Here is a 144179-nt window from a genome sequence, read left to right on the forward strand (position 1 = left end):
TCTTAAATATCAAGAACAAAAATACTTACACATGCTTACAAATGAGGCTGCTGGTGACCCTCACTTTCTGTTTTGTAATGTTTAAAATGCAGTTTGAATGTTTTGAATTTTTGCTTAGCAGGATAAGAGCTGCACCATAACTCTTTTAAAAATAGTCTTCATAGCTAAAACGTTAATTAAAGTTTCTATTTCGGATGTTGAGATTTAAATGCTTCCGAAATAGCTTTACATGGAGCAAAGTAAGAATTAGGACAACGTGAAGTATGTCCTGGTGTTGCATCAAAATCAAAATATGGAGTGCTACCAAGCCTAGACGTGTGTGGGGTGTGTTGTATAGTACCCATGGGATAAAATTGTTTCCTTGCAAGGCAGGAGACAATTGAATAAAACCCACTTTTTCCTATATTAGCTATTTCCTATTAGGAAACATTGGATATTGTTTTTCATAGCTACACTTTATGAAGTGCATGTTGTGATAATTGCCAAGTGCTGTGATACTTCTTCTTATTTGGTAAATCTTGTACATGTGGATGAGATATTATTTTTCCATGGATATGTTTATATGAATTCCAGCCAGTGCCTCTACCTAGAAAACTATGTCAATGTAATGCAATGTTATGTAAGTTTTGTTTTGATTCTTATATGCTGCACATCACAGGGTTGAATGTCTTCCAGAAGTGCATTAACTGGTACAATTGTCATCTGCTAGATATGGTTTTCCCTCTCCCATTCATTCTAAAGAGAACTTTTGTGCTCTCTTTATTTTTGGCCTCTTTTAAAATAGTTATATTATCTGTATCTGGTTCTGTATGTGTGTGTGTGTGACTTGCATTCAGAGTAGAAGATATTGAGCTTTGTGCTGAAGATAATTCCAGTGGAAACTCATCCAGAAATCTGAAACTGGTCTGGGAAAGCCATGTTTTCTGCAGAGCTTTTCTTGGAGATGGAAAATCATGCTGCACCTGCACAATGAAGCTACTGTCTGTTTTTCCTCATCCTGTCTCTCTCTGCAGGCAGCTGTTCAAAGGAGTGTCTGAGGTCCCGAATGTCTGAATCCCTCAGGAGCAGGGGTGCACTAAAAACAACCCTGCAAATTAAAACAGGTCTTACACCTGTGCCTATCCAGGGGTGGTTCTCGCAGCAGCTGAATGTTGCCTTTGCACACTGGCAATGCTGTCTCTCTGCAACATACAGTGGTGAGAGGGATGGCAGGACCCAGGTTAGAGTGCTCCCAGGAGGAGCCCACATTGGAAGCACCATTTCTGTGGGATATCCCTCCTTTCCTTTCTTCCATTCTTTTTCAGGCTGAAGTCTAACACTGGGTCTTCAAATTCAGATGCTAAAACTGAAGCAGTGTCTGATATGTATCACACAAATATTAGAGCAGCTCAAACTCTTCTGACCAAGCATTACTGCTGTATAGTTTTTATCTTTGGGATTTTTTCCCCAGTTAGATATTGCTTTTGAACTGAAATAATCTGTGTTTCTCTTAGGAGCTGAGCTGTCTGGAAAACATGTTGATCAAATTCCAACATAGTTTTTGCAGGAGTCTTTCTTTTGTCTTTTGCTAGTTGCTTCCTGATGCTGTTTATCCAAAACCTGCTGTCAAGGGCAGTGCTGGCCATCTGAAACATCTTCACAGCATGAAGCAGCTGTACCTATTGAGCTTAATTTCTGCAATGAATTACCAAGTGTATGTCATTTAAAACCCCCTCTTCTTCTCAGCCTTCCTACCACCACCAGGCATCTCATTTCATCTGCAAGCAGTGGTAGAACTAGGTTGCCAAGAACTTGTGAGGTTTGCTTTCTCTGCACCAAGTTTAGCATAATGTATGTGTGGCTTGCACAAGAAGGATAGTTTTTCTGTTTACCTGCCATATCACATAACCCTGGAATTCATCCTCTTCATCAATAGCAACAATAACTATTAATTTTTGTGTATTTGGAAAAGGGAAATTAGGACTAAGCTTGGGAGGGATGCAGTAGGATGGTACAATTCTCTAATAAATATTTCAAAATTCCATGACAGTCTGAACTTGGAACTGACAGGCAATAAAACTCACACAATTTCCATATGCTGTGGATGTTCAGAAAGCTGTATCAAAGGGAAACTAAGAATATACTTTTATATTACAGTACTCTGTGCTATATTTGCATCAAGCAATGAGAGAAGAAAAGAGAAACTGAATTGTTTGAAATTGCAAGTGGAGATCATAATGATTCCAGAAGTAATTTTTTTTTGTTTGTTCTTTTTTCGGGGCTTTTTTGTTCAGGAGATCCTTAAGTACTGTACTGTGGAAAAATAAAGAGTGTCAGTAATGGATTTGAACATAAGCTGCCAGCAAGCTGGATGAATGGTCAGCCTGTCACATTCACTGAATGTCCTGAAGTATCCCTGACAGGGTTTTAATTTTCTGCTAGTGAAGACTAATTTTATTTTGAATTTTTTTTACACATTAGAAAAATTTTAGCCTCTAAACTGTATCCACAACTGAAAGGATCTCTGAGTACTAATGTAACAATTTGTTCCAAACAGCGTACATAGCTCTTTGTTTCTCTTGTCCAGTATCCATGAACACACTTAAGCTTTAGAAAGCCTTGAAGCAGTCATTACAGTTGTATTTGAACAATGGATTGCATGGACTGCTCACCATCTGTGATACATGTTCAGTACAGGCAGGCCAGTCACTGTAACGTTAACAGTGTGGCTCTTCAGAGAATCCTGATACTGGCTTAAAAATCGTGATACTGTGGAATTTAGGGGACATATTTTTTAAGTTGCATTTTTAAAGTCACATTGTCACTGTTTTCAGATCAAATGCACTCATCTTTATCAACACATTTTCCTCCTTCCATCTATGTGTCCACATTTCTTTATCTCCTGTCAGTCAAGTTTTTGAAACTGCTTTTTGCAGCATTCTGTTAGGACAGGGTGTTGGGACTTGTGATATTTCTGAACAACTCATAACTGAGAACTGTATTGAAATCAGTGCGTCTCTTTCAAGAAAGTTTTCATTTTATTTCAACCGCTCCAACACTTGGTTACCTGGCTTTCCTGCAAAAACCACTTTTTTCTTTTTTTCTGGGGTTACCACTAGATATCACATCTGGTGTCAAGTCTGTGAGACTTGTGTGGGTCTGTGAAAATTTCTCAACCTCACTTAAATAACATTTAACAAAAATGTACATTGCATACTTGGCGCTGGAGAGAGGCCACAGTTAGATGACAGAGCCAACCTATGAAAAGGGACTCATGATGCATTCCCAAAGGACATATCTTGTTAAAATAAAATGCAAGGAAAACGAGAACATATCAAGAATAGTCTCAGTATTTCAAAGGGAACATGGCATGCCAAGAAAAACATTGTAATCTTGCTTCTGTCTTGAAAGAAAATTTAGAAGCATTTTAAAAGCTTTTTACTTCAATTTGGTGCCAGTTTGGGTTTTCAGGCTTAGAGGGCTTTTTTTTTTGGTTTTTTTTTTTTAATTTAGATGTGCCATAGAAAATACGGAATTAAGAAAAAGCATTCCTAATTGAAACAGTGTGAAAAGACAAAAAACCAGGATGCCTTGGAAGCGAAAGGAAAATGTCCTAGAGAATGGATTAAAACCATGGAACATCTACATTGGGTGCATTTATATACAAAACCAGACAATCAAATTGATATTGACTGAAAAACTAGAAAAGAAATTAGTGTTCCTTGCAATAATGATGATAAGCTGGTGATGAAAACTCTTTAGTTACCTGAATTCAGGAATAGCAGTCTGAGCTGCAGTTCTGTCTTTAGCTGCTGTTCTCTCAGAGAACGCTGCACAGCAGCTTCTGCTGGATACACACTGTATGTTCTGCAGAATATTTTTTGTTGGAGCAAGTATTAGTGGAATAGGAATAGCACAGAGTTGGAAAAATACCAGCTAAGAAGAATTGCTTTTTTCCAAACCACATTGTTATGAATAAGTGAAGAATGTGTGACTGATAAGGGAATGGACATGAAGAGTAAAAAGGATAATGCTGTACAGGTTTAGGTGGCATCTAGCAGAAGGTGACATCCAGAAAATATAGCTGGTTTGGGCAGGATTGAACTATGAATGAGCCACACTGAGTAGTGCTCAGAAGGGAATATCAGGGCTTGTATTTCTGGTGAGCCCTGTGTTGCCATCTGTCCTTGCTCAAAAGAGCATAGAAACCCTTAACCTTCATGTGTACCTGCTTAGGCCGTTACCTGAGCATCTATTGTCTTTTGCTGGAATTTGGTATTCCCACCAATGAGCAGGAGTACAGAACTCTAGAAAGTGAGTCTAGACAAGTAAAAGTAACCTAACCCAGCTGTAAAGCAGGAGGGGAAGGAAGGACATTGCATTCCTACTGCTTCTGTGCAGTGTGCTGTCCGCTCTGGTCCTCTTGACCTCTCCAGTTTCCTTTTCTTTCCCCTTTGGCTGCATTCATTTGGTGGCAGCACATTTCATTTCTGTAACAGTGTGTATAGTTTAAGCTACTAACCTGAACATTATTCTATGCATTTGTTTCCATATATTTCCAAAGATGAGAGGAATGGGTGTTTGGGTTTTAGATCGTGGTGTTTGTGATGGTCTGGGAGACATGAGTTAGAGCTGTATGCTCAGCCCCAGTGGAGCAGGCAGTCTAGGATGCTCCAGACCAGGCAGCTTCAGCACTGTGAGACTACCTTGTCCTACCTCCATCAGGGTTTTCAATGTGCCAGATAAAACAACCAAAACAAACCTTTGGAAGAAGGCAGAAAATGGAATTTCAGTAAGAAGAGCTATAACCAAATGAAAAGTTTCTGAAAAACAATGAATTAAACACATGTCTGGAAATTATCTAGCTATTAAAAAAAAATAGACCTCAGATTTTGTCTTCTTTTTTCTAGAAAGTGTCTGAAGTTTCTTAAGCTGCCTGAAGGGAAGCAGTGACCACCTAGGATCCTGTAGGCTACTGTGTCAGGGGAAAATGTAACTATCTTTTATGGATTTATTTCATTCTGCTTTTCATATTACTAGATTGTTTTTGGCACTGGGCATGTTTAAATTACATTGGTTCCAGAAAACACACAAACAAAAAACCTAAACACAATTTGTTAATTAATTTCAAAACCTTTTATTTGAGAAATAATGTATGAATAAAGACTGTCAGATTAATGCAGTATTAGATAAGGAAGAAAATACTGTTTTTTTAACTTGCATTAGATGCTTATGGCAAGCATTCATGGTGTCTGAGGCAGCCCAGCTGATGAATCCTGTGGCCTCAGCCACAACATCAGCCAACCAGGCCACCTAAACTTTTCCTGTAGGTAGCAGAGAGTGAAACCATGAACAAGGCAACTAAAACCACCTGAGTTAAGAGAGTCCTGATCAGCCAGTGAAGGAACTTCTCCATCTCTGCTGGATATGGTGAGAATTGCATGCTTGTGAAGAGCCTAAAACAGATGCCAGTTATCCTTTCTATACAACTTTTTAAACAGCTAATAGATTACCTTGAGTCTTCTATGAACTGCCATGCAGACACTTACTTTGTGTTGTTTTAATTTCCCAGGAGTATATTTTTATTTCTTTCATGTTCCTAAATTCTCCTTAGTTAGTTTCTATGTGCCATTCCTTGCACCATGATGTTATGATCATCAGAACAACACTTCATGATTTGGCTTATCACAGGTGCATCAAAACTGATGTACAGTGGGAAATATTGCTTGCTAAATTTAAACATCAAGGTGAATTGTTATTTACATGCAAGACAGCTTTATTGTTATGATAATTTATTTATTGCACTTCTAGTGTACTGGGAGCTTTGCAGCACATACTGCTAGGTGTGCTCTCTGCCCTTTGAATACTGCTATTTTGAAATTCACCTGAGGCTGGTTAATCTACTCTTGAAGCTTGACAGGTGATATTCTTTATCTTTCACAAGTGAGAATAACAATAATCACCATTCTTTCTGAACATCTGGAAAAATGTATATAGCAGGTGTGAGCAATTGCAGTTTTCTTTCTCTGTTAATCACACTGTGTAGGAATATATACAGGTTTTATGATCAGATTGCCTTCTTCATGCAGTGTAATTCACCACCACAGGGGTAAATATTGCAGAGAAGGAGTTGTGAAAGGTAAAGTATACATTCTTCTTCAAGGTGCTGCATTTATCTGCTCAATAAACCTGGTTCACTGCTTCCAACAGCTATAGCCAGGCATTAATAATGTAATTTGTGTCAGTCCATAGGGGCCTGGCAGCAGAGGAATTAGGACACCTGGCCACTGAGCCAGAGTCATGAGTACAGGCTGTGCTCCAAATGTGTGCTGACAGTGGTTCCCGAGGGATCCTGCTTTAAATGAAGGCTTAGTCATGCAGGCTGGCAAGTGGAAGGTGGGCAGGGGTGGTGCCAACAGCCTCATGATGGTCCTTGCTGCTTCTGCATATTTCTGGGCATATTTTTAATTGTATTCACCCATGTCTTACCCAGGACTCAGGAGAATGATGGATGTGTTGTAGGTATATACCACTGCCCTCTTACAGATGGACTCAGTGGTAATCAGGAAAATATTCCTGAGTCCCCCAGCAAGGTGCATGGTATGCTTCAGATTGAGAAAGTCTCTGTGCATCAAGGGGAGACAGCCTTAGCTTTCCCAGGGGTAAGATGTAAGAGCAGTGTCCTGGTTAGGGCAAATTTGGGAGAAAACCTCCAAAGGGGGCCCCCCCAGAAAGCCCCCCACACTTCCTCTTCCCCCAGCTGGTTTGGGAAGGATTTCCTTGGAGAGAAGTGGAAAAACCCCATTTATTTAACAGACCAAGCACTCCCCAGCACACAAAATGAACAATATTGGATGACAAAACTCATTCATGGCTCTGAAGAGATGGCAAATTCAGAAAGTCTCTCCTGTGGGTGGTCACTGCTATCAATCCCTCCAGCACTGGGAAAGGCTGCTGCCCAGAGGAGGTCCTGGCAGGCTACAAAGTGTGAGCTCTTGGTGCTCCCCAGGTCCCAGGCTGGAGCAGGTTCAAACAGTTCCAAAAAAAGGGAAAGAAAACCAGTCCAGGGAACTTCTCTGCCTCAGCTAGCTGAACCAACTAAACACCAAAAGAGCGTCATGTTCTGCCCCATCCGTGCCCAGACAGCACTGTGGAGGAGTGAGAGCAGTCTCTGATAACAAACTCCGTGCTTCTTCTTCTCCCCAACTTCACTCTCAGAGCCAGTCCTGAAGGCACAGCATATAATATCCAGCATAAACAGAGCACCCCACTGGGAATACAAGCATCATAATGTTGTAGGACAAGCAGTATGTGCTGTTATACTCTGGTAACACAGTGGTTATAATTTTCTGGAACATTATTCCAAAACTAACAATTCTTAATGTGGTACTGGATGTTCTGTTGGACCCCACTGGATGCAAAGGCATCTAGTCAACCAATAATATCTTTATTAAGTTCTACTGCACAGATCCAAAGCTTTCTCTTGCTGAAGATGGCCATTTGGCTCACCCTTATTTAAATGCACAGGCTGTCCTTGAAGCATGTTATGAAAGCAAAATAGATTAGGAAGATGATATTATTTGCAAACAAACAGAATAACAGTATCAAATCTGGTGGGGTAGCACTGTGCAGTCAGTTGAAACCAAGACTTAATAACTTCTCTGGTAAGGGAAAGAGGGTATTCTTCTTAGCTGGCAGTAAACTTCCCTGCCTAGATTTTTGGTCTGCTACTGTTTCAGTCTTCTTTAAAAAAGAATTGTATCAAGCTCCAGCTCTATTATATGTTTGCGAGCTCCTTGTCAATCTCTTGGGGTCTCTTGGATATCTGGATGATGCTTTGATCTCCACTCCTAGCAAAGAGCAGCTGCTCCTTTTCTCTGTGCCTGTGCACCTGAGGTGTCCATCAGTCAGGGGCAGTTACATGCTATAGCTCCCTGTCTAGTGAATTATTGAAGAGGGAAGATCCTGCGGCTCTCCCATGCTCTGTTCATCTCTCTTCAGGCTGCATAGTTCCAGCTGTCCTCTTCACTGTCTCTAGATCTAACTGTATCTAGATCTAACCTGATTCAACTTGGCAGCACTAAATAAAAATAATTCCAAAACAAAAGCAAAGCATGGGGGTTTTACTGCTTGGTAAGTTGAATTGGCTTTATTGTACACATAGAGCATCATAAGTTGCACAAGAGAGGAGCTGAAGCTGTGTGTGTGGCAAAGGGGAAACAGACAAGGAAGGGGGAGAAAGTGCTGGAGCAGGATCATTGCATCTTGAAGCAACCAGCCGTTGCTTTAAGCAAACAAATCCTCTCTGTTACGCCTCTGGCTGTACTCATATCATCTCAACACCTCTCTGTCTCCAGGCTTCCTTCTGCCCTGCCCATGATGTTCTGCTATTGGCATGTTACAGCAGAAGGCACAATCAATGGGTCTCTTGACTTGGCAAGAAATTGAAGTAGTTGGGTGACTAGAGGTGAATGTCTGAATCCCTGGCCATTCCTCCTTATCAGAAGGGGAAACTAATCTTTCATCCTCCCTCTTAATTCCTGCTCTTATATGGTAACTGTAGTTCTGCTTATGAGCACACAAGAGTATTTTAATACTGCACTGCAGAGTTTTGGTATCTTTCTCCTGTCCTTTCATCCATGAACTATTACAAATAATCTGCTAGCCAGGGGGCAGAATGCAGGTTGCCTTCATGTGTTGCTGCCCTGCTGTAATCTTACTAGTTAGCTGCCAGAATTTTCTAATTTCTAAGATAAATATGCCAGTACTTGGACATCAAATTGCAAAACCCTGTTGAACGTATTCATATCCAGGAGTGCTCCTAATTGGAGTTTTTATTAATTTTTTCTTTGTATTCAGGACTAGTAACATGAAAAGATATTATGCGGTTTGAAAGCTTGAAGCTAATACATGCCAAAGATTAGTTTTCTTCTACATAATAATCATGTGGCACTTAAAAGTCACTGTGCAGACTGTGCATGGCAATCAGGGACATGTTTAAAAGCAGTGTAATCAGCTTTCAGTCTGGTCTTTCCCTTTGCATGCATTTAGAGTAGTCAGACAGAAATATTCTACTCACTGGTCTTGCAGAGCTCACTTTAACTACGCACTTGTAAAATCTTGTAGTGGCATGGTACAAAGGCAGAAAACAGCCCATATAACATCTTTAAAATGAAGTAACACACTGGAGTAGAATGCTTCTGAATAATGATATATTAATTGCTTTTCAGATTGTCCCAAATAATTTTTAATTATCTTCATTTTGGTGAGTAGCCTCTTCCTCTTGTGGAGTTCATGCAGACTGACTGCACTTTCTTTGTTCATGTTCTGGAAGTATTTTTGCAGTAGGGAATACTTGGTATCCATAATACAAGCTGTACTATTTAGCTGTAATTAGTTACTTAAGACATTTGTTATTATTTCCATTACCTAATTGGAGGAGAATAATTTATAATTAGCAGGGTGAGTTTGGCTTTCTGAATAAGGCAGTAATTTGTGGGATGGGATTTAGCAGGAATTGGAATTAGAACATTTTCCCTTTCCTTGATTATACAGGCCTTGTCCTTAGAATCAATCCTGGAAAGTTAAGTTATTCTTAACACTTTAGGAAGGAAATAACTTTATTTTAAAAACTGTATTCTATTTTAAAAGGAATGCAGCTCTGCACTTGACATTTACTGTGAGAAGTATTGTCAGTACAGTTTGGTTTATGTCAGGGTGTGTGCAACATGTGCATTGTGTCTATCGTGTACTTGGATAGCTTTGATCTCTGGGCTGTGGCTCTTTAAGTCACTCGTCAGTTTGAACCTGTAATCACTGAGAGAACTGTAGACAGAGGCTAAAGGTTTGGCACAGGGTTCTAGTTAAAGCTACTCCTTGCTCTTAAGGTGGCTTTTTGGTACCATCTGTTCTGTGGTACATGTGGGGAAATGACTTAGGATTTTTGACAATTAGGAGCCAGGAACTTATTGCTACTTCCACTTTTGGATGGACTGGAAGTGTTTATAAGGATACATTTAATGTTAAAGTCAGGGTAATGATGAGAGTCAGGACTGGTTGGAGACTTCTGCTGAATCAATATTGGAATATTATGCTCTGGGTAGGAGTATTGTCTTTAACTCTGGACAAATCAATGCCATTAGGTTGTTTAAAATATATTATTTCAAGCTTCAGTTTTGGATTGATTTTAGTAAGTTATTCTTTGATGTCTAAAGTTTTAGTTCAGTCTGTATTTGGCTTTCAAATTGCATTTTGAACTTTGACCAGTAGAAATGAGAGACTGAGTTGAAATAAAAAGTGACAGGACAGTGCATGGAGCCTCTCACTGGTCAGTGATGAGAGTGAGTGTTTGAGTATTGCTTGGAGGCAGTTTCGACCTCCAATCGGCTTATACAGAAATGGTAAGTTAGATGTTGCAGTAAATTATCTTCAGGAGATGCTTGCTACTCCTAATGGATTACACAGAGGGACTGGTGTGATCTGGTTTCTGACTCAGGTGTCTGCATTAAATGGATGCTGCTAGATGGAATTAATCAGGTCTTTTTACTTTTTTTTATCTTGGCAGTAGCACTAATGACGATCAATTGCCTTAATTTTTAGCAATCTAGTCCTTGTCTGGAATTTACTCAGATTGTTTTGGTTAGTGATTGATCTTCTTGTCAGTTATTTTAAATCGTGTTTTGAGTCCCTTTGGCAAATATGGAAATACTGCGAAGATGGGAAAGCTGGAGTGAAGGTAGGTTAGTTCGTTCCAGCTTTGTTCAGGCTTGATCTAATTCTGAAGCAAACGCCTTTCCACAAAATGTTGGGTGGAGACGTCCCAGATTCTGTAGCTCAGCCAGTCTGGCTATTCCTGTTGGAAAATTTTATTTCGTTCATTCTTCTCTTCAGGTCAGCTTTCTGCTTGTTTCTTCTTTCTGACACATGCACAGACTCACCTGGTTCCTATACATTTGATAGAGTTTTTCCAACAAGTTCAGGTGTGTGAAAATATTCAATAAGCAATACTTAATCACCCTGCCCCACATCTGGAAAGGAAAATTGTAGTGGTGAAGGGGCTTGAACAGGAATTGAATCTTGCTTATCTGAGGGTTGGTATTAACACAGAATTCATTAATCTGCAGCTCTGGCTCAGGCAGGCATTTTCATTGCTTTCCTCCTCCTTTCCCTTCATCCTGTTGGCTGCTTGTCCTTGTCTGGCTCTTCCTCCACCATGGTTGTGAGTATGAGTACAGAATATGTTGGACTGGGGAACTGTTCTGGAGAGAAAAAATTATTATGATATTGGTGGTACAGATTATATTTCAGCTGATTCACTTCCTTAGGAGACTACACAAATGTTTGTACTGGGAGGACACTGTGAGAACTAGGACTGGAGGTGGAGTAGGAATGGCTTCAGCTGGCAAAAGCACCACTGCTGCCAAAGCCTCAGTCCCAGGAAAGTGCTGTGAAAGCAAAGGCAAAGTTGATCAAGTGGCCAGATATGGTGTTGGCAGTGGATGTACTTGGAGCAGGGTGTTGGACTAGGTGAGCTCCAGAGGTCCTTTCCAACCGCAATTATTTTGTGGTTCTATGATTCAAACTTAAATCCTGTTTCAGGCATCCTTTGACTTCGTCAGGCATTTGCATGCATTTCATTCAGCACAAATACAAAGCTAAGATCAAATCTGTTCAACAGAGATAGAGGCCCTCTGAACATTTGGTATGCTCAACATAGTAAAAAACAGATCACATCCACACAATTTTTATTTATTAAGAAGAACTTTTCTTTATTCTTTTCTGCCTTATTGCAAACACAGCACTATGTAGGCTGTTGTATTTCAATTTGTTACAATTTGTTAGTTGTAAATGTTGTGAAAGCTGAAAGGGTGATATCTAGGTACAAACAGCAGGTAACCCTGTACCTGTACCACTGTCAAATTTTCTGTGATACCCATGCCTGTTCTTACCATAGCCAATGACAAAGTAGGCAGTGCCTTCTGTGGTATGGGAATATCCTTGAAAGATCTGGTATCATCTCCCGGGATCAGGGCCACAGTGTAGTGGTAGTAGGCTGTATAGTGATGTTCAACATATACCTGTTTCCTTCTTCCTTGCCATGAAGCTATTGCTGAGAGCCCTTTTCCTTTCCAGGCATGTGGCCTCGTGTGCAAAATGCAGAGGGAGCAAAAGAGAAGGCAGCCCAACTCTAGCTGCAGTAATGCAGATATCAAAGAAAGTGCTGAAGTCCATGGTTCCCATCCATCTGATGTGTCCCCCTGGTATTCCAACTCTGTCAGCCCCTACTATTTTCCAATGAGATGATGTCCAAAACCACCACAACATACTGCACAAAGAGATCCAAGGCCAAAAAAGGAGTACTTTGTCCAGGGCTCAAAGTGATGTACCATGCTTTTTCAGCAGCATGAACAATATCAATTAAAAAAACCCCATAAAATTCTTTTTAGTATGCATGAAAGTAGAAACAGGACATATAATGCTAGAATGTAAATACAATGTGTATTATTTTGCTGTGTGGTATGCTGCGTCATGTGGCTCTGCTTCCAGATGTTCATGGTGGAGAAGATTATGTGTACTGACCAGCCCCTGCCTCCTTTGAGTGGGGTGAGCCAGGCTGTAGTCACAGCACCTCCACTTGTCAGTGATGTCACTGGTGAGGCAAAGCAATCCCGGAGGACAGCTTGCTCTTTTAAAGGAAGGCAGAGAGCCATTGCACATTTAATGTTGGCATGATGAATACTGGTTATTTGAACTTGAGAGGGCAAAATACCTTAGGCCTGTTGCTCAGGCTTGATGAGTTTATTTGGGTATTGCTGATAGCTTGCTGTGCCCAGCTCTGTGCCTCACCCAGGATGTGCAAGGTCCCTCTGAGTCAGCTGCTGCATCACCTCAATTTACATCATGGTTGAGGTCTGGAGTGTAATAGGGCTGATTCATGTTGATTCATCAGCAGCTCAAATCTCTCTACAGTCCATGCTAGACAGAAAGCTGGGACATTATTTTTTTCCTTTCATCCCATCTGAGGTATTCCCACACTTCACCACTCTTTGGCCTTAGCCAAGCTTGACTATGGGGAGATTCAGTGTTCTGCAGCAAATTGCTAGAAGTTCTTCTGCCTCCTGCCCCACCTTAACCCCCCACCCCACTCCCCCCCCCATTTCAAGAGACTTTCTTCAGTCTGCAGTTGCAGAAACACAGTATCAGATGGGTCCTGCTGTGCTGCCAACCTGTTCATGTCTGCAGGGGGCTGCCCCTTCAGTTCTTGATGGCCCATTGAGGCAAGTACTTGGCAATTTTCTCTCCTTTGCCTTTTTTTCTCTCCTCACTCAGCTGGGTCCTAATCTGTCCTTGTGCCTGTTAACTTCATGCAGAATTGAAGAACATTATGACACAACAACATTAAAAGTGTTGTAAAATGCTCCTATATTTTCTGCACAGCAGCTGTGGACAAAGCTCACAAAATACTGTGATATTATGAGATGCAGGGAAAAATAATGCCTGTTGTACACAGGCTGCTTCCTTGCTACTGTGAATGCTCCTTTCTGACCCCCTGGTGTTCTCTAGAGGGCAGAGGCACCCTAAGCATTTCTCTAGCTCACCTTACCACTTTCCTCCTTCACCCTGTACTCAGCCTTTCATTTCCCCCCCTGCTTCATCCTGCTGGCTTTGTCCCTCCAGCAGTGTGCCAGGAAGCAGATTGAACTCTCTTGCTGAAATGATCAAAGCTGAAGGGAACTCCATTTCTGAGGGTTATTTACACTCCTGCAGATGGCTGCAGCAGGACAGCACCATCATCCAGTTATCAGGCAGTGCCTGGCAGAGAAAGTGGCTCTGGCTGGATGGGAACCTCTCTGGTGGCTTTGCCTTGCAGAAGGCTGAGTTTTGTGGAGCTCCTCAGGGGCCTGTCAGAGGAGCTTCAGTGTAATAAGAGTAGGGGATCCAGAGGATTGGCTCAGTGAAGCCTTGAAGAGGTGGTGGGGCAGGGTGGGAAAATGTGAAGATAGGTGGAAATGAGGGTATGAAAACTCAGTGCATCCAGACAAGGCTGGAAGTGCTGTCAGAATGGAGATAGGGTTAGAGGAGGCTTTACTGGGGAGGGAGAAAGCTGAGCATCAGATCAAGTAGAGAGGTGTTGAAGGGCAATGTCATATTTTCCTAGACAGGTATAGCTAGAAAAAGCTCTGACACACTTCCAAGCACATTGACTTTCAGTGACATGGAGATGAGTTTATGTGCCTGAAAAACTGTCTGGTTCCTATCCCTTCAATTTAATAAAAATACGACCTGCCCTTACAAATATTGCCTTGGTCACATTCTCAGGCCATCACAGCTCCAAAAGCACGTGAATACAACCAGAAGTAGAGACAGAATGATGGCAGTTGGTGGAAAAATTCAAAGACAATTCTTCTTGCCAGCTCTCCTGAGGATGTGTTAAAAACAGGCCTCTAACTTCCTTAAGCAGTCTCTGCTCAGCAGTGGATTTTACATTCTCTGGGCTCCCAGAGTTCAAACACCTTTAATGTCTAAAAATCCTCACCTTGCAGTTCTATAGCTGAGTCCCTCTTGGCTTTCATCAAAATTAGCAGAGCTACCCAAATAGTAGACGTGATGAGGATCAGTCCTTTTCTGTTACCTTTCTGCACATTTTCCCCTGATCTTTACTGCCCGATGCTAAATATGGCCAGCATTTGTGTCAGAGCTCTGTCCCTAGGCTTGCCATGGCACAGACACTGTGTGGAGGAAGTCCCCTAGCCTATGGTAACACACAGCCCTCATGCTTTGGGTTAGTGAAGGGTAAGCAATGATATACAATTTCAGGGAGGATCACTGGTTTGCAATCTCTCCAGGAAATTGTAGCGTTCACTTAGACACTATCCTTAGTCTGAATATGTTAAGCCCCTGGTGGAAAGATAGCCACAATTTAAGTTAATTGTACAGTTACTGGAAACAATAAGAATTCTCTTTGTAATCAGTCCTCCCACTCATGGCATCAGCTGGTTTTGTATCCCCACTATCTCACACCACAAACTAGTGGGGAGAAAACAGTAATTCTTGAGTCTCTTTCTTTTTTTTTTTTTTTTTTAGGTGGAGGAGGCAACGTTTTTGCCTTCTGTGCAACTTCATTCCCCAGCAAGCTTGCATTTAACTGCAATTTTCAAGTGTCTCACAAAAGATTATCTCATGGGTCCTGGGAAATATCAGCAGTGGAACTGTCACTTTATTGTGAAGAAAGAAAACAAGACAAAAAAGAAGTGAAACTGAGGGAATTGGTGTCAGGACTTTCTGTCTCTAGTTTAAGGCTTAGTTTGTTAAAAACTGTTAAATGGGGAGGTGAGCTGTTTTCAAAAGGCTTTTTGATAAAATGCAATCCAATGGTGATGCTTCCATGTTCTTCTCTCCCATTTACACTGCAGGGCTGTGGAATAGGTAATCAGGCAGCATTCCGTCTCACCAGTCCTTAAATCCTGAGAAAGCAAAAGAGAAATAGGCTGTTTGCCTCACAAGTGCTAACAGTTGACTCCAAAGGATGCTTGAGTTTGTCATTGATAGAAGAATGCTCTACTTCAAAAGGAAGAGCACTGTTTTGGACTCTATGGACTTGGGCATCAATGCTGGCAAGAGTTAGATATTGCTGTGCAAAGAACTTTTCCCTGGGCATTCAGAAGGAATTTTCAATAGCTCTGCATGTTTATTCCCCAAAGCAGGAATTTCTATGTGCTTTCTGTGGACAAATGCTGGTGAAAGCAGATGCCAAACCATGGCACCACATTAAGGCCAGAAAAACTGCTTAAAAAACCAGATTGTTCCTCTTCCCTTTTCTCAGTCAGTCTTCCCTATTCTTATGGAAACCTTCTTACAACTGCAGCATAAGCATTTGTATGACTTTGTGGGGAACTATATTGCAAAAATTGCACATTTTTTCCCAGGGGCTCTTTTTCATCTGGATCAGTTCCTTGATCTGGTTAACCATGCAGTCACACAAATATTTATGATGGCACAGTACAACAGATGATCTGGGAGAAATTGTGGGAGTGGGAGAAAGTGGCGAATGCTTTATTGGTAATCATGTTCACTTAAAAGAATACCAAACTGTAGCTTAAAGAAGAAAGGAATAGCAGTGGGATGACACATCTGAGAAGGGAATTGAGGCATGTGCATTATTCTTCAGAAATGAAAACACAGCTTCAAATATCAAATGGTGTCATTACAGGGGGCGAATATCAGCTGACACAGCCATTTCCAAAAGTTGCAGTCTGCAGGCAGGGAGACTTTTCAGTGTTTCAGTCTGTCTGAAACTCCACTTTGAGGGAGCTGGGAAGCAGAAGATGCAAATGGTGGATCCACAGGGCTGCAGAAGTAGTGATCTGCATGTAGATAACCCTGTGCCTCCATGTGATCCACAAGATCTGAAGTGAGATGCTATGTGAGATTGTTTTGGATAAATATGCTGGTGTCTCTGTTTGTTTGTGAGTGTGCACAGATGGATTCTTGCATGGTGTTCTTCTCCTGTTCTTCTCATGTTCTTCTCCTCTTTATTGTGGGTTTCTTTTAAACTGGTTTGTCACCAGGAGAGCATTGCACACAGATTTATTTACTGCTATTTTCTTAGGCAGCTGTGCTACTTGCAGCACTCTTCTGGGCCCTGCACTCTGCAGTGGCACAATAGCCTGTCCAAGTCCACACAGATGGATGACGTGGCTGCTTGTTCCTTGTTGCTGGTGTTCATCCTGACTTCTGTCACTTGCCACTTGGGCTTGTGTGGCTTTGGGAGAGGACGCTCTCTGTACATGCCCATACCCACCAAAACTGTCTTTTTCTGAGCCTTTGATGGCCTCTGACATTTGCTTAAATATGTCTGAGTTTTATGCCAAAATATCCTAGTTCCAGTGCATTCAGGTTGAGAGGAGAGAAATTGAATAAATGTTATTTCCTGCTTCCTGAGACTCTACTGCATTTTATAAAACCCTTCAGAGACAATTTCCAATCCAGAAGGGAGCTCACAACATGCTTCACCATTATTAAGCTAAAGCAGTTGCCAAGTCTATTCAGAGCCTTACAGCTACATGTGTAAAGAAATGCCTTTCTGGACAGAGGTCCAAAATTCTGGGCTATGTCAATTCTGCAGTTTCAACTCCCAGTTTGTATATTTTCTTTCTCTACTGGACGCAAGGTATAACTTAGACACATCCAAGCTAATTTTGAACATGTTAACTCAGTTGCCTACAGCAGTCTAGTTAAGCAGCAAGGAGTTAATTAAAAATGTCCTGTCAAAAAATTGAGGTAGATTAAGCAGCAATGAGCTCCATGGTGCTGCAGGTTTATGACTGTCCCTGGGCCAAAAGACAAAAGTTTGGTTCTTTTCACATGGTACGGTATTTTGGGGGCTGTCATACCTTTACACTGTGAGGAACTATGCTTCTTGAATACCACTGAGATGAGTATTCCCTGTTTACATCTGCCTTTTAAGAGATTCTCTAGCCCACTGCTGCATAGTCTCATAGTTGTATACAAGGTAAGAGAAGGGGTTTGTGCTCTGTAGTCAGTGTTGTGAGAGGATGGACTATGCTCAAGTTCTTTGAATCCAGACTAAATGCCAAGTCTGGTTTAGCCTGGCATGTCTTGTGTTAGTGTTTCCAGGGACACATGAACCAGTTCCTTTCAGAAATGTTTTTTAATGAATGAAGTTCTGAATATCCAAGTGACACTTCATTATTCACAGCTACTTTATTTCAGTAGATGCTGTTTCAGTCAGTATCTCCCTAGCTTCTAAGTGAATAATGTCATTATACCTTCACTTCTTCAGAGGCTTTCAGGATCAAAGATGTCACCCACACTGTGATCTTCATTAGAAGGGAAAGACAACACGGACAGGGCTGGCTCACGCAGTGAAAAAAGATCTTTTAAAACTCTTTGTCTCTTCAGACCACAATAATGGAACAGTGACTCTCACTGGGTAATGGATGCAGGGTAAGAAGCAGAACAGGGCTGAAATCAGACAGTTTGGCAGTTTACTTCTTTTGTGCATGGGGAAGGTGCTTTCCAGATCATTACAAATGCTTTGTTGCCCCCCGCATTTAACTACATTGTAGGAAATCTGATGGGAAGAATGACCTTGGAATAGGTTTACAATTCCAGCTGCTGCAAATTTAAGGGCAGGATTGTTGGCTTATAAAGCTGTGAGTGAAAAAGAAGCAAAAGTTAATCAATTGCAGGACCAGAAATATGAACAACTTTTTTAGTACTAATGTTGCATCTCTGCATAACTATATCAGGGCCCTGAGGGCACCTCTATTTCTGACTAGCCTTGCCCAGCCCTCTGCGGCTCCCCCCACACTGCCTACAGCCCAGGATTCCACGTCAGCCCCCTGGGGCTGTTGGTCCCTGCCCCAGTGATGCTTCAGCAGAGGCACTCTCCAGCTGCCCACAGCCCTGCTCAGCTGTGAGTGCCCCAGGCTAGGACCACCACAGGCCTATGTCCTCACAGAGTTACCCGGTGCCTGGGGCTGGGACTCTCTTGGGGCTTTCCTGGTGCCTCCCCAGCAGCTGTGTTTTGCCATCTCTCATGGGAAGACCCCAGACTTTGCAGGGCCCTAACAGTTAGGTTGCCTTTGCTGGAATTCAGCCAGCACTTTTCTGGGGGCTTTTTTCCTGGTGCTTTGTCAGATACATGAATATATCTGAGCTGACTAAAAATATTCTTATCTATTATTCAATAATCTCTTCATCTTTCGCCTTGCTGCTGGGTTGCTTTGTAAAACTTTAACAATAAGCTCATTTGATTGAAGTGGAGATAAGGAGTCAGCTCATAAGTGCAGATTTTTGCTGGAGAATGATCTGTGAAACCCATGTGTATTTGGCCTGTCTGCTTGTTTCAAGACCTACAAACCCTGCCATAGGTAGTGCCCTAAGAAGCGGGTGCTTGTTTATTTCCACAGAAATTTCAAATGCGTAACATAGAACAAGCATGTTCTTTAACCTTTATTTAAAAATATGTACTACAAAAGCACTGAGCTCTAATACCCAGGAATAGCAAATGAGCTATTCACCAATATGAAGCAATGCTCTAAACAGAGTATTTTCATCACCATTTTTTTTATTTGAATGATTCATTTTTTATCAGAATATTTGGTGAATGTATTTGACAATGTTGCCTTAAAGAGTTTATGACAACCACATATTTGGGGCTGGAAGATGGGGAGGAAGGGAAGGTTACTAATGTGAGAAGATATTGCAGACCACAACAACCCCCTTTCCTTCTTGTCCTGTGTTAGCTATTTTGACACAGTTCTGGTTTTGGAAATATGTGGTTTCTATTTTTGCTCCCAAAAAAAAAGAATGGGAATACATTTTCCAACAACATTGTGATAAGAAACTGTCATTGTCCAGCCTGCACATGTGCATGCACTATGCACAGGTAGTGTGAGAATGTCTGTTTTGTGAAGACTTGCTCAGGAGTGATAAGGGAAGCCTGTCTCTAACCCAGGCCATAGTAGTATGTGTGCTCTGAAACGCTTGTCCTACCAACCTCAGAAAACGACAGATACTACAAAGTATCTCAGGGGTTGCCTCAGTACACATTGGTGGATATCTGTCACCTCCTGCTGCTTTTGTCACCAGTGTGATAGGTGTGATAGCCGTGGCTTTTCCATGCTTACTGAAGAATCTCTTTCATTTGAGATATCCCTCCAGATCTCCTGTGTAAGCAGTACTGAAAAATAAACTATTTTCTCAGGACTTCCTGGAATCATAGTCCCAAAGGAAGGGAGGCTTAAAAGCATTTTTAAAAAAGGACTTGTTAATTAAAAATAAATTCAAAATATCTTATTAAACCTCTTTGGCCTTAACTATACTGAGAAAATATACTGATCTAGCACATAACTTGCATAAACCACAGTTGTGTTTAATACTGTAAGAGCATGTCACAAATTTCTGTCCTTGCTCATTCTAAGGACAAAATGATGTTTAACATTAGGATAGTTAGAAAACAATTTTACCTTATATATTTTAACACTGCATTTCCCTTGTATAGTGTTGAGCTTAGTTATTCTAATTTTGTCTTCAGTAATGTGTTTCTAATTTAGTTGTTGTGGCTGTTGTTCCCTAAGGGTATTTGGAAATGAGATTCAGCATTTAAAAAAAATGCTTAGATGTAACAGACTTCTAATAATGAAATCAATGAAAACAGTATTTCTAACTATAAATCCTGAATACTTTATCATTAATACATGAAAGGTTGCTAGTGTTTGTTGGGTACTGAGTTTTTAATTTCTGGTGCATGTAACCACTTAATTGTCCTGGGCATATTCTGTGCATATCTGGAAATCTCCAATCAGAAGGGCCAGTTGACATGTTTTCCACCAAAGTGTATGTCAGATGTGCTAGAATCCACAGGAAACCTTTTAAAAAAAGAAGGTTGTGTGGCCAGTATAGTGTTATGGCTTTATGACCAAGAAGCTGGTTTAATTTGGGAACAACAGCAGAAATCTCCTTTGAGATAGAAATAAGTGCAATTTTTCTTTCACTTAACTGGAAAAGTTGGTTTACTCCAGATCTGGAAGGAAGCATATATGGCTAGGCAGGATTCAGGAACTTTCCAACTGTGGTTCTTCACCTGTGTGCAAAGGTGATCCATATCTTGCTACATATGTTTTGCCTTCTCAGGAGATAGATTTTTCTCCTAGGGGAGCTCTTCTCCATGCTTCCTTGCTGACAGCAGCTTGTCTGCTCTACCCTGTCTCCCCAGCATTTTTATCTGAACTATTGAGGCCATCTGGAGGTAAAAGGAAAGTCCCAGACCAAGATCTTTGGGATGGTCAGTGCTCACTTTCCCTGATGGCCATAGCATCAGCAAAGAAGAATCAGCAAAGGTGTCAGTGTGGCCTACACTTGCATATTTCTTGATTTACATACCTGTAGATTACTCAGATAGGATAATGTGTTTAAAAAAGGATTATCTTGCTGGGTCTTGTTTTCCAAATATCAGCCCAGAGCAAGTTTTTACAGCTGATATACAATAGCCTGATAGAAATACTTATGGTAGAAATTCTGCCAGCTCTTTAGTGCCAGCAGCACCATGGCTACTTGGTCACCGGAGGACACTTTGTTGTCAAAATGGTTCTTTCTTTTGTAAATGACAATATGTTTGGGGAGCACTGCTTGGTGCTTCTAAGAGTAGAGGCTCTGTGCTGGTTGGTGGTTAGCCAAGCCCACAGCTCCTGGGTGCCAATGTCCCCATGCAGCTCTGCCAGGAACAATAAGGGTGGGTGCTCATGCAGCACTTTTCATCTTCAGGTGGGTTCACAGAGGGTGTGGAACCCAGCTGCACTCACTGTGGGCTCTTCTGTGGCTCTAGGCAGGGATGATCCTGGTGGTACATGGGGCACATGCTGCCTGTCACTCCACACGTTGCTTGGAGAAAAAGCATAGTGTGCCCTAAGGCAGGACATGCAGCACAGCCCAGCTCAGGCACTCACTGCTTGCCATGGCTGCTACCACATCATGCCTGCCTGGAGACATTACTTCTCTATCAGACTAGATAGGTGACTATATCTTTATTCAGACATTTTTAATGGAAACACACCCATGAAGCATAAGGCTTCCTAAATTCTTTTGACCACTCTGTGTGTGACTGTGGGGGACTTTCTACCTCCTTTTGATCTTGATTTAATTTCCCAGACTTGGAGCACTACTGGTAAAGAATACCAAATATGTAAAATGATATTGTGTGTCTGAGTAGCATTTAGTGTTCTCATGGAAAAAATGTTGACATGGCAAGCTCATGACAGGGCACTCTGCCTTTGTGGAACTGCTGGACAGCCTTTCTGTGGACATGCCCTTAGGAGATGCTCAGAAACAATGGTCTCACATGTTGGTATGGACAGAAGCTATCTAGAATTTGGATAAAAAGGCAAATGTATTTACTGAGCTATTCTTGGTAACAGCTTGCACGGTAATATATTTGTTATCATTGGCCTGATTTAGCAGCAGGTTATGTTCAGCACATAATGAATAAAAACCCATGAAAAATAATATTGTGATCTAAGACCACTGAGCTTTAGCTAACATGGTACATTGCCTGCTTCCAGTTAGGCTCAATTCAATGAAAATTAGTGCCAGTTGTGTTTCATTAGTACACCAAAAAGAGAGTTGTGTTTTTGTTTTCCAGAAAGTTGCTGAATCACATCACTGTGCAGAGTATATTCCTCAAATGGCCTGTCTCTAATGATGGAAAAAAAAAAACAAAAAACAAACAAATGAAAAAGAAACAGCAGCAAACCTGTATTAAAAGTCAAATGATGAACCATATTATGAGATTAAGTTATAGTATCCTTTTATTTTATTTTATTATATTTCTCATGCTGCATTGCTTTGGAATTGAAGGGCATAGTGTATTCCTTTTCTCTTTTACTGCTGCATGGCTTGTACTTAACTATTTATGCTGCAGTGCTAAGACCTGCTCTTGCTCCCTGGGAGAAACACACTAAAGTATTATTAGACCAAAGTGCATGGGAGGGAAAGCTTTTAGTATGATTTTTTATGTATAAATATTGCATACTTTATACCCATCCTTAGACTTTTACCAAAAGATAAGTTATCTGATACACTCTGGTGGCCAGTCTTTCTACAAGAACTCACAGGTGCAACATGGTGAATAATGCATGTGTGTTTGCCGTGTATTGCTCTGTTTTTTATTTCTGATTGTTATTTTTAATTTAGGAATGCATGTACTGCTTGATCAAGCCCTGAAGAGGTGTTTTTAGCTGCTAGTCCTTTGGTCTCTAAGATTGAAACTGGGTTGGTTTAATAACACCCAGTTTCTGTTAAACTTTCTTTTTCATCACAGTTCCCTATCTGTTAGAAAAATAAAAATATTTTATCCTCTGTTTTTCTGGACTATAATAAACACAGTAAGGTAGAGGTTTTTGGTACATTGGTAATTTGTGTCAGGCTCAGCAAACACAAACCTGTCTAGGATGGGCCTTCTGGGCTTTACAGCCATACAAATAACTACCAGCTTTCTGGACCTTCAATACAGGTATACATGGCTTAAAGACTCAAACATATTTGTGTATCCACATGTGAATTCAAATACACATAGTGTTCAGTTGAGTCACATACCCTCTACTGACAATAACTAACCATGACATTTCTGTGTATTCTTTCTTCTGAATTGGCTCTGCTTTATAGTGCTTCTCTTATGTTGTCTGTGACATGGTTAGCCTTTTTTCAGTTTTTCTTTTTGTTCAACAGGAAATGCCAGGCTTTTCTGATTGCATCTTTCCTTTTCTTCTGGGCACTGCTCTATTACTTTGGCTGTAGGTGTTGGAAGATGAAATTCTGCTCAACTTCCAAGCAAACAAATCTCCATCCTGCAATGTGCAGAGAAGCTGCTGAAATGCTGGGACAGAGACTGGGGGAACACTAAGAAATTCCTGACTCCCTGTAGGGCACAAAGTGTGAACACAAAAAAGAGGGAGGAGGAAGATGGTAGGTGTGAACCTACAGCTCTTTTGCCCGTGCCCTGAGAGGCAGCTCTGGTGAAGCTCCCACTGTTTGCAGGGCAACTGGTCTGGCCCTTGCATAGGGCTCTGCTTCTTAAGACATTTTCCTCTTCTACCTTTCTATTTCCTTTCTCTCAGGATCATCACTTAAGGTTGTAAACTCTTGCTGAGGAAAAGAAGGCGGCCTGCTCCCTCTATAGGCTTCTCTGGTTGTTGCTTCCACGAACCAGCCATCCAGGGGATCAGATCTGCATGCTTTTGAAGACTGTCAAAAACGCTGAAGTGAGATGTATTTTGCATTTATTTTAAATTTCGAGATGGTTTTTGTGTGTGTAATGTGCGTGAATATGCATCTGTGTGTGTATGCACGTGCATGTGTGTGTACCTATGCCCACACACATTCTCCAACACCTATGTATGTAGCTACTTTTCCTGCAAAAGTCACATATGGAGCTGTTTTACTGTTTAATTTTAGTCTTTTTTTAGAGCAAGTGCATGATCCTTTTGTGTGAACTTGCTGTTTGTTAATGGTTTATGACAACAACCTCCTGACAGCATGTTACCCTTATTAATTGGAGAGACACCATCTGAGCCAGCAGTTCCATGAACTCAGGCACATTCCCTCCCCAGTGTCCTGTATCCCAACTGCCTTTCCCTCCTCTCTGTCCCAGGACTTTGCCTCCTCAGCTGCACCAGCTCTTCAATTTCTGGCATCATTCTGGTAAGAAAAGCAACCTGTATTAAGAACAACTCTGTAAACAAAAAGCCTACTTGTAATTTGGATCAGCTCAGTGACCTGATTTACAGCACAAACCCAAAAAGAGTTGCTGAGACGCATGAGTGTGAAGAAGCAGCTGGAGGCAAGGCAGGGATGGGAGACAGACGTTCCCAAGCTGTCCTTGCAGCTGAGTCCCCCTTTTGTATAACTACAGCTGCCAGTGTACCTTTGCTCTGGCACAGATATCAAAGGGAGTTCCCCTGCACTGCCTGAAGTAACACTTTAGGGAAAAACTGACACATTGGTGAGTTATATATTAACCATTCTAGAGAGTGGCAGCTGACAGGGCAGTGAGTTACAGATAAAAAAAAATAGCAACATTTCCATTAAGCAGAGCATGGGTAATAGCTCCTAGGAAAAAACTACTCAGCTCTTTCCATTAAATTATACTGTTTTCAATTCTTCCATACTTTCTGAAATGTGAATATATTGTTCAGATGTTTTCAATGCTAAATAAATGCCTCTGGCTGTTTCTTGTGGGTTGCTGAGGGGAGAAGGCAGGAAATGTTTTAGCTAAAATGATGCAGCTATTTCCAAGGAAGTGTCAGCAGAGTAGCATACAAGATTTCAGGACTTACAGAAAAAAAAAAAATTGTAGCTGTCATTCAACAGTGTGCTCAGTCTTCCTTCCCAAGGTCTGACCTTGCTCTGTGTTCAGCATTATCAGAGATCTCCTGCAATGAACTTCAGGTTCTTATGTCTCATAGGACACAAATTAATTGCTTTAACTTAAGTTTAAAAGCAGAACCTTGCCAGAGCTGACAAATGGGAGTATTATATATCACCAGTTAAATGACTAATGTTTTATTTGTCTTTGAAGTTTCTGGTGAAAGCTGACGCATAATGGTGAAAGAGAAAATAATTTAAGTTACATAACACCTCACATATGGAATTAATAATGCTCTGGTTTTATGTGAAACACATTGCTCTTTAGTAGTTATATACATATATATATATCTGTCTAATGAAGATGATTCAGTTTGGTGTTCTAATATGTGCTGTGCATTTATTCAGGAGATATAAAGTTTTTGACTGAAGATGAGAATTTTTTTATAGAAGATCCTTCTTTTGGTCAATGTATTCCACTACTTAATGAAAAGAACCCCGTCTGTGTTTCAAGTCAATTGTTTGGTTTTCAAGAGACATTTTTTGGCTTTCAAAACCACAAAAATGATCCTTGCTTTAGATCATAATACCATCTTTTTGAACTAAAAAAAAAAACCCAAAAACCAAACCAACCAACTCCTCCCCCCCTTTTTTTCCCAAAACACTTCTTATTTCAGGAGTAAAATATTTCTTTAAAGTTGTATGTTTGGAATTGAATTGCATGGAATTTATGTAGCCAAGGCTTTAAGCACACTCACATAATGAATAATTTAACCAAAATCCCTGAAGTCTTTTTATCAGGAACTCAGCTAGACAGGCACTTAGACAGACCCTTTTTCTATTCCTAATACTATGGGAAGTATACTCTGCACTTGACAAGGTGAAATAAAAAGGAATTCAGATAACAAAAGGATGGTATTAAGTACTAATGAACACAGGAGAGTTGAGAGTAGGCCACGTTCAGGGCACGATATTGCTCAAGTGTGTTTGGGAAGGGAAGTACTGACAGGGATTTCCTCTCCACCCCTCAGATCTGCTAACCTCTTCATGGGGGTCAGGGTTGCCCTGGCATGTGGAGGCTGCGTCTCCTTTCATCCCACCCTGACCTCCTGAAGAAAACAGAGGCATGAGTAAGGGAGATGAATGATTTTGCTTAAATAGCTGGTGCTGGCTGCCAAGGAGGCAACCTGTGCCAGAGGAGAAGAGCAGTGAAAGGCAAAAAGGGGTAGTCAGGATTAGGTCAAAAGAAAGGCTAAGCCAAACCAGAGAGAGAAACATTTAGGCAAAGATTTAGCTTAGGGATGAGTGAAGCAGAGTTTCAATGGGATTGATAAAATCCAGGATACAAGTGTACTTATGAATAGTGTGATTGTTGTTTGGATGCAAGGGCACTGTATGTATAGTAGCATTGCAGATACTGATCATCTCTAGACTGGTGCCAGAGGTCTGTCACATACACCAATTTGGAATCGCTGCCAGTTTTCTGAGTAGGGTGTGTCCAGATGATTATTACAAGTCTGCAGTAAGAAGCACACAAATTATGCTTGTATCTGATATTCAGACCCCAAGAAAAGGGCAAAGAAATGTAGGTCTTTTATGTGACAATTTTGATCAGTCTTATCAGGGGGAAAAAAATAGCTTTGTACTTGCCCATAAATTAAACAGCTGTTGTGATTAAAATACAACGTCAGTTTCTGCTTGTTGGAAATGTTTTGCATACAGTCCCTGGCAACATCATTTCTCCTCACAGGAAGAAGACTGTAAGACAACCCAGCATTACTTTTTAGATGTCATCACACTACTGTATTGCACCACCAGGGTGTTGCAAAGAATGCCTTACAACATGGAGCTACCCAGACCTAACAAGGCTTGGGAGTGATGCATTTGTTACTGTATGCATGAGCTCATCTTCAAAGGAACATTAGTATTAGCAAACTTAACATGATGGAAAGGGAAGAGTTGGTTTAAAATTCATTTCAGCAACAATAGGGTTGAATAAAAAAAATTCCATTATTGTCATTGTCCTCTTTGCCAGTTCTGCCTGTAAGTGTTCATTTTATTTCAGCAGAGACAATTGCCACAAAAATCAGGACAAACTAATTTCTCATGTATGTGCCAAAGCAACATCGGAACGTGGTGTGCAGAGCAGTTGGTATGTCTCTTTGGGCTGCTTACTGGGGCCATGAAGATCATGCTTTGTGCTGGGGGCAGGCACCTGTGACTGCAGGGCAGAGGACGGAGCTGCCAGCAGTTCTGGTGTCAGACTCATGCAAAGCATGACTAAAACAATGCCACTTCTGAATACAAAATTCCCCAATTTCTTTCTTGCCCTGATGAGAAGAGCTCTGCAGATGTGGAGACAGGGACAAAAGCAGCCAGTATTTCCTCTCTTTGTACATGCTAGTCAGCCCTGTTCATGGGGCACTAGCTCATCTCTCTGGCTTCTGAACTGAGAAAAGAAGATGCTCCTCTTCCAAGTAACTAATGAATCATCCCTTTTAGTACATAGCATGCATGACTGCATTGTTAAAAGCAGTCTTAATCACTCACTGAGAAAAATGTTATTGATCATTTCTCCTTTTTTGTTGTTAAGTGGAAGCCTTGGGAGTTGTGACTCACAGCCTGTGTGCTGTGGCAAGCCCAGAAAGACTTTAGTAGATTTTTAGATAATTGTAGGAGCCTTCTGCATCTTATTCCTCACGTCTTCCTAGTACAGCTATAATTTGGAGAAATGGTAGCTTTCTTAGTTTTATATTATTCTAAAAATCACTGTTTTGCAGATGGATTTGGCCTGAACTTTACACAAAAATTCAGCTAAGAGAAGGATTTGTGGTAGGCAACTGACTTGTGGCAGGGGATAGAGCAAAACAGCTTCTGGGCTGGAGGAAGCCCACCCCCCCATTTTGCCTTTAGCTCTGTAGTGGTGTTGGACATGCTGTGCATACAGCACTTCACCCTGGTTTATGAGCATAGGACTATGTCAACAGAACAGTGAAATAAGGAAAAAAAAAGTAGTAAAAAGTAGTAAGAGTAAATTGGAGTTCTTGACAGCTTCCTGGGAAGAGAATGAATGGGTCTGAGGTAAGAAATAAATTGTCTTGTTTGATTGGAATTGCCGAAAGCAGAGAAAAGTGAACAAGTAAAATGTTTTCAATGTGATGTGGGAAAAATATATCTGTAGCTATTTTAAATGTAGACAGATATACTGATTGACATACTTGTGTATTAACTGCATAAAAAATACTAGGGTGAAAGATTATTATCAATGCCAAATGATAAAGTTTTCAACCGGTGCACGATACCGGTTAAGACAGTCTATACCCTCTTAAATCAGTCTTCCTATGTTTGTATGTCTATTATATGAGGATAATATGGCTGTATTCTGTTATTACATCCAACTTATTTAATTGAACCAGGCACTTGTTAATTTCTCCGCAAAACCAAAAGAAGCTACAGGGCCTCCATGGAGGATGAGAAGGAGTAAGACATGTGGGGACATTTCTAGCAGTGAATGATTGAAGCATGTTTGTTGTTATCAATTTTTTTCTGTTATTTCTCCTAAAGAATCTTTCTCATTCATTCTGAACAGAGAGCTTTCCCACAGAGTGCCCCTCTATGACACTACATGACATATTGCTGGACTGCAGGTCCTCCGCTCTCCCACCACAGCCTTCCTTAGCTTCTGGAAAATGGAACCAACCTCTGGTGTGAGCAGACACTTGGAAGGCAGGGGTAAGAGGGGTAAAAAGGCACCCAACTAGTGATTGATTGTAGAATGATACTAAAACCCATGCATTATAAGACTTCATCATGTTTGACTGTAGCTGGGAGCAAAGGCGATGTAAAATAAAGTATGATAATAGTTTTCTTTCAGCATCTTTGCCTAGCACCAGACAAGTAGCTTTTTGTTTTTTGAGCTGTCATTGTTGGAAAAAGTATTGTCATCAGCTGTAGGTCTTAAAAATATCCTTTGATATATGGAAAGGAAATGGGATTTATTTTGAGACAGAATCTTGCCTCCCTGGTGCATTGCTTGAGGAATGTGGTCACTTGATGGAAGCATGCTGCCATGGGGGAACAGCTCTTGGAATCTGTCCCTGTGTCAGCTCAGCTCTCAGGGAATTACAGAAATCCTTGTGGAGGAAGCAGATGTTCCCAGTAGTATCACAAAGAAAGAACAGACAAGAAGACATTTGAGGAGAAGAAGGGCATACCAAAGACCATAGCAAAGCTTCATTTGGCATCTTCAAGGGAGGATTCAGTGAGAGCAGAGATTTAGAGTAAGCCTTGCTGGGGGACAGCCCTGGAGAAAAGCTGAGAAGCTCCAGAGGCCTTCCCAGCCATCACAGGCTGTTGGTGTGGGTTCACGTTTTGTGTGATGACCCTACAGATGCAGAGGAGCGTAACTTGTAGAGCTCAAATCCCAGCCATCCTCTGAATAAGATCCAAAAGATCCTAAAAATTCAGGGAGAAGCAAATAATAACTGTACAAAATTCTAGCTTTTACGTAGTTTTGTCTTGGGAGGAAATAGCCTGGGTCTTGACAGGTGAAAGTGGACAGACCTGCTATAATCATCTGTAACAGTTTTTGCAAAGATAGTTATAGTAGTCAGCACTTGTTCTTTGTGAGTAGCAGACATCAGGAAGCCAATATCTTTAATAAGAAACAGTGATTTGAATTTCTGACCGTGACTTCAGTTTGAAGTCTCTTTAATACTCTTAAAATGTATTTCAGTTTAATAACCTCATTCAGCACAAATTTTTGCTTGGATCGGAGAGCACCTTTTATTATCTGCTATCTTACATTTATAAGAATAGTACTTAAACATCAAAGGAAACTTAAAAAAATAAGCTGTTTGGATCACTTCAGTAAATTGCTTATTGCTACTCATTTTGCTACTAATTGCCCACCACTTCATAAAATCCCTTTCTGTTTTATAGTGCTTCCTTGCAAAGCTCCAGTGAGACTGAGATAACTCCATATCTGGCATCTCAATATTTAAAGTATAAGATTGTGGCCCTCAATTCATTTTTTCCCCTTCCTTTTCCCATGTATTTCTAAGTCTCAGGTCTCCTTGTGAAACTTCAGAGCCAGACCATTGCATTGTGCATCTGGAAGATTCCCACTGGTTCCATACTCAACCATGTCTATGGTTATGGTCTCATACACCTCTCTGACAGGAACATCCACATGCTATCCCCCTTTCCATGTCAACAGAGCCTCAAGCTGTCTTTCTCCCTAACAGGAACATCAGTCCTTAATGGGAATCAAAAGTCAGGATGACCAAAAAAGCCCCGCTTAGTCATGATCCATGTGTAGTGGGTATTCTCTTCCTTTAGTGTAGACTGGAATATTGATTTCAAAACCATACTGGGATCAGGTCCCACTGTGTGCAAGAGAGCCAAGACTCCAACGTTCAGTACTGGGAGATTTCTTTGAATGTCTTGAAACACTGAATGCCTCCTTATTTCTTTTTCTGCCTTGGGCCATGCTACAAAACGGATGTCCTGTACAAATTATTGTATTGCTGGGCACCTGGGAAATGATGAAGACGTAGATGATCTTCACCTCTTTCCTAAAGACAAATGACATTTTAACCTTTGTATTTTTGCAACTGTACTGCCAGAATCTGGGAATACATTACACAAGCTTAAAAATTTAAGATTTTCATACAAATTGTTATTCTCCAATTGCCTACCAAAAAAAGGGGCTTTATTATTCCCTATGGGAAATCTCTATATTTGATCAGAAATGTCTAATATGAATAAAATGCCCTAACTTCAAAGAGTACACTTGATTTTCCATTTCTTGATCATTCAAATCACCTGGCAAACTCATCAAGAGGTTTTTGTGTGCTAAACACATATTCTAGATAGGTAGTTAAACCACCACTGAGACATTTTTTCTGTTGGATGATTTTATTTGGTTTTGTAATATTAAATCTTAAAAAAATCTTTATATGATGCTTTTCTTGCTTTTTTGGTTTTAAAACACTTTGAGGCAGACATGGTCCATGCTAAAACCTTCTACAATATATATCCAGTTTTGGGCGAGCCATTTCAGTGCCAAGCTGGAAGTTAGGAGTGAATATTTATTTTTGGAGCAGATACATCACTGGCATTGCTCTTACCATTGCAGCTAACACTCGTCTAAGAAAAGAGAGGTATAGAGGCCAGGCTGGGGTTACATGGCTTGGCAAATAGGGCTTCAGAGTACTTAACTGTAGATCAGAAAAGCACAAACAGCACAATTCGGGTGTTTTGCAGATTTATTCTACCTAATAAAATGTATTAACATTGTTTTAAAGCAGTCAATATCTTCTGGCCAGCTTTATAACTAATTCGATGTGGAAGATTAGTTGCCTGCAATCAACTTGCAGTCAACAGAAAGTATAAAACTGCTTTAACACTATAACCCACACTCTTCTTAGCCTTGATGATGCAGAAATTCAGTGGTGCATGTGCATTTGTTCCAGATTAAATCTGTATTGTTAGTTGACCCAGTAATGCATCTAGCTGGCATTAATGGAAAGGGGCATCAGCTGTTGAATGGTTGGTCCTTGATAACTGTGTAACCATGTGGCATTTCATCATGCCACAGGAAATGCATTTGTTACTTTTTCCTTCACTGATACGCAGGGCCTCTTTGCCCTAGGCTTTGGTGCATGCATTTGATTTTCCATTAATAAATTAGATGGTTTGGGTTTTCTTTTCTGCTTCAGTATTTTGTTAAATTGCAAATTTTACCTGCTCTATACCAGAAGAAGATGAGTGAAAGGTCCTGCTCTTTATTTTTTTAGTACAAACATTTTAGCTAAAAAAATAAGGAAAAAAAAGAAAAAAAAATAGCTTAACTGAGAAAGATTTTTAATCCTCCTTTGTTTATACCCAAGATCCTTCCTTGTGTCTAAGTCATTACTACAATTGCTACATGGACAGGTTTGGCTAGTACTGCAAGAAAATCAAGGGATGGCCAGCCAGCATTTTGCAGTGTGCATTTAGTTGTACACCTTAAAAATAGCATTTTGGTTCCTAGATGCAGTACACATTAAAATACAAATCTGGATGGCTTCGAGAGCTTATCTTTATAATAACAGATATCATTAAGCATTATGGGATTGGTGTAATGCTGTGGGTCTATTTGTTTACTGTTTTGAGAAAGCCTGTTAACATCCTTGTATAGTTAAAATTCAGCCTCTTTATTTAGCAGCCTGTATTCTGACAATTTAAAAACGTTTAACTGAATTGCTGATGCAACACATGTACACAGTGATTCTCAATAAAGCCAACATTTATTGCACTTACTTACATAGAAGGCCATGAACAAATAGTGCATTAATGTTCAGAGAGAGGGAGGACAGTGTTTGAAGCAGAGTTCCATGGACCTTTCCATTTTTAAAAAAATACCAACCAAACAAAATAACCCAAGCAAAAGCTTGTTGTTGCACTTGGTTAGATTTGTGTTTGAAAAAAATCAATCCATGTCAGACCTTCAGCAGTTTTTGCAGTTATGCAGAAGGGTGACCAAAATGATGCCCTTAACTATTATCATTAAATCTTCATACACTGAAAAGTTATCTAATATCTGATTTCCTAGTTTCTGCTGTAACTAGGAAAGCACTACTAAAGTTAATTTTAATAACCATTAATACTGACATGCAAATGATCACTATTTCCCCTACTTCTTTTATTTGGCATTTAGACCATTTTGCTTAAAAATTTTTGAAATAGTCTCAAATGTGCCTAGGCTGATTGAAATGATTAAGTTTCTCTCTAAGAGGAGAGAAAGAGAAGCTACATATGTATATGAGCACATGCCAAGGTGAACAGATAACCCCAAAGAATCTGTTATTCAAAATATTTTAATTTTACTTTGCAGTGAAATTCCACAAAGGCCCTTTCTTGTTCCCTTTGACCCATTTTCTGTGCCATTTACTGGAAAGTACCCAGGCAAATTGCCAACAATTCCTAACGTCTCTAGAGCAATGGGATCAGAATGGCTGTGGTATCACCACAGCTTTTTATGGTGGAATTAGAAAATATTTCTTTTGTGGCATGCTTTCAACTTTATGCAGAATAATTTCTTAGCTGAGGCATTTGGCAAAGAGTACTCTGCATGACTCAGCAGCAGATCTTCTCCATCTCAGATTTTGGTTATATTAATATGAGGTTTATTTTTTACATGAATTTATACATATTTATGACTTAAGCTCCCTTGCATGCTGCTGGGCTTTCTGTAGTTCCAGTGCCTGCCCCTCTGGCTACTCCAGCAAAGCTACATGGCATATGCTACACAGGAGTTCAGTATTGAGGTGGATGGAAAAGGAATCAGTGACTGAAGCAATTTTTTCATTGATAAAAGAGATAATTCTGTTATTCTGTCCTTAATTAGGGTTTCTTAAGGGAGAGATGTGCAAATTTTCCAACGTTCAGATTCTGTAATACTAGAATGAAGTCATGACTTGGAGCTCTTGGATTTGTTATTAATGCTAGCCATGCAACCTTTATTAGTACACACACTCATTACTCATGCAAGCAATTGCACTGACTTGAAAGAGGCTCTCTGTAGCACAGGAACCAGCCTCGAGTCACCAGCTCTTTGTCAGAGACATCACCACAGAGTCAGCCAGGTTCTAAAGCAGCTGAGCAAACACACTCTCTATAATACATGCAGAGGGGAGTACTGGTGCTCTGGCCCAACCTCCTCAATACCATGGGCGAAGAATTGGAGAGCTGTTATTTTTCCCTGTAGTGAGAAGGGAATGGATCAGGAACCATTGGTGATTAGTTCAAGCATAGTCTGAAGCTACCCAATGTGCTGTTAAATAGCCCTGCCTTCAGCTGAAATACATTTTGGCCCAAATCTGCACTTCATAAATTTTCCAAATTTTGTCATATACCTTTCATAGAATCATTGAGGTTTGTAAAGACCATTAAAAACCTCAATGGTTTGTAAGATCATTAAGTCCAACCTTTGACCAAATATCACCATGTAAACTAAACCATATCTTTTAAACAAACTGTGTTCAACTTGAAAGGAGAGAGCTTCAGAAAAAGGTACGGGTACACTTGAAAGCCTCTTACTGAAAGTATATAGAACAGCACACAGTGACAGTTGAAAGTGTACAGTTGAAGAGCTAGGAAAAAGAAAACAAACCAGAGGCTGATATCAGGATACTTAGAAACAACATCTTGAAAAAAATGGGATACTTTTCCAGTGCAGAACATTGTGAACCAAAGGATCTTGTGACCATGCCATTTTGAGGTCAGGAATTTTATATGACTGAAAATAGTCATCTGTATGAACACTGAAAACATGTCGGACAATAAATAGCCCAGAAACTTGTAGGCTGTAAGTATAAGCAAGCATATGGACTGTGCATATACCACGTGTGTTCCTTGCCATTTTCTACCAAATGACAGTGGTTCCTTGTAGCCCTCAGTTGGGGTAGAAGATTGTGTGAACGCCAATTTTTGTGAACCATGGTCCAGACATCATTGCTTTTTATTTGACTATATGCATAGCCATTAAAAACAAACAACTCCCTGAAGTCCCAACAAAGCCTTGCAGTTATCTATTGGAAGATCTGAGAAGCGCTGGTGCACACTGAACCATCCTGAAAGCTGCTTGTACAGTCAAAAGACTGATTTCAGTTCTGTACTGAAATAAAAAAAATGCTGGCTTTGACAGATACACAAGAGTTTGCTGTAGTTCAGACTCTCAGCCTTCAGCTTGTGTTCAAAGGAAAAGGTACCTGTTTCCAGCTTGTTTTGGAAAATCTTTGCTGTGATTGTGTTCTGAGACTTTCTACCAACAACTGACTTTTTAGAAAGGCACCTTCTAACCCACTTGTCATCAAACCCTTAACAGAGCTTGGATGAAATGAAAGTTTACAGCTCCCATGCCTGAGGACACAGCCTATTTACCAACAGCTGAAAATTCTATTGAATTTTAGGAGAGCACATGATAGGAATTCATAGATATTACCATACACACAATAATTAAAACCAAGGACTTCCATAGAAGTGGGACAGATTTAAATTTTTTCCCCTAGATCTCTGCCCCGAGGGTGAGTTTTTACGTGCAGCGTCTGGTATGTAAAAGCAGCCACACTGCAGTCTTTCCTTACAGCTAGGATTCAATAGGGTCTCTCTTCTCCCTGGCTAACTATTTAAATGTGTAGGAACTTAGTATCTTTGAGTCTTATCTGACTCTGTTGTATTTGAATTGGCCTGCAGATTAGCAAGTTACTGAGGGAATGATATTTGGACAGGGAGACAGATGCATGTGTTCTAGCATCCACACAAGGAAAGGATCATGTATTTCCTTTCAAGTCTTGCTAAGAAAAGCCTCCTCTGATATAAGACTGTGAACTAGTGTCCTCAAATTGCTATCATCTTCCTCTGAGCACTCAGGAATTGCTAACCTAGGAGAGTAAAAAACATTCTACAAAGATGGGTTGGTCAAGTTACTTGGGTCTGGCAAATCAAGCAATCAGGCAGTTTGTTGTGTAGGCTGTCACTCTTGTTGAAATATGTATAAAACTTGCAGTCATTTCTGTTTAGATTCAGAGTAAGTATCTATGGACTGCCTAAATATTTAAAGATCTGTACAGCTGTACAAAACCAATCTTATTCCCATTATAATCCCAAGTACAAAATTCCGAAAGACCCTACCTGCCAAATTTCAAAGCCATTTTGTACTATGGACACATGAAAATGATATTATGGGTGTGACCAATGTCACCACTCCTCAGCTGAAGCCATTACCAAGTGTGTGTGTGCTCCTAACGTGCCTCCATTGTGGATCCAATGACATGAACATGAAACACACTGGAACCTGTAGCTGGAGCAAACTGAGTGCAGTCACATAACGCTGCCATGCTTGAAGCCTCCAGCTGTGGCAGCCAAATTCTTTTTGTCATGTGCTCACAATTCACGCCATGTGTGAGGATTTTAGAGTACTTAGAAATGTCAGCCTCTGGGTGGAAAAATGTTCTTGATCTTTACAGCACAACTGGTGCTCTGCTGTGATATTTGTTCTGGCCGGCACAATTAGTCATTGACCAAGTTTATTATTTACTCATGACCCTTTGCCTGGCATCCAACATGTGAAAATTGCAGCTTTTGGACAGAAAGAGGAACTGTAACTTGTTGAATTACATATTCTAGAGGGTACAGGTATTCCAGTAACTCTCCTGCCACATCTGATGTGGAGTTTTCTCTCAGCACCTACGGATACTGATTCTTTCTCAGTTAAACTTGTCGGGAAAATTAATCCATAAACGTTTATGTCCAAAAAGGAGACAGAGGAGTCCTGTAAATTTATTCAAATAAAGGGAGACATTATGGGGCATTCCCCATGGAGACTCTCAAATTTTTTAGGGGACACAGCTCCTCCTTTTTATCCTAATTTCCCGTCTGCATTTTCCCTCTGTCTTTCCCCATTGGCTGAGGTACTTGAGAGGTACAGACTACCTATGACACTGAATACCTAAGACTCTCCTCTAATGTATACCCCCCCTCCAATTTTTCTTTTTCATTGTGTCTCTGTTTTTTTTTTCTCTCCAAATCTAGAGATTTAGCAGTCTTGAGTGAGTAACAGTATGTGTCAATTAGTGGAATGCATACGGAATTTATGGTTCTCCCCACTGCTTATTTCACATCTCCGAACCTGGCCTTATCTACCATCAGGCCCACAGTTTGTTTGTAAAGATACTTCCTTCTACTCCTTTCAAACTGATGCTTTTTGGGTTGTACCCTTTTTTATTTTCTTTTTTTTTTTTTTTTTTAAGATAGGTGTGTGTTTGCATGAGTAAAATGTTCTTTTCTAATATTCAAAAAACACCTAATGGGTCATGCCACACGGTCGTCTTTTCAGCTGAGAGCTTGAAGCAAGCAGCTGCTTCATCAGAATTAAATTTGAGGTTAATGATCCAAACAAGTTCGCTTCAAAAATCCTCCCTGAACGCGCATTTGTCAGTACTTTCCGTGCCGCACGAGTAATAAAGTAACACAGCGCTGCATTTGCGCTTTGCTTCCTCCAGTGAGCCCTCCGCCGCAAGCTCAAACTACAGTCCTTGTCCTTCTCTCGGCCAATGCCAGATTGATGCCGATAAGTAGCAAGGGGCCCGCAGCTGTCGGGAGCCTGGGGCAGCCCCGAGGGAGAACGGCCGAGGGCCGGGGACAGAGACACCGCCGCCCCCGCCCTGCCCTCAGCAACCAGGACGGCTCTCGGGCAGCGGAGACCCCGGACACAGCGCAGGGACAGACGGAGAGCTGCGGCGCTGGGCCCGGTGCGGTGGGAAGGAGCGGGGCCCGGCCCCCGCGGACCGATCACGGCGCAGACCCCATCCCGTCCCAGGAGCAGCCCCCGACACGTCCCGCACCTCTATCCCGCTTTGCTTCCCCCGCTCCTTACTGCCGGGCGGCGGCCGCAGCCCCTTCCCCGCGGGACCCGCCCCTCCCCGGGGCGGAGCGCGGCGGCTGCCCCGCCTCTCCGGCCGCGGCGGCTGTCACGGGGCGAGCGGGCCGCACTGGGCTCCTGCGGGGCCCCGCGGCTTCCCTTCGGCCTGGCCGCGGCTGCCCGGCGGCATCCGCGCTCTACCACCATGCTCAGGCGGATTCTGCAGCGGGTAAGGCAGCGAGGCCCGCCCCAGCGGCGAGGGCGGTGTGCCGTGCCGGTGCCGCGCCGGTGTCGCTTCCTGGTGCCGGCCGGGCTCGGAGCTGCGCTCCCCGCGGCAGAGCCAGAGCCACTGGCCCTGTCCGGCCCGTCCTGCGGCGCAGGGTACGGGTTGGGGGCGTCACGGCCCCGGAGGCCGTGAGTTTGTCCGCCCCCGCCCTCTCGCTGGGGGACTGCCCGAGCCCCGACGGGACAGGACGGGCCGGGCCCGCCGTCCCGGCTGGGGGCGGTGTCGTGCCCCGGGCTGGGCGGAGGTGCTGGCGGCGGGCGGTTCCCGCGGCCCGGCCTGTCGGAGGGGCGAGGGGCGGCCCTGGCCGGCGTGGCTCCCTTCCGTAGCGCGGCGGCGTCTCCGCCCGCCGCCTGCGCCCGTCGCCGCGGCTGCGGCCGCCCGCTCATAGGGCAGGATAAAGGGAAGCCCGGCCTGGGGAGAGCCGCCGCCGGGACCTGCGGTGATTTCCTCAGGGGCTGGCAGGCGACAGGCTCTTAACGCCGTCCGGCCGCCTACCGTGTTTTAGGAACCGGCTTTTCCGGCAGCTCTGCCGGGCTTGCGAAGCCAAGTTGTGCCACTCGTTTATGAAACCCATCTCGCTTGCCCAGATCCCCGTGCCGGTGCTGGTCCCCTTGCAGTTGGCCCGCGCTCGGGTGGGCGCTGCCGGGAGGCGCTGTGGCGGGGCAGGTGCCGGCGCGGTCCCGGCTCCGTGCGGCCGCGGGCTCGGCGGGGGGATGCGCCCAAAAGGGGTGAGTCACGCCGGCGGTGGGCAGGCAGCGCTCCAGATACCGCACCGCCAGAGAGCCGTGTCGGTGTCACGCAGGAGGCGCTCACGGCTAGAGGGAAAACCGGCTCCTCTCCCCGTTTTATCCGCTGTTGCTTCCAAAGCGTGCTGTCGGTGTAACACCTCTGCGAAAGTGTTTCATTGGAAATGCTGGCTTGCTCTCCTTGTCTGCCATGCAAAGAAGCGTTGCTACAAGAATGAGAGTTAGGGGAAAAAAAGTAAGCATACCACCAACTTTTTCAGTGTAAAGCATTTCTTAGATTATTTTTCGGTCATAGACCCTGAGCAGGTGAAGATCTTGGTCTGTTTGGAGCTTCGTGTTTACAAGGAAGAACTTCCTTCCTGAAGCTTAATGGGAAGCCCTGCTAATAAGCAGGGAAACTTAGTCCAGATCTAATTAAATATTGGCAGCAGTTAACTGGGTGTTCATTGATTCTGAGGAGCACCAGGCCATCAAGGAAGGCTTCTGTAAAAGAGGAAAAAGCTTCATACAGTGCCAAAGGATATTTGCCCCAAGTAGGAATTCTGCTAAACACATCTTAGAAGCATCTAAAGTCAATGCAAAAGTTTCTGTGTGAGGAACAGACATATTTTCCTAAAAGACTGAACAAATAGTTCTCCAGTTGCTCCTGAAAATGGCGAGATTATTGTCAAGAAAGGCGAAACAGACTTCTTTCTGCCTAAAAATTAAATAGAGAAATGCCAGGATTTTTGAAGGTGTTAACCTTTAATTGCCAAAAATAACTAGGCTTTTAAAAATTCACCTCATAACAAAAGCAGCTTTAGGCATTTTGTAAAAATTGTGATTGCATGCCCAGCCTCGTACAGATGTACCATTTTGACTTGCACTCTGGTTGGCAAACTGTGAAAAATACTTCTGCTGTACTTTGATATTAAAAATGAACTTTAGGTTTCTGTCAGATATTTTAATAAAGAGCATAATTATTAATATCTTTCATGTGTCTTGTGCAGTAATTTGAAGGATAGGGATCCTCCCCTTGACCATTTGATTACCCATCATTTGTATAGCTGGCAAAAAAACCCTGCCTTTCTGTCACTGAAGCATAGTTTCTTGCATATCTGTTTGCTTTGTTATATGATTATAGGTGATGCCACCCTTCCTAGCCAGAGAACTGGTCATTTTGAGTTATAAAAGCATGTTTTTTGAAAAAGGAATTCTTTATTGCATTCCTTTTTGTTGTAACTCGGCTGGCGGACAAGCTGCAAAGGAGGAAGACAACAGCTACAAAGATATGGTTTATATTTTCTGATTCCTGAAGTTTCAAAACATCAAATGTTTCTTTTTTATACTACTTCTCCTTGATCACCTTTCTATTTCATCCCCAGTTGTTATTTCTGTTTTTAAAAGCATCTTCACTGTGACTTTGAATGACATATTTTCAAAGTAGAAAGTATTATATACTAAACATTACTTACTAAGTTTCTGAGGTTAGTATCTCCATATTGTCTTCAACTAGCTTCTCATTTTACATCCTTTCCCTACAAGCTTCTAAAATTTTTTATAAGTTTCTAAATTTTATGTGTGTTTTCAACATGGCATCTCAGGGATCCACCTGTTTTGTATGTTTGCACCATAACACCCCCTTTTGTACATTGTTGCCACTTCCTGGTTTCATGCATTGTTCATCATGCTGATCTAGAAAAAGGTAGTTTTTCCCAAAAGGCATCTGTGTGGAATGTCTGAGATGCACCTTTCCTGCTCAAATAGTTTGATTTTTGTTGGTGTATTCCTCAGAGAGTAGTCTTTTCTTCATTGCGTTCAACTTTGATGCCCTCTGTGGGCATTGTGTCATCTCTCCATTGTTAATCTACTGTGGGACAGTGACAGTTGCCTCTGGCCTATTAAAGCAGGGCTCATTTCTTGTATTGGCAAGGAGGAGGCGTTTATTTTCAGCTGGTAGAAAACTGATTACTTTGACCTCCTCCTTCTTGAGCCTTCTTCCCATTGCTCATGATTTTTTAGTGGGCGACTCATCTATTGGACCAGCGTGACTACTTTTGCATTAGTTTTTGTCTCCATTATTTGTCTTTGACAGTCTACAACTGTTGGCTACTCTGCTGTGTTTGAGTGCTCTCTGTGCTCTTCTTCTGCTTTCTGGTTCTAACTAATGCTCGAGTTCTTGGTCTTAAGATCTTGGTGTCTGGGGCAGAACAGGGCTTTGCAGGCATTTCTGTAGCTCAGGTAGTACAGTCGCCTTTTCTCTTACTCCAGGCTCAGGCATAGAGGTATTTACTTGTCTGAAATCATTGCATCTCATGCCTGACTTATCATTTTCTTTTCACATTTATAAGTACAGGGCTTGCTAGATAGCATATTTACTTGGATAGATGCTGAACGGCAGCTGTGCCTCTGCCCTCTCCTCAGAGTCAAAGGGAGCATGTGTGCCTCTTCCTGGGCACAAAGTGTGCTTGTGTGAAACTGATGGCATCATGAGAAAGAAAAGTTTTATGCCCTCTGAAGTCAGGAGTCATTTCATTTTACAGAGTCATAAAGTAGCGTCACACTGCTTTGGAAGTAAATGGTGTTGCTGTTCTGTATGGCAAAATACCCTGTTCTGAGCAAAATACCCTAGCACTGGGAGTTCGTTGGCAACAAGGGCTTTGGCCCTCTTACCTTCTCATTCTTGTGTCTTGTTTGTTGCTTCAGAAACTTATTATGGTTGTAGTAGTACCCTTAGTAGTCATATTTAAATCTGTGCTGGAAAAAACTGTTAAATCTGTACTTTTTCACATTTTCTCAAGGCTTTACATATTTTTTCAGAGGTTTTAATTTATTCTGAATTTAAAATTGCTGAAAAGAGTCTTTGATGAAAGGAATGTAGCTATAGACAGATAAAAGACTATGCAAAAATGACACAGTAGTGGTCCATATTTATACTCCCTCATATTAAAGCATTAACTCAACTCACTCATTATATAATTTTCTGTTCCTTTTCAGAAAACAAGCTGTAATCATTGTCATAATTTTTGTTGTTAATGATGTTTCTTTATATTAGCTTGCAGTTTTGAGAAAACAGAGAACAGCATGATGAAGTTTAGCATATTACTTCTACAACTCTAGGACTAGCAGTAGAAACATAGGCTTCTCTGCAGAGTAAACAAATGTAATTGACAGCTAGGAGAGAAGTATGCTGGATCAAAGACTAACTTTGCATTAGTCTTTCAACTCTGGCAAATGTTACTTTTGTAATTATACGTACACAGAAGCCTGTGTGGAAATTTTCTTCTTTACTGGGATTAGTAAGTCATTTATTTTCTCCCCTGTATAGGCCATCTGAAAACAAAGAACATCATTCTGAGTCCTTTCATACATCACAAAGTCCAAATTGTTCAATGTGTTGTGATTCTTTTTTGTTTAATGGAATGTAATACCACAGTGGTATGTGAGCATAGCATGACTGTGTGTGTGAACCCATTTGGTGATGCAATGATCAATTAAAAAAAGACATTTGCAATGTCCCATCCTGTATTTGGTATGTGAAGGATATTTAACTTACATTACAACCTTGAAAGATAAATTAATTTTGTTTTTGATCTTGGCTTCCTTAACATTCTTCCAGTTTTTTATTTAATTTTTCATATCCATTTTGCAAATGGATACTATGAACTATAACTTGAAAGTTACTTAATGACCTCTTTTCTTCTCACTCTTCTTTCCTGTGCATTGCACTCACCAGTAAATGTCACCATTTGTACTAAGCTTTCTAAGTCTAGCTTGGAATTAGGCTTTCTCTTTTCAAGAGCACACATTGATTTTTGAAAGGTTAAAGGATTTTACCAGGTACTGTGTAATAATTTCTGTAATACAGTGCATGCAATAAGACATGCCATCCAGTGCTTATTAGTGTGATTACAGCATGTCTGAAGTGTTTCATAAAGCAAGTACTTTTAAGCAGCCATGGAGTAATAACAGTGTGCAGTGGAGTAATAACAGAAGAGCTTGCATCCTGGAGGTTCTAATAATCTCCAATTTGTAGAGCTAGAACTAGCAAAACTTCGTATGCAAATCTCATTGCAAAATGGAGTCAGCGCTGGGGTGAAATGGGATGGGCAATTAAAAATGTACAGTAGTGTTGTATAAGGAGTTCCGATATGAGGTGAAGAAAATTTTATGTTAATTGTTGCAGAAGATTCTTGGTTTTGGGACAAAATGATTCATTAGGTATGCTGAAAGTGTATGTTCAGATATTGCAAAAGTGGAGGTAGATGCTGCCTGTCTAAAGACACAGCTGGACCATCTCTTAGTGCCACTGAAACATTAGATGCAGTATTCTAACTTACCTGTCTTCCTGGGAGACCTGGCTTCAACTTACCATTTGTTTTAGATGTTATTCTTCTGACTGTCAGTGGAACCACATGTTCATTCATGGAGTTACTTACCTTGTATTTCAAAGCTTTCCTGCAGGATGTGTGTTTCTGTGGGCAGCACTTCTAAACACTGAACAACTGGGGCAGGAAGGGAGCTCAGGAGCTCCCTGGTCTGAGCAGTGAGCAGGATCAGCTTGGAGGTCAAGAGCAAGTTGCTCAGGCCTATCTCATACTGGAAAAGCTGTTCTTTACATCCAGTAGGAATCTCTCATTTCAGTTTTTGTCTCTGGTCTTCCCACTGTGGTCTTCCCAAGCTTAGACCAGCTTGGCTTCCTCTGTTTGATGGCCTCTTCATGAGTGGTGATGTGGCTACTGTTTGGCACTCCCAAAGCTGTCTCTACTTCCAGGCTGAGCCAGCCCTGTTCCCTCAGCTCCTCACATGGGTCAGATGCTTCATCCCCAGATGTGTTGGTGGCCTTTTGCTAAACTCGTGCTGGTTAATCAGTGTTCTCCCTGGACTGGGAGAGCAGTATCTTGACGTGCTCCACTGGCTGCTGGCCAGTGGGGAGTGATCACTTCCTTTGATCAGTTGGCTGTACTCCTTGTTAGCACAGTCCAGGCTTCTGGCGACTGTCTCTGCAGACAGGACACACTGCAGGCTCCTGTTCAGCTTGCTGGCTGACACAAGGCCTCAGTTCTTTTCAGCAGAGAGACCTCTGTTACTGCCAAGAGTTCTCCTTCCCTGGCACAGGACTCTGCACTTGTCCCTGTTGAATTGCATACGGGTCCCCTTGGCCTGTTTCTTCTGGCATTTCTAGGTCCCTCTGAGTGGCAGCCTTGCCCTTGAGTGTATCAGCTGGTCCTCCCAGTTTGATGTCATGTGGAAACCTGAAGAGTGTGCACCTGTGGTCCAAGCTGGGATGTACCTTGTTTAGTGTCTGTATCAGTAACCCTGGGAAGAAGTACCAATGCCTTCACATTGGCATATTTTGTATGTGTATGGTATCTCTGCTTACCCCCTTTTTTGCCTCTCCTATTATTACCTTGCAGAGCTTGCATTGCCTTGCCTATTCCTTTTGTATGCTGTGCTAGAAGGAAGTGGTGTTCATACTTTCTTTGGAAATACAATACAGCTAGAGTGAAAAAGCCATGGAATAGGAAAACCAGAGTATGTTGATCACATAACTGATGATTTCAGATAAGGCTGGAATAAGGAGAGATGGTTGTCTTCTCTTACTGTCACCTGCCCCCATAGCTTAGTGCTTCACTCCTCACTTCCCTTTGGCCAGTCTTCAGAGCCTTTCCAAAACTGAAGTGTATATCACTGGGAATTAAGTCCTTAATCAGTAAACTTGACCTGTTGATGACATATTTTTTAGATTTGATAAAGAGTAAAAGGTTTTGTTATCTTTGTTATCTTTATCTTTGTTATCTATGAAAGTTGAAAATAGAACATTCTTTTTAAAACAAAGCAGGAAAATATACTTAAAATTCAAAGAATGGGAATAATGTGTGCTGCAGATTTCTTATAAGAGGTTATATAACTGATTTGTCTTCAAAAAAAAAAGGAACTATTTGAGCAAGAGAATTCTTTTCCAGATAAGATTTTGGAGGGACTAAGATCAAGAAACTAAAATTCTATCCCACTCTCAGTAGATTTCAATCTATATATTTAAATTCTTTATCCTCTTATATTAAAATATAAAATCCTTTATAGCATTACAAGTATTTCCAGATGGGCGAAAATACAGCAGTAGCATTACTTTATCCCATTTGAGATTGTCATACTGGAGCTAGATAATGAACTTTTTGTTCTTTGTTGAAACTAGGATTGCATATACATATTGAGATAACTTTTTAATGATGTTTCCTTTAAGAATGCTTACTCTTCTGCATCAGTTAAGCAGTGACATTCTGGAGATGAGTAAGAGAAGTTAAAACAAATTTAAATCAAAGCTATAGTTAAATAAGGATTATAAGATACGATCCATCTACCCAGATTTTGAATCATGTAGTATTTAAAGTTTATTTGCTTATTTTATCTAAGTCTGTAATTTCAAATCAATACTGTAGATTAGATTTTTAGCATATTCAGAGGAGTATGTCCTTATAGGTTGTCTTACTGATTGGCATGTTTTAACTTTACCATAGGCTTGATTATTATTTTTATTGTTTCCAATCAAGACAGTATACCTGCTTGTGTGCTTGTTGAAAAAACAAGGTTCTCAAACTTCAGTTTTCCGTATTTCATATATTTAAGTGCTTGTCTAGAATGTAGAAAAGTTATAAAGAAAGTAGGATGATACTAGTTTACTACTAATGAAAGTTTTTAGATGGTAATTTTTACTGTTTTCCTGTAGGATATAGTGACCTAATTTAACATCACTGAGAGTAATACAAGGGTAGAGTTTAGCCAAAGTTTTTGTTTTGTCGTGAGCATTCATGAGAGGAAGTGGTTTCAAATCCTGGCCTTTGCTTCTGGTATCTGCTTGGTTTTTTATGGATGGAGAGTGTTGGATAGAAGGTTTTTTTGAAGTGTTGTGCTGAAAGTTATATAATTGCTTGTCAACCTGTTCGCTTCTTGTGGAGGAAAAACACCTCTGTATTCCAACAAGCAGAAGAGAGGCCTTTGCATAGGATATGTACTGTGCTTTAGTAAATATTTATTAAGTATTAAAATGTAGACTCTCACTTTTGTCTTGCCCATCTGTTTCAGACTCCAGGTAGAGGTGGGTCTCAGAGCTCGGATTCGGATTCATCTGCCACGCCTGGAAATGCCGTGGACGTGAACAACGACGGCTCCTCAGAGGTACTGTGCACATTCATGGGGCTGGTGTCTTAAATCTTGGATGCTGCTTCCCGATCCATGGAGCTGTTGGAGTAACATTTGATGCCCTTCTTAAATATCAGCTCTACTAAACAAATACTTGCAAATGTCATATTCTAAAATTTGTTTGTTATTTAAATAAAAAAGAAGACTAGGCTATGTTTATATGTAACTATTAATTAGGCTTATCTATCCAAGTAATCACAAGTAATTCTTCCGTAGTTCTAGAGATGAATTATTAAAATTAAAAGCAATGAGATGTAAGCTTAAGACTCCTTGTTAATAAATCTTTCATGAGAGCTGCAAAAAACAAGGATTGACATTTTATCGTGCTTGTACTTCAGTTTCACCTTGCTTCTGCTGAGCTATAATGTGTACTGAAAACCTCTTCCTTCATGTGAAGTATCAAATATATTGAGTTTTATTTGGTAGATAATGTATTTGGAGTATAAGTCCTAGCAGTGTTTCGTGTGCTGCATGCCATACTTAATCAGCAGAATAAGTTGTTATTCTTGCTGCAATCCCATATTTTAATGTCTTTGTATTTACAGTGTTGTCTGACATTAACTCTGAAAATTGCAAACTGACTTTACTGGCTGTTGAAGCTCATTTGCGCTAATGTAGCCTGATTACCTATCTTGAAAATGTTTTGAGCTTAAGATACATAGACAGTGCAGGGTTAATTACCCCTATTGCAACATTAAATGGAGCAAAGTGCCCTTTCTTACACTGAATAAAGTGTGTGATGATTCAAATACTCCAGTGTGTGATACAAGATGAGAGAAACTTTCACTGCGCTGTTTAAAATCCTGTTTGTGCATCTGCTTATTTCTACTTTCTTAGTGCCTTATTGCAGTCAATGTAATCAGACATTCCGTAATATTTTGCTGCATGTTCTACATGTCACACATTTTTGAGTCCTAATCTGTTTTGTGTGCATATTTAACAATCTCTGAAGCAAATAAATATTCTTAAATTACAGACTAAAATCTTATTACTTTTGTAGTTGATTAAGGCATAAAAACATGCAATGAGATGATTTCTTCTTTCTAAAGTTTGGTTAAAATGATACAGTTCTGTTAATAAGAGTGCAGCATCTCTGACTGTACAGCTTGTGGGTACCATAGGGTACCTCAGTACTAATGGAGCGGTATTTTCTTGGTGTAGGATGAGCTTTCAGTGTGGTGGTGTGCCTGCACTGTTGCCCCATTGGCTGTTCTTTCTACTGAGTTGAAACTGGGTCAGACCAAAGGCTGCCTTGTCACTCTTGACATGCATTTGTTACATAAAAAAAAAGTATCTTTTGGGTGTCCATAATTCCATCATTACTTGCATTGGGTATTATCCTTAACATTGAATTCCAAAGTCTGTTTGAAACTGAGCTCCGAACCTGGTGATAGGTTTTTAGATTCACATGTAATGCTACTGGAATCTGTTAGCCTTCCTTTTCCCTCACAGCTTCCCTGAGGTCTTGTCTCTCCTGGAGCTTCTCTTCAGGAGCACTATAGTTGGTCTCTGCAGAATGTTTGCTGTTTGTTTTATCATGATATTCCACATTATTCTGCAGTCAGAAGTCCATTAACTTGTTTTCACTCCAGTTTCTTGGCTAGATTTTCTAATTTGTATTGCTGCAAGATTCAAATGGAGAATAATTATGAAATCTGTGCAGATTTTTATGTTTCCTCTCTCTTCAAGCCTGGTTGAAATAAATCCTGATTTTTGAGAATTGTAGTATGAAACAGAAGGAGTGGGAAAGTCTGAATTCAGACTGCTCAAACTGCTGAAGAAGAGGTAAAAATTTGCTCATGTCCTGTCTGTGACCATGTCGGCACTTCAGGTCACAGGCAGACCTATAATGAAGTCTTTTATTCACTGTGCAATCTGCCCAGGGAGGAAACGTTTGAGTTTCTCTTACCTTTGCAGCTTAGGTTCCAGTGCACCTGTCAACAGTACAGGGTTGCTAAATATTCCATGCTTGCAGTGAGTCTGCCAGTGAGATGGTGCTTTCCTTAGTGTAATGTAACTGTGTTAACTAGACAGGTTTGCCTCAGCCTCTCCTGCTGCTGTTGCAAACTTGCTTATTAATTTATAGAGGCATTTCTGCAGTCTCACTGCACCACTCCTCCCTCTTTGTCCAAAACATCTGAGCACCCTTATGGGAAACCTTGTGATGGAGGTGACATAATGCCTTGTAATGCTCCATTCATGATATTTTATGCAGCTTGTTCCTCTGTCACATGAAGGGGGCACCAAGAGTGTAAGGAAAACACATAATGGTATGCAGCATGGTCCTAGTTTTTAAGGCATGTTTTAGATTTATTTTCATGTCCTTAATAACTCTTCATTCTTGCTTTCTCTATAGTATTGCTATGGTTTTTAAAAGTTCTCTCTCCAAAAGGAAAACAGACTTTGCTTTTGGTGATTGTAGAGAGCTTTCAGCATAAAAATTCAAACTTTTGATTCCATATCTGCATTTTTTTGTCTTTATTAGTTTCTTACAAACAAATATGCATTTCACAGGGCTTCATCTGTCCATTGTGTATGAAAGTGTGTGTAACTCCCACTGATCTGTCTGAACATTACCAGAGTGAGCACACTGGGACAGAAGGAAGACAGGAGCTTCGTGACCTCCCAGCTACTAGTGTGGGTCTTGTTTATTTTGTTTAAATAGCTTTGGTGATGGGCTGCTTTAAACAAACTACATATTTTCCTGGTGTCAGCCTTTTAAATTGTTTCTTTTGATTCCTTGCTTAAATAAATTTGATCTCATATGCATGATTCCAAAGTATATGTTCAGCAGAAGAATTAATTCCTGTCTGATTTTCTGGTTTGCAGTTGTCTGTCACATGAAACATTTGCAGTATTGGAAGACTTGCAGTCACTGATATATATACTTCTCTTTTTAAACTGCTTTTGCTTGATTTTCTTATAAAAAAGACTTTCCTTATTTGATTGTCTTCACGTCAGACTCAGTATCATGATAAACATGTTGGATCAGGCACATCCTTTGTGAAAAGAGTGTTTTGAGTTCTTATTAGCTAACTTTTTTAAGAAGTGGATTTCTAGTGCAAGATAAGTACATTGGGTAAAGGGAACAGAGGGTGGTAATATAAAAACCTCAGAAACTTCTCCTTTTGAACATGTTTAAGAGCTTATGTATGCAGCAACATTATAAAAATAATTAGGAAAAAAATTTAATAGATAATCTTACTGGATTTTTTTATGCCCCCAAGAAAATGTAAAGGCTGTGTCAGTTAATAGATGCATTTGTAAATTCTTCCAGTTGTGCAGTGTAAAACTACACACTTAAAACAAAATGCATGGTTTTATGCTCCAGAACTAGAAGAATTTAGATTCTGGAAGTTAACAGCCTCCAGCTGCACAAGGCTATCTGATTCTTTTTGCTGCAAACCTCGTGGAGAGTAGATTGGACTTCTGGGGGTAGGCAGCTTGCTGTGCGCGGAATGGGTTTGTATAGAGGTGAAGTTTTACATTGTTTCTGCCAATGTTACTTTTGCTGAGTTTTGAGATCTAAGTGTTTATTCTAGGATGTGTGTGTGATGTGATTTTATTTGGTTTGGTGTTATATTTGCTAGGTAGTGCCTTTTTCCTTCCTTATACTTGATGTGTATTTACACTGTATTTTTGAAGGGAAAACTTTAAATTGTTTGATGTTATTCCCAAAAATGATGGAAGGAGTCAATACATTGATTATTCTAGAGATAGCTTGAGACGTCATTTCAAGTGTGAAGTGTCACCTGATTAAGTGAGGAAGATCTGTGGTAAGACTGACCTGTGCTGCTCTCTTGGAGTGGTGTGGGACCTCTCAGAGCCAGGGTTACTTGAGTATGGCTTTTGATGGACTCCTCACTGCCTCTTGTTGAAGCAGAGGCTGTCAATAGTGCTCTGTTGTGGTCAAGTCAGCTTGTTATTTTCTTTATTATCTGGTCATGATGCAAGTGCTGGTCTTGAATAAGCTGTGGCATTCCTGATGTGATGGTGTCAGTAGGTTGTGGCATCAGAGGTGGTTGGATTACCTGAAGAAGTTACTGTTTTATTTAAGCTGGTTGTGCTTAGCATATTTTATGGAGTTGACTGCCAGGTTGTTGCCCACTTTGACGTTTTGTTTTTCCACTGAACTTTCTGTCAGTTCCTTGGTTAGTACTTTTCTCTTGTCAAGAGCTGATTACAGCTTTAAATTTGATAAAGCTATGTATTGATTGTAGCACTTGAAATACAAATTCACTTGTTTCTAGCTGTTGCTGTTTCCTGTTGCTAAAGCAGTGTTTCTTTGTACTGTCGTTCAGTAAATATCTGTAAGAGATGAGAAACAAAGAAAGAAAATATATGTGTGGGGTTTTTTTCAGTTTGATCTTTTGTTATGTGAGAATGCCTAGAAGCATTGAAAAAGTGGGGAATTCTGATAATAACTATAGTCAATACTAGTATGAAAAGTTTAACATGTTTGACTACTGAGAAGTCAACAAGCAAGCTAATTGTTTGCTGATGGAAAAGAATAGTTTGCATTTGTAGCAAACACATTGAAAAAGCAACACAGCCAGGCTGTCACACCTCATTCAATCTCTGCCCTTTCTGGGACAGCATTATAACAATGATAAAATGTTGTCACTGTCGTCTTGTGTAGCAGACATATGAAACATTGCTCAGTTTGCTTTATTTAAACTGTTAATGTTTACTGGTATTGCTTGTGATTAGTACTGTGGATAGTACATAGTACTGGGAAGAGTTCAAATACCTTTTGTTGAAAAGAGTGCTAAAGAAACTTGTGAGTTCAGGATTTTTGCTAGTGAATTCTCCTTAAACGAGGAGATAGGATGTATGGCAAGGCCAGTGTTTAGATACACTTTGTGAGACCTGAAAAATTGTTACTTGGTTAACAAAAGCCTTGGTACCTTGCTTTAGATTTTACATGTAGTTTCTTTGCTAGCTCTCCTTCCACTCATACACCTATCAGCTGATGAAAATTTTAGCAAGTGCCCCCATGTTCTCCTTGCTTTTCCTCACCCTCTGTCCTCCATGCAGTGAGAACTGGTCTTTGTTTTTCAGTAACCAGCATTCTCACCTGCAGTGGCCTATTGTGGGAAAGGTTTCTTGCCACTTGCCTATAGCCTGATTTATGGCCATCTTCTTGAGCAGCTCTCTGCAGCCCTGTTTTTCAAACTAGGAATTGAAACCTATGCTAACTGGTGAAAATGTCAGTGTAATACTTCCCCTGCCCCCCAAGGTGTGATGAAGCCTTGCTTTAAAATACAATGGCCTATTCAGCTGCAGGAATAACCACCAAAATGTTGGCAAATGTCTGTCCATGTATAACCAACTTAACCAAACAAATGCTATATGAAAGTCACACACATTGCCAAGTTCCCAAACATCATTTCCCAACTTCAATGTATATAGTGGTGTCACTAACAAAAGCAGTATGGTGGCTTCTGTTTTGTTTTGTTTTCTTTGAAAGGAATGATACATTTCTAAACTGTGTCTTGCATTTCCTGACAGTCTCTGTTGGGCGTTCAGAGCATCTAAACAGTGAGTCAGTATAGAGGCATAGTTTGAGACCTCCTGTGCTGTTTTTATCTGAGGCATCCAAAGCAACCACTGAATGGTACCCCTGCAGCATTAGAATATAGTGGCTGTTAATATCTGTTGTCTTATCCACCATTGGGCTAAATCTAAGGCAATTTTCAGACAGTTCTTTTGGGTAGTCTTCATAAATTTCCAGACTTTTGGTAGGAATGTATTTGTTGGGTAATACAAGCAAGATATGACCTTGGTGTTTCCTGAATAGGCTTTTCATAGCAGAATTACAGAGAATGTAAATTCGCATAGTAGTTGTGCAAAGATGTGTGGTTTTTAAGTCAGTCTTTTAAAAGATCACATTTTTATGCTTTTTCCCCCGACTCTCTCTTATTGTAGATGCAATTGATTGAATCTTCTGTTTCTATGCATGCCTTTGGAGTGCTGCAGACTGTTATTGCACAGAACTTCATGTCAACACTTTAAAGCTGATATTTTATTCTCTTTCAGTTGCTTCTCAAATTAGGTTGTGGTGCCTGTTTTCACCTCAATAGTACTCGCCTGCTTTGTACACGAACAAAAATTATTGATTGAATTACATTAGTATATTAACTTCCTTCAACATCTGAACAGTATTAAGAGAATGAAGAATTAGAGATACTGATTTGATTTGACTTGGCCATGGAATATGACTTTTCTTTAAGAAATAGAGATCCCACTGGATTAGAATTTCTAACTGATGACAAAGTTGTAGTCTTGCAGGTTGTGACGCAATTTTAGTCTTACTCATCAATAGCAGTAAAAACATAAAAAACTGAGCTAGAAATTATGGTTCTATTCTTCTTAGGAAGAATCCAGCTTCTTTTCTATAAAGAAATCAATTCTATGTTCTGGTATAAAATAATACACAAAGACATCTTTGCTCTCATTGTCCAGAGGTTTAAATACTTGTAAAATTGAAATGGACTGCAGGTCTTAATTATACTCAACATGACCTTTTTACCTACTTTTCTAATGATTAAATAGAGATGTTATCTGAGAAAGCCACTGTCATCTTACTGTTTACCTAAACACAGAGGAAAGGGTTTTATCTGGTGAAAGACATGAAAAATGTCAACTGTATTTTCTTTTTAGCAATATATAAAAGGAGCAACCTAATTTTTTTATTCTTTAACTTAAAATATGTCATGATTTTTTTTAAATCAATATGTAGGCCTTCTGAAATCAATTATGAAATGTAGTCTTGCCCTTGCTGTCTAGGCAGACTGTGTAGTCTGCTTCTGAGAACTTCCTGAGGATTCAGTTAATTGCTTTGATATATATTTGGAAAATACAATCTAGAAGCTACTTGATACATCTTTCAGCTCTGAAATATCATTTATGTTTCTCTCTGCTGGCCCTAAATATATAGTTTCTGATCTTCCATCATGTAAAATGTTTCAGCCTTTAAATCACTGTGTAACTGGAGAATATCTGAGTTTTAATTTGGACTTACTGTTTGGGTGCTGGTGAAGATGTGTATCTTATATTGAGGAAAATTGTGGGAGTTCGCCTGCAGTGGAAGAAACATGAATGGTGAGCTTACTTTCAGTTTTCTAAACATACTGAACTTTATTCACAGCATACAGCTTATTGTACCAGTACAGCTGTGTGAGAGTAAGTCTGTATTCTGAGAGATGGACAGACATAGGTCATGGCCAGAAGGTGTTTCAGCCCTGGGCTTCAATCTCTGCTGTTGGCTTTTTGGTCATGCAGCTCACTGGAAACAGGTTGTAGCTGGGAGTGCTGGCCTAGTATTTCTGGAAGGCCAATGGTGAAACTTAGGTACTCAAATCTATTTAAACTTAAAGCCTAGTTATGTGAATGCCAAGCGTGTTAAAGTGCATCCTGGTTTTTGGTTTGGGCTAAGCTGTCCTGTAGCATGTATATAGTAGAATAATTGTTAATGTTTTCCATGTGGTAAAGTGTCAGTTATCCTGAAATGGTTCTCTGGGATTGTGAGGTTGAGGTGTGGAATTTTTTTGTTTGTTTTTGTTTGTTCTGTTTTGTTTAATTTACCACAGTTCTTAAATATTTTCCAAGATGGAAAACAGTGAAGCAGTGAAGTTCCATGGTTCTCTAAGCTTGACCCATGTTGTAATAAAAATACAAGATGTTGCAGAAGCTTTGTATTAGTAAATGCAGCTCTGTGCTATATGAAGCTGTTTGTGCTCTATGGCTCTCTACCACACACAGCTGTAGATCAGCAGCAATCATAGCATCCTAAAGGGGACCACTTATTCAATTCTATGCAGTTTTAAAATGGGATTGACTGCACTATTATCAGATACTGCTAGAAGATGCTAAGGAAGCTGAGTTGCTATGGCTGTGACTTTAAAACTTAAATAAGGTGCCTTATTTATTGGATTCTAAGGACCTGAGCACAGCTCAATTCCGTCCTGTAAAAACTGTTTTGCCCATGGGACTGTCCTTCAACCGTCCTCCAGTTTTAATTTGTGAGAAAGGAACTTTGAGTAAAGTAAGCTGTGCTCTCACTCATTAACTAATTAAGGCAAGATTTCATATTGGCTCTAAAAGACCATTTCATTGAAGCTCAGGGCAAAAGGAGAGCAGTTGGCAGAAGAAGGGGGATTGAATGCATCTGTATGTAGGTGTCTGAGGTTCCAGTTACTGATGATGGAGCCCTGGGAGTTTTATGCTGACCCTACCTGAGGTATGCACATCTGTTCAGTCAGGTGACTGGTTTCTTGCTCCATTAACTGTGTTGAATAGCTCTGCATTGGTAGTGATTGGAGAGTGGACATCTACATGTGAATGTTGGGGGTTTTTTAAACCTAAGTTGGGAGCCTTCAGCTGATGAAAAAAACATCATTAAAACTAAGACAATATTCTGAAAAGGCTGAAATTTTTGAAATCCTTCTTTACACAGTCAACCCCATCACCCCTAGTCCTGCAGAGTAATATAAGGAGAAGACAGAAATCCAGAAACCCTTCAGTCGTACACATTCATTTTCCTGTTACATGATTTTAAACTGGGAATAGTTTATGTGAGGATTAGGAGGACTTTGTGGTAGCCTGCAGTTGGTCTGGTTGTGCACTTGTCTGCCTGTGGGTCTGTGCCCTGCTTTTGCTGGGCACTGTGTTTCAATATTGTAGGCCAAAGTTCTTCCAATAGTTAATAGCACTGTAAATTATTTTAGTACAAAAAAACCCCACCAAATCCCATGCTAGTTTTTTGTAGTGAGATTTTCCTTCTAGTGTTTCTTTTAGTATCCTGGCATACTTCCCAAAGAATGCTGTCTTAATGATTCATACAAATATTAATGTTAACAGAAAGAAATAATTTACCTTGAATGGTTTTAAGGAGATAGAGCACTGAGAAGCTTAATGTTATCAAGCTTGAAAATAAATCTCAGCTATTAGAGGAGATAAGTAGTTTTTTGTTCTTTGGGCTTATTTGTAAGTCTATCTTGAGAAAGGTAGGTTAAAAAAATCTTCTGGTGCTTTCATGGAGTCTGAGATCTTTAGTGAAATTTGGCATTATAAGTCAAGCTGAGGCAAGATGCTTTCCTACAAAACTTCTGTGTAGCAGCTTCTGTTCTGCTGTGAGTGAAACCCCTGTGTTTTGGAGTCTTTGCACTGAGGAAGGCCTGTCCCACTGCAGACAGCGTGGTATTCTGGTGGTGCTTGGTGCTTGGCATGGCCCATTGGCCTCCTGAAAGAAGAATGTTTCCCTTGGGATCAGAAAATTGGGATTTGAAGTTTAGTGTCTCACTCATTGGGTCTCATTTTCATTGTGTCGTTCTCATTGGAATGCCTGGACTATTGGGTCAGGGGTTGTTTTGAGCTGTAAATTGTGTGCTGTCTCCTAGTTGTTTGTTTGTGCATGTATATTGGAATTTGGTCTGAATGCCTTTTTAAAAAATTTTTTCTTTCTGTGCATGGCTTCAGAAATTCTGTGGTGATCTCAAGAACTTTTTCCTGATAAAACTAGTGCATGTAGTTGTTGTGGATTATTTTTTGTTTTCTGTGAAACTGGCAGGCATCTGCAAAAGTCCTTGAATTCAATAAATTGTCATTTCTTGGTGAGAAGATATAAAAACAAACCCAAGTAATCATCATTTAACTTCTTTTAGGCTCTTTTCTTTCTGTGTAGACTGAAAGATAAACCCAACCAGAAACATCAGCTAGGGAATCATGAGTTATGGTGCAGCACTGAAGGGGCTGTAAGTGATGTCTTTGCTTTTATTAAATGAAGAATGTGAAATACCTTTTGCTTCTCTGTGGCTGTGCTTTATGCAAAGTAATCCCTAAGCACATGTTAAAAGGAAAGCAAAATTCAAAATACTCTCATACTTGCTGCTTCTATAAAGGATTCTGTTAGTTAAGGTATCCATCCAGGTGTAGGCTTACTGGCAAGGTTGCCTCAGCTCCTCTCTCAGGCTCTGATGACACCTCTTGGTTGTAGCTGTGCCATCTCCTCTTTATCCAAGACAGGTGTGGTTCTGATGGTAGGAATATGTTGGACCTGATATAAATTCCTGCAAACTGACAGAAATGTTCACTAAATTTAAGCATCTCATACTATCAGGTTTCTTTCCCTCTTCTTACATGTTTGTCTTTAGAATAATAAAATACACTTTTGAACATATTTACAAAGTTCATCTCAAGATGATACTGAGAGATATTTTTTATTTAGCTGTATTTAATTTTAATTTTTTTAAGAGATAAACTTAGTGATCCACCAATCCAGTTTCCCAAACAAGATTGCCACTGGGGCTGATAGTTACAGATCCAGGAAACTTACACGCTTCTACCTGTTACTGCCAGCTGCCAGACGGACCCTGATGGTTCTGATTTTCCTACTGTAAAGGCAACTGAATTGGTGCTGTTGACATCAGAGTTGACATTGGATATTATCAGTCTGTGAGGTGCAGCTGGTTCCTGGGTTTGTGCAGTTTGAGGCTGTGATGTATGAGTGCTAGTTGCCTGTGTCTGTAGGAGGTGGTGTTCTGGCCCACCTCTGTACAGGGAAGATGACATTTCCCATGGCAAAGGCACCTTGTTCCCGAAGGGTGGTGGCTCACTCTGTTAGAGCCTGTGTGTCAGACCTCCAGCAAAAGCTGCATTAGAGTAAGGGTGCATCTGAGAGCTGACTCCAACAGTGTCCCCCAAAACTGAGGCCAGCCACAGTCATGACAGTGCTGGTGAAGAGCCTGAGACTGGTGGGTGATGCTTGCTTTATCCCTGCTTGTATGAGAGGAAGGCAGTGTCTAAAAAGAGGAGGAGGAGATTTTGTCCATGTTTCCCATCTACCAGTGACAGTATGCCTGTCTCCCCAGAGCTCCCATCCACCCTGCAGGCTCACAGCTGCAGCACATTCCCTTTGCTCAGCAGCTCTGCTCTGCCTCTGGCCGCTTGTCCTTGTGGACCTTGCCTTCAAATCTGCCTCCCTGCCTGCCTGGAAATCTTGGCTGGCTTTGCCCAGTAATTGAGATGAAGGATTGCTGTCCCCCTGGACTAATTGCACATGTAATCTATTCTTTCCTCTTCTCTAGGGCTCCTATTTGCATAGAATAAACACCAAGCACAATAAAACCACAAAAAACCCCCCATAAACAAAAAAAAAAAACCAACCAAACAAGAAAACAAAAACCAACCAAAAAAAAAACCAAGCAAAAAAGCCAGATTTTGCTGTTTAAATGAAAAGAGATAAAGGGCAAAAGGAAGGAGAGGCCAGAGCAATTTTCTGCAGTCATTCTTTCTAGATGCACATACTGGAACTGTGAGGAACACATGCTTTTCTCTATGAACAGCTTTTCTCTATGAACAGCAGACCTTCCTATCACTGGGAAACTAAACACAACACTGAGAAACTAAACACAACATTGAAAACTGTTTAGTAGAGTTTCATCCTGAAAGGATGCTGTTGTACTATCATTGCACTGTATGAAGTTGACTTCTTTCTGTATAAAGCTTTCTAGGAGAAAATCCAGTCCTATATTTTGTGACCCCCTGTGGTTCATTGGCATTTGCTGTGTGCTAGGCAAGTCCCTCTGGTTCTTGCACTCAGAGTGACTCTCACTGGCATCCTATGCTAATTGTGTCAGATAAACATTACTGGGAACATAGCAGCTGAACAAATTTTCTGTATGTATACTTACATATTAATTGGTTTCATCTGGAGTGAAACTGTGCTGATCAACTCTGCAAATAAATAAATGGTTGTTAAGGTTTGATGCCTGTTTCCTGCTTAGGAAAGAGTACTCTGTTTTGTTTGGTCAAGTTGTGACAAAACTTGTTTTCCATATGATATGTGGTGGACTTGACAAGCAACTGTATTTAGTAATTCATTTCTGAAGCACAAATAAATAATAGAAGTTATGAAGGCTCTGTTTAGAGCTTGGGTTACATTTGAGTAGCTGAACATGGTGGTTTTCCTGGGTTAAAACCATGTAAATGTTATTGAATTCTTAGTGACCCGTGAAACAAAATATTATGGATGCCAAATTAATAAATGAATGCTACTTGTGGTTATCAACATACGCATTCATTATGTTCACTTTGTCCTAATATTTAAATCTGTTAGCGTCCAGATGCAAAGTTAAGAGCAGAAAAGTGCCAGAAGTCTTTATGTGTCCTCCATAACTCATATGTGCGCCTGTGCTAGGTGAAATATGATAATCCCATTTAGAGGAGTGCTCTCATCTTGGATGCTGGAGAGCCTTGGTTTAATGTTGGAGTACACTACAGTTTGTAGTGCTGTAAGAAACTTATGGATAACATATAAATGTAAAAATAGAAATTCGAAATGAATTAAAGGGACAGGGGACCTTAAAAGAGTTAAAGACAGGCACCCCACTTACATGAAGTCCCTTCTGCACTGCTTGGAATTACAGGGAGTCTTCATTGTGAGACGAGGTTTTTAGCTCTTACTCTGGGAATGTCTCAGTGTCACTGCTGTTATGGGCTGAAGTGTGGATGGGAACTGGGCTCAGAGTTGGCATGACAGCCACAGGAGTGAGGAGCCAGTGTAGTCCAGCACTCAACACCAGATATAACAAATGGTGAAAAATTAGGTGGATGGTACTTGTGGTGATTGGCAGCTTGAACACTCCATGAATGTTTAGAGATACATAAAGAGGAACATAACACTGTTTTCATTTGTGGGCTAATGGGTAGAATGAGGGCATTGATCTGCTAAATTTCCACTCTGATAAGCTTGTAGTGTATATGCTGGAAAGAAAGGGGAGGATTTCCGATTCTTAAGCCTGTAGAGATCTGATTTTCTTGATGTGGTGTTTATCTGAATGGCATTTACAGATTGATTATATGAAAAGTAAAAAGTGATTCTTAGTTGTCTGGCCCATATTAAAATCAGTAGTTTCAATATGGAGATAGTTGGTTTATGAATAACTGTGCTTTAGAGTGGGTCATTATATCTCCTTTTTAAAAGGAGATATAACTCCAGATGCTACCTTCGATTTGGAATAAGAATGTGATTTTATGAAAAGTTGTATGGAAAATTGTTTTGTTGGGGGGGGGGAGAAATTGAAGAACAGTCCTTTTTGTTTTGCTAAATAAAATTTTGTTGCTGGTATATAATACTGTTGGGGAAAAAAACTCACTGAATAATGGAATGTGCCTTTTGCAGGAATTTTTTAACATTTTAATTGCAAAAACTCTTATTAGAGCATGAAAGAAATTAGTATGAATCTTCAGAATTGCATTTGCTGCTTCTTAAATGTGCAAACAAAATTTACGGTTCTGTATAAAAATAAGATGGGAAAGAAATGTATTTCATATTTTTGTTTGTTTGTTTTTCCTTTTTGTAATAGGGCTTTATTTGTCCTCTCTGTATGAAGTCTCATGGATCAGCAGAGGAGCTGTTCAAGCACTATGAAGCAGTTCATAATTCTGGCATTGATTCAACTCACGGAGGGGAAGGTCATCTGTCACCAGAAAGGTGAAACAGTACTCATTTATGCATGTGCTTTTGTGCTAGTGTTGAGCTGCTTCTAGTTACACTGAAGGTTTTATTAATTTGAACTTATGCAGTCAAGTATTTAAGTGTTCATGTCCCATTTCCAACTAGAATTAAAAGGCATCTTGTAGCTTACGTTGTCTGATACTGCTCTGACAGTAGGTGAAAATCAGATACATATGTTTGTGGTATTAAGCCACCTGTTTCTGGTTCAGCAGACAATTCAGCATTATAGACCAGAATGATTTTTACAAGTGTGGCAGAAAAAATGTGGGTTTCTCCTAATTTCTAACATAGAGCTGAAATATCATCATTGGAGAGTGGAGAGGACAACCCTAAAGATAGGGAAGAAACCCAATTTTGTCCCTAGTTAATTAGGGTACTTACTGGGGAATTACAATATCAGTATTTGCCTAAATAGCTTCCCTTGTTACCTAGTTATTTGCAAATCTGAGAAGTTTCTGTGTGTGCAGTAATTCTCCTTCTATGTTTCAGAAAATCTGTGCTGATCTTCAGAAATCTTAACTAGTTTATTTAATTTTTTTTGCTCAAAACTGTATTATTAAATGCATCCATAGGAAGTATATCAGGTTGTTGCTTTTTTGAGAGCAGTGGTATGTAGCAGGAATTGATAATGTGAAACTTTCTCTAGAAATATTAACTTAGTAGTCTGAGTTGCTTTGGGAAGGTTTTTCTTGGGCATAACATTTTTATAGGTTTCCTCTTGCTTCCTGCTAATCCCTTTTCTGTTCAGTGCTGGTTTAGTGCTGCTGTAAAGAGCAGTCCATGCTGCTGCTTTGTCACATTCCCCCAGACTGCCGTGGCTTGTACACAGGAGATTCAGAGTGAGCAGCACGGAGGTACACAGCACATGACCCTGTGGCTTCTGCTGATCCTGGGAAGTAAATAGTTCAGATGTTTTCTCACAAGCGGAAATGTGGCCCAAAATGACAAATAATTACATTGAAAGAAATACGTATATTTGTGTAACTAACTCAAGAGAGGGTGACTCCTTGGTGAGAAATGAGTGTGGAAGATAACATATCTCAGTTGTTATCCAAGTGCAGATCTGTATTTGATCTGAGCAAAGCTGGCAAGCCAGTACTGAGCAAAGTTGGCAAGCCAGTAGGAGCCAGCATTAGCAGAGGTCTTGGATGACTCTTTTCTTGTGGATAGCTGCCTTTTCTCTCAGCTTCTGCATCAAAAGAAATCAAAATTGAGGCTTTATACAGGATAAAGTGATAGGGTACTAATGAAGTCATATTAGGCTTCTGATGTGCACATTTATTCAATAATGAATATTCTTTTTATGCCTGATTTAAGTATTTTTGGAGTAATTCAACTTAGACCTGAGGTGATACTTTTGTAGGATAATAGCATTCACATGGGGGAATTATTGGTCATAACTATATTGTTTATATAGTTTATGAAATACTTACTTTTATGCCTGTAAATTTCCAAAGTCAGGGAGATGTTGGCTGGTGAAATTTAGTTATTTTTCCCTGGCTCATGACAGTTTAAGGACAAGTAGTTTTGTTTTCCCTCACATAATTGAAAAAGTGGATGAGGTCAGGGAGTTTAAATGGAATAAAGCGAGTCTGGTGAGAACCATTGTGTAACACATGAGCTACATTTTTCTATTAGTGTGGCATTCTTTATTGCTACTCATTTGCTTGTTTGCTTGAGAAAACTCTCATTCAACATAAATATGTTTTTCCACGCCTTGGAATTCCACATTAAAGAAATATTGTAGCCTGCAGCCGGGAGCCACCCCACTTGCTCTCCATGTGTGAAGCTTATGTGCAATTCTTAGGACCAAAAATGGGAGGTGAAATTCCATATGTAGTTAATAGGAGAAGTCAAGTACTGGGAATTACGCAGTTTCTTCTTCCTCCCCCTCCCCAGTAAATGATGATGAATAAGTTTCAGGAGTAAATCATGTAACTCCCCCAGTGTGTTTCAGCAAGGCCATCAGTACTCAATACTAGGGTGGAGGCGCTGGCTTTACAACTGGGAAACTGAGTGGACCATAATGAATAGGCACTAAGGATTTTCCAGTTGGTAGTCTCAGATGTGCTGAGAGGAGGAAGGGATTGTCACAGTGACAGCAGAAAAGGAGATTTGGTGAGGATTTGGATGATGGGAAGAAAAGCAAAGTTACAGTGCCTGTAGCGATCCCTTAACACTAATTCCGCTCAAAACACCCCCCACCCCCCCACTCCCCCACTCCCCCATGCATTTTCCACTGGTTAAACTAAATTCAGGTTTCTTTTTAGAATGTTGAGCAAAATTTTGTTGCAGATATCAAGGCAACTACTGTAGAAGGCTCCTTACATTGCAAACTCGTTCCTTTCTCCTCCCTTATCTCTACTACCTTATTTCTACTACAAACTAGCTTTATACAACTCAAACCCTTCAGTGTATTGTGAAGACCAGAGCATATTAAATGCTTTGGTATTGCAGGTCTGGTATATGTTCAGTCCAACTTCAATACAGCTGACTGTTCCACCTGCTTTTTTATTTATAATCTTAGATCTGAATGTCAGCTCATTGACTTACTTGTACTGATGAGAAAGTGGTTCCCTCTTCTCCACCCACAACCAATGTACAGGTTTTGGAATGCAGCTACACCGGCCCCAGTAAAGTTGTATTTGCAAACTTCCAGTAAATCTATCACACAGGCAGAATAATGTGTACATAACAAAATTTTCCTTTGAAAAAAAGTAAATCTCCCAATATCGCATGTTTGTTTTGTCATTAAAATTGGTCCACCTTGGAGTTCTTGCTCCACTGGTTCAAATGCATGTTTAACTTGCTGCTTGATGACCCTGACCTGATGTTAATATGCTAATGTAGATTGAATTTATTCCTCACCAGTTTAGCTAAGGAATAACTTACTTTGGTGGTTTATTTTCTCCTAAGTATGAGATAATTTGAAAGAACATCTGTGGAGGAGGGGATAATGCACACCAGCAGCAATAAAATTATATGGTATAAAACTGAGAGGATTTGTTGGCACTGGTACCCTGACATATATATTCTGTGTAACCCTTAGTGTTGCCACCATACAAACAGTAAGAAAGAGTATTTTTGCATTATTTTAATGACCCTTATGTTCTTGGTTTGGAGTAGCTTTATCTCAGTAATGCAACATTATTCTTGTGTGTGTAGTTGTTTAACTCTGTAAGGAGACCTGTGATTTTGAAGGGTTCTGTGTGAATCAATTACTAACAGTTATAGCCTCGGATTGTGTGTTCTTGTGTGGCTGGAGGCTTCAGCATGAAATTTGAGAATTTAAAATTCTAAGGCTTTAAATATTCAGACCATTAAGTGAATATGTCTGTGGGGCATACCAAATTGCTGTGTGGATGAAAAATTATGTAACTGCATATTTCAGGAGTAAGATAGCGTGCTGTTGCTTAACAGTGTTCCATGATATGGAAAGTGAAGGAGAAGAAACCTGTCCTTTTTTTAACAAAGGCATGCAAACCAGTTAAATGTTCCAATGCATAGCTTTGTCATTCTGAACTCATGTGGTTGAGCTGATACGCTCAACCACTGAGCTGATTTAGATTTACATTCTGTTCTCATGAGACTTTTTATTCTTACCTATTTCTTTACTTATCCCTTGAATATGTTTAGCATTTTTCAGGAGATGTGCAAAGTGATATTAATCTTGTTTGTTCTAAGTTTAAAAAAACCTCTAAAAAGAAATATTTGTAATTATGTAAGTTATATTTATGAAGTACATGCTATCAGTCTAATTACTTAACATGCGTTACAACTTGTATGTAATTGACAAAATGTAACGACCTTGTATTCATTTTCTCCACTCTGTGGATATATTTATTCAGAGATGAAGTACCACTGCTCCGACAAGAAGTCCAAGACTTGCAAGCTTCGCTGAAGGTTGGAAATGTATTTTACTTGCACTTGGTTCTTTGTTTCAAATTGAAATGTTCCACTGTGTTAAGCAACCAAATTTATAGTCTCTCTCCCCATCTTCTTTTTTTTTTTTTTTTGTTATCATTTTCCCCCTCAGGAGGAGAGATGGTATTCAGAAGAACTGAAGAAAGAACTAGAGAAATTGCAGGGGCAGCGGCAGCAAGTAATTGCTTTAAAATACTTGAAGCAGGTTTATCGTCAGCATTGACATTGAAGATTAAAACCTTTTTTGTAAGGCACGTGGCCTGATTTAGTTAGTTCTGTAATTTAAATATTGACGTGTTCTTGCAAGCAAAGCCAGTTATCTCTACATAATGTAACTGTATATATGGAAATGTAAAGAACAGAGTCAGAATAGATAACGATTCTTCCATACTACTCACTGCAAGTTCAGTTCAGACTTTTCCTTCTGTTGAGCTTATTCAGAACTCAGTTTATTAAAGAAAGTAAATTGAATGTGGTGTTTCATCTTTTATGAAAAAAGGCTATGGAGTCCTTTTTGTAAAGAACTTTTGGAAACCAGCAGTGGTATTTCATAGGTATCCAGCTGAGCTCAAAAGATGATGCAAGGCAAATTGTAGTGTGTTGTGCCCTAAAGGAAACTTGCTTTTTTTATTACTATGAGCTGCTTAGATGCGGGATAGTTACAAACCTCAGAAATTGCTTTCTGTTAAAGCTCCCTCTCAGGATGTTCTTGATGTCTGTAACCTCTGTTTTTAGGACAGATTTCTATATTGAGGAAAGGGAGGGGGAGGGTATTCTTTCTGGAGCCTTATGAGTGGAAACCTTAATAATGTAGTGATATAGAAATGAAAAGTCATCTTGGCCTTTTCCAGTCTTCCAAATATAACTGTTTGAATTCAGGTATTTTTATACTGCTGTGCAGTATTTGAGCACAGAAGTCCTTGTTTCCCTGTCTTTTCCAAAAAATTGATGAACTTTGGAAGTAGTAGTTTTTATTCCTACTGTCTAATGGTGCATTTATTCTGTTTTCTTAAGGAATCTAAATCTGATGGATTGACAACAGCTACGTCAACAGGTGGCTAACATTTTATTATAATAATTTCTGCACTGCTTTGGAATTTGGTTTAGCTTTTAGGTAAATTAGCACTTTTGGTAAATTAAAGAGCTAAAAAGCTGGAATGTTACAATTACTGGCAAAAAGTTAATTGTAAGATCTCTTAGGAGCTATTTATGTTAAGCAGTGGTCTGGGGAAATGTTCCAGGGGCTCAGGGTTTGAAATTTTTAGAAGCAAAACAGGAGTTCTGAATCTGAAAGCAGTTCTCATGAGGCATCTTGAACACTTCTTTAATAATTTCATATATTCAAGCAGTGAGATATATACTACAGCACAATACTATATAAACTATAGCATTTTTCAGTGATGGTTTTATGTAGTGTTTTTCTGTGCTCATCGCTAGCAAAGAAAACAGTGAATATTTTTTTGTTTTGAAGCACCATAATTTTTGCTCCATGAGGCTCTCAGAAATAAAATTTTCCCTATTTGTACATAAACTATCTGACTGATATCGATTAAAGGTTTTAATTATAGTTCAGGGCTTGGAGTTTAGCATCATGTCAGAGTGATCTGCAGGGCTATTTGTGACCAATGAAAACCAATATGTACTTAATCCTGCAGAGTACTCAGCTAGTGACAGTGACATCATGCTTGCAGATATTTAACTTCAGTAAAGTTGTTCGCCTTGCTAAGATGATTGGATGTTCAGGGATTTTGGATTACATATTCACTTCTCATGGTTAGTTATGGGCATGAGGAACTGTATTGTCCTAGTTCTTCTAGAAAATAATACTGTTCTTTTTATGGAAATAGAATCATTAGAACGGCAACTAGAAGAGATCCAAGTAGAAAATTTTAACATTAAACAAATGAAAGACTTATTTGAGCAAAAAGCAGCACAACTGGCCACTGAAATTGTGGGTAAGTGTATTACCATGAGATCTGATTATCTTCTTTCCTTGTGCAATTTGTGAAAGGGATCATTTATTCAACTTCTTTCTTATTAGATCTTAAATCAAAGTATGATGAAGAAATCAGCCTTCGGGAAGGTGCGGAACAGAAGGTGATGAACCTAAGACAAGAACTGCAGAAAGAGAGAAGTACAGTAGAAGACTTAAAGACAGAGCTGGTATTCACATCACATTAATGTTTTTGTTGTTTTCAGGTCAAGGGAGGCATTTATTTAAATGTTTGCAAACAGTTTTAAAGCAGTCAAATTCTGTTGAATTTGAAGATGTCTGCTTGTGGACTGAAAAAATTCAGAGTACCATTGTTTTTGATCTGCATTTTCAGTGTTTTTCCAGTGAGAAATTATATAAATTGTATGTTGTTTCTGACATATATTAAAATCCACCCTGCATTATGTTATAGACTTCTCATTTGATGCTCTACCATTCAGCATTTCTGCAGTATATTACACATATAGATGTACTGCACAGACCTGAACTTGGAGCATGCCATTGCTGACTTCAAAATCTATCTTTAGGTCACTTTTTCCATGAGGTGTTATGCTCTGACTGTCCTTGGGCAGCTGGATTTTTAAGAAGTGCTCAGAGAGGTGTTTTGTGACACAGTGGCTGAAAATCTGGCAGCTGTCATCATCATGCCTATGTTAATCTTGTCCCTCTTGTGCTTGGCTGATAATACCAATGTGTGTGTATTCCAGGATTTGGGCTCCTGATGACTTTTATATTCAGCCATGGCTCCAGGGAGCAATCCCAGTGACTCAGCAAGTTGGGCCACTTCTAAAGCAGTAATGCAAGGAATTTCCTAGTTTCTCACACTCAGCTACTGCTTAAACTCTGGAGGAAAGTAGGACTTGTTTATCCCCCTTCTTCCCTGTAGCTGACTGCCCTCAAGGGCCTATTGGCCTTGCCCAAATGCTGGACCTATCCATTCCTCCCTGTTCAGTTGCTTCTTGTCTTGCCTTTTCCTTATCATTTATTCTGTTCCTTTTCTCTTCTAAAGATGCCAACACTCCTTTTCTCTGCTCTTTTTAGGGCTCCTAGTTGCTACCCCTCTCCTTTCCCTCCATACTGTTTCATGCTGAGGGATGTTATGGTGCTTGAGATGCAATTACCCACAGATTTTACCTGTGGGTTTGGTATGAGCCATATCTGATATTATCTTCAAGACACTGCCTTCAGCTGCCCTTTTGTTTTGTTTGTGGTGATTTTCTGAAATAATTCTTGAAGACAGGGGCAGTATCCTGTATCTATCCATCTACCTTACATAAAACTTGCAAAAATTAAATCTTTGAGACAATTTTCCTTTTGTCAGATTTGGTTGAAATCAATCAGCAAGTTCAAAATTTAGCAGACAAAACCTAAAAACTAGCCCTTAAATCCTGTTTTCTTTGGGAATTATAAGCACTTCTCCGTGGTTTTGGGTTTTTTTGGGGGAGGTTTTGTATCTCTTTTTTTTTTTTTTTTATTAAGCCTCGTTGTAATACTGTATATGTCACCTTGTCTATAAGGTGGATATAAGGTGGATGATTTGATAGATTTTTAGAAATTACATTGACTCTGGAAGCATGTCTGCCATTGTGATGTTTGTTGCTCACTGCTCACAACTTTTCAGCTCCAAAGGCCTGGTGTGGAAGATGTGGCTGTCCTGAAAAAGGAGCTGGTCCAAGTTCAAACACTGATGGATAAAATGACCCTGGAACGTGAAAGAGAATCTGAAAAGCTGAAAGATGAGTGCAAGCACTTGCAGGCTCAGCAGGCTAACTCTGAGGTATAATAATCATGCATAATTATAATAATAATCATACATAAAGATGTGTGTTCTAGCTTTGCCATGATTATCATATGAAAAATCAAAATAATAACTAATCATAATGAAAAAGCATTTAATTGAATTTTCTCACTTCTTCAAAAGTTTCGGTTATTCTGCTCTTCCATCAGTTACAACTTCCACTTCCATACAAGCAGAAGAAAAGGGAGGCAGCATCTCAGATTTGGATCTTTAAGGAGATCTTTACTCCTCAAACTGTCTCAAACAGCTCCTGGCTAAAAGACAATTTTACTAAGTGTTACTCATAAGAAAATAAGAGCTGGGAGTCCTTCATGGGCACATTGGCTGCAGTGCTTGACATAAATGTTTGGCCATGTTTCATCTCAGCTTTACTCTTCAAGAACACATCAAGGACTGAAAGTTTAAAGTGATTTTTACACCATTCTTGGCTGGTTTTACAGGCTGGCTAAGGATACACATATTAATATTGGTTTTCAAAGTGAATATCTTTAAAATAAGGTAAATGCTCAGTATGGGTGAAAATAACAAAAAATCATATTAGCCCTATATGAGCATCTTCAAATGCTGCAGGAGAGGGATGTGAAGAACAGTGTAGTTTACAATTGTCACCTAAATCTGTTGGGTGTTTATATCTTTTTTCAGAACTGTTCCTGAAACCAGCATCTGCATCTTTCACATGAATATTCATACTGAGCAGTTCCTTTCATCTTTAATTTTTTACTATATTTGCTCCTGCATTGTGAATGTGTAATGAAAACAGCTGCGCTGCTTTGGAACTAAGCATTGCTGTGAATCTCTGCTTATTGGGATTTGTTTCAGTATCTTATAAATCTTCAATAAATGAAGCAGCTAGGCTTCATTGTTGACTTGAGTGCCCAAAGAAGTAAACAAAATTAGTAGCCTAAATTGAGGGTAAATTTAATAAAGCCAGGCCTAGTGGTTTTTTTGTTTGGGTTTTTTATTCCCCTCCTACTAAGCAAAGGCATTAGAAACACTGGAATATTTATAAAACAAATTTGAGGAAGTGTGCAGCTTTTGCAACTGCTTTCCATCTTTCATTCATCCATTTTATCCTTCTACTTTCTAATAGAGACACTTAAATTTGAGGTAATTTTTTTTTTGAAAGCATTTAATTTTCATAGCAAATTTCTGTCATATCATGACAATTTCAAGATGTTATTGAAGAGATGCATTCCTGGTTTTTTAATGGTTCATTATTCATACAGACACATCAGCAAGAAAATACCAGAATGTGTTTCCCTGTTAAGAAAGAAATGGGGGATGGTCTTACTGAATTGTGACCAAGAAATGGATCTTTATGCCTTTAAATTATGTTTCTAGTTGGAAAGGCTGCAGTGGTGTCCTTTGTAAGCTACCTGCACATTTTCTGCATTATATTCTCTCAGTGTGAAATAACCATACTGTTTTCTGATAACACCCTGGAAGGTTTAGCCAAAAAAGACCAATCCTAGGATGTGTTTTAGCTAACAGCTCTGTTATGAGACAGTATTGTGAAGCACAGGGTTACAGAAAGTCAGTTAACTATATGCAGTCATGTACTGTGTTCTTATGTTCTCTTTGGTGTTCCTTTTTCTGTAGGAAGGTTGTAAATTTGATGGTCATTGTCTATTACTTCTGTTCTGCTTTAGTTCACTATTGAATTCAGTATTTATGCACTTTTGAATTCAGTATTTATTCACTATTGAATTCAGTATTTGTGCTGAAATCTCTGCTTATGAGAACAATAGGAAAGAAAACTTGTTTATAAAAGGTTACTACTATATAGCATATTTTCAATGGGTGCATTAATACACAACATGTTTTAGGGTAGCTATGCCCTAAAGTGCTTTACTTGTTTTTTTCCATTACTGTATTCAAATACTGTGCAGTCATTGATATATTCTGTTCTGTACTGATGCTGTTTAATGGGGTAGTATTGTTCCTCTGATTATGCTGACCTGCAGGGTTGATGTGTCCAAAAGTCACACACCAAGTTTGCATCAAATGCCAGATGCTCTTGCTTCTAGAGCCTTTTCCAGCACATTTCCCTTCCTGAAGTGGCCAAGATTTTGGCCATGTAACTGCCATGACTTGGAAAGGTTTCACCTTTGGCTAGAACTGTGATAATTATTAATGGATAATCTGTTATGATTTTCATCAGTTTTGGGTTCAACCTGGCATTTGCTATTGGATTGAGTCAGATTTTTGTCTTCCAGAATAGGACATAATGAATCTCAGCTGGGAAATTACACTCAGTGATACTTCTGATGGTGCTCTGAGCTTAGTTTACTGGTTATTTTTTCCCTAGGCATTTTATTTGTATAGAAAATGTATTTTTATTTTACTACCAGACATCTTGCTTTTGTTGGATTATGCATGGAAATCTTTGTTTTAAATGTGGATTTTTCTGTTTGTCTTTTCAGGCTACCATTAACCAATTAAGAGCTGAACTTGCCAAAGGACCTCAGGAGGTAGCTGTGTGTGTTCAGGAGCTGCAAAAACTTCAAAGTTCAGTCAAAGAGCTAGAACAGAAGAATCAGGTGAGAATGCTTTTATTTCCTGTGCTTGTCAGCTCACATTAAAATGGAAACACATCACACAATGCCTTTGGAGACACTGAAGACTAACTTCTTGCAGGAGCTGAGAATTCCTTTGCCATTTTGTTTAACAATTGGATTACGATAATGTGCAAGCAAATACTGTATTTTAATGATCATCATACCCTACAACTGAAATTCTTTAGGTTGCTATGATTGCAAATTTTTAATAGCTGTAGCTCATGCTTACCTATCATTAAGCAGAATTGCCATCTCACACATTAAAAGTAGTACCCCTGGAAATAATACATTTGCCTAAAAATCATAGTTTGAAAGATATTCTCAGTTCTCTTTGTTGGCTTTCCAGTTTCTTAGCTTTTAGATTATACTTTAGTCATATTTTTCAGGCCATTTACTGGCATAATGAATGGTAGAAAATGGAAATTAATTCCAGAAATTTCTCAACTTACGTTCTTTGAGAGCTGTTACCAGAGCTCTTTGAGCTTGCTGCATTTTGTATTTGTGTTTAGAAGTCATGTATTGTGGAGGTAAAAATGGAAATAAAGGGAGACAGGAAACAAGGACAAAGATGTGTACAGCTTCATGTTGCATGTTACACTAGATATGAACTGGATATAACATACATGCATCTACTAGAGCCTTGTCAGCCTTGGAAAACGAAAGGGCAGGGACCAAACAGAGTGTATTTAGTGTAATGTAATATTAAAGCATTTGCAAAAAATATAAGAAGGTACAATTAAAATTTGGTAAATGAAACTACCTTTAGCAGGATGACTCTGTTTGGCTCACTAAATCAAGTGTGGAACTGAAAAAGTAAGAGTTGTCATGCTGTAATTTTCCACAGACCAGCAACAATGAATCAAGCCTTTGGCAGAAGTGTGCTATACAATATAGAGCCCTTTCCTGAATCTGTTGGTATTCCATTAACAATGAGGAGTGAAACAGATTAATGCATAAGATAACCACACATTAAGAGAGAGTCCTCTGCTATGTCAGGTTAATGCCAAACACCACTTGAGGAATTGGAAGAGGAGACGTGGCAGTGAGCTGCTTTTCCTCTCGCAGTTTTAGTGACTTAAAGCAGTTTACAGCCATCTCTTAATGCAGCTTTTTGTAAGGTGATATCCATAAGAATTATATGCTAGCTAAGGAATTTTGGCCCTGGAGGAGTTGGACCTAGAATTGGAAAAGGTAAGATAGCTTCCAATAAGAGAAATTGCTTCCACTTTGAACAGTGTGTCATCCTTGAAAAATCTATCAGGGAGGAGCCATTAATTCATGATAGAGCACATTATATGGAGAATATATAGAATATAATACATTTGATATGAACATTGATTTATAACCTAGTTGCAATGTGAGAAGATATTTCTGTGCATTGATATGAAGTTTTTCAAGCTCATGTACAACCTCAAGCAAGAAAGCTGTTTCTTATATTTTCAGAAGCTATACTGAGAAAAACAGAGGTATATATAAGTATATAGGATAAGTTTTCTGAGATCAACTGGACCTCTCTCTTTGTCATTTTTAAAGCACAGTAATTATGGGGCTTGCCTTGCCTTGCAGAGGCCAGTAAGGGCCTGTAGCCCAGAAGATAGCTGGCATGGAAAACTTTTCAACTTTTCCCCAAGCAATTGCAGTTGTAATTAAGTTGGTTTGAACATTCAGGGAAAACAAATTAATTTTCAGGATACAGAAATAGAGTTTGTGTCATGTTCTCAGTAAGAGGAAGTGAATTTGTGTGAGAATATAAAAAACAGTATTTCCAGTTGAAACTGTGTGCTGTATGGTCTTCAGAACCAATGTGTGTAATAAAAGATACAGGTTAATATTTTCTTTAATAATGTTTTTGTACAAGCTCTTCACTGTTCAGCAGCAACACTTACAAAGAAATTTGAATAATATGTTGAACAGGTGCAAGCAGAATTGTACTTGAATTGCTGTGTAACTCTTTACAGAGTCTAACTGAGAAGCTGCTGAAGAAAGAACAGGACTACACCCAGCTGGAAGAAAAACACAATGAAGTATCTGTGAGTAAGAAGAATGTGCAGGCAAGTTTTCACCAGAAGGACCTGGACTGCCAACAGCTTCAGGCGAAGCTGTCTGCGTCTGAAGCCTCGATACAGAGATTGCAGACAGAGCTAGGTGAGAAGGCAGAAGCAAGCCAGAAGCTTAAAGAAGAGTTATCTGAAGTAGAAACAAAGTACCAGCATCTCAAGTCAGAATGTAAACAGCTCCAGCAGCAGAGGGAGGAAAAAGAGCAGCATGGCCTGCAACTCCAAAGCGAGCTCAGTCAGGTAAGTTTCCTTAAGCCTCCTAGACCATCCTATTTGAATGGTTCCTTAAAACCATCTCATAAATTAAAAAAACTGCATATGCATATTTCTTATGAACATGCATTTACATTTCCTTATTTGAAGGAGAGTAAATAACCAGCACTTGTATTTTACTACTCTGTAAGAAGTTTGAGAAAAGCAAGTCTTGGTTTTACATTAGAACCAAACAGTGTTTGGTTTAAGTCTGAGTAGTGAATGTAGTAGGGAATACCTAGTGTGAAAAGCCAGGGTAATGTGAAATCTTGATATTGCTTCCTTTGTGTTTCTCCCCAAACATATCAGCTATGTTGCTGATAGCTGGGAAAGCATCCAGAGCATACATCCCCCCCACCAGAAGCTATTATTCTGCTGAGTCAAATGACTTAGAGCTAAGTAGGACTTTCATATAACATTGAGCATTTTGAAACTTGAGGTTGGTTGAATTCAGTTTATCTTTTTTTGGAGAGTAATGTGTTAGACTGGAGAAATATTTGTGTATCAGTAATCATGTTCAGACTTGAGATGTAAAAAATTATATCTTTATTTGTTAGTATGACATACTTAATTTTAATCTTGCTAAAACTTATTTATGTTAAAGTGAGTGTTTTTGAGTTTTCAACCCCTTGTAAAATCTGAAACACATCAAGTTGCAAGCTCCCTGTGTATAGTTTATCTTGGAAGAACTATGACTTGGCTGAACCACATTTATGTGTGTATTACATCCCCAGAATGTCCTTCCTTCTCCCATCAGTCTTCTGTCAGGGTGAGAGGAGATAATTATGTTAGTTATCTGCATTTGGTGAAACTGCCTGGGCAACAGAATCATAGCCAAGAGGTTGAGCTGAAATCTGTCTTCAGCCTCAGAGGACATTTTCAAGAAGGATTTTTGGGGTGGGCAAATTAAGGAGGAGGATGGTGAGTAAAGCATTGCTGAATGAATTCCTATGATAGGAAATGGAGGCGTGACACATTCTCTGGTGATACCATTGGGAAGGAAGACAACCAAACAAGCCACTGAACTTCAGGATGTGTTTTAGAATTGTATGATAAAAGAATACTGCAGGAAAAAAAACCCTTTGTACCTGGTATAAAAGAAAAGCTAAGCATAAACATATTCTCTTTTTTCTTCCTGCAAAGGAGAGTTCATTTACTGTTGTACTGGAAAGACTAAATTCCTCGTATTTTTTCATTTGGTACTTCACTGGAGTTGCCTTTTTATGCATGTAGCCCATTAGTTTACATTTAACATTATGAATTCTGTTTATGGAGGTATATGTAGAGTTGTTTAGTCAAATCACATTTTTTAAGAATCCTTGTCATCTCAAAATTCATTTGAATGAGTGCATGTCTGGTTAAGTTTGTATGTGTTAGAATTTGGGTGATGCGGAAGAAGTGATCTTCATGGAAGAAAATTCAGTTATAATGTTGGCTCCGGCACAGCAGTAGGAGGAGGGTGTGGGTGAGAGAGTATGGACTCCTTCAGTTTTTAAGAAGTGTTAATTGCTAATAAATTTTGTTGAGAAAATTTGAATCTACTTGATTATATCTTTCAAAGTCTAGGTATTTTCTCATGATTTTTTTTGCATTCTGTAGCATAGGTTAATCCTGGATTTTATGGTCCTGTTTACTTAAATGTCATCTTAAAGTTCTTCAAAAATACTTAACCATGTCTGTAATAAAAGTTACTAGTGTAAAATATTGTTACTGATTTCCCTCTTTCCAAACATTTTCTCCCAGTATCAGCGTAGCAATGAAGAGTTAATAGTTATCTTATTGCGCCCTTTCTTCAATAGATTTTTTCCTACAGTTCTTGTTTGTATTTTCAGTGAGGGGGAAATATTTATAATTTGGTGATCCTGCAAGAAAAGACGAATGTTCTTAGTTACTGGAAGAGAGATTATGGTCTCTTTCCTCATCCTATCCTCCCTCTTCTCCTACCTCTTTTTTAACTGTACAGTCACTGTTAGCAGTCAGCATCTTGGCCACATGCCAAACAGCTTTTCACTCATGATTTTTGTGGTTGTGGGCAGATAATATAGTTTGATTTTTTTTAAGAAGGTAAGTCATGGATACATTTATTTCCCTGCCTCCAAACCCTTTAAACTTTTCCACTTTTTGATAACTTGAGCTAAATTTTGACACGTGGCCCAAAGGACTTCAGTATTAAGTACTTCAGTGTTAAATTCTTTGGGAAACAGCAGGAGAGATGCTTCATCCCACCTTAACACCTGGGTGGAAAGTGTAATGGTATCACAATCACTGCTCCTTTTTCTGCTCTGCTGGGCAGCCAGTTGGTCAAACAGTGATTGCTTGCAGTGGACAGTAAAATTGGGCTGCCTTTTGCATAGATATTAGTAGGGATTTAAGGGAAGCTGAGGAAGGTTTAGGGGTATTGAAGGGAGGACCTGGAGTTAAAAGGTGAATGGTTCAAGGGCCTTGAACATAAATGCATAGGGGGGAGCAAGCTTCATTCATAGCTTTCCCACAATCTATGCAAAGTTCTTGCTGTGCTGCAAGGTCTGATCCTTTCTCTGGTTTTGCACTGAGTTAACAGGTCATTGTGTGCTTGAACAGGTCCGTGTAGAAGTAGGCAGGAGGCAACCCAGGACCTATAGTGACAGTTTCATGTAGAGTGAGCTGATTTTATGAAAAGAGCTTTTTAGAACAGTGAATTGTAAAAGGCCATCCTTGCACTTTGAAGATGGTGCAGTACTGCTTTTGATGACTGATAAAATCATGAAGCAGGTTTGTGTCTAGCTGGAAGAGCACATCCACCTACTTACTCTTTGCTGCTGGAAAGTGCTGGACTGTAAGCCACTGAAGTTGCCATGTAGCCTACACTGACTGTTCATGTATCTCTTCAGTGCAGAGAATGAATGCCATTGATGTAGCCAGCTCAAGCTAAAAATTTCACTCTTAATATTCTAGCAGAACAGTGTATTGTGGGAGGCAGTGGAGCAGGTAAAGGCAGAGTGCTTCAGCCACTGGCTTCACAGGAGTCAGTTGGTGAACTGGATAAGCCGAGATGGCTCAAAGCATCATTATTTTACTCTATAGTCCTTATGCTTTTGAAGGACCACCCTCTTCTTGTTAAATCTCTGTGACTTGTTTTGAAGGGCTCCTGTAGATTAATAAGGATGTTTCTGGGTCCTTCCAACCCACTTTTTTGAATATCTCTTCTTGCCTGTGCCATTGATGCTGTTTTTTAATATGATCTGTGTTTCTGAGGTGTATGAGGTACATGCAGGAGGTCATGGACTTGTTTTGATCTGGATTATGAAAACTTCCTGTAAACATTGCATGAAATGAGTCTGTATCACTGTTGGCTAAGGAATGACTGAAAAAGTGGGTGACTCTTTTTTGCAGTTGCACAGTAAACTCCTAGAAACAGAGCGGCAGTTAGGGGAAGCACACGGGCGGCTCAAGGAACAGAGGCAGCTGTCCAGTGAGAAACTGATGGACAGAGAGCAGCAGGTGGCTGACCTACAGCTAAAACTTTCTCGTGCTGAAGAGCAGGTAGGGTTTTTTATGCAGATTCTATAGTTTGTTCTGGTGATATATCTGTACACACACTTGTGGTGATACTGCAGTTTATAAAGTTTGTTTTCATGGGAATTTCTTTTGACTAATACTGTCAAGGACTTACAATAAAATTATCAAAATCTGCTTAGACGCTGCTTGTCTTTACAGATGTATGTGTATTTGTGGTGCTTAACAAATAAAAGCTGTGCATTTTGCACTTACAAGCTTTGTCTAAGGGTCTTGTGAAGAAATGACTTAGGTGCACAAAGGCCTATATAGGTATTTTGGTATGTAGATATTTTTTTAAGATAAAGCCCTACATGAAGAAAAAGTAAGCATGGTACAGCAGGTCATTGATAGTTAATAATCAGTGGGGGTTGGATGGGCAGAAAACACTTGTTTTATTAATTTTTATTTGTTTTAATGGATATCTTGTATGTGTTGCTGATTTTCTGCTGGCTGTAGGGCGATTGGCCAAATATCTGAGTGGTATGTTGTCAAAGCTTTAAAATTTCTGTAGCTAATTTGCAAAGCCTTGACTAGTATAGAAGTGGAGAGACTGCTAAACTGAAGTTGCTACTAAAATAATGACTGATAGTTGCTACTGAAATTGCCAAAAGTATTAATAATGTTGTTTTTCAAGTATCTTTATTATCAGTCATGTTACATCTTAACAACTATTGCAAAAAAATACTAAAAATTTCTTATATTTTAGATTATTTGAGAGCTAAATTACATGCTTCTGATAATTCTTTTATAGTTCTTGCTTGTGATATAGAATCTCACCGATTAATTGTAATGAATGCTTTGATTAGATTTTGATCTAGTGTTACAGATTTTTGTTTTTATACAAGTTTTTAAAAATCCATGTTTACACTAAAATAGAATGAACATTGAGTTCAGTTGGCATTCTGAGTGGTGCTTTTTTTCCACTTATTAGTGTGGTTTGTTTGGTATTTGGTTTTGGCGGTTTTTTTCAGCTAAAGGAAAAAGCAGCAAATTCCACAGAATTGCAGCATCAGTTAGAAAAGGCAAAGCAGCAGCACCAGGAGCAGCAGACCCTTCAGCAAAATACAACAGCAAAACTACGAGAAGCCCAGGTAATGTAGTTATGTATCCTCACATGAAAGTGGAGGGGTTCCAGGGTTTCATTATGCTAAATACTTCTTCTTTCTAAAAGTGACTTGCAGGAATTATATTAGTTTCAAGAAATTAACTTCCAAATCTGGAATAGAATATACAAAAAGTGTTTGATAAATTTATCCAATATTTTATGCATTAGGCCCAAGTTTTAAGGTCCTTATAATTAAACACTATTATCTTCTTGTCTAGAATGATCTGGAGCAAGTACTACGACAAATTGGAGATAAGGACCAAAAAATTCAAAATCTTGAGGCTTTGCTTCAAAAAAGTAAGGACAACATCTCTCTGCTAGAAAAGGAAAGAGAGGACTTATATGCAAAAATTCAAGCTGGTGAAGGAGAAACTGCAGTTCTTAACCAGCTACAAGAGAAAAACCATGCATTACAAATACAGGTAAGAATGTCAAGATCTGGTTCTTTTCATTCATTCTCATTTTGGAATCTTGTTTCCTTTTTTTTTCTCTCTCATCAGATATGACAATAATATTTGCTATACTAGTCTATTACTTTAAACTTGCTTTAAAGATCTTACTGTAAATTTCACGCGATTTGTGTTTTGGTGACTTCCATGCTATCAGCATAGGGAAAGCAATTCCTAGATATTTCATCTGTACATATGCTAGTAATATGTACTTCCAAATAGCCATACAAATAACCTTATATATATATTTGTATATGTGTATGCTTGTAAAAAGCTATAAATATAACTATATGTAAATAAAAATAATATATACATTTGTTTCGCTTATTTTAAAAAGAGGCTTGAATCTGGCTTTCAGCACTAAAATTCAGTTTAGCCTGCATCGGTTGTCTCCTTAGTATTTTGTTTCTGTTACATTAAGGCCAAATTGACAATTCTCTTTTGCTTCTATTTTCAGCTGGTAACCTATTTCAACTCTGGTGTTGTGAACAATATAGCTTTACTGTAATGGTTCAGGAAAAGAAATGTGATAGCATTGAGTCTCCAGAGCCATAATAAGACACACTAAAATTAAGTTTTTACTTCCTTGGACATGCTGTTCCAACCTTCTCACACTGTTTTTTTTTTCCACTGCAGGTAACCCAACTGACAGAAAAGCTGAAAAATCAATCAGAAAGTCATAAACAAGCCCAAGAGAATTTGCATGAACAAGTGCAGGAACAAAAGGCACATCTAAGAGCTGCCCAAGATCGTGTGCTTTCCCTAGAAACAAACATCACTGAACTAACCAGTCAGTTAAATGAAAGTAAAGAGAAAGTGTCACAACTTGATGTGCAGGTAATGGATCTCTGTATTTGATGGCGATGAAAAATTCTGGGTGTGATTTCCCATTTGGGAAAAGATGCATTTTTCTTCAAGGAAATGCATGCACTAACACATGAATACTGCTGATTTTACTATTAAACTTACTGATGGCTATCAAAAAACTAGAATGAGCTATGGTAAAACAGATGTTTTAGTGAAGTACAATTTACCTTTCAGGTAAAAGCGAAGACTGAATTGCTACTTTCAGCAGAAGCATCAAAAGCTGCTCAGAGGGCAGATCTACAGAACCATCTGGACACTGCCCAGAATGCACTGCAAGATAAACAACAGGTATTAAGCGGCACATAAATTTTCTATGTTACCTAAAAACTGCTTAAAAGCCTAAGAATAGTCTATTTACAAACTCAATGAACATATGAATAAGCATTGGGAAATGATAACTTAGAATATTTTAACCATGTGGTATGCATTCAATTCCTTTTGCTGCTCCAGAGCAGATATACTTCACAGTGCAAGGAATTTATTTTGGAGTCCACTCCTTGCTGTAGGGTTATTCTTTAGAATCTAAGCTTTCCTTGGGTATTCTGGAGGTATTATTCAATTCCTGTGTGTATGCTATGAAGAAAAGATTGTAGAACACACTTACTAGAAGCAAAAACTCCTAACTCTTACTACTGACTCAGATAAATGTCCTATCAGCTGCTGGTATTCAGAAATAATTCTCTGTGGGCCAGCTGACATAAAAAATCAAAAGGCTGGTGATAAAATTACATGTTTTTTAATGTGTTTTAATCCTCGGGAAGCATTTTACCGTCTGTTGAATCAAATATTTGCATAGTTAAAATCAGTGCTGCTGTGTTCTTCATGGAAACATCCAGCAGATGTTAATATGTTACTATTTTGTAGCATGGAAGTGTAATTAGTCACTGTAAACAGGAGACAAATTTTTGCAGCCATTAAATAATTAATTAATTACTAAATACATCACCTTGGTTGGAGAACAGTGAACTTTGATGTAGCTGTCATAGTGGTTACTAGGTGAATGTGTTTGTGTCTCTTGCAGAATTTATTTGTTTTGTGTTGGACAAAATGTTGTGAAATCATCCCTGGTATGTGGGGAACTGAGCATTTCCATATTATTGGCTTTCCTCTTTGATGGTTGATTTCATGACAAAGAAAGACATCAAAAATTTTATCTCTGTTTTTTAATGTCATTTTGTAGTTACTGCAGTACTAACTTGAGGATCTAGTGCCTTTATTATCTACAGTTCCTCTTCCACGTACAACTTTAAACACCTTTGTTAACATTTATCCCAGAGCCTGTAAGATTTGAGAGAATATTGAGGCTTTAAAATAATTTTTTCAGTGAAACAGGAACTTTCTGCATGTGTTTGTGCTTCTCCTTTCAATATCCTACCCCTCAGAATAAAATATAAACATTATTTTCCTTTTTAATTTGAACACATCAGATACTTTAAAGCATATATGACATTAGTAATTTTTGAAGTTACTTAAAAAGTAACAACCTTTGTATTTTGTTTTACCCAGGAGTTAAATAAGGTCAGTGCTCAGTTGGATCAGGTTACAGCTAAGCTGAATGACAAGCAGGAATACTGTACTCAGCTGGAAGCCAGTCTTAAAGAGTACAAAGAAAAATGCCTTTCTTTAGAACAGAAAACTGAAGAACTAGAGACACAGTTTAAGGTTTGTATTGAACACAATATCTGGACCTACAGAAACTGATCTCTGCTGTTAGGCAGCATGTGGTAAAAGCTGTGCTCAAATTAGGGGAGAAGGATTATATCAATATCACTGTTATGGGTTTTCTTTCTCACTAATGTTTCCTGATTCACCATTTAATCCTGTTCTCTTCTCCCATGCTAGTATATCACATTAAATAGATAGGCCTATGACACTGCCATTATTGTGTCGTTTTCCTGTGTGTGTGCTTCTACCAACCTTTCTGCTACCTGGAAATTTTTATGTGAGGGAATATGAATATATCCCAAAATTAGAGTTTTCAAGTTGAACTTATACACTTTACGAGTAGTAGCAGGGAATATGTGTACATTGGCTAGCCTTGCTTACCTCTGCCTGTCTGGTTTAATTTATTTCTGAAGCCTTTCAGTAGGCTTTTTAGCAAGATTTATTTATCACTCTTTCATCTCTTAACTTAATCTGGAGTTTTGCATTCCACTTCTGAAATCAGTTTTTATTTTAAAGTCCACATAATTCTGGCAGAAGGTTTGCAGAACTTCATGGTGTTTTTATATACTAGTTTTTTCAGTTAAGGATGTGGATTAGTCCTGATGCTTGAGAGCTTTAAAATTTAGGCTTTGATCTTTGTTCACTATTAAAAAAAAAATCTCGGTAGTCAAAATTCGTAACACACAAAAGCATATGATTCAGAGATCATGGGAGCCATGCAGAACTGGTTTTGCAGTGTTGTCTGTCTGTTCTGAGGGAGGTTAGTAGTCTTTTTGCTCAAGACTGAGTTGGGTGTTTTTCTTAGCTTTTGTGCTCTGTTGAGGAGAATGAAGATTGTTTTCCCTGTATGAAATTTTAAATCCAATGCTATTAAAAATTAAAGCTGTCATGCATTTAATTATCAGCATAAGTATTTTGGTCTTGCATCTCTTCTTTTGGACACTGGGTTTTTTTCTTGCCTACTTTGATTTGTGTTTTTAGTTTTCATTCTTTTGCTGAAGTTTCACAAGTAGCCAATGGACACAAATGCTTGGGAGAAATACAGGGCGTGCTTGTGTGTGATTTTATGGGGTTCCTGGTAGCTGAAGTGTGAAACTGAGCAGGGTTGTTGATGCTGTCAACAGGAATGCAATTCTATGTAAAATCTTGGCATCATCACCATTCTTTGAGATTATTCCAGTTGAATATGTGGCATTTAAAAAAAATAGAAAACAAGAAGCCCTCAGGAAATTTTTTGGAGAAACTTGGCCACTTCGTATTGTGGTCTCTGTGTGAAAGCAGAAGTGCCTGTAAAACAGTCAGCATGTTGAAGAGTCTAAACAGTGCCCATTTACTGAAGGCTCCTGTGTTCTTTATATTCCATGTGCGTGAAAAAGTAGCTTTGGAAAAAACCAGAATTTCCAGGCAAGCACAGAATTTCTTCACCGCTTTAGTTTGTCTTTGTTTCTGCTGTAAAGCTTTTTGTCTATTACTTTGCAATAAAATGCCTGCTGGGCCTTTTATTTAGAGATGCTTTTAGAGTGTTTTACCACAATAGTTCAGTTCTGGAGGAGCAGGTGATTAGCAGGAACTAAACAGTGAAAGATAAATTGCAAAGTAATGAAACAGATGATATGTGAGAGTTGTCACTGCTTTCTACAGTTAATGCTACTCACAGACTAGATGACTTTGCTTTTTATTGCTATTTTTATATTGTTGGTTGTGTTCTGATGGCTCTATCTTTTTATTTTTCTCTCTCAGAAACTTGAAGGTGACATTCTTGATGCTAGAGCAAGTAAAGAGCAAGCTCTTCAGGAGTTACAGCAACAGCAACATCAGAACAAAGAATTAGATCTCCGGACAGCAGAACTGAGTAAACAACTTGAAGCAGCAAGAGAAGCGTATGCATTTCCTGTGTTATAGTACTTTTCAAAGTCAGACATAAAACTGGGGCAGTTTGGACTAGAGTTGAAATTTTCTGCTTCTCTCCTGTGATTTCATAAAGTCATAAACAAGTGCTGTGTCCCCTCTGCTACAAGAACTGTGTTATATCCCACCTGTTGTCTTTCACTCCATCTGCCATGTTGTCTCACAGGAGTCACTGACTGCTGTGATTCACTGCACTTCTTCATTTCATTCACTGTGCTTGTTGTCAGCTAAATGGCTGAACAGTTTGATGTAGTGAGGTCCATCTTGAAATATCTATAGCTCTGTAACCTTTTTCAAATACAATTTTGCAATTTATGCATAAGCAGCAAAGGGGTATTTTCTGTTCATTATAGTGGAGGAAGAAAGAACCATCTCAAAACTAGTTTCTGAAATTGCTGTTTTGTCTTAACTGGAAAGATGTAATGGCCATGGATGAAAGCAGAGACATTTAAGGATAAAAAAGAACCCATGAAAAAGAACTTAAGTATGTTTTATCCTTTTGTATTTGCAGGATGTCTAATGCTCAACTGGATTTGCAGAAGAAATCTGAGGCCCTTGATCAAGCAAATCAACAAATTAAAAAGCAGGAGGCAGAAAAGGCCAGTCTCAAACAAAACCTTGAGAAATCAAATCAAGATACAAGTAAACAGCTCAAGGAACTTGATTGTAAAATGCAAGCAGCCACATCAGAGCTGCAACAAGTGAAATTAGAGAAGGACACTCTATTAAAGGACCTTACAGAAACCAAAGATAAGCTCTCAAAAAGCTCTGAATCCTTCAAAAAAAGAAAGGAGGAGTTAGAAAAAGAAATTAAAAAAGGAAAAGCAGCTATGGCAGAAATGGTTAGTAGATTCTTTAGTTAGGCATTAAGTTTGGTGTATATACATTCTGATAAAATGATTTTGCTTTCTGTTTGAAAACAATGTACATATGATGAAAATGCATGAATATTTAGTACTGCAAGGAAAACCAAATTGTGATTTTTAGTAGTTCATACATTTCCCACCTTAAATTTTTGCCTAGATATCTACAGTAGTAAGCATCAATCATATCACATAACAGAATCCTTTCTTCTTGCTGCGCGGCTTTAACATAATGAAGAAACTAAATGGAGATGACAAGTGGTGAAACAGTTTGATGGCAAATGTCCCCCTTTTAAAAAATATATCAACTGTATTATAACAACACAAAGTTTTAGAACCTTTGCTAAAATGCTGTTTTATTGAAGAAGTTATTTTTCTGAGGCCATTTTAATTCCCTTTCTGAAGTCTTCGTATATAGAACTTCCTGTGTGTTTGTCTGGACATGCTGAAAAGCTGCATTCTGCAGGCAGAGAGAGTAACATCATCTGTCATTTAGGGAATGCCTAGCTTAAGGTATTATTGGAGTACTAGAACTATTTGAATTTCCGGAAGGTCTTACAAGTGACAGTATAACAAGTACTTGACCGCCAGAGCAACCTATTATGGTAAAGAAAGTAAACTATTACTAGGGTTAAGATACACCTTTTTCTTACCTCTTCTGCCTTGGTGATATGAATGGGCACTATATGTCAGTTGTTCTGACACCCTTGTCTCAGGTGTGGCAAGGGGTGTCCTTCTTATACTCTTCTCATCTTACATGTCACCATTTTCCAGAGCCCATTCAGAGCTGCTTTTATTCTGATCTAAAAAAAAAAATCTGCTCCTAGTTAAAAAGAACATTTTTCTCTTATTCATTCACCTTTTGAAGGAAAGCTCTTTTGTTTGCTTTTCTTAGTTACTGCTGTTTTAAGATTTGTTTCTCCTAAAAACTTGAAGGATTTTCTCCCCAGTTTAGACTTAAAGGCAGTAGTCCAGATTCTGCTTCTAGTTCTGGACTCTTTTGGAGGCTCTCCACTATCTTAAATATGTAGTATTTGGACTTAATATATGGTTGCATATGCATGGAGGTCTGCAAATTTACTTGCTTGTGAGTTTTAGAACATGAGGGAATTTTAGATCCTGAACGAGACCAATGAGCCCACTATTTCATCAAGAAGGAGAAGGGGTGCCAACCACAGCTTCAAACAGGGACATTATCCCTAATCAGAGAAACTCTGGCACCTAGCTGAGTTTATTAGTACAGGGCATCTAATGTGTAGCTTAGATTTCTCCCTTAAAGTTTTGAGAGATTTTGAGCTGAAAGTGCCTGCAGTTGAGAAGGTAAGATATTTCATTAAAAATGAAAGCATTATTTTTCAGGATTTGGAACTCTTGTGAAAATGCTCCATACATGGTCTTAGAAGCTAACAGGAATATTTCCTTGTCTTGTGTTTTTTAGGAAAAATCTTGCCAAGAATTAAAACACCAGCTTCAGATACAAACAGAGTCTGTAGCTAAAGAGAGGAATGAATTGAAAAACTCACTGGAGAAAAAAGAGGGGGTAAGTTGTCCACTTAGTTTCAAAAATCTAAAAACCAATAATAATAAATGTTTAAAAGATTGATTTTCAGTCTCACCTGCTGGGACTGGTAAGAGATAAAGATGTTTCAATTCTCAAATTGTAAACTATCTTTGGCACTGAAATAAGGTGATACTAAATCTTTCCTAGAGGGTAATGTAAAGCTTTAAAATATAGGTTTTAGTCGTAGTTTTCAGTGCTCCACATACTGTAGCAGGGGATTTTAGCCCTTCAGGTTTTTTCATTAGTGAAATGGTTATGTGGTATTACTGTGTCCCCGTTTTTTTTTGTATTTCCTTACAATAAAAGTTGTTATTTCATATCCTTAGATCTATTTTATTCTCAGGCTTATTCAGTATGTTCTCCGTGTAGCTGGCAGGACGTTTTCAGATATCCTTCAAGGATTGAATTGCTTTTTCAAACTTGTGTCAGTCACTTGTGACTACATAAGGACCAAATGTACTTCTTTTTCAAAGATGAGCATTCAGACCATGCAGTGCAGCTGGCAGCCTGAAGGACACGTCTGCTTTCATGGACTTCTTTACCCAAGGCATCTTCTGTTCCCTAAAGGAATCAGAAAAGATTTGATCAATAGACATAGTTTGATAGACTGTGATGGACACTTACTGTCTGAAAGAGGTTTGGGGGTGTGCAGGTGTGATGGTAATTGCTCTGTGACTATTGCTGCTACTTCCCTGGCTCCCCACTCGATCAGCTAAAGTGCTGTAGTGCTCAGTGGAAAGTGCAGAAGGATGATCTTGGTGTATGCTGCAGTGGGCAGGAGGAGAGCCCAAACTGCTGCTGGTGTGAGAAGACTTGCCTCATCTTAATTTAGAATGGATAAAAAAGACTGCTGTTGATCTCTGGGTAGTAAATTTGGAATAACAGATTATTTTAATGTGTTATGGCAGTTCTTAAAATCTGCTTGCCAGTGTTCAACCACATAGCTATGAAACAGCAGTGGCACTGTGGGATGGTCTGGTTCTGTGAACAGCATGTACAAAAAGTGATTTAAATTTAAATTATATACAGCTACTTAATATTTTTAAATATAGATTTCTAAGCAGTTGTCTATAGACCTTGATTCAGCAAGAGCACAAGTACTGGAAATCCAGGGTCTTCTGAAGGAAAAAGAAAAAAGTGAGCAACATCTCCAGGGAAAGCTGAGAGAATTAAAGGAATCTTTTGAGCAGAAGAAAAAACATAGTGAAACACTGCAAGCTGAATTAAAAACTGCCCTTTTAGAAAAGGTAAGACTGTCCTTTCTTACTCTTACAAGAAAATGAATGTAAATTCCTCTGATAAATATTGAAGCTTTTATGTCAATAACTTTGTGATAAACTCTGTTTGCTGTAGTCTTGTTGGAAATGGTAAGGTCAGGATGTGGAAGTGAAGTCTTCAGATGCTGTTGGAGATAAAAACAACAACATCAACAGCAATAATGAAAAGAACCTGTGGTGAAATATCAATTCCATAGGAATTGAATTTTAGTAAAGGGATAAAATAACCTAGATTGAATGTGGGTTTTTTGCTTCAGGAGCAAAGTGAGAGCTGCCATTTTCTTATAAAGCAGTAGAATTTTGTGAGAGTATTTTTAGACAAACTCTGCAGTGTTTTAAAATGTCCATGGCAGTTTTAAACCGAGTCTTCTCATATTATACCAAAATTATCTGAGTGACAGTATAAAACTCATAAACCATAATGGGAAGAGTTCAAATGTCTTACAACATTAGGGAATATTGTGCTGTGTGCCATGCACTGTTAAATGTGGCTCCAGCTTTGGCTGCCCAATGCTACATGTTCATATTTGTGCTTTAGACAGCCTGTGGAAACGTTAAGTCTTGGTGTTGTGGTTTAACCCAGCCATCAACTCAGCACCACAGAGCTGCTGGTGCTTGGGAAGACAAACACCCTCACTCCAAACTCCCTGCCCTTTCTTCTTCTGCCAGCTCCATAAGCTAGGCATGGTGTGCTATGGTATGGAATTTCCCTTTGGTCAGTGGGATCAGCTGTCCTGGCTGTGCCCTCTCCAAACTCTTGTGCACCTCCAGATTTCTTGCTCATAGGGTGGTGTGCGAAGCAGGAAAGGCCTTGGCGCTATGTGAGCACTGCTAAGAAGTAGCTAAAACATTCCTGTGACAACGCTGTTCCCACCACAAATCCAAAACACAGCCCCCATACTAACTACTGTGAAGAAAATTCTACCTCAGCCAAAACCAGCACACTTGGAAACATTATTCCAATTTTTATTGTTTAGTCTTAATATGTTTCACTTTGTCTTTTGTAGTGAATTCAATTTTGTTGTTAAATTAGGTATACAATGTAATGTAAAATCACAAATATCAAGTTACTGAACTGTTATTCCATAAGAAGAACAAAATTCTCTTCTTGCAGTAGAAATACATTTTATTGAAATGCTTAAGCTAACTTTACTGTCTGTAACTTTAACTAAAACTTTCTGTGCTTATGTTTCAGGCGGAGCTGGAGAATAAACTACAACAGCAGTCTATTTTGTCAGCACAGGAGCTGAAAGCAGAGAAAGGCAAGCTAGCAGATTTACAGCAGGCCCATGATAAACATAAAGAGAACATGGAGAAGCTGCAGCTGGATCTTTATGGCAAAGAGTCTGAGCTGCTGGCAACCAGGCAAGACCTTAAGGTACTTGCATTTTAATGTCGTATGTGACATAGCAGATGTTAATATCCATTTTGAAGACCAAGAAACAATGCAAGAACTGTATAAGTGAAAAAAAATCTTCTGCTATATATAGAATTTAGTGCTGTTTAATTCCTTCCCCTGAGACAAAAGGAATTCTGAAACTAATTTAAAGGCAAACAGATTTGCCAGTTTACCTGAAATACCCTTGCATTTCTGCAGCAGCAAAGTGAAGGGTGATTTGGTTTCATATTCATTAGAGTTAATTTTTTAGTTGCTTTTTCTTGTTATATACTTTGAACGAATTGAAAGTATCTAACTACTTGTTATGTAGCTTTCAACTAATTTAAGTAGCATAGCTAATTAGGGCAAGGTCTGCCAACATGTGAGTAACTGCTGTCTTCCAGATGATTTAACTAGAATATTCCTGGCTGATGGTAGATGTTAAGAGATGTCAAACTTACAGAAACAGTAGGCTTATGAGCCTACCTGGAATACAAGTGCCAGTCCTTGAAGATTTTGGTATTCCTAACCTGAAGTTACCTTGTTTTCTATTAATGTGCAGTGCCTTCAAAGAGGTATTGCTGAGAGTTGAGCCAGTCAGCAAAGATGGTTTTTGGCCCTTTTTTCTGGCCTTCTGCTTCATGTCAGTACTAAGGCAATGCTTCAGTTAGTCCCAAGGACATCCTGTGCCCCAGAGAGTGAACGCCAGGTTCAGGTTATTTTAAGAAACAGAGAAATACCTCCTTTACATATAGGCCACTGCAGTTTTATTAGACTTACTCCTCTGTAGTGATAAATTACCTGCCATGTTTCCCTGCAGCTTATTGAAGCTTCACATTCAGTGCACCATGGTTGAATTGCTATGTTAAATTGTGGGGAACTTCTGCATGATTAACAAGCAGTGGTGGTTTAAGCATATTCTTTCTTTCAGTTTGTTACTATTGCACATATACATCTGTGAGTTTATTTCCTGCAATGCATTTAAATCACCTTTTGGTAAAATGGTCTGTAGAAGCATAGGATGTGTTCAGTAACTAGGGGGGTTTTTGGTATAGTTTTCATTAAAGTATCACTTGTTGCAAAAATAGCTGTGAATAAGGATTGTTATTAAAGTAATTTGATGACCTCTAGTTCTGGCAAGTATAAAATAGGACAGTAAGTGTCTCACATGTATTTAGACCCGATGGGGATGGTAGCAAGAGAGAGGGAGAGCTCCATGCTAAAAGGTAAAATAAGGTGATGGCAACGGGGAAAGATTTTTAAGGTGAGCAATTAGGTAACGTGATTTATAATGTAAGTTTCTGTGGAGCCTAGAGAGCCTGAAGAAGATTTGGGTTCTGAAGTACTGAAGCAGTGTACCAATTTGGAGGCTGTTTCAGTTAAAAATTTTGTAAAAAACATCTGTTAATTAGGATTAGTGAGGTCTGATTGTTGCCACCTTTTTTTTTCCTGGAAGGGGGAAAAGGTGGAGAGCTGAACTTTAGTCGTGGCTGTGCTACCTCAGTATAACATTGAACTAAAGAAGCAGTGATAACTTCTCAGGACCCAGGACATCCCTCTGGCTGTCCTGAGCAGCCAAGACCCCTGCCAGGGGTCTCAGAGGCCCTGGCACAGAGCCCAAGATGCCTGTGGTTTTGATTATAACCTGTGGAGCAAGTTACCAACCTTAGATGAAGATCTGCAAGCCATGACAAATTAAGTAGAATGATAGTGAAAAAGTAGATTTTGGGGTTTTTAGAATGGGGATTCAGGGGAGCAAGATGGAGGGATCTGGGCGTGTCCAGTCTTTCTCCTTCTTCTTCTTGGCCTCCATCTTCTGCTGTGATGTTGGCACTTACAGACTTGTTTAGAGTAGAAGCTCACTGTCTAATATAGGTGATAGGTATTGGAAAGTAATTGTAAACATTGTACACGTAGTTTTTAGTATAAAGGCATAACACTGCCCCGGGGGCAGGCAGAATGCCTCGGACTGTCTTGCTGAGTGGACCTTGGCAGTACAGGAGAAATTTTTTTATAGATAAGACACAATAAACAATCCTGAGACCGAGAAATGAAGAGCCCTGACTCCTTCTTTGAGAGCCGGGCTGGGAAAAGAGACTTTCGAACTCTTCTTGGGGTCGCTCTGATAAGCTAGAGATCCCAAAAATAACTTGTCTTAGAAGACCACAAAAGAAAAAAGCACATTCAGACAGCCTCAGAGTGAAAATGTTAATCTTGATACATGAATATCAAAATGCCTATTCAAAATCAGTTGTCTGCATGATATTTTGCCTTAGGCAAGTTACTTATTAAAAGCAGCTCATTTGACCCAGAGCTGTGTGTTTTGACAGAAGTGATGGGCAGACTGAGTTTTAGATTGGCCTTAATCTTCTTAGTAGGCAGTGGTAGAAGTTTCTAAAACTTGGGTGTCTTTCAGTGCAGGATTTTTAGCAGAGTTATGACCTCCCTGCAGAGCTGTGTTGAGTCAGCAGTGTCAGGAGCCCAGCATTGTCCAGAAGAGGCATGGCCAGACCATGTCGTGACCTCCTAGCGATGCTGGATTTAAATGGAAAACCGAGCCACGCTCACGTGGTGTGGCACCATGCTGGTGGCGGGGCCGAGCTCCCAGGCGTGGCCATGGGTGATGAGAAGCTGTGGGTGCTCGGCTGGGCACGGAGCACCATCTGCCGGCATCTGTCGGGAAAGGCGCTGCTGGCACCGACAGCTCGGCCCCGGCTGCGGGCCGGAGTGAGCTCGGCAAAGGGACCGAGCGCTCCGGGCGGGTTCGCAGCAGCGCACCCAGCGCTGCAGGGCAGCGCAGCGGGAGCCCGAGCTGCTGGTCCGCAGCACAGCACCGAGCCATGGAGCTGTGGCCAGGTGCAACCGTGCAGCTCTGAGTGCTGCAGAGGACACGGGACAAGTGTTGTCATTAAAACAAACAAACAAACAAACAAACAAACAAACAAAAACCCAAAAAACCCCCAAAACAAAAAACCAGGAGTGGGAATGTAGTTATAATTTTATGATACTATTTACTGCAAATTTACTTTGGATTAAAAATGTCTCTAACAGTAACTTTCACGCATGCTTTCGTCTTTGTGGAAAAGAAATCGCATTTGAGTGTTTCTTAAAGTTGTAGTTTTTGATTACAAAAAGTATATATATAATTAAAAAAGAATACCACTAAACAATTTTTGTATATACACAAGTATCTGTGTCTGTATATTCACACCTTTTTTTTTGTGTGTGAAAAAGGCATTTTTTATATAGAAGAGTTAGTAAGAATGCACAGTGTTATTTTTGCCTTGATTTTGATTTAGTGTGAGAATTTTTCTGTGTGTGTGAAAAAGGCATTTTTTATATAGAAGAGTTAATAAAAATGCACAAACTGTTATTTTTGCCTTGATTTTGATTTAGTGCGAGAATACTTTCTGTGAAGCTGATCTCCTGAGCTCTGCCAAATATTCTTGAGTTTTGGCATTTGTGCTTTTTGTAGTCAGTCCTGGTTTCTTCTGTGTTTTCAAAAGAATGTTTCTTTGTCTCCAATGTTGGCATTGCTGTCAGCATATATTCAGTGAATGTTCTGGAACAAAATTCATACTTGCCAGACCTCGGTTGTGTAAGTCAGGAGCCTAAGTTGCATACAGTCAGTCTAACTCTTTTTCTTGGGGAACGAAGAGAGATCAGGTTAGCATCTAATTTAATGAATAATTTACTGTTGATCCTGATGGACTGGGATCAGGGAGCACTTCATGTTTGTGCACTTCATGTAGGTAGAATGAATCTAGATCTACCACCCTGCCAGGACCATTTGTGGGGCTGGCACTATGATTTGCACTGGCACAGCCCAAGTTGTAGTGAATGAAACTGTAATTTTAAAATATCTGTATTTATTTAAACTGTGTACCAGCCAGCCTAGCACTTCTCTTTATTTACACAAGTACTGATTGACCTCTTTTGTTCAGTACCAGTTCCTTGTCTCAGCCTTGGTGCAGACACAATGAGATGATCTGCGCAGTGCAGACACTTTGAGGCGTGGGTTGAGAGAGAAGTACCCACTGTGTGTGGGTGTCACTGTCCACTTCATCAAATTTCATCATCTGGTGTCAGCAAATTTGATGTAACCACATTTTTTCTACTAGAAACAGAATTGAAAGATATGGCTTTACTATGTTTCTTTCTGAAACTTCAGAGACTCTTGAAGATGTTATATGATGATACTATACTTCCTATCCTCCCTCAGTGTTAGGAAGATATGGTATTCCACTGCACACAGTGGAACAGAGTAAGATAATTTTGCTTTCTGAAATACCCACCCTACTGAAACCTTGAAACTGCAAAAGTGTCTCATATTTTTTTACAAAAAATACTTAGTCAACACCTTTCAAAGTATTAAGTAGTAAACTCTAATATCTCAGAAAGCAAGTGAAGTAATTTGTCTGAAAATTGATTTTAAAGCTGGTGTGAGCTTTTTAAGAGTCGTGGGGATTCTTGAAAATGCTGTTGAATCAGCAGTGTTCCATGACTGCTGTTTCAAATTAAATCTGACTCTACAAGCAAAATACTTTAGATATTACAAAGGAGGGTCATGAGGCATCAGAAGTGAATTAGCTTTTAAATCAATATGGGAGTGACTAAAACATATGCATAATTGAATGAAGTGAAAATTCTGCTTATAGTTCCTTTTAAAACCACTAACCTTCAACAGGAGGTTTGATTAATATTTAAGCAAGACCTTCAAAAATATTTGAGTTTGTCTTGAAAGAATTTAAGTCTTTACTGTTGCACTGAAGGCAATAAACTTATTAGTAATAATAAATCTCAGCTCACTTTCTGCATCACAGCATCAAAAGCTTACATAAAATACCAGTATTTTGGAGAAGTTGAGGATGAGTTTGTTTAGTTGATTTTTTCTTGTTGGTTTCAAGTGGAACTAGTTTATCTAAGCTAGAAGGTTTAAAGAACCTTCAGAATATTAACTCAAAAAGACCCCCAAAGTTAGACTTTGCTGTGGGCAAACAGAATGAGCTTGGCTTTGGGTGCAAGTTTTGTAGTGTTTCTTGGGATTTTGTGACCTGTTTCAGAGAGATTAATCCAAGTTCTTTTTCTAGCTAATGGTGAGAATTAGGAGCAAATAAAGTATCATCTCTGGATTTTGAATGAAAGTTTAAATTTACGGTTTACAATGCTTATGCAACAGAAACTGTGAAACATTTTATCCTGATATTAGCATTTTTATCTTATACATTTCACTTCAGAATTTAAAAAAAATTACTATTTTCCTAGTACTGACTTTATTAAGTCATTGGTGAAAAGTAGCATTGTATGATTTTTGAAATCTTCAAAGTAGAGCTTCACTTCTTAAGTAACAGCTGTCTAGAGTTATAGAACAGTTGATTTGCCTAGATAATAAAAGTAATTTATGTGAGCAAAATCAAGTGTATTCTCTTTTTGGCAGTTACCTTTTGTTCTTTGCCCTTCTGCATGTTATCACCTTTTGTCTGTGTGAGGATGCAGGCTGGAATGCATACAGTAAGTTTTTGTTCCTGGAAATTAAGCTGGCATAGTTTCTTTTTACTTTGGGTTACCTTGTAAACTAGAAGTTTCTGCAATTATGCTCTGTCGACATTTGAAGCTAAATGTTGCACACCAGGTAGCAGTTTTTCGCTTGGAAAATGTTTAAGTGGCTGTTTAGTATCTGTAACTTTTATACTGATGAATAACTTACAGAACTCTCTTTGTAATTAGTCCACAGAAGAAAAACTTGCTCTAGCTCAAGAAGAATTAGTTTCCAGCAGGAATCGAATTGCTAGCAGTAATCAACAGATTCAGGAGCTGAAGAAAGCTAAGTCTGCACTGGAGCAGGATGCATCAAAGAAAGAACAGCAGCTGGGTGAGAAGACCAAAATGCTACAAGATCTTCAGAATGACAGGGTAAATGCCTCTGCCTTTTGAAATCTCCACACAGGAGATTTCACATCCACCCCATGCAGGCACCCTTTATTATTTTCTATTACGTCTCTAATTTGAGAGCATAACACTGTTGTAGTGCATAACAATAACAGTTTTACTGAACCTCTGGTGAAAAGACTTTAAAAAGAGACAGTTGTACTGAATTTGGTTCAGAATATGCTTTCATTTTTTCTGGACAGGTTTGTATCTAGACAGGTGGGAAAACATTTTTAGTTTTAAATCTAAAATTGCAGTCATGCTGCTAATTGCATTACAAACTGTGGATAGATACATGGCAGTTGTTTCCCCATCGTTACAAAGTCACCAAGTAGTTTTTGGGCCCTGGATGTTTTTTGTTTGCTTGGGTTTTTTATTTTGTGAATTTGGAAGAGGTAACTTTTCTAGCACTTCTATTTCTCTTCAAGGTTTTGAAAGAAAAAGATTTGGCTAATGAAAAATGTAAAACGGCAGAGCTCCAGGAAATAAAGAACAGACTTGAAAAAGAAAGTGCCAAGCTGGGTGAAGAGCTTAAAGCCTGCAAGCAAGAATTTGAGAAGGTACATTCAGACAAACTAAGTCTTCTTCATATGTTTGGTTATCTGATGAGAAATATGTGTCTACTCAGTAGATGTTTTCTGGAATGGCTTTGCAAAGATGGTTACTGTAAATATTGGTAGTACAGGTAAGGGAACCAAAGCCCAGATTTTATTGAGCTCCCTCAGCAATGATGTCTGGGTTGGTGATGATTCTTGAGCCCCAGGGCCTAGTGAGCCAGGTGGGCTGCATAACTTGTCTTAGCTTCAGGATGGGTTGTATGTCCTGGCTTTTCTTCAGTTCCACTGTAAATTCACTCTGCATACCCCTGCTTGACTATTCTGAAATGAAAAGCTGTCCAAAAGAATCATAATGGTGAAATTTCCCACATATTCTAGGCACATCTGGGACTTCTCAAGGATGCATCGTAGAGATGAAACTCTCTTACTGTTGTTTCTTAAAATGTCTTAAAAAGTTACAGCTGGGGAAGCCTCAAAAAAGACAAATGTCAGGAGCTTCATAAAAGACAAACTCTCTTCCAAAATCATAACAATCAGTTGAGCTCTCTAAAGGCTAAAGATTGAGAGGATTTAATGAAATAATTTTTAGTCTTCAGTGAAACTAACTGTTTCTTGCCACACTCTACATATTCTGGTTTTTTAGTCCCTATAAAAACTAACACTCCTAAAAGGCTGCAGTTTGTGTTTTCTGTAAGCAGTTACATTTGCATCTGTTAAGCACACTTAGTTTAAATTGTTGCGCAAGTATAAATACAGGTACAATTCCCTATACACTAATAAAAGGAAAAGAAAATAACATGATAACTTACAGCCTTCAGATGTTCTTTTGTTCTCCATTGTTTAGAAAATGGTCTGTAATTTTTAGGTATAAGTCTGTACTTTGTTTCTCTTGAGCACTCTGTGCTTGGGGAAAGGTATTCTAGTTCTTGTTGTTCTTAAAATCTCTATTCTAAAGAATAAAATGTATGAAGATGTAAAAGGTGTGCCCACCAGTATCAGCTTAATTGTAATGTCTTCATTTCCCTACAAGCAATCAGACTGAAAGTCTCCTAAAGACTTAAATTCTGCTTCCCATCTCCTAGCAAGGAATAGATGTATATGTATCTGTAGGGCATCCTCTTGTTCTGAGGATATCTTCTTTTCACTGTCCTTGGTTTGGTTTTAACTTGTATTGTGGATTTTGATTTATGGAAAATGGTCCACCCCTATTAGTCCGTTAGTACCTATATCCTTGGCTTTGTAAATTTAAGGAAAATTATTTATATAAATTAAATGAACTATTCTACTTGAGTTCAATTACAGAAGATCAAGTAAAGCCATTATTTACATCATTCCACTTGCTTAAAACAGAGTAATTTTTATACACTGAGGACTAATAGAAACTAACTTTCTTCCATCAGTATTCAATTTTACATTGTCATTACAAAGTTTTTAACCTCATTATTGCAAACAGAGAACAATGTGAAGTGAATTTTAGAACTGTACGTAAAAATGACAATGGATGCATCTTTTCAAGGGGTGGTAGAAAACAATTCAACAGATCTTCGTCTCTACCTTAGTAGAAACATATATTACAATTATTTTTAAAATTGAGTGTTGATCATAATATAAGTTAAAAATCTTTGATCATGAAAATCACTGATACTTTACTCTATAAAATCATCCTTTCTTCTAGTGATAAAACTAAAAATTATTGCTGTCCTCTCCTGGGAAAGATTACAGTATTTTTTAATTTAAATAGATTTACACTTTCAGTGTTGCTAGTTTAACTTTGAATTCTGTATCCTAACAGGAGGTGACAAATCTCAAGGATGGAAACCAGCTATTGATTCAACAGAAATTAGAACTGCAGGGCAAAATAGATAATGCAAATTCAACTCTGGAACAGGAGAAACAAAAGCTTCAAGCTGTCAAAGATCAGCTGAGAAAGAGAGAAGAGGAGCTGAAGAAAGAATGTGCTGAAATTGAAGCCAAACTGGTTAGTATGTTAGAGAGAATGAGACTGCTGTTTTGTGAACACACCTTTGGATTTTTCCAGAGACAGAAAGGATGCAATGGGTTGACTTTAATTTCACTTTACAGGAGCTTTTCAATGACAGGATCAAAAATCTTTGAGGCATTTAATGGTGTAGGAAAATTCAGTGAGGTGACAGCCTTGTCTAGTAGAGTGTGTTGATTAAAAGTAGTGATTCTATTACAATAAAATTCTTTGGCTCAATTAAATGAAGGGAATAGGGAAAGAATGTTTGGAAGCTTGTTTTTCATTTTTCCATTGTTTTTATAGCACACAGAGAAAAAAGACAAAGAAGAAGAAAAACGGAAACATGAGGAAAAGGAGACCAAGCTCACCATGCAGGTGACAGCCCTGAATGAAAACCTGGCTACCATGAAGAAAGAGTGGCAAAGCAGTCAAAGACGAGTGAGTGAGCTGGAGAAGCAGACAGATGATTTACGTGGGGACAACGCTGTCCTGGAAGCAACAGTCCAGAATAATCAGGATGAGAGAAGAGCATTGCTGGAGAGGTAAGCTGTGGTCTTGATGATGGGGAAGTGTAGTTTGAGAAATTAAATGAACTGAGGATGAAAACTTGTTTGAGTTGATTTGGGATTCTGTATTCATGCTTTATTTAAATCTGCATTTGTTCTTAGTGCCTGGGCTGTGGGTGCAGTTTCCAGAGTGCAGCCCTCTGTCATCCCTGCCAAAGTGCAGCTAGAGGTTTTGGGAACCAACTGTGCTCCTTGTGATCGTTCTGTAGAAAACAGGGCAGGCTTATCAGGATCTTTACTAACCACTAAAGCCACAGCTCTGTGCTTTCTCTCAAAGATTTATGTCCATCTGTAAGACCCTTCTAAATCCACTGGGCTTCTCTGAGATTTCAGGTGTATAGGCTGTGGCTTCTCATCTGTTGTGTCAACCTTGTGGGGCCTGGCAGAGAGAACTTCTCTTACCTGAGCTAACTGTCCTTCTCCATCACTCTGAGGCTCCCATGCCTTGATTCAATTTGAATACATGCCCTAGTCATCCAGAAGCCTGGAAGAGACCCCTTAAGTAACACAGAATTTGCATAGGAACTCCCAGGTGTGTCCACTGCTCTGTGTTAGGAGACTGAGCATGTAAGTGGATTAGATAGACTAAACTCCACAAAGGAGGCATTTTTTTCCTCCTGAAAACCTGCAGTCTTATTTTCTCTCATCCTGCTGTTGTCTCTAAAATATATTTAAGTCAAAGGTAAGCAGAGTGCTTTTCCTTCAGGCAGCAGGAGGCCTTGCAAGGCAGCAGGAGCTACTTGAATGCAGTGATTTCCAGGGTAGAAGAAACAGCTGTGAGACAGGAGCTTTCCTTGTCCTTATTTCCTGACATGTTTGGTGAAAGCAGAGGGGAAAACTTTTGTCAGTACTGTCCAGCTTGGTAGTTTGACTTTTGAGCAGTAGACCTTGGAATAGGATGGGATCAATTCAAGTGAGATCCTCTTTCTTTGGTAATCCCTTGCTGTACTGTGTTGAACTCATGCAGTTGCTGTTTACAGCTTGGCAGAAAAATGCCCTTTGAAATTTGGCCTTTGAGCAGCTGAGTTTCAGCTGATGGGAGGTGGCCTTGATAGAAGAAAAAGGTTTCTTTTCTGCCCTGTTGCCTGACCTGATCTGCAGCAGCTGGTTTGGGAGAGTGTCCCATTGTACAGGGGACTTTATCAGGGCTTGCTGTCGAGGGACTGCATTCAGCACTGTCCCTGGTTTGGGGTGTAACTCCAGGTATTGATAAGCTGCAGATACTTAGGAGCAGTCTAATCTTTAACTGGTTGTTACAACAGAATGTTTTCCTAGGTAAGGCATCCAAGAACTTTTCAGAGTAAGGATTTTTTGGCTGGATTTTATGCGAGTAAGTTCTCAGACTGACAATTAGCCCAAAGGACACACAGTGTACATTGTCTTAAGTGCTTTGAGCTGACTGTTTATTATTTTGCCTCAGGTGTATAAAAAGTGAGGGAGAAATTGAAAAGCTTCAGGCCAAACTTGTAGAAATGAAGAAAAAGCTGGACAATACAACTGCTGCAATGCAGGAACTTGGCCGAGAAAACCAGTCATTGCAGGTATAATTTGACTTCAAGCTATAAAACCTGTTGATTCTCTGTTTGGGACCTTAGCAGAATTTCAAATTTGTGTCAGTTTGGTGGTGGGTTGCCTTCCTAGAGTGAATTAAGGTGTTATGTTTGTGGTGTGTGAGGGTCATACTTCTGTCTGTGGGTTATTAAATCTGCTTATAGTTTTGAAACTTGGAAGGTTTCTTCTCTGAACAGCCATAAGCTCCGAGTACCATGACAGAATTGGTGCTTTTATTTTGCAATAGGTAGTGCATGCTGTGGAAGTAGAGGATATTAGAGGGAATAGAAGTGCAATTTTTAAAAAAGCCTGATTTTTTTTTTTTACATCTTCTGTATAGATCAAACACACACAAGCTCTCAACAGGAAGTGGGCAGAAGACAATGAGGTACAGAATTGTATGGCCTGTGGAAAAGGCTTTTCGGTGACAGTAAGAAGGGTAGGTGTGTTCTACTCTGTGGCTATGGTGTTTTTCTTGGATCTCTTGGATTGGATACAGACTTCAGAAAATGGCCTGAATAGTACTGTGATTCTCAAGACATCTCAGAATACAGTTATTGTTTAAAGTGCCTTAACATGTTAAAAATAATGGCTGTGGAGCTTGCTTTATTCATGATTCGTTTTCCATTTTAGCAGCATCAATTTATAAACAGTGTTAAAATGCTTCAATTCCCAAAGCAAGCAGGCAAAATTACTGTTGTAAGCATATTTACAGAAAATATATTTATAACTGATCTGAACTAGATTTATGGAGATATATATATATATATGTATGTATGTATGTATATATCTCCATATATCCATATGGATATATATGGATATATGGATTTATGGGTATAAAAATAATGTAAATTGGTTGAAATTAGATATGTGTGAAAATATGAGGCATCACCATGATCTGGTGCTTTGTGACTATACATTTGTAAAGATGGAACAGAAGAAACAACTGGATGTGTTTTAGGTCTGGAGTCAGACCTTGCTTGAAAAACTGCTGTGGTCAGCTAAGATGTTAGCATCAATTGGCAGGGTCTGCCATTCATCCAGAGATGAGCACCCCTCCAACAAGTGGCTTGGCAATGAAGTAGATGAGGGATATTTGTGAGGTTCATTTTTGCAGAGCTTCCTGATATAGTCTTAGGTGGCTCCCCCGCCCTGCACTATTTTGGTAATGTTCTTTGGGTAGTCTTTGAACAGAGGCTGCTGGATCCTTTGATTCAAGGATACTTCTCAATGTGAAAGCAGGTAATTAGGTATAAGGAGAATGTATTTCGTGTGACCAGAACAAGCTCAAGAGAACAAATTCAAGAGGAGGATGAACTATTTTCTATTTTCTGAAACTGATATATTCTCTTGACTCAGTGAAGCACTTCTGAATGTTTTACTCATATACTCTTTAGAAGGGATTTACTGAAATTACCTTCTCTCTGCTATGTAACTGCCAATTAAAAATTAAGAGTAATTTTTGGAACATGAGAGTTGATTTGACATGATAGTGATCTCTATTAGTGATCACTGCCACTGATATTCAGCATGTATGTTTCTTCTCTTTTGCAGCATCACTGTAGACAGTGTGGAAATATCTTTTGTGCTGAGTGCTCAGCAAAGAATGCCTTAACTCCTTCTTCCAAGAAGCCTGTCCGAGTCTGTGATACTTGCTTTAATGACTTGCAAGGATAACTGGCTATCGTGAGTGACCAAGAAATGCTACACTAAAATTTACTATTTCTGTTGATGCACTTCATTCAGCACTCAGACTACTATTCAGTTTGGACAATGATTGTAACACTTGGCAAAATCTAGTATATTTTAAAATGTTTATTGATACCAAGCAAAACTATTGTATTTTTTTGTGAGACATGGGCTCAGATCATTCATAGCTTACTGACATTCATCATGGAAAGAGCTTTTATGTCTAGATTAGAAATATCCAGTTATTTGTAAATAAAGTTTAAACAGAGGAGTAACAATGTATTTTTTTATCTTTTATTTTTTTGTTCAAGAGAAACAGCATTTATGTGGTATTGAAATTTATTCTTGTTTCCTTCAAAGAAAAAGGAAGACGCAAAAACTTGTGAGGATTTTATGTATCAAATGTTGCTGTAAAAACATAACTAATTGTTGCATTTGGTTGTGTATCTGATGGTCTTTATAACCCCCTATGATTTTGGTTTTTTTTTTCTATCTCTCTGGTTCTTGTTTTTCTCTCTGAAGTTTGAACTCCACAATGAGGGTAATGGCTGGACTCAACTTCAACTCTGTTTCTTTGCCCACTTGTAGTATCAGCACCCAAGTCCTTATCTGATACAGCACTTGGGTCCTGGAACATCTTTACACATGCTATATTGCATAGTTGGTGTGTGAGTGCATCTGTCTTTCTGAGAGAGTATGTGTGAACAAATGATGAGACAAAGTTTATCTGGCTTTGTAGCAATATTATATTATACATTACAATATTTCATCCCATAGTGATTGATTTCACTTTTACAAATTTGGTTGACACATTTTAATATGCAAGAAACTCTTACATCATGGTTTTTTTGCATTAAAAAGCAAACAAACAATGCTGGTAGCAGCCTGTAGCACATCTCTGCCCCTGCCCATACCCTGTAAGCACTAGAGATCACTGCTGTTCTAAGGAGGCATCCAGACCTTCCAAGCCAGGCACCCAACTAAGAAAAAGTATTTTTTGAGACAGCTGTAGTTTTCCGGCCTTTTCTTCTGTCCCTTTCTCAGCTTTTGCTGGAAGAAGCTGAGCTCCTGTAACACCTAACAAACCTCACTTTTCCATTACTCCATCTGACCCCCATTACCAGGGGCTCTGAAGTGTTATGTTAGTTATGTGGTTTAGTCTGCTTAGAATAGAAAACTGGCTTTGTTATAAGCCAAACAGCTCTAACAAAGCGGCCAATATGTATGACTATAAATATTTATTCATACTTTCTGTACTGGGAACAGAAGTTTCTTCTACAGTTCATGTAGGCTCCATACTTCTTTTTTGTTGTGATTTTGTTTGCAGCTCTTCATTTTTGCTTGCCTGTCTCTAACTTTTCTTCCCTTTGTGTATGGTATTTCAAAACCCTTAGGATTATTTTTTCTAAGCAGGGGTTATGCCTTCCAATATTTAGGAATTTTTTGTCTTAAATACCCTAATAAATTCTCCACCCCTCAAATGCTTTGGTATCTTACCATGTTTTGCCAGCTGTTAAGAGCAAAGGTTGTGTTCTGAATTCCTCTACTTCTTTTCTGAGGCAAGGAATCAAATTCTGTCACAGTGATGGTTGCTTATTCATCATTAGGAAGATTTGTTTGCTTTTATCTAGTTACAGCTCTATATGTGAATGAAGAAGTGTCTTCTTTATAAACAAATGTCTTAATTAAGTGTCAAGTGAAGAAACTTCATCCTTCTACTCCAGAAGTGATCTATAGTTTCATATAGTGATCTATATGTTTCATATCCCCTTTCAACTTAACTGGCAAGTTCTACATTTGCACTGTTAAGGAGTTTTCTTAAAATACAGTTCTTATTTCCCAAAAGCCAGCTGAATGATGTGACTTGTTCTTGTCATTGTAAAAGGGTTTGGGTTACAACTGTGGTTCATACAAAACACTGACCTGCTTTTCTGGTTTGGACTTGAGTTCCTTGCTCAAAAAAGAAAAACTGCTGCAACAATTCCCTATGAACAGAGCCTCTGGACTCCCTGTTTCTCCTCATCAGTGTAACTGTTTGGCATAAGAATCTTTTGAATAGAAAATATGAACAATCTCTGCCTCTGGGATTTTTTTCTATTTATTTGTTTACTGAGAGAAACCAAAAAATTTGCTTTAGAGTCTTTCTTTGTCTGGCTTCAGAAATGTGGGAAAAGTAGAGACGTGACAGTTGTGCTCCCGCCTAGATGCATTCTGCCCTTTTGTGTAACACACAAGAGCCTTGTGCTGTTCTTTGGGTGAAGCACAGCCACACAGAACAGGAGGGATTTTGAGCAGGAGGGGAGAAACTTCCCACAGCTGCCTAAGATTAAAACACATGAGGCAGAGGAAGATGGAGGTCTTTCAGTGGAACTAGGAAAGTGGTTAGAAGATTCAGTTGTGTTTAGGCATTTTGCTTTTGATTGGGAACATGTGAAAGCTCAGGAGTGACTTCTGCAGTGGTAGGAGCTCTGGAAGGAAGCTGCAGAAGCTCTCTTAATTTAGTCTTTTGGGATGCCATTATGTAAAGACAAGCAGAGTCACCTTTCTCAGCAGGCTGCTGAAGCAGTGCTGTTGTTTGACTGCAGATCACACCTTGAAGTGGAGCTCTTCAGCTTCAGGGGCAAAACCAGCTTGATTTTTGAAAGTTGCCTTTTGCTGGCTAGTTTATGTAAGCATTTTTAGCGGGGATGGAAATGCTTTTTGAATGCACATTTGTAGAAAGAAGGATTGTTAAAATCTGGAGGAGCAGTGGGGTAGAAACTTTCATGTTTGAGCTTTGATTCTGAAGCAATAGATCATGATTTCTACAGCGTTTCACTGTGAAAAGTGAATTTATGACTCCATTGCTGAGTCTTATGCTCCTTGTTTTGTGCTTGTAACTCTTAGTGCTGGTCTGTATTTGTTGACAAGTTGTTGGTAGACTGACTCTATAATACTTGGCTTCACTGCCAGGTTGGAAGCTGTATTCAAGCTCAAGAAAATATCCCATAATAAGAGAAACTGGAAGGTGAAAAGCTGTGTATTTACAAATATGCTTGCAGAGTCTGACTGTTTTGATGGGCATGTTTCAGTAGGAATGTGGGCTTTTAGTTCCACTGCCTTCTAAGTAGCTGGAAAACCAAGTAAAAAGCCTGCTGACTATTTCCAGAGTAATAAAAGGATTCCAGGCAAAACAGTTTAATTCACTGATTTTTCAGACTGCAGACACAGGAACAGAGGGGAAAAGTAATAAAATGGCAGAAGAGACTGACTCTTGCAACTAGAGAATGCATAGTTATGTGTTTTTACAGCTTCTAGCAATAGGCAGGTTGCTCTGATTGCCTGAGGAGTGGCCATTTTAGAGGAAGAGGTGAAAATGATGGCAAAACCAGCACTCAAACCAGTAGGTTTTTGGGATCCTCGAGCAGCTTTTGATTCCAACTCATTACTGTGGCATCAGGAATGGGACAGTGAAGTGTAGGCTTTGTTCTTGAAACTGTCCCATCTGCAGGATACTCTATCCACGTTCAGAATTGCTGCAAGAGCAGAATGTGAGAGACCAGCTGCTGCTTCATGCTCAGAGATAAGCTACAGAAGCTTTTGTAAATGTGTAAAGGATGGACTTACTAAGGGTGGGGAGAGGTTCTTTTAACTTCCTGCAGACAACACCTCTCTCCCAGTCAACGACCCACAGTCCCTTGCATTTTTGCCCCACAAATGCCAAATCCTGCTGTTCTACTCTGGCCTGTCAGCAGTACATCATTTTGGAGACAGGTAGCATTGCAGAGGTCAGTGGCAGGCTTTTGATCTTAGCTGGCTCTGCTTCACTGTTATTTATTTCTTCTCCCCATGTACTCCCTAATGTAATCTTCCCCCTTCTGCAAAGGTTGAATGAAGAGAATAAAAGTAATGAGTCACAGTAGGAAAAGTTGCTGTCTGGAGATGAAGAGACAAAAGGAATTTTCTGCTGCAGCTTCCAACAGAGGCAAGAGGTTTAGAGGGATCTCAACTTTCAGTTGGCTTCACTCTCTGGCACAAAAGTCCAAGACTGTAGGGTGAAATGTGGGTTTTTGCTTCTGTTTTTGGAAGGTGTCAAGTAACCAAGTTGCCATGGAGTGTGGAGCACAAGGTACACAAGAACAATGAGTAACTACTTTTGTTGGCTTTGGGACCATTAGGGTTGTTTGTGAATCCTCACTGGAAAAGCTTTCTTATTAGTGGGAGCAGAAGCATGAAGTAACCTCTCTGTGTTTGTATTACATGAGCCAGAACAATTGAGCTTCTCATGCTTGATATAAGACAAGTGACATTCATAAAGGAACCTGGAAAACCCAACTGCTTTTCTGGATTGTTAAGTGTCAGTTCACCATGGAGTGGAAACAAATGCTTGTTGCAAAACTTAAAAAAAATTATGGCCAGTAATCAGTGATGGACAGAAAAATTGTGTTCAAATAGAGCTGAAGTTCAAATAGAATCTAAACTATGCCAAGAAGAATGATATCATGGTTTGAGCATATTGAAACTGATAAATTACTCTTCCAGGTACCACCTCTCCTGCTCTCATATTCTCAGAGAACTAGGAAACAACACTGTCATTTGCACTGTGCACTTTTTGCTGTCTGAGAGAACCTATAGTAAGTGGAATGGCATCATGTGCATTGCATGTGTTAGCTGTAGTCGTTGGACAGCAGGTTTATAATCAGCTGGATTTTTCACTGTATACATTTGGCCCTAAGGAGAACTGCACTCACAGTTCCTTTTACCAAAAACACAATCGTCATTTGAGAGCACATATAACAAAAACCTTGTTAGGCACACACGTGTCTTTGTAGAACTTAATTTTAATATTATAAAGTGAGAAAAAAAAGAATTTTACATATTTGCAAGGATCTTGCCAGTTATCTGTTTCTTTGATTTTGAAGTCTTGACCTCAGCATCCATTTTAGGATGAGTTTAAAACTATTGTCCAAACGTAGCCTCTCCAAAAGCACTAATTGATGTACTTTTCAAAACCAGCTGTGCTTGCATGTAAATCCTGCCATTGAAATTTGGTTTTTGGGTATTTTTTCTGTTTCTTTTTAAATGGACACTGAATAAAAAAGTTTGCATGTTTGGGAAGAATATTAGATACCACTTAAGTTCCCAATAATGAAGAGTGTAGGTAGTAGGTTACGTAATAAACTCTGCCTATTGTCTGTAGCTCTCCACATACTACACACTCACTATGCAGTGGATGGAGAAGTGTCTGTGCGTTTAAAGATTGATCAAGCCCTGACACCCCTTTGGATCAATGTTGTATGAAAGCAGGAGCCTGGAAGGCACATTTTCCAATTTTCCCTCCCCCTGTGATGGAAACTCAACACTTAAACCAAATTTGTCTGTATTTTGTGCTTTTTTTTTGGGGTAAAGAGGGCTGGGAAAGGATGTTAATTGTTATATGTCAACAGGTCAGTGCTGGCAGGTCCAGGCTACTGCTGTTGGCTTTATGGCAAAGTCCTCCATTGTACCACGCTGGAGCTTGATTCCTGGTACAAAAGGGATGTTTGAAAGAGCATCTCGCTGGGTTAGCAAATACCAGAACTTTTTATAGTAATATGTCCAAAATGCTGCTTGTATAGAAATAGTCACTTTTGTAAGAAAAGAAAAAAAGTCACAAAAAAATCACCCCTGCATTTGATGCCATCACATAAGATTTAATTTAAGCTACCTCTCAATGTGAAATTCAAACATTAGGTAAGTTTAGTAAGGTTTTCTCACGGTCATGTTATGTAAAAGTTACAATGAATGCCAAAATTGCAAAAGTTTATCACCAAAAAGGAAAAGAGCTAAGTTTTTTTTTTTAATGTGTATTTGAAATAATCCAACAGTTTCAAGTTATTGTGAATTCTCTTAAATTCTTTTAACTTCTGTAGCTTCAACCTTGCAACTCTAGCTGCTGGACAGGAAATAAATTATAACCACAAGCTTTCATAATTATGGTCTGCTGGGTAAAACCAATTTTGTATGGAGCTTTGTCATTTAGTTACAGATAGCCTCAGTCACCAAATGTACCATTCACTTGGTCGGGGTTTTTTTCTTCAGTACTCGCGATATGAACTTGATGAATGATGTTCTGTAATGGATGCGTGCCACAAATTACATGGTCTCATTTGCCTCTTTTCTGACTTTTAATGATCAGTTTATTATTGCAGATGTGAATATTGTTCATACAGCTTAATTTCTGTATAATTGTATAAAATATAAATGGAAAAATATAAGTTTTTACTTGGTATTTAGAAGTAATGTATTATAAAAGACTTCTGTTGCAGTTTTACTTACAGAGTACTGTACTTCTAAACTGGATCATACCATCTTGGTAGGTGTAGATAGATTTTTTGCATGAGTCTGTTTTGGTTTTATTTCTTTTTAATTGAAGTTTTATTCTCTTAAGTTCTGCTTTCAGTGTTTGTGTTTACTACTTGTGATCATGTAGTTGTGCCTTACATTGTGAAAGAATTTAGTCCAGTGTGCACTGTAATTCTTAAACTCTGTGATCTGGAAGGTTGGATTTGAATGGGAAGGTGACACCATGCATCAGTGGGTTCTGTATAAACTATGATGAATTGTTGCTGAAATGTCATTTTTGTTTTCTAATATGTTAAAGGAATGACTATTAATAATAATAAAAAAATGAGACCTTTCTAATAGACCAGGTTATATAATTTCAAAACTATCTTGCTCTGTTTCAGACAGCAAAGCTACATTGAAATGGTGGATATATAGTTTTACAACTATAGATATACTGTTCTTGTAGATGAACTGTTCTTACACACATGTAAGAGCAAGCTAAGTGTTCCAGTTTCTTAGACTTGCAGGGAGCTGCAGCAAAGGCTTTGACATTCCTGAGGACACAGTAATAATGACTGTTTTTCAAATCTGTTCTTTTCACAGGTTAAATTCAGAGTAGTCTTTTCATTCCCAATTGCTGTGCAACGCTGTCGAGTATCCCCCATTTGTTGAAAGTCCTTCTCTCACTGGCTGTGTTCTGACATCACAGTCGATGCAGCTGGACAATTGGCATAACTGGAAACTCAAAAAGTAGCACTTGTTTTATTTTTTAGACCAATAAAGGTCTCACTTGTGAAATGGAAAGCTCTTTTCAGGGTGGAACCATGTTGCAGAGAGAAGCCAGATGGTTAATGTGGGAGATCAGTCCTGTGACAAAGCCACTATTGAATTATGGAGGCACAACCAAACAACCCATGTTTAGCTATTTGAAGCAGGGGCTCTGTGTAGATCTGGAGAAAGATGGAGAAGAGAGATCTCCTCTGAAAGGCAGTTTGAACTGGGAAGTCAGTTTTTCCCTCAACTGCTTTCTGAGGTATTGTTCTCTTGACACGACAGAAGAGCCTGTTGAGCTTGCATCTCCATGAAGACAAGCCTGTGTGTGAATACTTCCTTCCCCTGGGCTGTCCTCCTTGGAGACATGCTGGCCAGGAATGACTGCTTGTCTGGTAATGTGAGTAGACCTGGCTAAAGGTTATTTTGTGAAAAAGTATGCAAAGTGAAATACCCTCTCCCTTCTGCCAGCACACAAAGCACACACCTTAGTCTGTCAGATGTGACTCCTCTGGGCTTGAAATACCTTTGTCCTGTCAGCACTGGTTTCAGGATGCTGTGAGGTTCTGGTGAGCCCTCGGGGTGATGCAATGTGCAGCTGAGCATGGGATCAGGGAGATGGAGCACAGCTGTATCAGCCAAGTTGTGGCAAAGTGTTGGCAGCTTGTGTGATGCCCTGGTGCAGATCTGTCTGCACTCTGCTCTGCCCTCCTGCTTCACACATTCACCCCTTGGCATGGGGTCTGATGGCTGTTCTTTCCCAGGAAGGAAAAACTTGCCCATGATAGACAGAGGGGAAGAGCAGGAATTTGTGTATCACAGTGGCCAGGCTGTATCTGGAGAGCACTGGATCAGGTAAGTGCATACATATGTATACATATATACACACGCTCAGTATTAATGCAAAAAACATCTTGGGATATTATAGATTACTGGGTAGAGACACATAAATATCAGAAGCTATGGCTACACAATTCTAATTTAATGAAATTTATTAAAACAGTTTGAATGATGCAATACCCTTCTAAACTTCTCTGGTGAATGAGTTGTCCTTACCAACATAGGGGTTTTTTCCCTGTTATGCTTTCTAGGAAATGACAAGCTCTATTAAAGCTTCCTTGGGTGGCAAGAACCTTCCCTAGGTGAAGCAAGGAGCATCTAGGAGTGATACATTTGTTGCATGGCTCATTCCCCCCTACACGGTGTGGTCTATGCGCCATACTTCTGTCAAGTCAGAAATTTGTTAGCTTCAGAGACCTAAGGCATTATATTTATATTCTAAAATAACTATATATCACCACAATAATCTTCCACTGGCTCTCTCAGTGCAATGCTGACATTATTAAGTTTCAGAGGATTCAACAGGGAAGCAGAAAGCAGTGGTTTTCTTGGTTTCATGTTGTGTGGTGTAATTGGAGATTGCTGTTTCTATCTGTGACATCCATGCTTTCTGTAACAAAAAAAATATTTGTAAACCAAGACAACCTAAAAAATTTCCAGTAAGTTAGATGCATAAACATCCAGAGCCTTTAGTTTTATTTAGCCTCCCTGCAAGCTTGTGCTCATAATTGCTGAAGGAAACATGACTTATCCCACAACTGAGACTCTCCCAGTTGTTCAGGCCACTACATGCTGCTGGAATCTGTGTCTGGGGCCAGGGATTTCCAGCAAATGTTTCCATTTTTGGTTGGAAGGTAGGATTTTAATGCTCTGTTTGTAATGGTGAAGTTTGTTACAGGCTATTTCACCCCTTTCTTGTGATATTTATTCATTAGCTTAATGCTGTCCCTGCAGTTGGGTTCCTCATTTTTTTTGATTACGACAGCTCCAGTCCTATCAGCATCACAAGTTGTGTCCCCCCCAAGATCTGCCATGTGCTGCCAACTGAATTTCAGTTTCTGTTATCATGCTGACAGCATTCAGGTCTGTCTATGCTGTCATCCAGGTACGAGGACAGGGAGTGATGGAGAGATAATTTCAAATATGTAACTTCCTTCTCTCTGCTAGTCCAGATAGTCTGGTGACACGAGTTGTCTCTGAATTACTATGATTAGACATTGGACTAACCCTAAGAGGATTTATCCTTTGGACTAAAACCTCTAAAGGGCCCTTTCAACCCAAACTATTCTGTGATTCTATGACACTGAGAAGATGGTAGCCCTGGTATGAAGGCAGTTTTGGAAAAGGAAGGTCATATTTCAGTAACAGGAGAAAGTAATGACTTCTTGAGTGGATAGCTATTCCAAATACCAGCCAGTGACTAGAAAATGGAAAGAATTCACTCAGTGTTTCTTTTAGAACAAGTCTACCACCATTTACTTGTAAGAATTAGTATTTGTGGTGGTCAAATTTCTGTGCATTAGGTATTAGAGAAGGAAATTCAACTTACATGAGAAAGCAAAATACTGTGAAGTGCCTGACACACTTTCAGATGTTATACACACTGCTGTTACTAGAAATGTGACATGGTGTGAAAATGAGGGGTAAATTTATGTAACAGTGGAATTAATCATACCATCTGTTCAGTCTGAAATGGTAAAATGCATGTTTTGAATAGATGAGCATGAGACAGTTTTCTGATCTGAGTACTACTGCATGTGAGTTGGGTGTAGGGGGGGTTATTTTGGTGTTGACTGCTCTGGAGGGGCTGACCATCTTCTGTGACACAAGAAATGGGTATTTTTTTTTTTGCAATCAGAATTGATAATGTTTTTCAACAAGAATATGACCTGCTAACCACCCTGATAGGAAACTGGAACGTGTTCAGCAGTAAAAATTCTCTAACAAATATGTGAGCCAGAGCACTGGGGTGTTATTTTGTTTTGTTTTAGTTTTGGTCAAGTGTCACAACTGTAAGAGATTCTTATCACAGCATGACCACTTTTAGGCTGCCACCCTCCTTCAGGGAAAGCATAGTTGTGTAATTAGAGAAGAAAAAAAAGATGTGTTACCTACCTTGGCAGTCTCTGTCTGAGCTTGTAGCAAGAAGAGTGCTATGCACTGCTGATACCTGTTCTCATGCTGAATTAGAAAAGCATTTCGCAGGCTGAAGACTGTGGAAAATGTAAAGAAGTGATATACATGTACCTCATACAACTGTCAGTCCAATTTTATATCACATTGATTATGATCAAAGAAATTATATATGTAAGCATCTTTTCTGATTTCTAAAAGGGCAATTGCACCCTCATAGGGTGAATTAATTTTGTTGTGTAGGAAGCTTTCTTATTTCAAAATGTTAATTCTACTTGCATTTTTTAAATTTTAATTGCTTCATCATTGTGCAGCTAAGGTGCTTTTGAGTCTACCTGAGCATCATTAAGTAATATTTCCCTTCAAAGTGGCCTAAATCATAACTGAAGTTAGAGAAAAACAAATACCAAAAATGAAAAAGAGAGGTCCCATTTTATTTAAGTAAGTCTGTATGATGGCTGGCACATGGGGAAGTGGCTGCACTTAGGCTAGTGCTGGCTTTGGGTTCTCCCTGGGCATGTGCCTGAGCTGGTGCTCCTGGGGATGCCCAGGCATGTTGCCTCTGTTTCCTGACAGACTTCTGTTCCTGAAGGTGACTGTGAGCATCATGCAGTGTGTTTCTCTGCAAGGGGACAAAGTGACACCAGTGTCACACATCTGGAATAAAGGGAGAGCTTAAGTAGGCTAGTGTTTTTCTAATCAGAAAGTGTGTTGCTGCTTACAACCTTCAGAGCTGGGTTGCTACTATTGTATTTACATGTAAAGTTATAGCTCTTGTCATGGTGTCTGCAGGTAGTTCTCCTTTTAGGGTACCTTCCTGGTGTTATGAGCACACCATTTTATCTTCTATCCCTTCACTAATGCATAGAAGGCTTTGGAAAAGAATTATCAGTCTGCTGCCAAAAGAATATTTGTAGGATATTGCAACATATATTTTTTTCTAGTACTTGCATTGAGCTTTGTTTATTTTCAAAGTGATGTCAGCCCTCAGCAAACTAACAGAAGCAAAAGTACTTGCTAGATCAAAAATCAGGATTTCATTTTTGATTAATGTGATGGATCATATGACCTTTCTGAGAACATGCTAACTAATCTTTTAGTGCCACCAGTAATAAAAGTCTCTTTGAGAGTGCAGATATATTGGCAACATTCCCCAAGGTCACACATTCCAGACAATATTAAATATTTTTCTTTCTCCTGCAATGGGATATTTTCTGTTGAAATTGGAATGTTTGCTTGTTGTTTTACAAAGAATGGTGGGAATCTGAACTGCAATCTCCCTATAGTAATTTTTCTCACTGTTTTTATTGTACCTCACCCCAAGGGGTCCTGTCTTAGGATGGGGCTTCCAAGGTCTTATGAGACTACAAGTGAGTAACAGAGACTGCCAGGGCTACAGATGTAGTAAAGCTGGTAAGAATATATGGGAGAGAAGTCAAGCAACAAGGCCAAGGGTCATAACCAGTGGACAGAGCCTAGGCTGGAATGCCAAAGGCAACTTTTTCTATTCTGATGATTGCAGCTGTATCACGGAGATAGAAAAGACATTTTCTATGGGAAATGCTGGCTTGGAAAAAAAAATCCAGAAATATTATTTCCATCTCCATTATGGTTTTTATGGCCAGTCTATTAGGTGCAAACTGGAAGGTGGCTGCACTGCCTGCTCCAGCACCCAGGAACTGTTGGCCTTGCACTTGCATTCAGCCTGGGCTTACATGGGATGTGGGGCTGCCCTCCCCTTCACCCTGCAGGCAAGAGGTGGCTGATACTTTTGCTCCATTTCTACTGGTTTGGTAGGGGAGCTAATTAGGCAGGCAGACAGTGCCTGGAACATGTTTTAAAAAAAGGTTATTATTCTTTGTGTTCATCCCCTTATCTTGTCTTTAGTAGTTTGCCTTTTATTGCCTACCTTTATATCCTCTCAGCATTGATGCTGAATGCTAAATAGTCTGGGTGAATGTATTTCAAAGTTATCATAAATTTTACAGACTCTAGGTTTATTTTCCTTATCTATTGCTTTCTCACAGAGCACTGTAACTCCCTAAGCTTTTCCTCTCAGTCTTTAGGATTAGGATGACCCTGGAGCCCAGAGATTTGTATTTCTTTTCATTCTCTTTGATATAGGAGGCTCCTGTGATCTTGGCAGTGTTAGACTGAACCAATGAATCCTCAAGGCTGGAAAAGACCTCTAAGATCATTGAGTCCAGCCTTTGACTGAACACCACCATGTCAGCTAGACCACAGCCCTAAGTGCCACCTCCAGTCATTTCTTGAACATTTCCAGGGGTGCTGACTCCACCACCTCCCTGGGCAGCCTGTTCCAATCCTTAACCACCCTTTCTGTGAAAATATTCTGGTGTGCAACCTGAACCTCTCCTGATGCAGCTTAAGGCCATTTCCTTTTGTGCCATTGCTGCTTGCCTGGGTGTAGAGGCCATCTCCCACCTGGCGACAGCCTCTTTCCAGGTGGTTGTAGGGAGTGATCACCCCTTTTCTCCAGGCTAAACACCCCCAGATTCCTCAGCCACTCTTTTTAGGACTTAGTCTTGAGACCCTTCCCAAGCTTCACTGCTCCTCTCTGGACACACTCTGGAGTTCAATGTACTTTTTGTAGAGAGTGGCCCGGAACTGGACACAGAATTTGAGGTGTGGTCTCACCAGTACCAAGTACAGATCTCTTCCCTAGTCCTGCTGGCCACATTATTGCTCATACAGGCCAGGATGCCATTGGGCTGCTTGGCCACCTGGGCACATGCTGGCTCATGTTCAGCTGCCTGTCAACCAGCACCCCAGGTCCTTTTTCTCTGGGCTGCTTTCCAGCCACTCTTCCCCAGGCTCATAATGCTGCGTGGTGGTGTTGTGACTGAAGTGCAGCACACAGCACTTTACCTTACTGAATCTCCTGCACTTGGCCTTATCCCATCGATGCAGCCTGTCTAGATCCCTCTGCAGAGCCTTCCTATCTCCCACTGGATCAACACTCCCACCCAAATTATTGCCATGTATGGCTTAAGGCTTCCCTCTCTCCCCTCATCCAGGTCTTTTATGAAGATGTTAAACAGGACCAGCACCAGTACTGAGCCCTGGGGAACATCACTAGTGACTGGCCACCAAGTGGATGTGGCACCATTCCCCACCAGGGTGAGGTGTGTGGGAGCCTGCTGCATCACGGGCTCAGACCAAGGGGAGGCCTGATGGTGCATGCCTGCCCCCTGACCCAAAATCTGATTTTGGTGACTTCAGGAACCTTGTTTTGGCATGGTAAGGCTGATCACTCTCTGTGGCAGTCAGCCCTCCTTCACTCCACTCCCAACTGCACAGCAGCAGGGATAGGAGGAGTATTCCCCAGTGATGCATTTGGATGTCTGAGAGCGAGGAAGCATTGATGTGTGCTGGGTGATTTCCATTCTCTCAAGAGCTGATAGAGATGTGAGTAGGAGCAGTAGCAGGAGGTAAATCTCCTCTCCAGCCTCCTTGAGAATGGCTGCTGTGTATGTGGGAGAATATCCAGGAGAGCAATGTAGTGGTGCAGCTGAAAAAATGCTGCATAATTTGTATGGAACTGAAAATGTTCTTGGGGTGAACTGAAAGATTCCTGGGCTTTGAGAGACCATGTTAGGACAGTTAGGACAAGGGAACACTTGGCTGGTGAGAAAGAAGTCACTGGAGTCTTGGTACCTCCTTTGGGGTGAATGGATAGTATGTGACAGTCACTGGTGTGTGTGAGTCACTGCTGGCAGCACAGGGCTGCGGGCTGTGCAGTCTGAGGCAGCGGCTCATGCCTCCCAGCAGGAGCAGAGCTGTGAAGCCAGGCAGGGCTGAGGCACCAGTGTTTGCACTCCAGGCGTCTGGGGGTGGTTTGTGGGCAAACAGCAGCTTGTCCTTATGCTGCCACACACACAGTGCATTGACATGGTGTTTATGAAGGCATTCATAACAGGCATGGTGTGCATGCAGGCACATACCTGTAACTTGGACGGGTTCAACATTTTTCAGTATGAGTCTGTCTAGTGGGATGGGCTGGTCTAGGACTGTGCAAAATCCCCCCTCTCTTATGAAGGACTGCAGCTTAGGAGTGAGGGAAGGACAGACGGGGATTAAGCTGGTGTCTGAGCCTCCATATTTCTGGGAATAGAAAATGAAGTTAGTTAGCAGGTTGTCTGCCATCTGCTCATGAGGTATAGGCACTAAACAACTCTAAATTATGTGCTTTCTCTTATCAAAGATACACAGAAAGCTTATTTGCCTGAGGAATCTTAGAAAAACTGAGTGGTACCTGGAGCTCTCCTGCAAGGTCACACTTTGCATTAAAAAGCTACAAAAGAAACACAATGCAAGTCCACAAGCAGAAGACAGTCATAGGCGTTCCAAAAGTATTTTCCCCCTTTCCCTCCTTATTTTAATAGCAGGTTTTTTTTTCTCCTTTCCTTGGGGGTAAGTTTCCTTATCTCTCCTCATGCATATGCACAAGACAGAATTCCTGGAACTCCAGATGAGTTGCAGCCCTTCAGAGAAGGTTCACCAACACATGTCCGTGGGACAACCCTCAAAGAGATTTGCCTGAGGGTACCAGGTCCCTTGAATTTCTGCTTCCCTCACCAACCTCGTTGCTAAGGGATGGTGCGGGAGTCTAAAACGTCTCACTGCATGCTTTCTTTATCTCCTTTCTCTATAAAGCAGAACACCTGCTTCTTAAACAAAACCCCAAAAACCTAGGAGATTATCACATGCTCATTTAGACTCAGTTTACATCAGTTTCATAAACTTAATTAGCTAAATGCACTCCCGCACTGAAGCTTTAGTAATTTCAGGTCATCCAGTTCTTCTGTTGGTGTCTAAATAGAGATATTTATCATCTATAGAACTCTAAATAATAATCATTCATCAAGAAACATTTTCTTAAAAAGAGTAATTATATCTCAATTTTAAACTTGGGGAAATCAAGGCAAAGAGAGGACAACAAGCAGTGTAGCCAATCTCCCATCATTTTAGCCTTTCCCTGTTTTTTTCCTTTTGAGGTTTTTTTCTTCTTTCCAACAGTTCTGATATCTCAGGGATAAAAAATTCTCAGATTGTAGGGACCATTAAAAAAAGTCTTACATTCCTGAAACTTTTCTGAGCTTTAGGAATCCAACACATCCGAGTAACATCAGGAAGATATTAAGGTCTTGTAATGTAATTTCTGCCAGTAATAGTGTTCCTGTACCATGCTGAGGCTAGAAGTAGGCTTTTGAATCAGTGTTATGGTTTGCTAGTCACATAAGGAAGTATCAGCTGTTCTTCATGCTGATTAGTCATCTTGTATTTTTATAATTAGATCAATCTTCCAAAGTACATTCAAAAGCCATCCAAAAGTTAAAAAATGTAACAACTGCAACCATGTATATCTCTAGACATTATTACCTTTTTGTTACGTTTAATTTTGGTAATTAGGAGGAAATCATCAAATAAAAAGAGGTAGACATCAAGGAGTCTTGTGCTTTCTGAGAAGGAAAACAAAAAATCAGTTTTATGGTGTGATTATTTTAAGGAATTGCTACTTCTAAGATGAGGCACATCTATGAATCACTGCACCTTACAGAATGCTTTTAACAAATAAACCTTGTTTCCAGTATAGTTCACAACTACTTGTCCTTCAGTCCGCATTCTCAGGTGCACTAAATCATATGTCTCAGTCATTTTGGCTACTAAATCTGTACCTTGTAGCAGCTACCTCATTCTGATATAACAACTACTTGCTTGCCAGGGAAAAGGACAATAAACAATCATACAGACTGTCATCGTATTGGCAGCTTGGCTGTATCTCAGTCTCTCTCTGATAAACTATACAGTTGCTTTTTCTTTCCTGCACCTGCCCAAATACTGTTACAGAGGTTCATTCTAGACCTGCCATAACAATGTATAATTCTGTTAAGCTGTCTCTGGACACCAGGAGATTCAGGGACTTTACCTGCTAGCATCAGCTTCCCTTCATGAAGGAGAAGTCTGTTTGCTGAAGACAAGATATTTTCACTGCTGTTTTCTCTTAAGTTTTGCTTCAAACACTTGACCCAAAGAGAGAGAAAGAGAAAGAGAATGGGGGAATCATGCATAATGGATGATGAACAGGGAAGCAACCAGCAGCTAAACAGGATGAGCATTTGTGTGTTCTTACCTCAGGCTAAGTACATCACACAGCTGATAACTGAGCATGCCTGTGTTTCTTCAGCAGTGCTATTGCTTAAATGTGTTTATGCTTTTGAAATGTTAAGCTGGGTTTTACTTTTCCAGATTGAGTTTAATGGTGTTTGCAGCCCTGTATGTGAACAGACATAATCCTTGAGGTGGGGCCCACTTGATGATGTTACCATAGTGCTGCTTAAAGCCTGTCTGGGTAACAGGGTAGCTACAGCAAAAATGTGCACACCGAGGTATGCTGTGTATTTTTTTGTAATGCAATTTGAGTGTAAATGGGAAGTTCTTTGGCTCAGCTTGAGAAGTGAAAGAGGCAAATAATTTCTACTTTATTGAATGTTGGTAATACTTACATCTATCCCATTTCCTTCTGTCCCCTAAAAACAAGTATGGTAGAGTCCTCCTGGACTGTATCATTGCCCTCTCCTGGATGCTGAGAGCAACCCATGCTGCCATCCAAGGCGCTGTGTGTGTTCAGCTACAGCACTTGCAGTGCCCAGGCTGCAGCTGCCCCTGTTAGAGCAGAGCCATCCCCACTAACTAGAATACAGACAACCAGCCAACTTTAGGCCATGCTATGAAGACAGATAGGAAACAAAACCCTTCTCTAGAAAAAAATCAGTCCTTTAAAATCTGCTTACCTCTGGGACAAAGAACCTTTTGTCACGATCCCAGACCTGAGGCCAAATTATGACCTCTTGCAGCTGCCTGAACTTCTGAAAGTTATCCAACCACTTGACTTTTCCTTCCAGATCCCCTGAAATGTGTGAAACACCAGTTACTGCCAGGGCTGGCAAAAGCAGTCCTGTTTCTAGAAGATGCTGAATACTGATTTTCTCCAGTGAAGGCTGAGGTACCTCACATGTGAGGCCCCAGATGAAATCTTGATCTCATTGTAAAAAATGCCTAAGCTCTACTTAGATCAGCAGGGACAGAATTTCAATTCATGCATTCAAAGATGCTTAAATTCACTGCTAAATGAAAAGGTTGTCCTTACTGATCTATCTGGGGAACTGGAAATCATATAAAATTCAATTAAACTGTAATCTTAAAAATATCTTCAAAAAAGTCCTGTCATCCTAAACTGTCTGGTATAGTGAGAGAAAAATAATTTTCATTATATATAGCCTGATAAAAAGACTGTTGAAATTAATGAGAATTAATTTCAGAAGAAGTGTTGCCAGAAGATTGTGGTGGGGGTCCCTCAAAATGTGAAAAATGGGGACTCTGTCTTTGCTGATTCAAGGCCATTATGGGGAAAGCTTTAATGGACCTGCAACTGAAATTTCAAGTCTTTGGATGGAGTGATATTGCAGATAATGGTTTCAGATAATGGTTTTCACATACCTCCCCGCCAGAAGGGGAGTGTTTGGACTACAACTTTATGTTCTTTATGTTACTGGTTCACTGATCAAAAAAGGAAGGCAGATCTTTTTCAGGTGTCTGTGAGTAAAGAGGGGTCACCCTTCCATCTTTGGTTTCCTTCATCCAGAGGTGTCTAATTTCTGGAAGGACCTATTTATTCTGCCAGTAATACTCTCCAGACATCCCATGGTCTTTTGGGGCCACACCTAAAACTGCTGTCCTTATATATGTTAAATATATAAATATTATATATCTTTTAAAAAAATTCAGGTAAAGAATTAATATCTGGATCAGTCTCTTGTTTTATGCAATAGCTAGAGAAAATCTGTAGCTGAGACAACTTTACATAGTAGGACCCTGTCATTAGTGAAAGGTCACGGACATAATATTCCCCTTGTGAGAGAAAATTTATCCTATTAAGGATCAGCCCTAAAAAAATCCTCCTCAGACGTAAATCCAACTGAAAGACTTCTTTGTTTGGGATCTTTCTTGATATGGTCCAATTTGAGATCTGCTTTTAATTTTTTGCCTGTCACTGCAGATAATTCTAAGAAAATACAAGTGACTCACTGATTTGGGAATCCTGTGACACTGCTCAGAGTGGCTTTGACAGCACAAGGTGGCCCAAATCATTCCCTTCAGAATGAGGGTCAGGATTGTAGGAAGGCACACACATCCTTGTTGCTTTTCTGCAGAGACACTTGACCAATTCACTCTTCGAAGGACATGCACAAAGAAGTTATGTAACTTTCTAATTTCTAACTGCATGCTTGACTTCTAACCTTTGTTACTTACTTATAGACTTTTCCACCTTCTCTTTAAGTGACTGGATAAAACTTTTCTCTGTTTCATCAGTGCTCCTCTTCCAGATGTTGTTGAGGAGGAGGGGATACCGTGTCAGTCGATGCAGAGGAGCAACCAGCAGCTCTGGCAGATGCAACCTCTTGCACTGTTCATTTTGTTCACACCACTGCTGAAGACAAGGAAAATGTGCCTTAGGCTTCAGCTTCCTTCTGCCTAGGAGGTAGCAAACAGTTTTCTGTATCATTAGCTGACTTTAACGAGACAGGGACTAATGAAAGATGAGTTTCTCAGTGAGAACAAGGGCACTATATAGTCTCTTGTTTAACCCAGCAAGTATCTAAACCACACAGCCGCTCATTCACTCTTCACTCCCTCCTGTGGGATGGGGAAGAGAAATGGGAAACAAAAAATAAAGTTTGTAGTTTGAGATAAAGGCAGTTTAACAGAATAGAAACAGAAGGGAAAAAAGTTACAGCATATGCAAAACAAGTGGTGCACAATGCTCACCACCCACTGGTCCATGTCCAGCCAGTGCCAGAGCAGAGGCCCCTCCAGCCAGCTTTCCCTCTAGTTTATGTACTGAGCATGACCCCATGTGGTATGGAATACCCCTTGGGTCAGCTGGGGTCACCTGCTGTGGCTGTGTCCCCTCCCAACTTCTTGTCCCACCAGACTCCTCGTTGCTGGTAGTGAGACACAGAGAAGTCCTTGATTTAATGCAAACTGCCTAGCAACAAGTAAACATCAGCGTGTTATCAAGATTACTCTCATCTTAAATGCAAACCACAACACTATACCAGTTACTAGGAACAAAATTAACAGTATCCTAGCCAAGCCAAGGACAGATCTCCACAGGGGAAATTGCATTGTCCCTCCAGATTCACGTTCTACATTGCTGCTTACCATTCCAGATACTGTGGCCATGCTGTCATATCCAATAGGGCTCTTATTTATCTGCTGTTCTAATTTTCTCAGGAAGACCTGAGAAAATTAACTTGAGTTAGGTTTGAAAGCCACTTTATATTTTGGGGTCACTGCTACTTGCCAGTGGGGAACATTTTTCCTAGGAGTGAGTGCATGAAATCCTCATCAGGGAGAAAGCAATGTGAAACTCCAAGGCCCAAGCTGCAGAGCTTGTCTGCCACAAAAAGATGTCCTTCCAGTTTTGGGCTGCCTGGGAGAAAAGCCCACTACCTGAGGTTTCTCTTTCTAAACCTGTAATGTTGAAGATTAATCTTAAGTATTTACCGGACACACTGGTCTGCTAGTGATGTCAGAAAGAGCAGAGCCTGAGATCCCCACCACTGCACTGGCTGGTGTCAGCAAAGACAAAACCTGCTGCAACTTGATAAAGAATCCACTGATTGCTCTTTCCAGCCTTAGAGGGAGGTAAATTCTCCCTTACTGATAGTGTTTTGATGCCAAAGTAAGACATTTGAAATTGATTTTTGTGAGGTTTTTTTTTTCCCTGTAACCATTTCGCTTTGTTAAGGTGGAGGTGACTGAGTCAAGAGATTATGTGCAAAACAAAATAAAGAGACTAGTAGTTTGTATTTTCTGTCTGCAAAAAGCCAGCCCAGCTCTTCCCCCCTTATCTGTCCTAAATTGCAGGTAGGGACTTTCACACATGCAGGTGAACATACACTCAGAAGGGTGGCTTCCAATCAGTGATAGGCTCTGCAGTTCAAAAAATCCATGTGAAATGCTGTCTACACAGTTTTGCTTCTAATGAACATTCCTAGTTTGCTGTTACAATCCTCTCATAAGGTAGGAAGGCTGAAGACAACAACAGCAATAGCAACATCACTTTACCTTCAGGTAGATGCCAAAATCTTCTCTCTGTCTCAGTTTTTCCAAGTAGAAGACAGCAGAGGTATAATTAAGGCAATAAATCTGGTGTGTCTGGCAGAGGTCACCCTGGAAAAACTGCAGAAAAGGTTTGGAAATTTGTCAAGAAAGAAAAATATCATGACAAAGGGAGAAACAGGAGTTTTGGGTTTGTAATGTGCATTTTTTATGAGATTTCCCTGTACCTAGGGAAATGGGAAAAGAGGGAATTAAAAAAGTAAAGGGCAGTTTAAACAGCAATAAAACTGTAAAGTAGTAAAAATGCCACAACAATGCTTCAGTAATGTATAGGAGTACAGTTTTAACAGATCTGCAGAGGTGTGACACATTCTTAGACTTTGTTCTCATTAGGAATAAATGATATGAAATTCATATGGAAGTTGAAGATGAAACCCACTATTTCTGAAACAGCTATGATGACTTCATGTAGCATGGTATCATATCTGAGTATGCTCCTAGAAATAATGGGATAGCCTCATTTACATTGGAGATGTTGAATGTCATACATGATAAAATGCAGCTTTGTCTGGGATTTTGTCTGTCTACACAAACATTATCAATAAGAACACCTGGAGTCAGAGCTCACAGGGCCAAGAAACCAAGCTCTACCCTGAATGTCTCTGTTAAAAATCTTAACACTGAGGTAGGATCTTCTGGTATTTCCCAGAAGTTTTCTAATGGCCTCTACTGCTAGGGAAGGTTCTGTCAATCAACTGATTTTCTATCTTCATCAATATTTCCAACTTTACAGGCATTGGGAAGTTGAGCTCCTGCAGACTGCTTTTCAGACAACTGCCTTGTTTACCACACAGACTGACCAAGAGGGTTGCAGGGTAGGCAGGGCTTGGCAGTGGCAGGACAGCTGTGGCTGCATCTCTCTCTTGCTTAACAGACACAGGCCAAAGTGTAATTTCAGTGTCAAAGAGCTCTTAATTAAGCAATTATAAACACTTGTGGGTCTGGTCTGTGGAGTAAAGGAGGATTGGTGTGAAGGAGTGGAAGGAGGCACTGATGGGGCTGGGGTCTGGTTTCAGGGAGACATCTTCCATAGGGTGGGAAGCTTGCCTCTGCCAGTGGAAAAATCTCCTCAGAGTCTGGGCTGCTGTTCCCCAGGAAGAGAAAATCTTTCCACACTTGATTCCACATACAGAGTACCTTTCCATGACTGCTTCAGACACGTCAATGAATAGAAATAAAAACGTCCTCTGATAGAAGCAAGCTGAGGCTGAGACCAAACTGCTGGTGACAGATGGTATGGGCTGGACAGACCTGATTGCTCTGGAGCTGTGATATGTATGTGATATGTGATATGTATGCCCTGATAAATGGTCTGCTGCTTGTGTTAAAAACAAGAATGCTTCTAATTATGTTACCGTTCTGAGTATGGGGTTGAAATTCGTAGGAGAGTCTGACTTGCTGATGTGCTTCTTCACAGTTTCAAAAAATGTCTTCAGAAAACTGAGACTTATCTAAGTAAGGGGAAAAAACTAAATTAGCATCAGTGATCCGAAGTTAAGATCAAAGCAGCTTCATTTTCCATCCCTGGTCTCTCTAAAGGCTCCAAGTGTAATGGGTGCCTATACCTATCTCTACCATTGCCAGAACTGTCTTCAGAATTATGCCCAGAATGCTTGAACTAGTCAGAAGCTAAGACAAATCTATACAAATACCTACTTATGTTGTGATAATGCCTGATGACAAAAGCTTTGAAACAAGATTAGTTAGTCCATTAAACTTAGGGTAGCAGCTGTATTTAACATAGATTGACATTAAAAATGACAGTGGGTGAATGGTATTTGCTGGAAAACAATGATGGCGTTGACAGAGCTGTGACAGTTAAGGAGACCTTCACAGTCCGTGAGGAAGACACCATCTTTCATGATTTCAAATACGTGAGTTTTTATAGTATTTTATAGATACTTCCTTCACCTTCAATTGAATGAAACAAACTCGTATTCCCCATAGGTTAACTTTGCATGTTTGTACTGAATTCAGAATGCCTACCTTTTCACTCAGATGGGGCTGCAAGCCTGCTCCTAAGCCCACACTTTCATCCTGAACACATAAGGTTCACTATTCACACTATTTTCATACAAATTTCATTCATGACTGGGCTAAGCTGTTGGCCAAATGTTAGGCGAGAAGGGTGCATCAATCCGCTGGGATACTGCTACAGACTGTAGTAGCTGCAGACTGCTTTGTTTGGTGTATTTATGGGGACAAGGATGCTTGTAGGATGATGCTCATTCTTTAATTTTGACCTTTACAATTTTACAGCATGCATTTTTTCATGGACTCAGCCTGCTGTCAAGAGGATACTGTAAAATGTATGAAAAAAGGCACCAAAGGCATTGAGAGCAGCTTTATTCTCCTATGTTTAATCAATATTTAAAGTATGCATAGCAGATGATCATTTTTTATCCTCATCAATAAGGACAACAAATTAGAAATTAAAGCAGGACATTTCTTTAAGATAATTCTCTCAGGACATGACCAAGCTCCAGCCAAGCTCAAAGCTAAGTAAAACACAGTGTCCTGTGTTTTATATCCCACTGTCTTCTCTGAACAAGGCAATCAACAACCACACAGCTGCTGAACTCTAGCAGTTATCTGCATGTACAGTCTTAATCCACAATGAGCCAAAGGTGAAACCTGTCAGCTAAAAATATTTTTCCTTGTATATCCAAACCTACAGCAGCTGGTCATTCAGCAACTCACCAGGTGTGATGTTTGTGACTGAGCAGCAGTACCTTGCTCATGTGTTTGAGTTCTGGCAAATTGTCCCTGCTTTGAAGACCTTTCCCAGTTCTCTTGGCTAAAAAGGGAGAGATTCAGTACTAAGGCAAGGGAATTACATTAAGTGAAATAAATGGAACCCAGCAGCTGATTTAGGGCATGTGATGTGATTGTGAGTAGTTTTTCAATTAAGACAGCTGCAGAGTTCTTTCCAAAATTCTCTTTCCAGTGAAGGGTGAGGTGTGCTGTAAAAGGGCCCTCAAGCTAAGAAAAATTGTTTTGTTTCCAAAGTAATGTAAAAGCTATTTTTGACTTAGGGGTTTTTAACTTTCAGGAGCTGAAAATTGTCTCCCAGCAACTGGCCAAAAGCAGCAAAAGCTGGAGCACGTGACAGCCAAGCCCTGTGGCCTGCCTCCTCCTGGACAGCGCAGAGTAAGTAGCACATGAACATGGAGAGATCCTTGCACACCTGCCAAGGGAAACCTCAGCAGGAGAATGGGGATCAGCATTTTGTTTTAACTTGCTCTTTTGGAGTGGCATAATAGACAGCAAAGTCTTTGTGCCCATCTGCTTGTAAAAGGGGACTTTTTATGTAGTTATTTTGCCATGCTTTCTGTTTTGGTGTAGGGATTGGGTAGTAGTTTCTCTTCATCTCTTTTTAAAGGTTGCTGCTTATGAGAATTGGTCTCAAACTTGTGTTTGCTTCAGGAACAACTGCCAAATGAGCTCTCCCTCATGTTTCAAAATGCCATCTATCTTTGGCTGGAGATACAAGTGGATGGTTTGCACTGGTGGTATTTGACTCTCACTGATATACCACAGAGAAAAGAGAAAAAGGTGGATTGTTTGAACAAAGTTCCAAATGTGAGCATTGAAACTAAATAGAACCTTTTGGTTTGTTGTATTCTTTTACTGGGCTGATTGATTTCTGATCTAAGTAAGTAACAGTTCTCTTTTTCTACTTACCTTGTTTAACTCCTCTAAGTTTGCAAAAAGTCTCCACAAATCCACATCCAAGAGAAATTCATTGCTCTGGAGGTATTTTAGAGTGTTCATAAATATCTTTAAAACCAAAACAAATCCATGTTAATTACTGTTTGTGCCAATTCAATAAAATTTTTCCCCTCCAAAATAACATTTTTACTGAAATTCATGAGAGGATTATTTGATTTAGGGAGGGTAGAAGATGGCATTGTGAGAAAAGTTTCCTGATCTGCCTGAAGGTTAAATATTGGGTTTTGTGCAGAAGAGGGTATGAATGATGTCTCTGGGGTTTCTCTGTGGTTACCATGGAGGCAGCTGTGTCCCTGCTGTGCCCTTGGGCAGCAGAGGGGCGAATGAGCCCCCTGCAGATCCCTGTGTGAAGGACTCAGTCACATCAGAGTCACAGTTACAGATTTCTCTGACCTTTCTAAATGCTTTTTTTCCTACCCCATGCAACTGCTGCTATCTAAATTGTTTAGAGTTACTATGAGGGAAAAAGATATTCTTGGATTAAGGTAAGTAGCAGTCCTGTGGAGGTTTTTAATCTCTTTGGATTGTTTTATTAGCCTGTATTCACTGAAAACTGCATATGTATTTATTGGCTGTTTAAGATTTTATATTTTTTAAGCTGATTGAGCTGTACTGAATCTGACCTAAATCTGAAAAAGTCTTAAAATTTATAGGTTACTGAGTAGATTTTTTTTTGTTTATGTGTATAAAGCATAATAAAAAACTTGTCACCCAGGTGCCAAGACTGAATAACTAGTGAGAGTGTTTGCTTAGCCTTGTGTAATTCTTTAGTTACCATGACCTGGTTGTCCTGAGAGCTTGAAGGGGATTTATGGTGGTCTAAAACCTCCCTGTGGGGATTCATTAAAATCAGTGGAATATTTCTATACTTGTGGGTAACCAGGTATCCTTAAAACTGGTTATCCAAATGCAATGGGTTCTTTCTTCAGCAGGACAGTTTGGGAAGGTGGCATGGACTGAACAGTTCATCATTCATGCGTCCTGCAGGGCTGGCTAAGGCTTCTGTGTGGGCTCCTGCATCAGACTCACAAGGAACCTGCATGCCAGCTGTTATCATCATTCTTCCCAGTATTCACCCCTTTTTAAACTTTTCAGTTTTCTAAACAAAGTGTATAGAAAGAAGGATGCTCTTCTCCTGCTTTGAACCAAAGCTGGTCCTGCTATCCTGTTTTCTGTCCCTTCCTGTTCTGCCCCACCAAGGAGGAATTCTGCCCACTCCTCTATTTATTTCCTTTACTTTGTAGTAGTTCTTGTATTGTCCAGGATAACTTTCCAGCAACATGCAAAATGTTTTACAAATCTCTTTTCTTCCACTTAATAAGAAATCAGGAATTGTCTGTGCTGAGTAAGAGAAACATGGTAAGAAAATGTTTGTGGAAGCTTCCCTCCTTTTGAATGGATACATTAACTTCAGGTGTGTGGTGAATATAAATAGTGCAGCTATTCTTGTAACAGTATGTAATATTCCTGTTCATATTTCAAGCTCTTAAAATTCACTGGATTGGAGGTAATGCAGGGTTTTTGGGAGTGGAGCTGTTTTCAGTATACTTGTTTTTATGTAATATTAAAATTACAGGTCTGCTGAATCCTGAGGTTTTCATGCTTCAGCCAGGATAATCTAACCCCAGATCTATATGAAGTTAAATGACAAATATAATGTTGCAATAATGTTATTAGCAATAAAAAACATTAGCAATTGGAATAGTCCAGTACAGAAATAACTGGTTGCAGCATGGCTTCAGTGCAGTGTCTGCAAGAGGACTAATGGAATATCAACTGAATATCCTGGAAGGCTCTGCAGTCAGATGGTAATTGCAAAGCACTAGATTGCATCACTCAAAAGTGATGTTTAGAAGAGATACCATCATAAAGACAGAAAAGGGAGCTATGGAAACAGGATGAGCAGGCAAGGTGGGAGGAAAAACCAGGTGCTTAAGTCATTCCCCCACAGACATCTAATGAGAAGTTTCAGGAGGCTTTGTGTCCATCACAGCAGAACAAATAACGTTTCATTATTTTTGCAAAGTGAAATCTGACATTACCATCTTGAGAACCAGCAAATGATCCAGAAAGTAAGTGCATTCACTTGTGAAAAGTTCCCACACTGCTGCTTCTTTTTTCACTTCTAACTGGCTCTTGACATCTTTCTGCTCAGTCTGTTGCTCATTTATAAATTCGTGCCAAGATTTACTCTATTGATTGAAGAAGAAAGAAAAATTATTGCGTCAGCTGCTTCAGACCTTATGAAAAGAATCTATGTCCTATTTACTGTGTAAGTTTCGTCTACCAGTATTAGCTATTTTTTTCTGATAACTTAAAAGTTCCTTTAAAATATTTTAAACCCCACCATTCTCCTCTAAAATGCTTACAATATAAATGCACTGAATTTGAAAGCAACACAATGTGATAGTCTATGTTTAGCTATGTTGTATCAAAAATTAGTGGGTGGCTTGCAAATGCTAAGGAATTTGATCTGTTGTGCTACTCTTGGGTGGATGATATCTTCTTATTTTCTGGATGACAAAATCAAGGTTCCAAAAGACTAGGTCTTTGTAGTCACTTGGAATCCTGGTGGCCATGATCACATTATGGACCTGGTCCAAAGTCAGATGCCCGTATATAAATTAGGCACTGACAGGAGCCCTCAGTAACTGTGTGGGGAGCTGCAGGTAACAGCCTGCTGTGAGAAGGAAAAGGGTTGCTTTAGAGACGGGATGGTGTTGGGTGGCTAGGGGCCACAAGCCTTGTTTGTCTGGCAGACAGACTTTGGTGGCTTTTCTGGAGCCAAACCTTGGTGTTGGCACTGACCTGCATGTGGCTGCCTCTGAACACAGCAGTGGGGGTGGCCGTGTCCCCTTTGACATCTCTCTGATGCTGGAGATTCTTTCTTCTGCTTCTCTAGCACCTGTAGGTGCTGCTGCGAGGGTTGCCTTGAGACCTTTTTCTGAAGGTGGTACCTCCCTGATCTGGGGCAGTCTGGATCCTTGGCAAAATGCACATGATTTTGAGGGCCCTTGCTAACCTACACTGACCCTCAGTTTCCCACTTGCCCCTCATTTTGTAATTTTGACAAAAATGTACCATATACTTATGCATTAATTTAACAGAAAGGTCTCATATCCAGATTAATGAACTGAAAAATGTTAGCTTATAAAGAACACAGAATTCCTCCTTCCATCCTTGAGTATCCTTGATATACTGAGCATTTGGATACCTTAAAACAGAAAAATTCATCTGTGCAGTGGTCTGTGATCTTAACAGCAGAAAGACAACTTTCCAGATCAGATGCTTGCTTCTGTTTGTCTTTACCCTGTGGAATGACAAGAAACCACCCCTGATTCATACAGTTTTTTTAAAGACTGTTAAGAAGTTTACCCCTCTTGCCCTAATCCTTAGGGAGTTTGCCCTTAAATGAGTGATTTGTCTATATTTCCAGGCTCTTCTACACAGAGACAAGGCAGTGATGGCAGGTTTCTTTGTAGCTGTGGATGGGGTGTGCAAACGCCTCAGGTCTGGATGTGTAAGACATTGGTAACAGGCAATGGGCTACCTTGGAAGACAGAACAAATGAAATCTTTTCTTCCTTTAGCACTGTCAGAGATAGGGGACAATGGATTAATAGTTGCAATCCTGCCACAAGAATACAAATTTATGTGTTTATTTATTTATTTTTAATTTTTTGATCTACATGTGGAAAAAGGTCTCTTGCTCATCTGCAGAGTAGCGTCTGTAAAATGAGCTTTCAGAAAGTTAAAAGAACAGCAGGAGTTTGTGTGAAGGACCATGAAATAAAAATAATTGCTTTTGTTTCTGCTTTGTTTATTCAGGCCTTGTAAAAAATTTAAGCATTCTTTTCCAACTCTAATTTAGTGCTGTGGGCACAGACTTATAAAATGTTTGCCTGAGTTTTAGCTGTTCTCTGGAACAGTATAATCCCACTTCATGGATTTCTATTGTCTGAACTTTAGGCACTGAACTCAGGCCAATTTTGAAATATCTGTTTGATTAGAATATTTGAAACTTAAGGTTTAGGTTCAGCTCCTAATTCTGAAAGACAGATTGAAATGGGGCAGAAAAAATAATGCAGTTAACATATATGCACATTGAACCAGTGTACCAGCAAATGAATCTTCATGAATTAAATTTTATGGCATTTAACAGTCTCAGAAATCACTTTTGTCTAAATATCAAATACTTTTTATTGCAGATTTAAAATACTTAGCTGAATTTAAAAATCCTCAGGTTTAGGTCATGCTCCTTCAAATGCTATGAAATTACTATCAAATGAAGAGGGAATTCTTGTACATGTAAAACTGAGTACTTGCATTGGTTCTGTATGCACAAAGTATTCTTTGATAAAATGCAAAAAATACTGGGAAGGGGCTGTTCTTAATTACATGGTTAGGGAGGAAATGTTGTCAAGACACTTGTAAATAATTTTTTGAATGCTGAACAGTACACAGAAAGGAAATTCAGATATCTTAGTAAGTGAAAGTTTTCATAGATGGAAAAGTCAAGGAATTGTGTTAGACAAGGAAAAATTCACTGCGCTGTGCTTGTGTCAAGGACCCCTCTCCTGCCACCACCCACAGGGAAGGGAAGCAGTGGCAGTGACTGTGTTTTCATGCACATCACATGCAATGGCTGCCCTGGAACCACCCAGTCTTCATCGCAGGTCAATGTGCAGGCAGTCCCAGGGAGGGCTGAGACACCTCTGAGTTCAGCTCACCTGCTGGCTGCCTTTCTCCAAGGGCAAGAAAGTAAAGAAGCTATTTGTACCCAAGTTAGTTGTGGGAAAAGACAAGTCAGTGCAAGGAAAAACGAAATGGTAAAAATACTCACGACTCCTCTTTTGGCAAATGGCCACCTTGATTTTTTGGACTCTGATGGGTGAAACAAATGTTTTCAGTGAGGAAACAAGTAGATAAAAAAGAAAACCTTTTTATATATGCAACTTGATAGACTATAGTCTACTTGGCTCCTATTTAATACTTGAGTTTAGGCAGTTTGTGCACCAGACTTAAAACCCAATAAGCTTGTTGGGTTCCTCCCAGCAAGAACTATGACTATCTGTGGTGGGATCTTGGATGGTGCTGAATGCTCCTTACTTGTTGCAGATGATCACTGTGTGATTACTGTGATCACTATGTAATTCTTTACCCAGGAAAACCATCATACCTCAAGCCAAATTTGAAGATGTTGTTTTAAAGCAAGAATTAGTCCATTCCTTCTCATCATGATAAGTTGGAGATATGCAGGTATTTAAATCTCCAGTAAACAAACAATCCTATGAGCCCTAAGCCTCAGCTCTGTCATGGGGCTGGCACAGTGAGGCAGAGCTTAATTTGTGGTCCTTGGTGAGGCACAGGGATAGATGGGGATCTAGATTTAGGAGCACACTGCTGACTTGTGAGGAACTACTGTGTCCAGCAAAAAATCTGAAAAGGTTTTCTTTATGTGGCACCCATCTTCAGGTGTGTCAGGGAATCACAGTCCAGACTTTGTGTTTCTGTATTTTGAAGGTCTGAGCCATTCTGGGAATGGCTGGCTTATTTGCTGTCATGGAAATGCTGGTTGGGACCTTGGCTGACTTGCTAGTTGAGAAACTTTTGATCTCTGGCCACCAGGATCTCCATCAATCACACCATACTGTATTCTACAATAGCTATTTGCAGAAATTGCTTGCAGGTCTGCATTTCAGTTTTGGAATGTCTTGTGAGCAACCTCTAGCCATGAGTTGGGTTTGCTGCCCTTGTGATCAGAACACCACTGCAAAGGGCAGCACAGGCACTTTTCTCTCTGCTTGAAGCTGTGGAGGTAGGAAATTGTACCTCAGCTGCTTCCAGATGGAGATCCTGAGCTGAGCTCTGATAGCTTCTAGCTTGTGGAGGAGGAATGTGATCTCTGTCCTACCTCCTCATCTACTTGAATTTACCATTCAACAGTAAAATGCAGGGGGAAAAACAGGGAAAAAAAGAAGAAATAAAAGAGGAATTTTAAAACTGGCAATGGAGTCAGTTTGGTGTGGGGTAACAGGATCCCCCACAGAGGCTGCACCACCTCAGGTTCTCATTGTGTATATCCTCCCTCCACTTTGCTGGGCTCGGAGGAGCAATCCCCGCTGTGTCTGACCTGCAGTGAGCAGGAAGGATGAGCAGGGCAGGTAGTCCATGGCACTGTCTGACACCAGCAGGTCTCCAGGGAACACCTTGAGGCCCGGCAGGCTCACCACCAGGGAGCTGCGCCTGCGCTCGGCCGATCTGTGGGACACGACAGCAACAACACGTCATCTCTGTCCATGGAGGCTGCAGGGAAATCCTGCTGAGCCAGGGCGGAATCAGCTAAAATACCAAATCACAGCAGCTATGGCATCATGTGATAACAACAAGCAGAGAATTTCAGCGACTGACAGCAAATACCTAGTTGAGTTTCAAACTCCACTCTGTTGCTGAGATCAAGGTTCTTATGGTCATGGCTTGCCTCAGATAATACGTAATTAGAGCATTTAAATATGGAAAATTCCTGATTTCTTCTGAGGTTAGACAAAAAGTGAGTGGGGATTTTAGAATCTATGTTTTAGCAGTGGAGTTTAATGGAGCAAATAAATACGTTTTTTGACTGACTTGTGTCTTGTTACTTTTAGCCTTCCTGTAGCTCAGGTGATTTCAAGAAAAGACAGTACTTCAGCGAAACAGTTAAAATGTTGGATTTCAAAAAATTATTTAACCTTTTGGCTAGTTTGTACTATTTTCTTTCTAAGTATTTTTGGCATTTTTTCCTGCTATTTCAAATATTTTGAATGTAATATGACTCAGTGGTCCTACTGATCGAAAAATGTCGCTTTCCAACTGGAGATGGAGATGGCGAACATTGTCCAGGATCTAGATCCATGAAGAAAAGTGACACATGCATTCTGTATCCAGCAGCATGTTTGTGCCACAGGCTGCTTGCATTCACATACCAAAATTGGTTGGTGCATGTTAAAAACCTTTTGTATTTTGTTAATAACTCACACTGATACCTAATGAATTGTGTCAGTATATGCTGCAGAGGGACTGCTGTCTGCAGCTGCTGCTGTGTTGCCTTCACAACAATGAATACTGCATTAGGGCTCAAAGGGTCAGTAATCAGTAGCTGAGGGGGGAGGCACAAAGTACATGCACATTTATAAAAATTCTGTTTTTCAGTCACCATTTCTTGTGCATGGTATTTTCGGTCAGTTAAGCATGATTCTTACTGAGATCTTTTTTTTTTTTTTTGGTCTAGGCAGCTACCTTACTGTGAATTTCTAGCCATTTGCCACACTTGGTGTGAAACCTGGCAGGTATATTTTTTCCTTTAAGTGCATGAATAGTTACTTGACAGGTTATCTGCTGACAGATGAGCTCTGAGGTAGAGAACTGGGATTTGATATGTATGGTAAGACATGGAGATTGTGCCTTTTTTATGACCAGGCAGTGACACTGATTGCAATTGCCTTAGCTAAGCAATTGAATGATCTAGATGAAAGCTGCTCCTAGCAAGAGAGAGGTCTGCAGGCTATCAGATGGGCCAGGCCTGGGACTTTAACACTTGAGCCATGGACATGTCAGAGCTTAAAAACTACATCTTGAGGAGCTTACAGCATGCAATGCAGTTCTTTGGAAGTTTTTCTGCTAGTCCTACTGAATGGAGAGCATAGGATTTGTTTTTTTGGCTTTAGGGTTTACAATGAAACTCTGTGGTTTCTCATGAAATTGGACCCTCAGTATGTGGTTTGAGATCTTTAATGGGTAGGGGGTCCTTGGCTGTCTGCAAGCCCATACCACTGCAAGGGAAAGGAGTGCTCCTCTCAGGAATGCTTTCCTGAGGTGTGCGCTGAGTGCTACCCAATGCAAATTTGCAGTATTGGTAATGATTGTATGAAGATGCCACTGAACCCTCTAGTGATTCAATGGTGCAATCTTTTGGGCAGCTGGGCTATTATACAAGTCAAGTGCTGCAATACAATACAAGGATAATCCTCAAAGGTGGAATTACTGTACCAGGAAATTCAGGACATTTATTTCAGGTTGGCTTCGCAGTAAAATTTTGCCAGTGCATTACTGATTTTTAAAGCATCTAGACTACTACTATTTTCACAATATATTTGAAGCTGCAGGCTAGTGGCTTATGAAGAGTAATAATGGCAGTACAGAGTCACTATAACTGAATTAAATGACATTATCAGATCAAAAAGGCCTTGAACTTCAGGTACACACATGGCTAAGCTAGCTCTTCACAAAGGTGCACAAGCCTGTGAAATGTGGGTGCACGGCAGGACCACTGGGGTGTCTGTCTACAATTTACCTTTGCAATCTGATTGGGCTACTTAATGGCTTACATGTCTAAATTATATACTCATGCTTCAAAGATGGAAGCACAGGTATCTGTGGTTTCCTGGCCTGATGCCTGTAGAAATATTAGATACATCAGATGCTTCTGTTGTTTTCTTTCTGGAGAAATTAAATTACTGAAGTTCTATGTAGTAAAATTTATTAAGTTTTAAGTCTGTAATATCTTAGCATCTTCTCATGCCTTCAGACTCTGTAGCTTTGCCTTTTTCTTTATTTTTTGCTTGTTTCACTTACTGGGGGCAGAGGACTGCAGTGATGGAATGAAAGAAATGCGTATGCTTTAGGGACAAACTCAGGCATTTGAATTATTACAGATGATATCTCCCCATTCTTAAAATCCACTTTTTTTTTTTTGAAACATGATTATGTCATAGATTTAGATGGAAAAGTGATGGAAAATTATTAAAGACATTGAAGCAGATCATGGTCTGGCAAAATAAATATCCTGAGTACTTATTTATTTCTAAGGCGCAGAAAGTGTCTTCCTAATCTTAGCCTAACTAGCCATCCCAGGGAACAGACATCTGTATAGATCACCTTACTTAAACAGCAGGTATATTACTTCAAGGACTATCCACTAGATGTGAATAAAAGCAACAGAGGATATTTTTATAATATAATTTGTAATTTATAACTTTATAATATAATTTATATATAATATTTACTGAGGTATATATTGTAGGGTGTATCTCACAGTAGAGATAAGTGCCAGGCAGTGACACTCTTTCCCAGGCTGCTCAGGGAGGGTGTTTGGACTCCCTGATTCAAAAAGTTAGCATGGAAAATGACCTATTGCCAAAAGTAAACTATTTCTGTGATTGCATAAGGAGTTAGGTTTAGTGTAATTGATGCCATCCTGTGCAATGTGCTCCAAAATGACCCTGCTTGAGCAGAGAGGTTGTAACAGAGAAACCACTGTGGTCCTTCCCAACCTTACCCACTCTGTGATTCTGTGATGTTGTGACCCTTTACAGTTGTGTGAGTCATTTAAAGAGGAATGGGAGTATTTCAATTTCAAGATAGATGAGCCCAGCTCCTTCAAGGCATTGAATATGAGCTGTCTTGGCAGTTACTGTGAAGGCTTTTCATTAGCTGATTTGCTGTGGGAAATAGTGCAGCACAGTTTTCCACCCAGCCTCTGATAATGCTGAATGGTGCAAGGAGAAAAGGAGATCAGAGTAAACTTGAGGTTTTGTTTTATCAAGGTTTTCTTCCATGGCTCTGTTGGTTTGGCATCTCACCTTCTCTCCACCACATACACCTCTATCTGTGCTGCCCTTCTTGCCCTTTTAGTTTATTTATTTTGGATGATTCTTTATAAACAGCATCAGTTCAGCAAGTTGCCATGCTGACAGGGATGTCCTGGCATCCTTGACTGAGGACTGTGTGGGAGAAGGCTGTTCAAAATGAGTGCATTAAAGATGTTTTTTAAAAGTACAGCTTGGCAGCATGGAGAAGAGGTGTTCATTAAAACAGAAGGACAGAGGTATGATTTTACCAGGACAATATGTAAGTCAGTCTTGGAGAAGAGTTGCCAACTGTCCTAATGTGCTTCTAGATGGAGAAAATAGTCTGATATGTGAACAGTTTTTGCTGGCTGTGATAAGAAGGGATTAGCTGTTAGGAAGTTAGACTAATGATCTTAATAAAGGAGGAGCTGAATATAGGCTTAACCCAGACCTTGGACCAAATTAGATTTGACAAAAAATGTTTAAAGCAGAAACTGATGCATTTTAAAATATATTTTTGCGCATTCTAATATTTATCTAGATAGAATTTGTAATACATCATCCCAACCACCTTTTTGACAATTTTTCTAGCTGGTGCCTATGGAAAAATCTTGGTTTGTTTCCTTGGGTTGTGGTTTCTTGATTTTAAAAGGTGTCTGGATAGAAGTCCAAAGCCAATACCCTAGCTGGCATATAGGTACTTCCCTCCTGAAGGCACTATAGGCAAGCAGCACCAAGAGAAGGTGCGTACACTAAATGTTCAGTGTTCTCCTGTTAAACCATCTGCCTTCAGTATCATCAATTTCTCCCCTGAAGTTTGTTACATGTCACGCAAATCTTCATGCTGACAGTGAGATATGTTTATGTATTCCTGTTTTGAGTTGGATCAGACCAGACTCTTCCCAAAAAAGGTATAGATCACTTCACATCCAGATGAAAAGATGTTTCCCTCCCCTTCTCTCTCCATTTCAATTGTAAATTCAAAATGCTAAAGGGTGGGTTGGAAATTCCACCAGTTCAGAATATCCAAGAGGCCTCTTCTTCAGTGAACATGTGCTTTCAAATGCATGCACACATCTCTTGAATCTCCTCTAGGGAACTGCATTTTGTAAGGACTCCTAGACTATATCAGCCTGCTCCAAACCACCCAGTCCCAAACATCCTTGAGGGGACTGTGCAGTAAAGTGAGCACTATTCCATCAATGAGAGAGGGATTGTTATTAATGGAGGTACTATCTCCTGCTTACTTGCTATGTGGGGAGAAAACATAACCTTCCTTCCCTTCTGTAAACATTTGAACATCTTAAAGAAACATATCTTAATCAAAATTATTTCTAATAGCACTTTTACTTTCTGATAATTGTTTTGAAGACCTTGACACAATTCACTGCACAGGAATATGGTATTCAACACTCTATCTTGTCTGCCCTAACTTATAAAATCCACGTATTCTATGTACTCTTCTTAGTTTGTAGGATTAATAATCCCCCTCTCCAGTAGCAGTCCTAGATCTTTGCTTATGTATAAGAACAATATTGAGCTGTTCTCTTTGCTCCTTTGCTCCCTTTTCCCTTCCACAAACTTTTGAAGAATGTCACTCAAGATTATGCAATATTTCACATTCCTCAAGCTGAAGTTTGACCCTGCTAAGCCAAACAACCTGACCTTTTGGCAGTCGGTTCCAGGTGCTAAGCTCCCTGAATGATCCGGATGAAATATTGTGTGAAATGTAGCTAAACGTGCTAGGGAGAGAGCCACCTTTGAAAGAAAATCTCATTAGAAAGTTTAGTGAGCTGGTGACAAGCATTTCCCATAGCAAATCTACAAATTAAGATTGAGTTATGTATACATGACTCAATGTTCAGTTTTGTCTTAGAGTGAAGCAAATTCATTAAAGATATAGGAGAGTCAAGCTTAGAATCAGATAAAATAAATATGTGCATACCTTTGCATGGGCAGTCCACTCTCCTGAAAGAAAGTGAATATTCTTAGTTAGTTGGTCAGAAAGCAAGCAAGCAATCTGACTTTTTGTGAAAAATGAGCTCATTTGTAAAGGGAAATGTACTAATAATAGTGTGATAGGCTTGGGCATGGGTGAATTAATTTTACTGTTGTGGAGCGAGGAGAACTGATCTGATATCCAGAATGTTTTCTATATTTGAAGGGGGTGGGGGGAGAAGGAAAATAGTTTTTGGTTTGTAGTGCAAAGCTAACTGGCTAGTGAAGAACTCTACGCCTATTTGACACCATCCACCCTCAGCAAAATGTGTGTGTAGGTGCTTTGCATGAGGACTGTGTGTCTGGCTTTAACTGCCTCTGCATAAAGGAGAAGGTCTTTGAGAGCAGATTTATAGCACACCTGGCTTGTACAAAAAGCCTCTCCTTTTGTCCTTGTGGAGAGCTGAATTGAAGTTTCCTGCCCTTGAAAGATGCGGGGTTGGCTCCTCCCTTGCTTATTTCTCTTTACTGATTCTGACGCTCACTGGGCCAGGGTTTCCTTTTTTTCAGACGAGATTGCACAATTGCTTCTTTGTTTATGGAGTTGGACATAAAAAGGGAGGGGAGCCAGTGAGTGGCAGAGCTAGGTAAATTGAAACAAATAAAGGGAACGCTACGTCTTCCTTTGGTAGTAGCAGACCTTACATTTTTTAATTCTTGGTTTGATTAGGTTTAGTAATGCCATTCAGTAAAACAGAATGGAGAACTTCCCTGTATTAGGAATAATCCTGCTGAAGTATTAAAGAGCTAAAGGTTTGAAAGAAAATAGTCTTCTAAAACCCAATCCTAAACAGGATCAATTACTTACTACTTCCACATCCACCACCCTGGCCCACCAGGGTGAATGGACAGAGATGGGAAAGAGTGGCCCTGTACAGGAGCGGACTAAGCTAGCCTGGTCACCAAGAGGAAAGGCTGGAGCTGCTCTCTCTTGCTGATCTGGAAAGAAAAATCTCCCTTCCTCTTAAGTGTAGAAGCTGGTCTGCTGGATCACGACCCAACATGCAGCTCAGGTCAAGAACCGGGGTTTTATTTGTGCACTGGTTCATGATGGACCAACTCTGAATATGAAAGATTAAAAAAGAGGTGACAGTCTCCTGTTCTTCTTACCTGGACACCTGCCCAAAGTGTAGGGCTCGGGCGGGGGAGTCTTGTAGGAAGCGTAGCAGAGTTGGCTCTCCAAGAGTTTCTGGGCGGCTCATTGGGACTGTCATTGCTGAGAGGATCCTCTTTGCTGGGAAGCTTTGATCTGAGTAGGTCAGACTCTGGAACTGCTGTAGTTCTCTCAGACTTGGCTTTGGAGGACAATAATTTTGCATGGACACAAGAAGGCAGCGACAATGAAGAAATTGTAATGCACCGGGGTGGACTCTTACAAATGTGGTGGAGAGAGCCAGTGTATTCCTTTTGATTTCCCAGCTGAGCTGTGTCAGAACAGTCCTGAAATGACAGTGCTTGTGAGGCAGAGGCCATCCTGAGGCGCCTTAAAGTTGGAGAAGTGGAAATCCTGGCCCGAGCATGGCGGTCGAACTGGAAAGGCGCCTGGTGGATCCCAAGGCACTCCTCTGCAGGAAGCCTCAGAAGTGAAGACTCTGTGTCACCTTGGCTGAGAATGTAGTCCCCAGGAGGCAAGGTGGTGTCCATACAAACAGCTACTGTCTGCATTTCAGAGGAACTGAAGACATCTTGTGGGCTGCTGCTTTCAGACCAAGCAGCATTTTCCTTATGGAGATCAGCTTCCCTGTCTAGAGGTTCCACGCTGGTGCAGGTTTCTTTGACCAGGTCTGGAGGATAATCAGAACTTGGTTGTTGCATTCTTTATTTGCAGCATGAAGATTTATATCTATGTGTACCTAGGAAACATGATCAGAAACACTCCTTACAAGTTTGCCATATGAATTTGTAGGTGGAAAAATAAGCAAATAGAAAAAATATCCAAACAAAACAAGGCAGATATGTGTGCTAGCACAGAAATTATTACCTTTGCATTGAATCCTGCTCAAATGCAGGTTTTGAGAAGTTCAGAACCCAATTTTGGCAAGTTGATTAAACAGCTGCTAACTTGGAGTGTGCCAGCAGTGTCAGCATCAGTCAGTAGAACTAATTAGATGGTAAAGAGTAACTGAGTTTAGCAACTCTGCTATCTGGCACTGCAGCTGCCTGATTTCTGAGTGCCACTCCCCCATTGATAGATGAGATCATAGCACTGCTGTAGGTTGGATAAAAATGAAGTCGCTTGCTCTCAGACTTGCTGCAAAATTCTTTGTGTACAAATACTAATTTCTTGCTGAATTCTTAGGCAAATACAAATTTAACACTTAGGTAAGATATGTTTCATCACTCTTGCTTTCTTTTCAGCCTAAAAGTACTTTGTAGTAAGCATTTTGTATACGTTATAATCAAATAATGAAGAAAATTATTTACATTAGTACCTTATCTGTGGATTCATCAGAAACAGTCTTCTTTGATTCATGAAGCTTTGTTTTAACATATTTTGATGTTAGTCTTGCAAAAACTGGATTGACATTTCAAGTAATAAGATTATGAATTCAACCTCTTTAATTTACCTTCTTTGCTGAGTGGAATCTTAAATCTGTTCATGATTGCTAGCTTATTTGGGGAGCTGTCATTTATTAGAATTAGTTTATTCAAACCTATGTTGACTTTCTTGAATTATTGAATATCACACATTGAATATCTTTTTTAAAAATCTAATTATATAGTTCCATCAGATTGATTTACAAAATGATTAGAAAGAAGTTAATTTATCAAGTCTGCCAGTTCAAAGTATTGCTTTTTCCAAAACCTTCAGAAGATGATCATTCAGATTCTAACAGAGAGAAAAGCATATCTTCATGATAGAAATGTCTTCTTTCACAACTGTAGAGAATAGCCACAAATATATTAGCATCTATTAATTTCTCTCTAATGGATAAGAACTAATTAATACATATCCTTATTAAAAATCTCATTTAATATACTGCAGAAGGATAAAGAGAAATTATTACTATTTTCCCCTTTTGAATGAAGATATTGCATACCATTGCTCTGAGATTTGCTGTTATTGCTTTTTAATATTTCAAGACATTTATTTTGTGATGTGTAATCACATCTCACTGGTTGCTGTTTGGCCAGCCATTGTCTTTGGTTTTTAAAAATTTTTTTAAATTATTTTTTCTTGGTAATCCTCTCTTCTCCAGGCAGAATTTTGCAAGTTGGCATGCAGTTTCCAGATATTCATGTGAATAGTGATCTGTTCCACAAGCAGAAAAGTTTAAAAACATCTTTTTGTGGAAGTCTTATATTAAAAATAGGACCATTTTTTGCTTTTCAGTTTAACAAACTATTTTTTCAAGAAGTAAAAATGTACATACTTCTTTTTGGGTATTTCTATGTTACTTTTGTGAATAGAATTTCTCAGCAGCAAAATATTTGTAAAGAAAATACACTGTAAAAAAAGTGCAGAAATACACCACACACATGCAGAAAAATTATATGATCAAACTTACCAAGATAGCCAATTCAAAATGTCACATCCTTTTGAATCACATTTTCAACAAGTCCTTGATTAATTGATGGCTAGACTTACACAGTAGTGTTTTCTCTCTTAAAGCCTTCTTACTGAATGCTGGTATAGGGAACAAGCTTTCTCTTGTAGACTTCTTTCCAGGGGATTTGTTTATCAGGAAGTGGCTTCAGGATCAATGCCCCTAAACAGAGGTAACATGATCCATTGGATTAAATGTCCTGCCTTTTATATTTCTGGACTTTTCACATCGAGAAAATTTGGGAAGACAGATCTCATGCAAGTATATAATAATTTGCAAGAGCAGATAAGATGCACCCACTCCTCCAACAATCTTTTTTTCCCCCCTCTTGTCTTCATTCATTCATTCAGCTGGATCTAACTATGCATTGTTCATCTTTCATGGAAGTATAATAGTTGTCTATCCCTTGTTTATATAATTTATGATTAGTTTTTAATTTTAACAAGCGTGCTAAATAGTTAAGTATTTTTGAACACAGATTTTTAGTACCAGAATATTTGAGAATTCATCCAAACATTGATAATTCATTATTTTGTTGTATTGTAGAACCGATTGAAAAATAACAGAATTGATTAAGGCATTTTTTGGTTATATGAATTGAAAGTGAAACCTGGGAAAAGATGGTTTATTTGATAGATAACTTGTGAGGAAGCACTAATGTCTACAAAAATTCAACTCTTGTGTGTAATTAAGGCACATTTTAAGAGGGCTTAGTGAACTTGAAAATGTTTGCTTGGAAATGTAGAAACCTTTGCAGCACAATGCTTTCATTTTGTAAAGGTTTTTTTGTCAAAACTCATCCACAAACCAAATCAAGATATCCCCAAACTGGTGTAAGTGCCTTTGATTTTGCATAGCATTGGATGTGACTGTGGTTAGAGGGAGGATTATTCTGAGAGAAAGGAGTGAGAAAACAAACTAAGACTTTATTTACAAAACCATGGCAGTGTTACATCACTTTTATTATTATTTATCCAGTTTGGTTCCTAGGAAAAAGAGATGTGCTCACCCTGTCTGATAGTTGATAGTACAAATGTATTTGCTTTAAGGAATGTAAGATTTTAGGAATGTAAGATTTTTTTTCTCTCTCTGTTTTATTTTGCAGGGGTGGGGTGTGTGCATGTGTTTGTGGTATTTTCTTTGTTATTGTTCTTTGGTTTTTGTTTTGTTTTGGCTCCTTATGATGCTCTCAAGATGATATTAGTTTCAGGACCAGATTCAATGGAACAGACCTTGTTGCCTGATGAAATATGCAAATGTATGCAGATTTTACAGTGTTCAGAGCTGGCTTTCCTACCCCTTAGGAGAGACCTGGGCACACTGAGATGGTGAGGATCTCCAAGAAGGAAAGGGGTCAGACAGTCAGCAAGCAATGCCATACCCTTCCCCAGGGAGGGCAAAATGTAGCTCTTACCTGGGGAGAGTAAGCAAGTGAAAATGTGATCTATAGAAGAAAAACAATGTGGAGCCAAAAATACTTCCTAATACTTGCTATTAAAAGAAAATATTTCTAAAATGCTATGAAGTTTTCCATGGAAAGATAATTGCCTTTGAAAGGATTTAGGAACATTTGCTCAGCTAGTGATACTGGATGGAGTAAAGCCCACAAATTTACAGTAGAAAAGGTACCTCATTTTCAAGAAAAGAAAAGCTAAAAATTAAAGATTGGAACTGATACAGAAATAGCCCTTCCTGGACTGCAGGGCATTGTATTGTTTTGCAAATTGATTTTAGTTGATAAAACTGTGAGCATTTGAAAAGCATGTAATTAAGGGGGAAAAAAGCTGCTATTTGGAAAGAAATAGTCTATGCTTGCATAGTATAAACCCAGCTCCCTGAACCCAAAACCAATTGCAAACTAGATAGCATATAATTAAAAAAAAAAAGCTAGACCAGGAAGTAATGAAAGCTGCTATTCACAATTCACTTATATATTACTTTAAAGGCAGCTTTGTTACAGGGGAGTAGAATAAAGTGATAGAATTGGACTAATGTAGAGTCAAACACCACCAACATTTCATGATGTCTGTGTAATTATTGTCTAAGCAGCAGAGCTTCGAAGCAGAAGGGATTAGGCTTTTGAAAGGTTATCCTCAACAGAAAATCCCAAACAAACAATAAATCCAAGGGAAATCAAATACAAAGGCTGACATTAACTGCTAAACACCAGGAAATGCCACAGTTCAGCCTGGCTGTGTCATTGTGCTGCTGCTTTTTCCTGTGCATTATCTCACAGGCTGAAGTGAGGTGACTGAAGCCCCTCAAGCAGAATCTATCAGATGTAATGACCTCACACAGATATAAACCTAGGTATGTGTTCACTATTTCTCACCAATATGTCTGTAGCCAGTGACAAATTTGTGGTTATCAGGTGGATATAAGAATGCATTCAAATGATGACTAAGAGGACTGGTAAAATAAAAGTCATATCTCTATCATCTCAAGAGCCACAAAGAACTCTGTAAGGGGATCTCAGATCTGGAGTAGAGACTGAATGCTCATGTGGAGAGGTATAAAAAATATGTCTGGACATAGCAATTTAATACATTGCTTTTCCTAGAAATATGAAATCCAAGAGGAATGTGATATGGAACCATGAAGTCCTGTCTCAAATGGAGACCAGTAGCTGAGATTTCAGAGCTGGCCTCCAGCTGGGACCACTTGAGATTTACAGGTAATGTTCACCTGTGACGCAGTCTCTCAAATCTTGCAGCCGTTGCTGACACCTCTTGCTATGCTGGTCTGTTGCTGTTACATTCATTTTTGGCAGGCTGCACAAGGTCCCATGGTGAATGTCTCATCTTTCCTGTTTCTCTCATAAGCCTTCCCATAACCTGAGCTCCAAGACTCAGATAACTATAGCAGAAACATTCCGAGCGTATATGTGCCTATGTATGAAAGGGAAAAAAAAAAAGAGAAGAGAAAATTCTAGAAAAGGACAGCTCTCTGGGAGACCAAAGGATCATCTCAGGGATACAAAAGGGGGAAATTAAAATTAAGTCAGTTAATTTCCAGAGACAGAAGGGATAACTGTCTTCTTCCTATGGATTTACAAGTGAAGAGAGAGGTATGCCTCATTTCTAAAATGAGTTTTGGGTCCAGACACAAAGTTCTGCTTTACTTGCAGCCTTATACTGTCTCCTGACTAAGAATGAAGCAGAACAGCTGCTTTGTTTTAATCAGCAGTTGTAGTGTCCCAGTATGCAATGTGATTTCTAGCTCTGCTTTCTATCCATACAATCTAAATTCTTTTTGGAGCCTAGAAACTGTCCATAGCCCCATCCCACTGTGCTGTTTCCCTCTCTTCTTGTTCTAGGCAGATCAGAGTGGATGGGATTTTCAGGGATTTGCATGGGATTCATGGTGTGTTATAAGGCCTGGCACGGGGCAGGGGCTTTCTAAGGTATAGTGGTGGCAGTCACAAGACTTCTGCTCTCGTTGGCCTTGTTCCTCATATCTAGGTCTGCATGAAGCATGCTTGAGGAGCAGAGAGGACTCATGTGTGCAACAGCATCTGGGAGAGGGTAGGGGGAGGTAACTGAGCTGTTTTGTAGGGCAGCTGTAGTGAGAAGGCAGGGAGAGAACACTTACAGACAGCCTGGGAACTAAGGGAAACAGGAACTCCTAGTAGCAGTAGCTGTGGTAATCATCCCTGTTCTGAAAAAAGTGCCTGCAGGAAAATCCATCCTTCAGTCATCTCATTCTCTCTTTTTTTCTGAATTTTCTTATTGTCAGAGTGTCTTTGATGGAGCAAGGGGCGGGGGGACATAGGAGCAGGCTTACAGGGCTGTGGAAAGAAACACTTTTCCTCTGATATGATAGCTCTGTGTAAGCTGCAAAAAACTGGATAGCTTCATCCTGTACCTATGACTTCTCACCAAACACCTTGTCAGACTTATATATTGTATAGCATAAATTTCTGCAGCCAGATTTTACATTTTTGTAACTGGTTTAGGTGTAAACTAACAGGAATAAACAGAATGAAACTTTTTGAAGCAGTGTAGAAGTACCTTACTGAAATTTGGATGAAAACTTTCATTGGCACAATTCTTTCTGCCTTCCAGCTCCTGACAGTGCAAAGTGCTAGATTGAGGAGTTTGCCTGTCTGGAAGATATTCTGTGTGCTCAGAATAAAAGTTGGATAAGAAAAAAAATCAATATTTCATGTGAAGGCAGGTGTTTGGTTCAATGGGGAACTTGTAAAGAATGTTTGGAGTAATTCCAGGAATTTGGAGTTGGGTCAGTGTGCCCTACCTCCCTTCTTGTCATCCTTTCCCACTGCCACATAGGACTCTACATTTTCCTGTAAGACTGGTTTTGGTCTCATTTAGTTGGTTTGCCAGCTGTATTTCCAGTTTCCTCCTGTCAGAGAGACAGATTTAGAGAGAGTGGGTTGTAGTTACTCTCACTAGAGAGAATTGTGGAGGTCTGGTTGATGCAAGCAGTATAAAAATGCAGTCAAGGGCTGGGAGCATTCACAGATGGGATGGTGCAGGTGAGAGATTTGCTTTGTCATGGATGGAGGCAGCATGCAGAGGAGTATCAGAGCCAGAAGTACCAGCCTTCATTGCCGCAAATCCTCTCCACACTATTTGGTGGTCAGATGCTCTCCAGCAGCTTTATTCTTGTTCCTGGACAGAATAGGGAACATTTCTTCTCAAAAGACATAGGGCATTTACTTCACCAGATACTTTTTTCAGAAAATCAGTCGTTAGGGGTTCTGGGGGCAAGTAAGTTGTCTGGAAGCATAGGGGAATTTGGCACACTACTCAGCAGAGGATGTACCAGGCCCAAGGGAACTGTTTATACCTTGGTTTATCTTGGTAAGCCAGAGGGAAATGCTCTTTCAAACATGTTAAAATTCACTAAAGGTTTAGAGAGAAAAACAGGGTCTGGATAACTAGATGTTTGGACTGGGTAAACAGGGTAAACTCTGGCAGTCAGCAATTAGCTGTTATAGGACAGGAACGGACAGTCTGATCACAATAGAAATAATAATATGCTGATCTTTTCTGTTTTTCTGTGTCCCACCCTTCTGTGACTGCCTGCTTGTTCCCCAGAGATATCAAACCTTGACCACAGCGGTTAGAAATGTGGTTTAAACAGCTGTCATTTTGCATCCTGCTGGCTGTTTAGCTCCCTTTCATCTTCTGTCCCAGATGCAGGACACTTTTCATGAATGATGTACTTGCATAGCCCCTCTGCTTGAAATACTGACTGTCCTTCCTGAACAAGTGTTGTGTAAGACAAGAAACCAACTGCTGACCCAATAGTAGTTAAATATATTGTCAAACACTTTTGTTTGTTGATGTTTGTTTATTGTTAAATACTGGCAGCTGAGCAGCCATTGTCCATGATGGTGTGGGTGAATCTAAACAGGCACAATGGGCTGCCCTGTGACCATACATTTTCTCTTGTGTTTTCTTTTTCACTGGCAAGTTTAAACAATATAGTTATATCAGCCCCAAACCCTAAATAAAGGATTAAGAATTTAACAAAGAAATACTTCTAACTCTTGTAAGGAAAAACAGCTGAACATCATTCCTGTAATGAAGTTAATGATTTGTCATAGAGTAATACAATGGTCTGAATTGGCAGGGACCCTAAAGATCATCTAGTTCCAATCCCCTGCTATGGACAGAGACACCTTCCACTAGACCAGGCTGCTCAGGATCCCATCCAGCCTGGCCTTGAACCCTCCCAGGACTGGGGCATTCACAGCTTCTCTGGGCAACCTGTTCCAGTACCTCACCACCCTTACACTAAAGAATTTCTTCTTAGTATCCAATCTAACCCCACTATCTTTCAGTTTTAAACCATTCCCCCTTGTCCAACAGACTTCTGACTTTCCGGATTTACAGAGGGAAGTAGGACAAAATACTGGTCTACTAGAAGTTTTACTGATGGCTATGATCAAACAAGTCTGATTGAAAGACTTCCTAAGGCATAGCTCCTATGCCAGACCTTCCAGATAGGCTTTTCCAACTGAACACCTTCAAGGCTGTGGCACAGTCAAAGGCTTGCTGGGATCAGATGACAGCGCTTAGATTTCTCATATCCATACTGCACCACCTTGATATTGATGGGTATTTCACCTGTGAGTGTGGGTGAGTTTTCTCCCTGCAGTGTGAAAGGCACATCTTCAGTTTTAACAACTGTTTTAGTAGGTTTTATTATGCCCATGTCCTGCATGGCATCTGGATGGGCCCTGCTAGCTTGATAGTGCTGCCACTGAGGAGAACACTTCAATTACTTCTCCTTTACTCTTAAGGATGCTTAAATGAATGCATCTCTAGTGTCATCTTGGTATTTGACCTCAAGGTAGTTTTTTTCAGGCTCTAGAATGAGGCCATTGGGCATTTCTGTGAATGTACACATGGACTGGGTTCTTCAGACTAGGAGAGTGTGAAGATTCAAACAAACATGTTTCCTTATTACAAATTTAGGAGTCCCAAAATCAACTGAGACCTAAAGAGTGACAGAATCAAAGATGTCCTGGGAAATAAAGTCTGATAATCTCTCTATGACTATTATCTTTCTTGCTTATATACAAGAAGGGTATCAGACTTAGGTG

At 39.7% G+C, this 144179-nt stretch overlaps 2 protein-coding genes across 3 annotated transcripts; one reads left to right on the forward strand and one right to left on the reverse strand.

The window, feature by feature from the left end:
* Positions 1–37367: 37367 nt before the first annotated feature.
* Positions 37368–98739, forward strand: EEA1 (early endosome antigen 1). 2 transcript variants are annotated; one of them, XM_030959772.1, is made up of 30 exons: positions 37368–37499; positions 45365–45457; positions 47996–48118; positions 58849–58976; positions 62849–62903; positions 63037–63102; positions 63939–63978; positions 64772–64879; positions 64966–65087; positions 66539–66694; positions 69139–69255; positions 71232–71570; positions 74955–75104; positions 76091–76210; positions 76443–76646; positions 77310–77510; positions 77715–77828; positions 79047–79202; positions 80946–81085; positions 81625–81955; positions 83415–83516; positions 84590–84784; positions 86010–86192; positions 91920–92105; positions 92549–92680; positions 94470–94655; positions 94962–95200; positions 96645–96765; positions 97116–97214; positions 98330–98739. In XM_030959772.1, the coding sequence occupies exons 1-30, from the start codon at positions 37476–37478 to the stop codon at positions 98450–98452; spliced, it is 4353 nt and encodes a 1450-aa protein (XP_030815632.1). In that variant the 5' UTR covers positions 37368–37475; the 3' UTR covers positions 98453–98739. The 2 variants fall into 2 exon arrangements, with proteins under 2 accessions (XP_030815632.1, XP_030815633.1); XM_030959773.1 differs by lacking the exon at positions 47996–48118.
* Positions 98740–106883: 8144 nt separating this feature from the next.
* PLEKHG7 (pleckstrin homology and RhoGEF domain containing G7) lies at positions 106884–135271 on the reverse strand. Its single transcript, XM_030960823.1, has 15 exons — positions 135180–135271; positions 128588–128715; positions 127298–127338; positions 125670–125765; positions 124498–124647; positions 122408–122503; positions 120079–120174; positions 118670–118783; positions 116849–117023; positions 115330–115445; positions 114465–114558; positions 113918–113997; positions 112480–112639; positions 108497–108594; positions 106884–106991 (listed from the first exon to the last, which is right to left on the reverse strand). The coding sequence occupies exons 1-15, from the start codon at positions 135269–135271 to the stop codon at positions 106884–106886; spliced, it is 1644 nt and encodes a 547-aa protein (XP_030816683.1).
* Positions 135272–144179: the final 8908 nt, after the last annotated feature.

This window comes from Camarhynchus parvulus, chromosome 1A (genome assembly GCF_901933205.1).
Source record: "Camarhynchus parvulus chromosome 1A, STF_HiC, whole genome shotgun sequence".
In the NCBI taxonomy this organism is placed as follows: domain Eukaryota; kingdom Metazoa; phylum Chordata; class Aves; order Passeriformes; family Thraupidae; genus Camarhynchus; species Camarhynchus parvulus.

Excerpts from the sequence above, each read along its gene's own strand:
- EEA1 (XM_030959772.1), top strand. The coding sequence starts at position 37,476 with ATGCTCAGGCGGATTCTGCAGCGG. Across the intron at positions 62,904-63,036 it reads ACTTGCAAGCTTCGCTGAAG|GAGGAGAGATGGTATTCAGA; the intron begins GTTGGAAATGTA and ends TTTCCCCCTCAG. Across the intron at positions 97,215-98,329 it reads TTTCGGTGACAGTAAGAAGG|CATCACTGTAGACAGTGTGG; the intron begins GTAGGTGTGTTC and ends TCTCTTTTGCAG.
- PLEKHG7 (XM_030960823.1), bottom strand. The coding sequence starts at position 135,271 with ATGACAGTCCCAATGAGCCGCCCAGAAACTCTTGGAGAGCCAACTCTG. Across the intron at positions 125,766-127,297 it reads CATTTGCCAAAAGAGGAGTC|GGTAAAGACAAACAGAAGCA; the intron begins GTGAGTATTTTT and ends GTCATTCCACAG. Across the intron at positions 114,559-115,329 it reads AAAGGTTCTTTGTCCCAGAG|TGTTTGAAGCAAAACTTAAG; the intron begins GTAAGCAGATTT and ends CTTTGGGTCAAG.